The sequence below is a fragment of the Scomber japonicus genome, chromosome 20, assembly GCF_027409825.1.
Source record: "Scomber japonicus isolate fScoJap1 chromosome 20, fScoJap1.pri, whole genome shotgun sequence".
Lineage (NCBI taxonomy): Eukaryota > Metazoa > Chordata > Actinopteri > Scombriformes > Scombridae > Scomber > Scomber japonicus.
In genome coordinates, this window is record NC_070597.1 from 10,090,988 (window position 1) to 10,217,065 (window position 126,078).

General features: G+C 39.1%; 2 protein-coding genes across 2 annotated transcripts; both read right to left on the minus strand.

Annotated features, from left to right (window-relative positions):
* Positions 1–6,180: 6,180 nt before the first annotated feature.
* Positions 6,181–29,090, minus strand: LOC128381630 (inhibitor of nuclear factor kappa-B kinase subunit alpha-like). Its single transcript, XM_053341675.1, has 23 exons — positions 28,992–29,090; positions 26,604–26,722; positions 24,214–24,308; positions 23,196–23,313; positions 22,375–22,444; positions 22,189–22,277; positions 22,007–22,096; positions 21,663–21,787; positions 20,384–20,491; positions 20,028–20,163; positions 19,016–19,210; positions 18,569–18,671; positions 18,206–18,329; positions 16,635–16,786; positions 16,475–16,536; positions 16,282–16,391; positions 14,972–15,021; positions 14,754–14,859; positions 13,817–13,964; positions 11,022–11,158; positions 8,913–9,012; positions 6,495–7,159; positions 6,181–6,453 (listed from the first exon to the last, which is right to left on the minus strand). Exons 2-22 carry the CDS (start codon positions 26,706–26,708, stop codon positions 7,094–7,096), a joined length of 2,289 nt encoding a protein of 762 aa, XP_053197650.1. The 5' UTR covers positions 26,709–26,722; positions 28,992–29,090; the 3' UTR covers positions 6,181–6,453; positions 6,495–7,093.
* Positions 29,091–35,982: 6,892 nt separating this feature from the next.
* On the minus strand, positions 35,983–90,112 carry LOC128381092 (PH and SEC7 domain-containing protein 1-like). Its single transcript, XM_053341044.1, has 17 exons — positions 90,039–90,112; positions 89,215–89,682; positions 85,871–85,913; positions 85,153–85,358; positions 83,790–83,837; positions 82,697–82,891; positions 81,107–81,187; positions 79,524–79,636; positions 78,458–78,516; positions 76,840–76,929; positions 50,927–50,970; positions 44,198–44,391; positions 42,212–42,282; positions 40,567–40,724; positions 37,971–38,115; positions 36,482–36,625; positions 35,983–36,255 (listed from the first exon to the last, which is right to left on the minus strand). Exons 1-17 carry the CDS (start codon positions 90,110–90,112, stop codon positions 35,983–35,985), a joined length of 2,406 nt encoding a protein of 801 aa, XP_053197019.1.
* Between the last annotated feature and the right edge of the window lie 35,966 nt (positions 90,113–126,078).

Consider the following 126,078-nt stretch of genomic DNA (forward strand, 5'->3'; position numbering starts at 1 on the left):
CAGTAATATGTATAAACAAGAAGAAGAAGGAAAGAAGGAAGGGAGGGGGGAAGGAAGGGAGGAAGAAGGAAGGAAAGGATGGAGGAAGGAAGAATGGAATGGAGGAAGAAGGAAGGAAAGGAAGGAAGGACCGATGAAAGAAGGAAGGAAGGACGGAAAGAAGGTAGGAGGGAGGAAAGAAGGAACAGTCAAAACAGACGGGGTCAGTTTGACCCGGGAGGACGACAGGAAGGTTAATCAGACAGAAGAAGAAGATATCTGAAGACGTCACCTTGGGCTTTAAGAAGGTATAAAGAGTATTTGTCACTATTTCCCAACATTTAATCTAAAAAATAAATCATATAATGAGAATAATCATTAAATGCGACCTTAATCAAAATCAGATGTTTCAGTAAAATACCTCAAAAACATGTTTACGTTGTATTGATGGTGCAGGTTAGCATTGATGCGCTTCAACGCATCGTCCATCGTTCTGGAGTTCACGAACCAACGAAGGATTTTATCATCTAACTAGAAAGACTCGTTTCTCTTTCCAAAATACTGATAACTCCAACTATCAATAAATCTATAAAAACATAATGAAGTCCAAAGTGACGCCTTCAAATGTCTTCTTTCATCTGACCAACGGTCTAAAACCCAAGATACTCAAGTTTAAACCACATTTGAGAAGCTGGAAGCATCAAATGTATAATTTTACTCAATTTCACTGACTAATCGTTGCAGCTCTAGCCCAGTTTATTTCTGCCACGCTGGCGTTGTGTCACTATGGAAATGTCGGTCGGTCGTAACTATGTGGTTGATGTGGTAACCATGACGAAGAAGCTCTGCCAACCTTTAACTAAGAGGTAAACAGTGAAGATGTTTTCCTGAACCTAACTCAACTTTAATCGGAGCATTGTCTCGTAGCATTAGCTTTTTTTAGCATTGATAGCGACATCTGATCAGAAAACGCTTCAATGTGTCGTTGTGGATCGCACGGACCAACGAAAAGGCTTTTATCATTTGATTGAAAAGACTTGTTTGTCTTTCCGAAAACAACAATTATTCTAATCGTCTCATTTATTTTCTCGACTAATCATTCGGGCCATTAAAAAAACATAAAGTCCAAAGCGACGCCTTCAAATGTCGTGTTTCGTCTAAAAACCTAAAGATACTCAAATTCACTACAAATTAAGACAAAAAGCAGAACATTGTCACATCTGAAAAACTGGAAGCAACAAACGTTTTATTTTCCAATGAATGACTCGTCACTGAAGCTCCAGCCAAGTTTATTTTTGCCACGCTGGCAGTATGGGAACGCTGGCAGTATGGGAACAGCTCGGCCAGCTCATCCTAAAGGTGTTGGAAGAGGTTCTTCCACACAACACACCAAACTGGGGGGAAACCATTTCTCTATGGGTGTCGACATACGACAGACTTTTGACAAACTGCAGCAAATAACTAATGAATAAAAACCCTGATCATGACTCCTTCTTCCTGCTTGGACATTAAAATGTATAAATTTAACTTGTAAACTAGGGGGAATATCAGATTTGCAGCGCTGGTTTAAATCACTGCAGAGTCGGTGGAGAGGAATGCAGGGCTGGTTTCTCACCGAGAGAGCTCCTCTGATTCACTCTGATTCACGAGCCAAACATCTAATAAAACAAGCAGCCTAACAATCAGTGTGGTTTGTTTTACAGCACAGATTTGTCTCTGCTTGTTGCCCCAACTCGGATTCGGCGGTTTACTGGGGGGGCAAGATCCTGGAAGAGACGATATGTGATGACATTAAACATTCCTCTTCAAACAGATCGAGGCGTTGACTCAAACCAGGGGTTGCCAGGGGTTGCCAGGGGTTTGTGTTTTTGAGATAATGCACAAAGACGACCACAAGACTTTCCGAAAAATGCAGGCTACGGTAAAAACCAAGAAAGATAATGTTCAACTTAATCTCCTCGTGGTAACTTGGAGTTTTCTCTCTCAACATTTTTGCAGCATTACAGAGAAACATAAAAGTAGGTCAAAGGTCGAAGACTGATCTAAACGTCTTCAAACTAAGCCAGATGAGTTTGATTCCCTCTGGTATTCAGTTTCAGTGTGGCCACCGTCCACATCTCAGAGATTTTAATCTAAAAAACTCTCCAGAGACAAACACAAGTGACCTGCCAAGTTTTTTTTTTCTTTTCATGCTTGCAACACCCCCCCTCCCCAACCCCCCCCTCCCCTCCTCCTCCCTCCTGATAAATCATCTCCTGACACACAAATGTTGAAACAAGATGATTCTGGCTCAAAGTGAGTCTTCGGGGTCGGACCAGGAAACACTTTAATAACCAATCATGGGAAGGAAGGAAGGAAGGAAGAAGCGAACAAGATAATCTACCCGACTCAGTGACTCATGATTAATCACTCGGTCAGAAGGCTGAGCAACACGACTCAAATCACCTCGATTGTTTCCAGCTTCTCCTTTTTTTTCAAACCAACAAAAACCTCAACTGTGCTGTGCTTCTCTTAAAAACTCTGCATTGTGTAAAAAAAAAAATGTGTCACTCGATCCGGTTGAGAAGTGACAGCAGCTGCATATTCACACCTGTTGCACTGACATCACTCCTGATGAAGTCTTCACAAAGGATGATGAAACTGTTAAAAAGCAACAGGAACTCATGCAAGGCTTTAATTTGTTCCCTTTTCCTTTTAATCACACCCAATTCTCTACTTCCCCTTCTCTACTTTTCAGATTAAGACAAAAAAAAAAAACATGTAAATTTATAAATGTTAAAACTGAGCTAATATTACCCAATCCTCCTTTTAGCTCTACTTGTTATATTCAGATGTCTAAATATTTAACAATTCCACTAAAGAGACATTTACCTCCCTTTAAAGGACAGGTTCACAATTTGTCAAGTGTGTCTTAAAAGACTGTGTCCATATAAACAGTGAGAGGTTTTTCCTCGCTGTCATCATTCCTCCTATTCATGCTGACTATTAGAAGATCTTCAGATGTGATTTCAATGGAAGTGATGGAGGGAAAAATCCACAGTGTGTCTGTGTCCACATTTAAAAGTTTATGTGACGCTTATATGAAGCTTCAGCAGTCTGAGTTAGTCATATCAAGTGGATATCTGACACATTTACAGACTTTAGCATTAAATTCCCTCTTTGTGTTTCTCTGTTGAGCTGTGATGGAAGTATAGTAACTGACTGTAAGACTGTAAGGATTAAACACATCTACTTGATTTGACTCATTTGGACATCTGAAGCTTCATATTAGCATCAGGTAAACTTTTCAACACATTTTTGCACAGGAGGAGGACTGTGGATCATTTAGTCCTCCATCACTTATATTGTTAATGTATTATGAAAGGATCTTCTTCTAATGGTCAGTATGATGTTTTAATTGTGCCGATTTGTCACTCTGTTGTTCATTTGTTTCTTTTTCTTTTTTTTTGTGTTTGTTTTTTTTACTTTTCTTTTTATTTATTACTCTTTCTTTCCCTCTGTCCTGACCTGTCAAGGGACAAGGGATGAAAACTAGCAATTTTAGCTAATTCCGGTGCATTTACATTTTATTTTGAAATGTTCATGAATGTACACTGTCCCTTTTTAAATAAAGAAACTAAACAGGAGGAGGACTGTGGATCATTTTGTTCTCCATCACTTATATTGTAAATACATTATGAAGGGATCTTTTAATGATCAGTATGAACAGGAGGAAAACGGATTACAGCAAGAAAAACATGTTTCAATCTTCATTTGAGCTCCTGACTGATGTTTTAAGACACACTTGAAACATTTTGCACACGTCTTTTAAACTCTCAGATTGTTTCATTTAAATTCCTGTTTGAAACCAGCATGATTAAATATTTCCTAAAAAGGACATAGAAAAGTGCAAAAAAAGAGAATTATTTTTATTGGCTTTTTTTTGTCTTTTCTCTCCCATTAATCATCTCCAGTCTCCTCATATTTAACTGGTGACACTTTCAAGTGCCTCGACCCTTAGGTTGGGAACCACTGGGCGGAAATACCTAACGGAGTATTAAGTAGTTCCACCTCCAGCAGCGGACACAGTAACATCTTACACATTGATGAATCAGTATTAACAGTCTAATAATGCCGTGTAACAGCTCAACAGCTCAACAGCCAGCATCTGTCTGCAGAGGGTTTTTTTAACTTTTACTGAAACAGGATTTTAAATTCACAGGATTTATGAATGGAGTATTTTTACATGAATATGTGTCGGTACTTTTACTTAACCTTCCTGTCGTCCTCCCGGGTCAAATTGACCCTGTCTGTTTTAACTGTTCCTTCCTTCCTTCCTTTCCTTTCTCCCTTCCTTCTTTCCTCTGTCTTTCGTTCCTTCCTCCTCCCTTTCATCTTTCCATCCTTCCTCTCCTTTCTCCCTTCCTTCTTTCCTCTGTCCTTCCTTCCTTCCTCCTTTCCTTCCTCTCCTTTCCTCCCTCCCTCCTTTCCTTCCTTCCTTCCTCCTTTCCTTCCTTCTTCCTCCCTTTCATCCTTCCTTCCTTTCCTTCCTTCCTCCCCTTTCCTCCCTTCCTTCCATCCTTCCTTCCTTGACTCGAGGACAACAGGAGGGTTAAATAACGTATTTGAATATTTCCACCTCTGTAATAGTTTGTCCATCATAAACACTACATATGTTAATCATCAACGCTCTCACATATAAGAAATAATGTACTGAGTATGTATTTAAATCCAGTCTGGGTGGAGCTCTGACTGTTATTCTGTTTTCTTCTGCTTGAATTTCTGAATCATGTGGTTGTAAAATTATATTAAAACAACGATCTGAAATTCACCAGAACAGTAAAAACCCTCAACAGCAGGATCATGCCAAAGTCATTTTATTTTTATTACCAGGCAAACATTTGATCTTTATACAATGAAATATCTAAAAATTAAACATTCAGAGACGAGTTTAAACCATCAAATGGAAACAAATGACTCAAATTGAGGAGAAAAAAAAAAGACAAGTGGAGTTAATTAAATACCAAACAAAGAAAACAAAAAAAAAAGATCCATTGCACTTCAACTTCATAAATACAACTCAGAAGTTTCATTTCTTTGTGGCCTGGAGGAGTAACTCTGTGACAGTAACCTGCAGTACATTCAATCATTTCCTCTCGTTTTTACAGAAACCAGGTTCTGTCACACTTAAAGCTGCGTTCACGTCATGCAGTGTGTTCAAAAATAAAATAACCGTTGTGATCAATTCATTGTTGCAGCTCTAAATTCAGTGATTTTTTTTTTTCCCCAGGCAGATTTTCAGTCAAGATTTTCTGCTTTTATTTTGAAAATATTAAACTAATGTTTGGGTTGAAGAAGCTTTTTGGGCTCTGGGAAACATTAATATGCATTTTTCACTATTATATGACTTTTAATAGACAAAATAATGAATTAAATAATTATCAGATTAATCAATAATTACAACAATAGTTAGAGGCAGCCTTTATGAGCGTTATCAGACTCAATACTGTTAATGATTGCAGAGTTAAAATTAAATTTCAAGTAAATTACACAGCTAAGAAATGTATGTATATACTTTTTTTTTTTATTAAATGCTGTGTCTGTTGTAATGTTGAAATGTTGAAATGTGATGTATTTCAGCAGCGTTATCTTAAATTTGCAGGTCACACTAAAAACATGTGCACACATTTGACTTTAAGGCTGCAACTAACAATTATTTTCATTATTGATTCATTTGCAGATTATTTTCTTGATTAATTAAAATAGTTTTATTTTTTATTGTCAGATAACAGAAAATAGTGACAAATGCCCTTTTATACATTTCCAGAGCTGAAGGTGACATCTAAAAAAAAAATATTCCTCAAGCATAAGTGCAAAAATATTTAATTTCCTATAACATAAGAAAAGAAAATCAACAGATTGTCACACTGGAGACATTTTTGCTTTAAAGAAAAGAACAAAAAAAAAAAAAAAAAAAAACAGAAGAAAAAAACTAATTCACCGTCTCTTGATTAACCGTCATCATTTCATCTCTCTGTGTGTTTGACTCTAACGCAGCAGAAACCGATGGGGTGAACAGTTATGTGCACATGAATGAGACAACAGAACCTCAGTCGTATCTACAGGACAGTTAAAAAGACAGACAGTAGAGTATCGACATGGTATAAACATAATGGCCAGCCACTTCTGTCACATTTCAATCATGATAGATCCTCACTAAGACTCCTGCCTATGATATATTTATATATTTATATATATGTATATGTATTTATTTAAAAAAAACAACAACAAAAAAAAAGAAAATCAACATTTACATATATCTAACCCCCAGAATGATTACTAGTAAAATATATCAAATTGAACATGAGTTTCTGTCTCCTCGTCATGACGACAGTTCTGGCAGCCTGGAGCGACTCTTTACAGAAAGGATACATGGGAGTATCAAAGTGCTGTTTGCTTGATTGTAATTTCCTCCTTTACCCCCCCCCCCCCTCCCTCCCTCTCCCCTCCCCCTTCCCCCCCCTCCCTCCCTCCACCCCCGAACCACTTCCTGTGTTTTCCTTGTATGTCACGAGGTTGAGCGAGTTCCCATCAATGTTCCTGTCCGGCACTCTCTCGCTCCCGTGTGATGAATCCAAAAAAAACCTTTCTCCGAGAGTCCGGTGCTACAGTTTGCTCGATTTTTTATATTTTTGCAGTAACAGTAACAGTAGAAATCCGCATCGTTTGTTGTTGTTGTTTTTTAAATATTGTGCGGGGAGAAAAAAAGGAGACAAAAAAAAAGAAAAAGGAAGAAGAGTAGAGTGACACAGCTTCATTGTTTTCTCATATATAAAAAAGAAAAATTAAACTTTCCACCATGAAGACGAAGGGAGCGGACAGACACCAACTGAGCATGTGCGTAAATGCCGTCTCTCTCTTTTTTTTTTAATCATTTTGTTGTTTTTTTTTCTTTCTTTCCTTTTTTTGTTTTTTTAAAGAGAATAAGTCGAGTCCATGTACAACCTGTACAACGCTTTATGGCTCTCGTACACTCTTAACAGCTTCACAGTCCTTAGTAGTGTTACTGGGAGCACAGGCAGGGAGGGAGGATGATGATGATGATGGAGGAGGAGGAGGAAGGACGCAGCGGAGCTTACGCGTTTCGCTTTTTTAATTTCGTCGTATGGGATTCGTATTTCGTCCAGCTCCAGTCTTGGTCCTTAAATTTAAAGAAAAACAACAACGGGGTGTTAAAAAGTTTGAGATGAAAAGCTGAAATGTCTTATAAGGAAGTTTCAGTATTTCCCTTTTGGATGTTTCTTTTTTTTTTTTGCCAAACACTTTATTAGGAACACCTGTGTACGGAAGCGTGTTGCATTCACTTGAATAAAAAAAATAATAATCTGGCTTTTCTGAGTAATTTATTTTTTTGGTCTGTGTTGTCGAGGTGGTTTATTTCAGTTTTTCTGACTAATCTTTTTTCCTGTTTTTCGGGGTAATTACTTTTCTGTTTGTCGTGGTAATTTTTTTTCTCTGAATTATCGAGATACTTCGAAATCCGTCTTCAACTTTCTACCTTTCTTCAGGTGCCTGTGCAAGGTCGACTAACTAATAGTAATACCATCTATATGACTTAGAGACAGGACAATCTCCCAGTGTCTCAAACCCAGAAAACCGAAAAAAAATTACTCAGAAAAACTGAAATAATTACCTCGAAAAACAGACCAAAAAAATAAATTACCCAGAAAAACCGGATTTTTTTTTTTCAAGTGAATGCAATACGCTTCTGTACCTGTGCAATCTTAATGAAACCCAATACAACACCTCAGTGCGTTATACATGCACTTAAATCTGATTTCTCTACCATGTTAACAGGTTTTTACAAGTATGCATGTGTATAGCATGAAAGAGTAGTGCAGAGTAGCTGGATAAAGACAAAGATTTGTATCCTTGTATTTCAAATAATCGCATCCAAAGTCTGACTAAACCTGTAACTTAACATAAAGCAGAAGTTTGATAAATTGATTTCTCAGCTTTTCAGACACATTTAAAAACAGCAGCATCTTCTATCACTAATTATTAAAATGAGGAAGCCATACTTTTTAAAATAGTGTTGTTAGTAAGAGATGCTAAAAGACGTTTTCACACCTTTTGCATCTGCAGCAGAAACAGTCTGCATCACTTTTAAAGTCGTTTCTTCATCATTCAACTAAGATTACTCTCTTTATACTTCAGTCATATAATCATTCCTACATGTATTTTAAGCCTTATCCTACTTATAATATTTATAAACTTTATGTTTCTACGTCGTCTTATTCTGTTTTCTGTTTTTTTATATTTCACTTTGTTGAATATGACTTTTCATCTCATATTAATATATGTGCTTCATTCACGACTCCGATGATGCCAGAGGTTTTAATTAACAACCTCGCCTCTTTCACATGAATGCACTCATAGCTGGAAACCCCCGAGACGACTGAGCTGGTTGATAACTGGGTATTTGTAGTACTGGTTATCTAGACAGCCGATGTTAGACTCTCTGGAACCAGCTTAAAAATGATGCATTAGCCTCGTAGTGCAGCAGCCTCTGGTTACTATAAATGCATGTAAAGGCTCTGATGGTGAGAAAGGTGCTGATTCTATTTTTGTTATGAAGGTCATACTGGGTGTTGGTGATGAACTGGAACGCATTACTCATATTTAGCCCTCCTGATGTTTGTTAATGGTTTACGCAGCCTGGCGACACACACAGAGGCGTTCGTGTATTTGGCAAAAAACTAATCAAAATAAAAGAAACTATGAAGGTAACTTGATAACATTGCTGGAAAACTGACATTTAAACCATTTTCCAGTTTCTTGACTTGAAATCAAAGCTTCAGCATCTTAATCTGACAGCTGTTTGTTTTGTTTGTCCTCAATAAAAAAAAAAAAACTCTTCATGAGAAATCCAGAAGAAAGCAGAGTGAACTCACCACTATGCTATTGGCCTGTTCATCCGCCGCCTCCTGCATCAGACTGGTCAGCTGACTGAGGTACTTCTGGTTCTCCTGCAGCAGGCGCGGGGCGGCGTCGCTGTGGGAAAGGAAGACCTCATGAGACCCTCCATCGTATGTACAATGGCTTCAGTTATGTTACACGCTACAGGATAATGCCAAAGGGGGAGAAAATGTACTACAAGTATTTTACAGCACACATGACTGAAGCCTGAATATATATGACACTTAAAGTCCCGACTAATGTTCAGTACAAACACAGAGAAGTAAAACAAAGTTAAAAAAAAAGGCTCTTTGTTGAAGTCATGAAACATTATAATAAAAGTATTCCATCATTGTGGAGCATAATTTAATTGATGCTGTACTTCCTATTTTCTTGGGTGCATAATTGTGTGTATTTAAAAACCAAGCATGTTCCACTAATTTCATTAACTTGACCCTTTGTTTTGTTTGTGTTTATTACACCTGGTTCTTGTCTGTGTCCGTGTTTCCTGCACTGCTTCAACGAGTGAATTTCCCCTCTGGAGATCAATAAAGTCTTATCTTGGTGGCCAACTGTGTCTTACTGTTGTTTGGGTGCTGAGCAGGTAGAGAACAGTGGCTTTATAGAGCTCTTTCTGTGAAAACAGCTGCCTGCCATGTTTATAATAACACTGATGAGAGCCTTGAGACTGAACCAAAACAATGAAGATGCCAAAACAACGAGCAGAGAGACGCTGAGACTCTCTGAGGAGTCGAGGGGAACTGCGGAGTGAGGTGATTATTCTGTAATCACCACCAGTCTCCCTCCACACCTGATCACAACCACTGGAATGTCGAGTTTTAAAATGAAACAGAGAAGCCGTGTTTCGTTATGATATTATGTTGCAATAGTTTAGCTACTATTAAATTAGGAAATCATGTTAAGCTGAACTCAAGCATGTTAATACATCTGGGTTGAACAACTTGGTTCATTTTATGCTTCAGGTTACCTCATGTATACTCTTCTATAATCATGTAAAAAACACATTTACATTGTACTACTTAATATACATTTCTATAATCATGTTAATATATTCAGGATGAATGATTTTATGTAATTCTTTGTATAAATGCTGTAATTATGTAATTGTTGTAATAATTGTTTGATTTAATGTGGACCCAAGGAAGAATAGTCTTCATCTCTATGAAGAGTATTTGGGGATCCAAAGGATACAATAAACAAAAACCACCCGAGACGCCTTTCACTTTACATACAGTCATTTAACCCAGTGTTGACTAGTAAACATATTGATGATAGCTCACTTTAAAATGGGTTTATATTTTCCATAATATCGATGTTTGAAATTACACTGTGTACTATGTTGGTCGTAGTGATGACTCTGCAGAGATTTATCAGTGACTCTGCAGCTCCGCTCAGCTTTCTGGAGCCTTATAGTGAGTTTCAGTTCATTGTTTCGCTATCTGGTTCTCTCTTACTGCTCTTATAGCATCATGTTTGGTCAAAAACCTTCCTGTACGGGGCAGTGTTTAGCTCAGCTGGAGCACCCGCCCCATGTGTTGAGGCTACAGTCCTCACTGCAGGCGACCCCGGTTCGAATCCTGCGCCAAGCGGCCCTATCCTGCGTGTCATTCCCACCTCTCTGCCTCCCATTTCCTGTCTCTCTCTCTACTATCCTGTACATTAACGGCAAAAAAGCGCCAAAAAATATACTTAAAAAAACAAAAAAAAACCTTCTGTACACTACCTGCTCAGCACCAAACAGCAACTAGACAGTTAGCTGTAGACTAGCTGGTGAACATAGTGAAGCATTAAGCAGATAAAGAGCCAGATATTTCCCTTCAGGAGTTAGTAGAGAGTACAAACAGAGTGAGCTAAAAGAGAGTGAATATTCATCAGGTGGACAGATACACGACTCAAAATAGATAATAATGTTGCTCTATATCTGCTGGATGTGGTAATAAGCAACTGTTTCAACTGCTAACAAGTTAATATGTTCACACAACTTGTTCCTGCTGCCCCCTAGTGGCCAAAAAACAAACAAACTTAATGTCGGTTTAAGTTCAATCATCCTCTGAAGTCACAGCATGAATGAATGACTCACTCACCTGTCATTTGGGCCAGGTAGAGAGGTGAGAGGATGAGGGGAGCTGACAGGTTGAGCCGACTGTGACCACTGAGAGACCTGCAGCAGGTTGGACGACTCGGGACTCGCAGCGATGGAGTTTCGTGACGAGTTCTGAGCCTGAAAGACAGAAAAGTTAAATGATGTCAGTAAAAAGTTTAAATTCCTTTCCTTCTTTTCCCTTCTTTCCATCCATCAATCCTTCCTTCCTTCCCTCCTTCCTTCTATCTTACCTGCCTGTCTTCTTTTCCTTCCTATCCCCTTTACCCTACTTTCCATCCATCCTTCCTTCTTTTCCTTCCTACCCCCTTTCCCTTCTTTCCTTCCTTTCATCTGTCTTTCCTCCTTTTCTTCCTTCTTTTCTTTCCTCCTTCCTTCTTTCCATCTTTCCTGCTTGTCTTGTTTTCCTTCCTTCCTTCCTTCCATCTGTCCTTTCCTTCCTATCCCCTTTCCCTTTTTTCTTTCCATCCTTCCTTTCTTCCCTCCTTCCATCTCACCCGCCTGTCTTCTTTTCCTGCCTTCCTTTCCTTCCTATCCCCTTTAACATACTTTCCCTTCTTTCCATCCATCCTTCCTTCTTTTCCTTCCTACTCCCTTTCCCTTCTTTCCTTCCTTCCTTCCCATTCTACTTTCTCTTCTTTCCTTCCTTCCTTCCTTCCTTTCTTCCTTCCTAATGGTCTCTCTTGAGATCAAATTGAACCGTATTTGGCCCTTGAAATAAAATCCTGACGTAGAAACGAATCCAACAGAAATCCTCTCAATCCTCACTCATGACCAACTAGAAATGTGTGGTGATGTATTTATTTACAGAGACCTTCCCCTCTGCTGTGTTTTATTATTATTATTTCTTTTCTGTTTATGGGCATCAAACTTTGGTCAGTGGGTGTGTAGCTTCTAGCCAATAACAGCACGGAGGGAGAACAGCTCGTTCCCATCGCCACGTCGTCAAATATCATCGCTTCGTCATGCCGCCTGACGTCCGATTACCGCCACGAGGCATTCTTTAAACGTCTGTGTGACACGAAGCTACGGAGATACTCGATGACGGGTTGTTGTCTCTCATCTCTGTGTTTTTTTGGTGTGATTCAGCGTTTCTCCTTCGGTGTGGAGTCGGTGAGTTTGGGTGAGGGACGCTCTCACGCAGATCAGAGGGGCCGCAGCAGACTGCATGGTGCGGAGGTTTGGGTGTGTTCATCTCTGCTTTATAACAAAAACCAACTTGGAACAATAATAAAATAACGTTTCATTTTTCTGATTCATTGCTTTTGTTCTGGCTCTCTCTCTCTCTCTCTGGCTTGCTCTCTGGCTCTCTCTCTCCGTGTGTCTCTCTCTGTCTCTCTCTCTCTCTGTGTCTCTCGCCCTCCTTCTCCCTCTCTCTCTGTGTGTGTGTCTCTCGCTCTCTCTCTGTGTCTCTCGCCCTCCTTCTCCCTCTCTCTCTCTCTCCCTCTCTCTCTGTCTCCCTCTCTCTGTCTCTCCCTCTCTCTCTCTCTCTCTCTCTCTGTCTCTGTCTCTCGACGGGAGCCAACTTTGAACGCTGTGTGTTTATAAACAACACTCCCTGCATGCTATACATTTAATAAAGCTCAGCCACCGCTAACATTTCAAACATGAAGCATGTCTTAACTCCCGATATGAAAAGCTCTCACTATAACTATAACTATGTGCTCCAGATCTAGAATAAACATGCTGTCTTTCTCCCACTAAAAAGGAATGCAGGCAGCGCACACTCCCGCTGCTGTCTGCGTGTTTTTTCGGTAAATCAGAGAGGCCCAAAGTCTGAGGAGGTAACGGAGAACAGAAAGTACCGCAGCTGGGGAGAAAACACTGACACGCAGAGCTGACCTGTTGAGCTCCAGCAGGAGTTTCCACAGCCCGACACTGAAGTGAAGGTGTGAAGTTATTATGAACTGTGTTATCATGATAATCCTGTTACCTGAAATGCTTTTATCATTCTTTTTCTGATCGTTTTCTTCTTCCTTTTATCATATTTATCTTCATCACATTTCCTCTCATTTGTTTTATTATTTTCTTTTCTTCTAATCTTTGTCTTCCTTTTAATACTCCACCTCTCACTTCTCACTTCTGGTTTTACCCACTTTATTTTGTGGTGCCTTAATCTTTTATTATCTTATTATATATATTATATATTATATTATATATATCCTCATTGCAAATTCATGAGCGTTATGATAGTGCTTCCTCAGTTCCTGTTTTTACTGACTCATCATTTATTTCTTGCTTGTATTACATATGTATAAAAAGTGCTATACAAATAAATGAATTCACACCATGATTGGCTGGGATTGTATTAACTGAACATTTGTCTGTATGTTGAAGTTTTGTTGGACTCTGCACAAGAAATAATATAAATAATGTTTTGAAAGTTTAAGACAGTTGACAGGAAATGACTTTAAATACATCTCAGTGTCTACATAGATGCGATTCTACGCTCCCATTTGTTCAATTTTACGGATCAAATTGATCGATTGACCAGAGTAGCTCGAGCTGGACAGGAGCCTCGTTCTCTGTGCCGTGGTTATTCTACACTGATACAAAGTTACAAAATAAAACTGCTAATAACGAAGGCAAGAGCGGTTCCATGTTGACAATAATCAAAAAAAGACGATTATCAAATTAATGGAAACAGTTACTGTCAGTATGTTTCACTGAGCTATATTATAAACAGTATACTGACACATCTCTCACAACAGCCTCCCTTCAGACACAATTTAGATTCTGAGCATTAGTAATGAAAACAAGCATGCATAAATCACTTACACAGGCGATTTTGAGTAAATGCCAGAACTCTCTCTGCCTCTTGATCTGCATCTGCATGACCGTGTTGTCAGCGTCCTTGATGCTCTCGAGGGTTTTCTCAATTCGCGGAAACAAGTCAATGATCTTCTGTTTGCTTATCAGGATCTTACTGTTGGGAAGAGACGAGACAGAGCAGACTTTAACTTTCAATATTAGCACTGTGGCTCACTGAAGCAACAAATGGGTTGTGTTTTTATAATCGGAGAATACACTAAATCAGAGGTGTCAAACTCATTTTCATTCAAGGGCCACATACAGCCCAATTTGATCTCATGTGGGCCAGATCACTAAAAAGATGGAAGGACGGAAGGAAAAGAGGGATGAGAAGGAAGAGAATACAGGAAGGAAAGGAAAGATGGAAGGAAGAAAGGGAGGAAGGACAGGTGGAAGGAAGAGAAGAGAAGACCGCAAGGAAGGAAGGAAGGGAAGAGAGGAGAAGAGAAGACAGATGCAAGGAAAGAAGGGAAAATACATGGAAGGGAAGGAAAGGAAAGAAGGAAAAGAAGACCAGAAGGAAGGAAGGAAGAAAGCAAGGACAGATGGAAGGAAGAGAAGACCGGAAGGAAGGAAGGAAGGAAGGAAGGAAGGAAGGAAAGAAGGAAAAGAAGACAGGGAGGAAGGGAGGAAGGAAGGAAGGAAGGAAGGAAAGAAGGAAAAGAAGACAGGGAGGAAGGGAGGAAGAAAGGAAGGAAGGAAAAAAGGAAGAAGGAAACTGGGCCGGATTGGACCTCTTGGCGGGCCGGTTCTGGCCCACAGGCCGCATGTTTGACACCCTTGCACTAAATAAATACCAGTAAATGAAAAAGTGGAGGAAATAGAGAAGAAAAGGTGAAAATTGTAAAAGAGTAAAATAAAACCCATCTGAATGCCTTTGAGGAGTGTTGGACTTGACTCTTACCTGAGGTGCGTGTACAGATCTTTGAGGACCTTGTCTTGATTCTGGACCGTCTGAATGATGGCCTTCACCATCTCGGAGCTGTCGCTGCTCATATCTGTCTCAGGCGCTGATAAACAATAAATTAAATCATCATTTAAACCACTGAAGACATGTTTCAGTTTGAGGAAAATTAAACACTTGGACTGATGAGAAATGATGAATGAATAAATGTTTCTTACTTTTGCATTTCATCTTCAGCTGCTTGTAGAGCTCAATCGCCTTTTCTTCTCTGCAATACGATCAATTGGTCAGATTTAAATATTTACCAAACTGAATTTTAAAGTCACTGCTGACATCACATATATTTCACTGCTACTAAACACTGATAGTTGTTTACTTGAATGTTGTTAAGACGATGTTTAAAACTTTTACTGCAGCAGAGAGAAAGGTTTGTTTATTAAACTGCTCCTAACCCTACTTAACAGTTTGGGAGTTTTCAGTTTGAGGAGTCAGAGGAGGGTTGGTCAGCATTTCCTCTCACGCAGAAAACATTTCGTGTGACTCAAAATGCATCACTCCTCTCATTGTTCAGATGTGTCGGGGGCCAGAAGTGACAAAATAAACACAGGAAGAAAGTCATGAAGAAGTTTCTATTATACTAAATATCAATGATGGCAGGATTAGCAGAGTCCAGTTCAAGTCTGACAGCAACCTAAATCCACCCCTGAAAAATAAATGTGCTCAGGAAACGTCATGTGAAAAAAACATTTAGATTTAAAATGTTCTTGCACAGCATTAAGTCTAATCAACAGGCTCAAACCTGCTGACTGAGAACAAACCTGTACTCTTTGATTAATTAATGATATTTACGTGATCAAAATACCTCAGGTAAAGATAATTCTGATCAAAAGCAGCCTGATCAAAAATTATTATTAATATATCAAGATATCTCACTGCAGTCCAAAGTATGCGACTGATGTATGGACAACAGACCAAGCGATACTGACATCATTATGTCACGCTGAAAACATCTGTACTCATTATTATGCAGGGCTGCAACTAACTAAAGATTTTCATTATCAATTAATCTGTTCTTTTCTTGATTAATCAATTAGTTGTCAGGTCCATAACAAGTCAAATAATGTTGAAAAAAGTCAAACACTGTTCACCGCAAACAAACATGATGTTTTGTCCACAATGTCAAAATATTCAGTTTACTGTCATGAAAAAAAATAAATACCGCAGAAAATATTCACATTTGAGAAGATGAAACGAGAGAGTTTGGAAATTTTCTTCTTAAAAAAATGACTGAAAATAGTTTGCAGCTTAATTTCATAGCTGCCACCAAAAGTGATTAATCACCAAATCATTGCATTTCTGATATGACGTACACGCCTGCAACCTTCATCTACAGCGAGCACAACCTTTACTTTCATTAAATAAAACATGAAAGAAAGATGGCTGCTGATAAATAAGCAGATATCATCATATTATACTGAATGGACTCAGTGCAGCGTCTCCACAGGTCAGACCGCCAATTAACACTCACAGCTGCTCCATCTTGTCTCCTTGGCGACGGGCGTAGGGGCTCCTCTGAAGTTCAACGATCTCCGAGTGCAGAGCCATGATCTCGTCGTCCAGATGGCTCACCTCCGCCACCTACAGGATAAACCAGGAATCACATGAGGACTAAACACCATGAGGATTTATGTTGGGGTACTTATTGAAGGAATTTTTTTTACCTGTGCAAAAGCAGCTGCTCGTTCCTCGTTCTCCTGCCAGGCTTTCAGCATCTTTTCAGAAGCTTCAGACAAACAGACAACCCATTAAAACCCATATATATATATAAGCTTTATTTATCATTATTATTAAGAATCAAATCTAAACAAACAGTAGACTCACATATCCCATAGTGCATTTGATCGCTGTACTTCTCGAGGTCGTACTGGATGCTGCTTTTGAAGAAGTCCAGCTTGGCTTTCAGCTGCTGTGAGAAGCCGAACATGCTATTTTTACACCTGGTCAGGTTGGTGTTGTAACGCAGGAGGCTCAACCTGGAGGGGGAAGAAGGAAATAAAAACCTAAAAAACTCGACACATGACTGACACATCCTCCAAACACCAACAAGGGGAATTTGTAATAATAATAATTATAGGTGTGATTTATATAGCGGCTTCATTGTAGTGAAGAACCGCAGAGTGAGGGGAAATTTTAATTATAGAGAAAACAAAGGAAGCTTTCTTTAAGTCCTACAGGATTATGTTTTCATTACTATGCATGAATAAAGTCTGATTGATTGATTGAACTTTGTCTAGGATTGTTTTTGTATTGTGGAGGAGAAAATTGTCTCTTTGAGTTATACCCACATTGATTTGGTCTCAGTGAACTTACACATATGAGATATGAACCTTCTTATCTTACATATCTAGCATGCTGGACTACCTATGACCTCATTTCTGTCCAGATAGGATAGCAGTGACTCATGAGAGTAGACCAGCATACGTCGTCTATATACTAGAGCAGATTTACACAACATTTAAGATTTAGCCTCCGTGACTTCCTGCACAGACAGGTTCTTCAACAGTAAATGTAATGTTGTTTTGTGGTCATGATATTTCCTGTTTTACTTTTCTGGTTTAACTGTCAGGCCAGTCATTCCTCAACAAGACACAAGCAGCATTATTAAAAATCATTTGGAGGGCTTGGACTTGTTCTGGTTAAACTGTGAAGTTGAGGTGACTATTAAAGGAACAGTCAGCAAAATGTAAACCGAAGTGTAGTTTTACTTCTTAACTTTGACTAGACTTTTAATAAAGGCCTGATTTACTAAGATCCCAAATAAGGGGTATTAAATTGTGTGCACAGTGCAATAGATTGAGTGTTTAATTAGCGTGTGTTTTGCAGGTGATCTATTAAGAATAACTGTGTAAATGAAAACAGGTGCTACAGGGTCCAGACAGCTGTATTTAAATGAGGGTTTTGTGTCTTAATGGAGAGTTTGGATGAAATTTGATCAGGTTCTAGTAGAAAAAGTTAACAAACATACTGAAATATAGCAACAACAAAAAAAACCCACTGCCGCCATATGGAAGAGTATTTGTGATAAAGTAAATGTTGTGACTCATTTCACTATCAGAATAACTCGTAATGACAACATTTGGAAAGTTCAAAAAAGTTGCACGATTAACAGTCAAACGGCCAGCGTGGAAATGTTGTGCTTGACAAGAGATTTATAGAGTCTGAGATTCACCTGCCAGCGATGGGCTTAATCAGCAACTCGTTTGAAAAAGTGCTTAAATGTAATTAAGACATTTATTTATATGTAAAAGTTCTGAACAGCAGGTTTAACTTTAGTGATGCTGTTCAATTTGTTTAATCTAAATTGAAACAGATATTTTAGTCTCTGTCCTTTCATTTGAATGAGACTCTACCTCATGATCTGACAGATTACAGAAGTGTGTCATGTGACTCACATAGCGGCTCTCTGTCCTTGGAAAAGCCTGCTGTAGTCGTCCTTCAGGCCGCAGATGTAGCTCACCGCTTCGCCCCAAACCTTCTTCAGCACAACCAGGGGCAGCTGCGTTTTGGCATCTTGCACTGCAAAGTTAAACACAAGGTTCAGGTTCACTAGCGGGGTCAAAACACAGTGAATTAGGTTTTAAAGGAAGGGACAATAACAGATATTTAGTTCAAGCTACAGTTCTTAAACTTAACAGAAACAGGAAGGAGTGGGAACTAATGAAGCATGTGAGCTGTCAAACATATTTAAACTGATGCATAATAAAAGGTACATTTAACAGTATATAATTAGCAGACAGAACTTGAAATAAACTCACCGATAGTGTTGACTTTATCAGGCAGCTGTCTGGCGCTGAAAGGGCCGGAGTACTTAGTGATGCTCTTATCAAACAGGTAGACGATGTAGCTGTCCCACCCTCTCTGCACAGGACAGAAGAAAATCACCACTTAAACAGACATGTAGTGGAAAAGTCTCTAAATGCTCATACTGCAAAGGTGGTATGAATCATAACATCCACAAACACAGCTTTTTCTGCATCAATGTTTGTTTTGTATTACTATCTTTGTAATGTTTCCAGTGGGAGACTATTATTCATTAGAGATAACAACAGGACATGAGAACTGGAGGATGACAAAGACCAGACCAAGCATTCAAATAAGTCATTTAGGTGGAAATGACAATATTCAAAAATGATTAAATCTGCTTTTTAATCTGTCATTTCTCCCTCTGTTTTTGCACCAGAGCAACACCGGAGTCAACTTACCACTCCATCCAGGACGCACTGTGCAGCGGGTTTCCTGGGGTCCAGAGACACTCCCGTCTCCTGCAGCAGCTCCTGGTTCAAAATGTCGATCTTGGTCTCGGCCGCGATGCGTTTCTGCAGACTGTGGAGGCTCTCGTCCGGTGTCAGCTCGAAGGAGTGGACCTGTGCTGTGGTCATGTTCAGGATGTGGACCACCTGAAGGCACAGAAGGCAAAACATTTCAGCGTCTACAGCATCAACTCAGCATCAACTCCCACCAGTTTACAAAAATGTTAATAAAAAATAATAATACATTTTATTTATAACGTGCTCTTACATGTGCTCAAAGACGCTTACAGAGAACACCAAAAATATGGAACAAAGTAAAAAAGACATAAAATGAAAATAACAAACAATGTAGAAGGTTAAAAAGACATAAAATGGAAAGAGGATAAAAAAACAGTTTACAGGTTAAAAGCCAGTTTAAAAAAGTGTGTTTTTAAGAGTGATCTGAAGGTATGGGGGTCTGTACAGTCTCTGATGGGTTTGGGGAGTGAATTCCAGAGGGTAGGGGGTGGCAGTGGAGAAGGCTCTGTCCCCCCAATTTCGGTGCTTGGTCCGAGGGGGTATCTTGTTGTGTATCATAATTTGTCATTGAACTTCAGTGAACTCAGATTCCTGCTCTTGTTTACTCATCCTCTGATCAGATAAAGAGTTAAAGCAGTTTTATCACCTTTTGTTGATTAGACAACATTTCACATTTGAGAACTTCAGCTTCTTTTGTGAAAATTGGAAAAAAATCTTGATAGAAAAAACACTTTTTTTTTCCCTTATCAGTGCTGAAAACTCAGGTATCATATCAGCAGTAATACAAAATCCAGCATTTAAAAATACCCCAGCCCTCATGATGACCGTCAGCATTTTCACAGCATTTTTAGAAAATGAAAAGAGAAGAGCAATGTGCTAATGATAACTGCTGACCCAGATACAGCAGGCTCAAAAAGCAGTGATCAAAGTGCTGCCGGTTACTCACCTTCATACTCAGTATCTGTTCCAGCACTTCAAAGCACAGCGGCTTCTTGCTTTCTGTGTTGACTTTGCCTCCTCTCTGGACCGGATCCCACTTTAACATCAGCTGAAGCAGCGCCTCCATCGGCTCCAACAGCGTCCTATTTAACAGCCATTTAAATATGCAGTCAAGGTGAGAAAGTGGCACCCACCAACTGTCCAAATGCTTGAGTCATTATTTAATTACTACAGCACAAGTTTAAAGGCTAGTCCGTATAAAAAAGAGGGATAAAAATCACTCATTAATACAGTTTTAAGTTTTCATATTTACAGAACAGCTTCTCATATCTTTTGTGGTTTTAGCAGTCATGTCGTCCTAACCTGCTGAGGTTGTTGGGGTAAGGGAGATGTGTGGAGAACCTGACTTCTCCATTCAGTTCCTCTACAGCCATGATGTCTTTTGGACCTTTATTCCTCACTTTGCTGGCCCTGAGAACAGGAAGAAAACAGTTTAACGGTGGGTAGTTTCACATCTTAAAATGACTTGATTAGACAACATGAAATTATTAAGTAGTTTCACAGATAGAAGATTAAACATTGCATTCTTCAATCTGGACTTATTGGGTGTGGAAGACAACACTGACACTTGTAGATAAGATATGATACACAAATTGTACAAAAACACCATAAATACTGATAAAAATGTTACTTTAAACAAATCTAGTCATCCAAATATGCTCCCTGTGATATTATGACAAATCCCAAACTGATACTTCAGCTGTTTAGACTTGAAGCATGCAACTGTATATTTCTTCTTCAGATTGTGAATCAGTCATTGTTGATGAAAGTCTTAAACTCTGCCCTTGCTATGTTGCCTTCAGACGACACTGCATACCAAACTCATTAACTGGTGTCATTCGTTTCTTGACTTTAAGGAAGAAGTCCTGCAGCAGTGTGTGAGTGAATCTACTCTTAATGCCATTCAGTGCTCTATAATGGATCCACTTTAACATGCTTTTATTTGAGAGTCTTTCCTGATTTCATTAGTTTTTTATTTTCCTTAAAATGCTTTTACCTCCTTTAAATGATGGTTTGTCTATTCTTGCTTTTTCTCCCCACTACATTTAATTTGTTTTTACTCATCAAATTGTTTCCAATTGTTCTCTTTTATAAATATTATCTTATGATTTGTATATTTTCGGCCTTGTGAAGCACTTTGTAACTCTGATTTTTTGTGCTCTATAAATAAAGTAAGTCAAGCCTCAAATATGCTTTCATCCAGCAAATGACGACAATCTGATGAAATAAATCACTAAATGTGCCAAGCCAGCATTATTGGCCATGTATGTTTATGCAAAAAAGCAGTTAGACTCTGGTTTAGTGGCTCTTTAACAATCTTTGAGAGATAAACAAGCTGAACAAAGACAATTAAACATAAATACATCACTGTCATGTTAAAGCAGGCAGATGGAAAAATAGATATATAAATGCAGAAACAACATGAACATCTATACATAGGTAAAGCTTTGTCTTTAAACATGTGTGTGACGAGGTGTGCTAAAATAAATACTGAATGGTCAAAAAGAAGTGATGAGTTACTTTGTATAGATGCAGTTAAGTGGTTATATGTGTAATATCAACAATTATCAGGTCAACTTACCACTGCACAGGTTGCAGGTTGTGCAGGAAAGGACGGAAACCACAACTGCATTCAAATATCATCGTGCCAAAACTCCAGTAGTCCACAGTCACAGTGTACGGCTTATTCTCAAACAGCTCGGGAGCCTGCAGAGAATAAAAGCATCACATTATACATCTCATCATATTAACAGCTTTTTTAAAATAATTTTACACCTGCTTTTCAGTCACAACACAGCTATGTATGATTTCTATATTTAACCAATGTGACAGCAGGAAAGGATATAAAAGGATTTAAATACATAGATTACATAAAGTTGGTGCATCTGAGGAGAAAGATATAATTGCTTGTTTGCTCCGGCTTACCAAGTATTGCAGCGTGCCAACAAAGGAGGTGCACAGGCTGCCCTGGTCCAGGTCTTTAGCGTAGCCCAAGTCAATAATTTTGTGAACCAGCTGTACAAGAATAGGTAAATATAAAGATTCAAGATTTGCAAAAAGAGAAAGGGATAAAAAAAATTTAAATTAAAAAAAAAGTGTCTGCTTACCTTTCCGCTAATATCTTGCAGCACTATGTTTTCAGGTTTAAGGTCTCTGTGTATGATCTTGTTTTCGTGCAGATACTGGATACCAGATCCTAGAGCGGAAGAAAAAAAGGAGTTGTATGTGAGTGAAGGACGACGCTCCGAAAGAAGAAGTCTGAATGAAAAAAGGCAGAATAACGCTGGACTCACCGACATCATTGAGTAAGGAGAGCACTTCACTCTCTTTCAAGCCGCAGCAGTTTTCAGGTTTGCTCAACATCTTGAAACACAGATAAATGAATACGTTATCACATCCACCTTAAATCTACGTCACATGCTGAACAGACGGCTTTACTGACATGAATTAACCTCAGTTCACATGAATATTGTTCAGTTGTGGGATGATTACACGCTGTGATTGTGTATAGTACATATGACATAAAGTATGGGTTGCTGCTTTATCTTCAGCACATCGTTTGACCCCAAATAAAGAAAGCGAGGGAAAGTAAAAAGAAAGAAAAAGAACAAGAGATAAAGGAAGGAAGAGAGAAATAGAAAGCGTGCAGGGGAAGCAAGAGGGAGAACATGTGCACAGACAGAGGAGAGAAAGAAAGTGAAACTTAACTTCTGATCTGTGATGATTTGATGTAATTCGGTGTAATCGTGAGGTTTAGCACTGAATTGTATGACTACTACACAGCAGACTGGAGTCCCTGCTAACAGTGACACATGACAGCTGGTTTATATGACGCATGTTGACTAGATTTGCGTCACACTTTTTTCTAAAGAAGCCAAAATACTAAAAAGTTAACTGTTGTCTAAACACAACAAGAAATATGATAAAGATGTGACTAAAAAGCAATCGGGAACAAAACAAGATCATAAATCTGACAGGATAATCAGGGCCAGCCTTCGGTAATTGACTTGAAGACTCATTTCAGTCTGCATCATGAAAGTTTCCCAGTTTAACACCCGGCTCTAACTGTGAGATGAGAGTTTCGGATAAATGTTCCTTCTCATGAGTCCCTCACCTTCCTCAGGTCTCCCCTGGAGCAGTACTCCATGGCCAGCAGCGGAAGATCATTTAAGGCTATGTGCATCATCTCCTCCGGGACTTCTCTGGCTGTCACAACGTTGATATTATTTAACCTGAGTGAGACAGAAGGAAGAGTCGTGACTATGTGACTTATTTTTAATTATTCATATTTTGCATGCACCGCTTCAACAATCAGTCATATTTCATCCAACTAAATACAGCACCACCTTTTCACCCTGCTGCCCTCTGGAAGGCGATACAGGCCCTTAAAAAGTCACACTTCCAGCTTCCTGGCAAGTTTGTAATCTAAACTGCTGAACATCAGGTCAATAAGTAAAACCCATATAACGTCATGATCATGTGCAATATTATCTGTGCAATTCATCTGAGTGCAATATAACCGAGTACATGGACTCACTCTGCTTTTATACCTTTATGACATTTATCTGTAGTTTTATTTACCTTTATGTAGTTATGTCCACCTTACGTACTACTGGAGACACCTGATCTCAGAGTTGTGCATTATGCAATGACAATAAAGGAATTGAATTGAATGCCTGTAGCTTCCTTTTGCTAATTAACAACTTCTTATAACATTATAATATCATGACGTCAGTGTATGTTGGCCAGGGGTGCAACTAATGATTATTTTGTATTAGCAATTAGTCAATTATTTACTTGACTAATTAATTAGTTGTTTGATTGGTGAAATGTCAGAAAATGGTGAAATATGTTGTCCACTGTTTCCCAAAATGTCTTTTTTTGTCTTGACCAACAGTTTACAACCCAAAGATATTCAGTTTAATATCAAAGGAGACAAAAAACCCCAGAAAAATATTCATATTTGAGAAGCTGGAATAAGAAAATAGTATAATAATCAGCTCATTATCAAAATAGTTGTCAACTAATCGATCAATTGACTCCTCGTAGCAGCTCTAATATTGTCTATAAATCAATGTGCTATAAAACAAACTGTCCCCACAGGAAGAAAATGGGTCAAAATGAGCACAAACTTTTTCATGATCTGGATTTCTCTGCTCCATCTGTCCTTGTTTCTTGGTGTCAGCTCAAGACGGCACATTTTCACAGCTAGTTTCTCATTTGTTTCCTACAAAAAACAGACAACAGAAATCCCATTATTACATAATTACAGTAAAACAATAGCAGGGTGTGTAGTCTTGGAGAAGCCATTTGCTGTATTTCTTCCTGTCAGACTAGATAGCTAGACTTTGTGAATCAGTGTAGGGGTTGAAGTGATGTAGTTATTATGCTGGTTAATATGTGGAGTCCTCTTCTTCAGTGGTGGAAGAAGTAGATCCAATACAGTGATGTAAAAAAAATACTCCATTACTAGTAAAAGTCCTGCATGAGTCCCACTTAGGTAAAAGTAGAAGTAGTAAGTAATTATTAATAGTGAAGCATCAGTGTTAGAGCAGCATGTTACTGTTGTAGCTGCTGGAGGTGGAGCTAGTTTATACTACTTTATATACAGTTAGCTAGTTTATATTACTTTATATACAGTTAGCTAGTTTATACTACTTTATATACAGTTAGCTAGTTTATACTACTTTATATACAGTTAGCTAGTTTACATTACTTTATATACAGTTAGCTAGTTTATACTACTTTATATAAGGTTAGCTATTTTACACTACTTTATATAAGGTTAGCTAGTTTACACTACTTTATATACAGTTAGCTAGTTTATACTACTTTATATACAGTTAGCTATTTTACACTACTTTATATACAGTTAGCTAGTTTATATTACTTTATATACAGTTAGCTATTTTACACTACTTTATATAAGGTTAGCTAGTTTATACTACTTTATATACAGTTAGCTAGTTTATACTACTTTATATACAGTTAGCTATTTTACACTACTTTATATAAGGTTAGCTAGTTTATACTACTTTATATACAGTTAGCTAGTTTATACTACTTTATATACAGTTAGCTAGTTTATACTACTTTATATACAGTTAGCTATTTTACACTACTTTATATAAGGTTAGCTAGTTTACACTACTTTATATACAGTTAGCTAGTTTATACTACTTTATATACAGTTAGCTATTTTACACTACTTTATATAAGGTTAGCTAGTTTATACTACTTTATATACAGTTAGCTATTTTACACTACTTTATATAAGGTTAGCTAGTTTACACTACTTTATATACAGTTAGCTAGTTTATACTACTTTATATACAGTTAGCTATTTTACACTACTTTATATACAGTTAGCTATTTTACACTACTTTATATAAGGTTAGCTAGTTTATACTACTTTATATACAGTTAGCTAGTTTATACTACTTTATATAAGGTTAGCTAGTTTACACTACTTTATATAAGGTTAGCTAGTTTACACTACTTTATATACAGTTAGCTAGTTTATATTACTTTATATAAGGTTAGCTAGTTTACACTACTTTATATACGGTTAGCTAGTTTACACTACTTTATATACAGTTAGCTAGTTTATACTACTTTATATACAGTTAGCTATTTTACACTACTTTATATAAGGTTAGCTAGTTTATACTACTTTATATACAGTTAGCTAGTTTATACTACTTTATATAAGGTTAGCTAGTTTACACTACTTTATATAAGGTTAGCTAGTTTACACTACTTTATATACAGTTAGCTAGTTTATATTACTTTATATACAGTTAGCTAGTTTACACTACTTTATATACAGTTAGCTAGTTTATACTACTTTATATACGGTTAGCTAGTTTATACTACTTTATATACAGTTAGCTAGTTTACACTACTTTATATAAGGTTAGCTAGTTTACACTTAGTTTACTTTAGTCCAGTGTTTCCCAAACTAGGGGTGGGGCCCCTCCAAAGGGTCAGCAGATAAATGTGAGGGGTCCTGAGATGCTTAATGGGAGAGGAAGGAGGAAATAACAAAGCTCTGATACACAAATCAGTTGTCAGTTTTTTTGGAAATTGAAATATTGTATCACTTGAACATTTATTGTAATTAAACCATGTGAGAAGCAGCCACTGTAAATAACTCATAGACATCTGAAATGCAACCATGACTACATGCTGCTTTTTGTAAGACATCAAAAGACAAATTTAACAATGTGTTAAAAGCTTGTTATTTTATCCATTGTGTCAAATATTCATCTGTAAAGTAACTAAAGCTGTCAAATAAATGAAGTGGAGTAGAAACTAAAATATGTCCTTCTGGATTGAAGTGAAGTGGAAGTATGAGGAAGGAAGCATCACATTTAAATACCCAAGTGAATTATACATACTTGAGGAAATGTACTTAGCTGCTTTCCACCACTTTGCTTCCTCCTCTCTGAACAAAGTGACATGTGTGCATTAATAAAGTGACATGTGTGCATTAACAGGGTTAACGTGGCTCCACACTCACATGATGCTGGTAGAGGTAAACATGAGCAAAGCCTCCCATTCCTAGCCGCTCCTTCAGCTCCCATTCTCCGCAGCTCTGGCTCTGCCTGAAGGGAGGTTTCTCCATTGTTGTATCTCAACCTGGACCAAAGTGTGGAAATTACTCTCACATAACCACAGAGCTGCATTTAATAATAATGATAATAATAACAAAAACAAAATAAAGTTAAAACAGATGCAGACATTCGTTCCAATGCTTCCAAAAACAAGAGGAGTATTTTGTTTCACTAGGCTGGGCTAATGCCATCATAACTTCATTTTTTGATTCATTTAACTGAACCATGAATCTGTACATTGACTTCCTCTACACTGCATAAAAGGGTGGGGACACTGTTAAAAACAAACATGTGACTATAGCATACTCGTCCATCTTGGAAGCCTAAGCAGAAATCTAAAGGCATCATTGTTTGCAACCTGAAGCTTTCTTAATTTTTGCTTTGCTGTAATTGCACCAAAGATGGGCTTTATATATAGAGTGGAGTACAATCCTTAAACAGGCAACGTGCACCAGGAGATAAAGAGTGGTTGTTCAGTTGTATGTGCCTTAAATTGGGACAACTGGACTGGTAGAATTGAAGCTTTTGGTCGGTCTATACTTTGATATAAATGATAAATCAGTTTAGAAACTACTGTTAATGACCAGGGAAAGCAAGAATGTATCACCTCTCATTCAATTGTTTACCATTATGAGCATTTTTATACCTTAATAGTCCCAACATATCCTGGTGGAGATACAACTAAAATCCTAAATATATCAAAAAAATGTTTTTTCACTCCTGCCTGTTTAAGGTTAGGTTTCTTTATTGGTCTCCTGTGGGAAGAATTTGTCTTGCACACAGGGCAATGCTACATATAATAATATAAAGAAAACATATAATTAATAGGTAGTTAAAACAATGCAATAATGTGCATTAGTAAAACAACAACATACCAGAAATACATACATACTTGTATACGTACATATCTGCATGCATACCGACATACATACCCCTATGCAACAGTATATAAAGACAAACCTCACGTCAAACACAGTTACCTCCTTCATTCTCGTTCATCCTCCGTCAACCGCTCGTTAAGGAGCTTGATTGAGAGAGGGATGAACGAGTGTTTGGAGCGATTGTGCTTGCACAGAGGAACCCTGTACCTCCTCTCTGAGTTCAATAGTTCATATTCTGATTGTTTGCCTGCCTGATGATGGCCTGCTCAAACAGATCTTGTGAAGTGAGTATAGAGATATGGATCTGAGATTTAGATTTGACTGTAAGGTTTCCAAACCAGCAGGTGGTACGGTACCTAAGTATGGACTCAATGGATGCACAATAAAAAAAATCATCATAATATTTCTACAGACACCAAGTAATCGGAGTCGTTGGTGGATTCTGGCACACGCACTTGCCACCTGTGTGTCTATCAATGTGCACACCTAAATATTTGAAGCAGGTGACCAGTTTAATGTTGTATGACCACAGGACTCCTGCTGTCACCTGCTGATCTGGGGTCCAACAGCATCTCAACAGGTTTTACATGTGTTAATATGCAGTCTATGAGCATCACACCAGTCTACATATACATCATATATCTACGTATCCACAGCAACTTTATGGCTACCTGGGTTGTGTTGTAAGACTGTCATGCCTTGAATTGCAACCTCATCATCGGTCATTTGGTACATTATGTGCTTTTTTTTCTTATTTTGTGTTTTGTTTTGATCTTATTTATTTTCTTTTTTTCTGTATTTATCTGCCTGATAGCATTGTCCTTGGATATGTGCAGAGTGGGAAGGGGGGGAGAGTACCTATAAATGTATTAATAATTATTTTTGATGAAATGTCATAACTGAAGCTGTACGAAAAACTAATAAAAATATTAAAAGAAAAAAAAGAGCTGTCTTTCCATCAACCCTACACATGTAAAACTACATTACATTACATTTCATAGCAGTGCATTTTAAAAAGGAATTAATGGACACCAGCTGATTGCGTTGTTTGAATATAACCCAGCTAAACAGAGCTACATGGGGAGCGACTATCACCTGGAGCTGAACCAAGCTAATGCCAGATTTACAACACGACACTTGCATGTAATCAGTTGTCAAGATTAGTGACGATAATAAATGTGTCGACATATTTCACTACAGGCAACGAGTTTGAAGGTTATTTTATGTTGTCTACCTGGTTACAGCTACCAACATAAACTCTACTGTGCCCCCAGGAGATAGACGGGGCCCATCCACTAGCTTTCTAGCATTAGGAAATGAAGCTTTTTTTTCCGACACTAGTTACGTGACGTTTTTTAGACAGATTTTTCTCGCTGCGACGTTCTGGGTAAAAAACGCGTTTTAGAGACTTACGTGTGGCTCCTATGAAGATGTCATGAGCAGTTGTCGGTAGATGTGGTGCCGTCTTGTTGTTTTCGGGTCAGTGCAGCACCGTGAGAGTGTGTACTTTCCTGCGTGACGTCACCAGAAACCCCGGCTGTGTTTCTTGAAAATGAAACGGTGCGGTGCGTTCACGGACACCGCACAGGCAAAACGCTGCGTTCAAGGACACTAAAATATTTCAAATAAATAAACTAATAATAAATAATAAATATTACCGTATACATTACAATCTTGATACTGCTGTTTTTTTTACGGGTGGTTATTCTTAATTACACGTTTATTTTTTATAGCACATTTCATACGCAGGGGCAACTCAATGTGTTTTACATAAAAACTAAATATCAGAAAAATTGAAAACTTAGAATTAAAAAAAAAAGAGAACCCAGTTATAACATAAACAAATATAGAGAAAAAAAGCTAGACTAAAATAGAGCATAAAATTGTTTCAATAATTTGATAATTCAAACAATAATTGAATGATTTAATACTTGTAAATGTTTTACTTGTAATTGTTTTACTTCTCTTTGATTAATTAGTCATTCTTTTTTGTTTTTGCTTTTCATTAAATTATTTATTAAATTGTCTCCATCCTCCTTCAAACGCAATGATTATCTTATACATAATCAATCAAACCTTTCTTTAATCTTGAAGGATCATTGATATTGCCCTCATTTACAATGATGTTGAGTTATTTTATATTAAATTTAAACAATTCAAACAGTAACAGTGTGAAACAGGGGGGTTCATGTTCAGGGTTTTAAATTGTCCATAGGTTGGTAGGTATTAATCAATGTTTAAATATAAATATCCACCAAGTGAGTGTTATATAGACTGAAACACAATAATAAAGATGTCCAAATTAAACCAGGGCCTCTGTAATGCAGGACCTTCATTGATGTTAGTGGTGCAAATTCTCAAATAAATCAGTGATGAATCCAATTTCCAAAACAGATTTTAAAAAATCACAGGTGGAATAAGACCTGCTAGCTGCATGATGGATCCAACCATGCGAATGATCCACATCCTCTGAGAAATACATTTTCAGTTTAAGGGTCCTGAATAAGTTCTCCTCCACTCAGATATGTGTTTTTTTCATACTTCACTTGAACGTTTGAACAATGTTTGACACTATAAGATTGTTTTCACATTCATGAGCTGAAGGGGGAAAGTTTCTCTGTGCCCACCTTAAATCTCGTTTTAAAACACAGAGTCATAGACAATTTGTGACATCACGACTGGTTTTCAGATTGCTAATCCTGGTGCAGTTTACAGTTTACATAAATGTGATGAGGAAATGTGAAGGCTCAAGTGCACAAACATTGAGAATGGACTTTACCTTGACGTCAGAGACATTTTTTGTCCAGTTGTTAAACTTCTGAAATGAAAAATATTTACACATTCATAGATTCTGAGTTCTTTAGTGATGAAACAGGAAGGGATGTAGTATTAACGCTTTCAAAGAGATTATTTCACTTTTTGTGTAAAAAACATTTTTTTCATCAAATGTATATTAAGTAATTTAGTATTAAAAAGTATATTAAGTATGAAGTATGATATATATATATAGTTATTCATTACTGTCTTACTCTTTGTCTTCTATTACTAATATTGTTTTTGATGTGTATGTTGTAACTATTCAATACATATAATAAGTTCTGCAATTCTGCCTTTTAATTTATTGTCATTTGTTTTCTGTCATTTATTATCATATTTTATTGTCATTTTTTCTTGACTATAGTTGATTCATTTCGCTTGAAGGATCAATAAAGTATATCTACTAATCTATCAGTATTAGTAGTTATTTTTCATAGCAGAGAATTTTTACGTTTTAAAATATCTTTCAGGATTTTAAAGCGTTTATAGTGAACATGGTAATATCACAATATAAAAACGCTTTATTAGAAGTAAATATCTTGCATTCAAAAGTTAATATTATAATGTAAAAATGTATTCAAAGTTTGCCTGTCAAAGTGTCTAAAAATATCTCGAAACAGCAGAATAATAATAATAATGGACTTGATAAATAAAGGAACTGAAAAAGGATCTCCACAGCAGAATGGCTCCTGTTAGATGTTACTGGATCATTATTAATTAAACAACAATGCATAAGCAGTATTTTAATGTTGTAGCTGGTTGAGGTGGAGCCAGTTTTAACTATTTCATACACTGTTATGACATTTCATTTACTGTACATTTATGTATTATGTGCAAAATAAACAGCTTTCACATAAATGCAACAGTTTAATAATCCAATGAATGTCTGTAATGTATTGAGGTGGGAGGAGTGTTAAACTGAATAAACTTTAATAAAAGAGTAAATTCACTTTCTTTACATTCAACACAATGATGTTCGGACACAGTTAACCTTTCAAAACACTTTTTATTTTATATCTTCTATGCCTCCCGAAATGAGAGGCTCACAAACAACATTTCCTTGGTGAGTTTTAACAAGGCAGTGACACATGTAGCTCACTGGTATGTATAGCATAAAATGAACATTGCCTTACCTGCACCAGTCTAAAAAACACTGAGATGGATCAGATCAGACCTCTCTACATGTAAAAAGATTTGTGTGAGCTGGCTCGAGTCTCTAAAACACAACGGCATACAACAGCATTAAATATAGCCATTTCCTTCATTCACATTGATAAGAAATAAAAATAAAAAAAAGACCATGAGCTCAAAGACAGGAACAAAAAATGTTGACCTACCTTATATACTGTATTAACCCTTCTTTTTTTAATGCTCTAACCATAATATAAATGAAAGCAGGCCGTAATATCTCATGCTTTATTTACACGTCACATTCAGAGATGAGGCTGTGATGGGCAGAAAATGAAAAACAAGTACAAGTGCACGTTTAAATGACAGCTCGCCCCAAACGGCTGCAGGCATGCTGCACTGCTGCTGCTTTAACAGAGGTGTGGTGCCGCTGTGAGCGCCGCACACCATGGGTGACTTTCACTCGAAGCATCACAGAGAGCATCACCAGGGGAACGAGCCATTTCCATGCTAACCAGTGCCATGGAGATCCTGCAGCTGCTCTTTGATGTAACTGAGCGGTGACAACACATGATGAGGAGAGAGGAGGTGGGGAGGAGACAGAGAGGAAGAGAGGAGAGAGAGGGAGCCTTGGAGACTTTATCAAGGTGGAGGCTCTAAAGAGTTGCCTTGCTTTTCACACTATACATCCACCCACACTGCAGAGAGTTTGCTCCTGGAATATACACATAATACGCAGTACGATTACAGTCAAGTGTTGGTTTGATTTTGTCACATGATCTTATTTCAGTTTATCATCATTCGAGCTGGGTAAAAATCAAATGATCCACTCTCCATTCTTAACCTTTACATACTGTTTATATGCTGACCCTTCACAATATCCCTTCATAATTAGACTCTATATCATATTTCTGAACCAAAAATCAAATTTAACCTCATCAGTTATTAATAAATGAATAATATATCCTTAAGAAAGCTTTAAGAAAGCAGAGGTATTGTATTATTTATGTTTGTTTATGGAGAAAAAAAACAACATTCACAATCACACCAGGAAAACATGACAGACATGATGATTTCAATGAATATGAAAAACATTTTTGATTTGCGATTTTTTGGATTTTTCAATAAATACAGGTTCAGATTAACCCAGATCACTCTCTATGGATAAATATGTGTATCAGCTGCACAAAAATAAAGAAAATGTTTAAATAATTTTCACTTTGGGGGAAAGTCGTAAGATTTCAGTTTAAAATGAACGTGTTTTTTTTACTGCTCTCGAATCTAAAAAATGGGTTAAATTTGATCTCAACAATATGGATCAATCTTCTCTTCGCATCTGTGACTTAGTTTTAATGATCTTGGAAAATCCAGTTGACAAAGACAATTAAGTGCTCATAATCAGGTTATTTTCCACTAAAAAGGAACATGAGAGTTCCCAGGAGAGATGTGCTTTCACATTTATGCCATATCAATATTTATCTGATGTAACTGAATCTCTTCAAAATAAATCAAATTGGCGGTTTCTGATTTAATTCTTGTTGGTCTCTGTAGATCATGAATGGCACTCAACATGAGGCTGGCTGCTCTTTGACAGCTTGGTCAGACGCTCTCAGTAAATACACAGCTATAATGTCAGCTGGTACGTAAGTGATAAAAAGATACAGGATGTCAAATATGGCAACATTGTGCAAATGGAGTAAACACAGTGTAAGTCATAAATAAAGTGAGGTGAAAATGTATTAAAATGAACTGCTGATTGATTTTGGTCCAGGAAATAGTGAAAAACTGCATCATTTGTCTGACAAAGAGTCCAAAACCAACAGATGCTCAGTTTTACTATCATACATGACAAAGAAAAAAGGGGAAATACTGATAATTGAGATTGATTGATTAATTGATTAATCAACTACTCATTTCAGCTCTAACACTGCAGTATGTGATGCTTAAGCCTGAATATTTGATCATCTCATGCTCTTGAAACAGTAAAAAATCCAATCTGCACATTTTGGAGTTAACAACAGGGAAGCAGCTGGATGAAAGCTGCTAATGTGACATCAGACATCATGAAACTGGCTGGATCATCCTCTGCAGCCATTTGAAACAAGCTCCCGTGAACAGCAGAGCGCAGTTGTCGCATGCACGCGAGCATGTCTGACATTCACAACAATGCACGCACACAGACACACACGCGCGCACACACACACATACACACACACAGACTTGACATCCATAGTTAATACAAACAGGTCCTGTCTCATGGCCCTGCAGTACCCACTTTCAAGTGAAATGTGAGATGCCATGCATATTCACTGCAGGGTGCAGCAGGTGTGATTATGGCTGAAAGAACACTAAGTGGATGTTGACAGCTCTCCCTGCTGGTTGGACACTGGCACTGCAGCTGCTCAAGGTGTCATTTTAAAAGCCTGAGTAGAAAATGGCTATACATCAATAATGCTATGAGGTGTATATGGCTACCAAAAATCATATGTTACAAACATTATATGCTTCTGTATTTAGACCAGTCCTCTTCGAGTTTCTTTAACACATTGTCTTCCCTTTTTTTCTTTTTTTCTTTTTTCTTTTTTACATTCCACACCTTTGTCATGCATCTCCGACAACAGTACCCTGATCCCATTAAAATCATGCTATTAGGTCATAATGAACCATGCGTTGTCTTTGGAATACTTCCCATCTAATCCTGACATGAATGAGCTTCTTTTTTTTTTCACCACCGCTTGGCATAATCCTCACAAACACCCTTTGATCACTTACTAATCTTTGATAGGTACATAGGCTTTACTATAATACTCATATTGTGCTGAATTATTACCACCATGTAAAAAAAACCAAAAAAAACCGACAACGACAAATACAACAAAGCAACACATGATTATCATGTAGCGCTTTTGGGACTCACAAGAAGAATATGTCAACTTTGTGTGACTGTGTACCTAATAATGCATCTTCACAACAGTGTGTTGAATATATTGTAAATATACTGTCATATATCCTACAATATAAGCAGGTGGTGCGTTATATATACACAACATATCCTGGATGTTTACAAAGAGTATGGATAACATATTTCCTTTTACATTTTCAATATATTTCATCATACACTTGACGTACACAGGAGGAATAGGTTCAACATCAACAAACAACTGTAAAATACTGTAAAAATATTGAAAAAACAAGAACATTCAGGGTCTGCCTGGTGAGTGTTAAAATAGGGCTTATAAATGAGAGGCTGTAAGTACAGACAGAGATTACACACGTTGGGATATGGCACTGGCATGAAGAAAAAGGACTAAATGACCTCAGAGAGCAACTTTGCTTCTCTCAGTCTTGCCCTCAAAATAGTAAAAAGGCCTAAAAGAAGCTGTGCTGGATGCAGGCATGCGGATCACTGAAGAAAACAACATTTCGGCCAAATAGTAGAAAGAGAACAGAAGCACACCACGGGACAGAAGCCAAAGCAACTGGAGTGAGAGATCACCTGTTCCTGTACAGGGAAAAAGATCTCTCCTGGTGATGAGATGCAGTTATGTTGCTGCATATTAGGAGTATTGTGAACTTCTACTTGTTGCCTCTAACTGGCCATCAGCGACTAGCGAAAAGAGGAGAGTCAAGCTGCAGCGTCTCCTGCCTTCACACAGCACGTGTTGTACACTGCAGCCACACCCTCAACACTTCTTTATTATGTCTTGTGCACTGTACGCAGATTCATCTTGATACCACTTTCAGTGAAATACGCACAGGAGCAAAAAGCCGTAATGTCTGACTCCTGTATGGAATGTGAACACACCGTGGCGATGTGGCAACAAAAGGAGCTGGAATGTAATGGCTCCATAAGACCTGGTGATGTTGTACAAGTCCAGTCACTATTACAGCACTTTAAATCAGAGTGGTGGTAGCAATTCAACTGAAATCAAACCATCAGTTGTCTAAAATGTGATGTTTAAATGTGTAAACATGTTTGGTCCCGAGTGACAGGTCAAGAAAAAAGGTGGGAGAACTTGGCCAGAGAGGTGCCTTAAAAGAATAAAAGGGGGAGAAAAGGAAAGGATGCTGGATGGGTGCCTTGTTCAATCTATAAGCACCTCTTTATCTCACTACACAGTTCAGTCTGCTGCCGCACCAGCGTACATTCTCAAAGACACCTCGTCTCTGCAGATCTGTGACCCCCCAACCGATCCTCCCACCTCCTGCACCAACATCCTTGCTGGTTTTGCCCAGCCACTTTGCCAGTCACAGGATCTGCACCTCCTCTATTGATGAGAAGATTGGGGTGCCGGGTAGGGCGTCATGGTTGGGGGAGGGTGTGGGGAAGACCCTCACTCCTGCTCCCCCTTCAAGCAGAGCTCCAAACCCTTCTGGATCTGAAATAAAAACCTATGCAGGGAGACAGCCTGCCGCTGGCAGTGCAACGCCGTGCCGCTCCCGGCGCCCCCGCCCCGTCTCACTTCTTGACGGCCTGTCGGTAGCTGTGTCTCTGGCCTTCCTGTCGAGGTTTGCTGCTGCAGGCGCTGGCTTTGCTGCTGTTTCCTCCGTCTCTGGTGCTGCTGGCCTGACTGATCTGGCTGGCCTGGCTGCTGTCCTGCAGCGTGGGGCTGGAGTGAGCCCTCTGTAGCCCGTTGTCTTCCAGCAGCTGGGACTCGAACACAGAAAGGTCCTCCTCACCGCTCCGGATTTTAGCCCGCAGCAGCATGGCATAAGTCCCGTACCGCGTTTTCTATAAAAGAGAGAGAGAGTGTGTGTGTGTGTGTGTGTGTGTGTGTGTGTGTGTGTGTGTGTGTGTGTGTGTGTGTGTGTGTATGTGTGTGTGTGTGTGTGTGTGTGTGTAAGACAGAGGCAGACAGACAGAAGAAGAAATGTTGAACTTGACAATCCAGAGAGCTGCAGTACTGTAATAAAGATTTAACGCTTCACTGCTTTTCCCATTTATTTCCATCCCTCACCTCAAACTCCAGATACTCGTCACGCTGGCGGTACTCTTCCAGCTCGCGGCCTTTGACCTTGCGGTCAGGAGGGTAAGAGCGTAGCTCAGCCAGTTCAGTGGAGAGGGTTCTGAATCGAGATTCGTGGGATCTGACCTGCTCCTCCTAAAAGAGTCAAGACAAACATCATGAGGGCCAGACAAAGGAAACAATAAAAACCTGCTTTAATTGACTTTTTGTAATTGCCACACTGCCTCTAACACCCACCTGCACACCTGAACCAATCCCCTGATAAAATCTCCAGTACCAGCCACTTTCCTTTAGTTCTCTATTGTGCATTAAGCCTTATCAGCCTTCCTGTCGCCTGTTTCTGCCTCCTTCTAATGAACATTTGCCTTTTTTCTGCGTTGCCTCTTATGTTCTGTTTGCACTGGACTGACAAACCACTTGGATTATGGACACAGTATATTTAGTTTGAAATTCTCTTTCCCGTCTCTGAGTCGTGTGTTTGAGTCCATTACTAACAACACTGAGACTTCATACAATATTGATGTTGTAGAATAATGTTTCCTATGTACTTCTGTAGCTAGCACTGAATTTTTATTTTGGTTTCGGTTGTATTGAATACACTGTGGTATGTTGTCTACTGATACTGACATTTTCACGTTATAATAAAAAACATTCATGTCATACTGACATTTTGGGCAAGTGTATAAGTCTGATCAAACAGCCCTTTACAAACTTCTACTTTCAACAGAGGTTATAATGTCAGTGATTTCCTGAAGACACACTGTACTGTGAGTTTTTTCCAGTATTTCATCCACCCCATTTATATCAGTGAGGGTTATGAATGAGGTTAGAAACATCTTGCAGTATTTCATAATACAGTTCAACAGCACCACAAGCCTCCGAAATAACCTCAAGGTTGAATCAACACATCTCTGACACAGTTTCAATAAAAACTAAAACTATCCTTATATTATAATCCATCATTTTTAGCTTTGTGTGGCTAAAACCTGGTAACTAATTGTACTTTACTCATTAACTCTGTGATAATAAAATAAAAAAAAATCTCATTATAATCTTTTTTTTTTCTTGTTTAACTTATGGTGGCAGCTACATTGTGCTGAAGTTATGATTCATCACTGATTGCTGTTGGGCTATTAACTGATATAATTCATTTAATTTGTGTCGTGTGCTGAACAAAACAAAGTGTTCACCCAAAATGCAGCTCCAACATTTCACAACAGATCGAAATGAGGAATGAAATGCCTGAGCGCTAGTGATGTATTTCATTGGTGTTAAGTGGAGTGTTTATTCATGAAAATTTAATTTGAATAACTCCACTATGTTATGAAAAATGATGTGTAAACACATTTTGGAAATGGCTCTGGAGTACAGATCGTTTTTATTTTTGAAAGATTTGCATTCGTTTTCTTTAATGAATTTCACAGGAAGCTAGGGTCAGACTAATCTCAGGCCAAAAAAAATATCTGTAACGTTAAAATACCTCGGACAGTTTCGACATCGTCCCCGGCAACAGCGGTCGACTGAACTTCTTCTGTGAGCCGATTGCTGCTGGGAAAGGAGGAGCGGAGAACATGGCAGCCACAGTGTTGATCCGTGTGATCCATGACTGCATCTGCTCTGCGTTCCTGTGATGGATAATACATGCCCACACATGCATAAGCAATACGCAGATACATTACAAATAAACCCCAAAACACACAGAGAAGCTGCAAACACACACACACACACATACACATTCCCCATCAACTCCCCTCCATGGTTCTGTATGCAACATCAGCACATGCAACATCAAAGGGATAATTATCAGAGAATGCAGCCTTGCTGTTGACAAAGAAATTATTTGGGAGCCAATTAATGCATGAGAGGAAAGGGTCTGTTTTACACTAACGGAGCCATTAGGGACCCATGAGAAATATCAGATTGAATCAGACAGCCTTGCTTTAAATCCCCAGGGAAAGCTGAAGAGAAAGAGAGAGAGAAAGAGATCGAGAGGCAAAGAGGAAAAGCAAAGAAAGAGGAGAGAGAGGGAGAGACAGAGAGAGGGGTACAGTATCTGGGACAAATGCAAGCTGCAACTGGAGCACAGAGCCTGTCCTCCTGGGGGCTGAAACATGTGGCCACTCATGTGCCACTTCCTGGATACTGCTAACACACACATATGCACCTTTACCTTGCTCTCAACGTACACCACATACATTCTGCTCAACATGTTTATGTGTCATTGATCTGTGAGTGCTCAGCATGTGTTTTGCACACTGTGGGCACATGTGCACAGCTGGCTCCACATGCTTAGCGTTAGCTGAGGCTGGATGCTCTGCTGTGATTAAGCAGCCATGGCTACATGACGCCAAAAGTGTGCGAACACCCGAACATCACAGCTGCATGTGATTGTTAAACATCTTCTTCTAAAACTATGAGCATTTATCTGCAGCTGCTACTCTTCTGCAAACACTTTCCACCAGATTTTGGATCCTGGCCGCAGGGATTTGCTCCCATTCAGCCACAAAAGCATAAGCGAGGTCCAAAACTGATGTAGAGTGATAAGACAATTGCTGTTCCAGTTCATCCCAAAGGTGTTGGATGGGGTTAAGGTCAGGGCTCTCTGCAGGCAAAGTTCTTACACAGCAAATTGGGGAGACCATTTCTTTGCAGCAGGATATTTGGGTATCGCTCTATCTTGTTTCAACCTATAGATTGTATTTAAAGCCAATTTGAAGCCCAGAGTTGCTGTTGATGTTTGGAGCCATTATTTCCATTTGGAGCCAGGAACCTCCAGATAAGTAGTGCAAGGTGTTGCCTTTTTTGCTTCGGAAACTTTAGCTGAATTGTGCTAACAGAGCAGGTATCATAATCAACATCATGAAATTAAATTTAGTGAAATACTGCAGTAATAGTTTGACTCAGTGCGACTCCCCGAGCCAGTGAGGAAACTGTCAATCATAGCTGTCAATCAACGTCCTTAGGGCAGACACCAAAGCTACTAAAACTCTTCAAATCTTATTAAAGGAGCAATAATTTCCTAAATGACACCAACACATTTATTAGAGGGTCTAAATCTGGAGATCGAGACTATAATGACTCATTGAAAAAAATTATTCACTTAGTATTTGTACAGAGTTGATGCTTTTTGAATGGGAGTCTACTGGAGCCGGCATTGGCCATTAATGGCACTTTAAGGTAGAAGTGGTGGAAGCACACTATTGTATAAAATACCAGTCTATCCTTTAATATTTCCTGAAAAGAAGGGTTCAAATTGTTTCAACTGTGTCTTAAAACAACAGGCTGGTGCCCATATAAACACTGGAAGAGGTTTTGCTGGCTGTAATCTTCCTGTTCAGACTGACCATTAAAGGCCATTTCAGTGTACGTGTTGGGGGCCAAAATCCACATGCCTTGTTTTGTGTAAAGTTTATCTTTGTGTAAGTTTATCTTAAGATAAAATGAAGCATAGGCAGTCAAAGTTAGCCAAATGGAGTTACTATCTTGTATTTTTAGTATAATTGTCCCTCTCTGTGCAGCTCAGCGTGGAAAACACTGTAATTTTGAACTAAAATGGCGATAACATCAGAAGATCCACACTTGATATGACTAACTCAGACTGCTGAAGTCTCACATTAACTTTATATAAACATATTCCATTTTTGCACTTACAAGGACTGTAGATTTTGTGCCTGATCTCTTACACTGAAATCACTGTAGGAAAGGATATTTTAAAGGTCAAGACGAATGATTCAAGTGAGCAAACCTATTTTAGTGTTTATATGGGCAGCTTAATATTGATTTAAGACCCACCTGAAAAGTAAAATCTGTCCTTTAATTAGAAACAAGAGGCCTACAGTGGATACGTACAGGTGCGTCCACATACCTTTGGCCATATAATATAGTTTGGAAACAGACTACAGGTCAGAGAAACTAACAAGGCTCAAGCATTGAACTTGAAAAGTCAAGCTCAGACCAGTGTTGAGGTCTCTGCTGGTGTGTGATTGAGGTTTTGTACATTCTGCAGAGGTCTGTACTCTCTCTATATGTCACTTTGGTTCAGTGAGCAGCATAAAAATGGGCAGATTGGGACTCACGGTGCCTGGAAGAGATACACCCTCCAGTCAGCGGTTCGCAGGTAGAAGACGTTGGGTCTCTTGCTGTAGTCTGAAGCTTTCATGGCCAGAGAGTGGTGGATGGACACGGCATTCTTCAGGTCGTCATCAGATAGCTGCTTATCAGGCCTGTATTCTCCCTGGCATGACAGTTATAAAATAGGAGATGAATGTTATGATTAACACCTACAGGATATTAACACTTGAAGTGAAAGTTGGTGAGCTGAGAAGTGGCGAGAGGGGAAAGAGCTGCAACATTAGTACAGAAACTATTAAAAACTACTGATAATTTTAGCACAGGAGGAGAAAGTGGAGGGTGAGTTCTTTTATCCATTAATTTGAAAGGCTTAAATGCAATAAAAACTACTTATTTTCATTTGAAAACAGATGAGTCTGATCTGCTTGACGAGCTGCATTAGAGCTGCGTATCGTTTCAGCTTTTTTGATGCAGGTGCCAAAATGATACCTGAATTTTGATACTGCTCCCAAAATGTACGCTCTACTTTGAGATAAATAAACATGTTGAGATGTCTATAATCAATATCTTTATACTAAAAATGGATCTCAGGTGTTGCTAAGAGAGCCAAACTCACACAATTATCATCTGTATCTGATGCTCCAGTAAACGTTTTAGCATTTTTTTTAGTTTCTGTCCTGAAGCTTCACTCTTTTGCTTCAATCTCATTGTTATCATAGCATTCAATTTGCTGTACTCTTGCTGTAGAGCTTTTTCTCTCTAAAAAAAAAAAATCTGCACGCTGTGGTCGAAAATGACACTATGAGCACAGAGAGTGAATCAAAAACAGTGAAGCTGCAGCCAGACGGCTTAACAATGAGCTGAAACCTCACAAAAATCTGAGAGGAGCTGCAGAGTCACTGATAAGTCTCTGTAAATCCATCACTTCATCACAAACTGTCTTTTCATACATTGTATTAAAAAAATGTTGATTATGGCTGCTTTAAATGTTGACTAAACACAAACCGCCTAAATGTAGCAAACATTCACTGCCAACTTTAAATATTTAAAGGTTTGATATGAAATGTTTCAGACACACGTCGGTCTGTACCCGAAAATGTTTTGAGGTCCAATGCACAGGCCTAAAGAGAACAAATCTACAGTCTGTCTAAAAGCTCCTCCTTGAGTGGATGCTGTATTTTTGTCTCCGTTCAGGAGGAGGCTGGGGCAACAGAGCTCTGTTATGTTGGCAGTCTGCCCCCACCCCCCTCCATCAAAGCCAGAACCATCACTCCTTATGGCTCCTCTGCACAGTGCCAGAGCCTCACTGGTTGGCCTGGATATTGTATCATAACACTTTTTAAGACATGTAAACAGGAAAAGAGTCGACAGTATGAAGTTGTATATTTGTTCCTGATATTTCATTAAAATAAAGTATTATGGGGGATTAAGTGCAGGCAGGTAACATTATAGTACTTTTTTTTTTCCAAGAGATATCCGGAGATAAAAATCCACCTTCTGTGAGCGTGAAATAAAACCAGAATGTTTATGGAGATATACTCACCTGTTATTCAAAAGGTTGAATAATGAATATCAAGCAGTAGCTGTTACAAATGGCTTCTAACAGAGCTTGGTGAGTATACTCGGTAGTAATGTGAGTGAGTGACTTACTTTTTGCAGATAGAGAATAAATCCTTTCAGGATGGCGTAGAAGGTCTTCCATCCTCTCTTTCCTCTTGGTGCTGTTATGAGAAGAAGAAATATTAACATTACGCCGGTAGTCGTGAAAATATGCACAGCACACTATATGATGCTCTGAGCTGTACAGTGTTTTAAAAAGTGTAATTTTGCTCAAAAAGTATAAAAATAGATACTGAAGACTTATAAAGTGGACCATCCCCCAAATTAAGGATAAAAAACAATATAACATAACATTGGAAAAGATAAAGGACATCTACTGTATTAATACAAAGGAAATGAAGGAAAATACAGCATACATACAATAAACAGAGCATTGTAGCACCATATCATACTTTTGTTAAACATTGATTTTAATTTATAGTGTCTGCTATGGAATATGATAAACAGCCATTTCACTGTTTTACTATATTGTAAAGTACAAGGCCACTATAGTCTGCAAAAATGTGTCTTAAATCCTGTTCCACTTAATTTAATCAAACTTTATTGTGCATTAAACCGCTTCACTAAGTCAAGGAGGAACAGCAAAGGTTGACTTGGAGATATAGATCACACCATAAGCTTAGATCAGTCTATTACTAAGTTGATGCTCTATTTTCCTTTTAACACAATGCTTCACTATGTACCACTTGTTTTTGTCATGGCTCCTAAAAGCCTTGTATGCACTACAAAACTATCTTTTTGCACCTAAAAAATATATATAAAGTGAAAAATATACAGTGTGTTCCTGTTTTCTAGCATTAAAGAGAGAATAATAGCAAAAATAACCTTAGCAGAGACCACCTATAATACACAATCCAAAACATACAAACTGTAAACCATTGTATGAACATAAATAATGTCCATAAAAGATTCCTGCATCTCTTTATTTAATGTATATAATAGTACTATTGTCTTGATACTACGTAAATAACAGACAGTATTATAGAGGATGTGTGATCAAAAGCTCCTGTACAGCTACTAAATGGACCTTGAGGTGGTAATAGTTTTGCCATTTGCTGTTTCCAACACAGGTTTACTTTAAGATGTTTTAATTCCACATTAAATTTAATACTTTTTTCAAGGTCACACTGATTACAAAAAAACAGAAAACCAAAAGGGACGATAAGACCTTCACTTATTGAACTTTATATCATATTTTTGTCAGTATTTCCCAGCTGCATGTAACAATAATTCTTAGTGAAATAATGAATCAATGAACGTGATCTGGACCTGGACCGATTAAAATGTAAAAATGTTTTTGCTAAAATTGACACGCTGAGCTTCCTAACTACTGTAGCTAGCAGGTCTGATGGTGCTGACTGAACACAAAAAGTGATTAAACAGCCTTTTTTTTTTGGCACAATCCAATGTTGCACCAGTCTTTTTTTGCAGTTTATTGATGTACTATGTCTCTCGAAAGGCCGCAAACACATACTAAAGACAGTTAATGCTAATGTTACTGTCCACAGGAGCAAGAAAACATATTTAAGACATTTGTATTTAGGATTTAAGACATTTTAACACCTTTGTAGGTCACACCAAGAAAGTGCTATATAAAAAATCATTTTCTCTGCTTTTCCTTCCTCTTTGAGGCCATGAAAACATAAAACATGGATTTCTCATTGACCCTAAATTTGATGATTTACAGACTTAATTTGTTCAAGATTTAAAAAAAAAAAAAAACATGTTCAGAGACTCATTCTGTTCGTGTACAAGATCTATAGCAACTATAACGCAATCTGATGGTCTTTTTGTGCATTACATACCTCATACAAGTGGTAAAGATTGCCAAAAAAGTTTGAGTCAAATAGATTTTGTGATTTTTGACCAGATATCATGACACAAAGTGACCTCTACCAGCAGACCTACAAAGGGTTAAAGGACCTGAGTTCAGTGTTTTTTAAAAGACTTTAAGTCATCCAACTTCAAGACTGAACTCAAGATGGAAAAATGTGACTCAGAGTGTCTGAAGCGTACTTCTCTTGCCGTCCGAGTCAGCATGGACTTTGCGGACCAGGAACCCGTTCTTATACAGCAGCATCCCGGAGGGCTCGGCCTCTTCCGACAGGGGCTTCTCACTGCTGCCCTCCCGCTTCATCGATCTGGAGGCGGTGGAGTCACACAGGCTGTCCCCGAGCTCCGAAAAGGACTTCCGCAGCTCTTCCTCGTCGCTATGGAGACAAAAAAAAAAAGAAAAAAAGAAAAGAGAAAACAGATACCATGGTGATCAACACTTATGTGTCATGTCTCATTAGCAACGTGAATAAACACATCATCATTCATCCTGTCCATTCGCCTCACACTCTGTGCTCGTTACACAAGGATGGGGGGTCCAGAGATTTCACACACACACACACACACACACACACACACACACACACACACACACACACACACACACACACACACACACACACACTCGCTGCAGAACTTATTTCATGCAGCACACATGAGTAATATCTCTGTCCACTGCTTGTGTCTTGGCAGAGCTTTTGTTGCAGAAGACGTTTACAAAGTACTGTGTATCTGGAGGGAAACCTGAGTGAATGAAGCTGTCTTCAAAGCTTTAATTCTCTCTCTCTCTCTCTCTCTCTCTCTCTCTCTCTCTCTCTCTCTCTCTCTCTCTCTCTCTCTCTCTCTCTCTCTCTCTCTCTCTCTCTCTCTCTCTCTCTCTCTCTCTCTCTCTCTCTCTCTCTCCCTCTCCCTCTCTCTCTCCCTCTCTCCCTCTCTCTCTCCCTCTCTCCTTCCCTCTCTCCTTCCCTCTCTCTCTCTCCCTCCCTCCCTCACTCCCTCTCTCCTGAGAAACAGTCCACTCTCCTTGATCAAAAAGAACGACAGCAAAAAGAGTGACACCATCTATCTTGTTCTCCAGCTTGGAGGTGAAAAACAGGGGCATCTTTACCCAGGAGGGTGAGAGAAGGAGGTGGGGCAGCTACTTTCAAAAGATGCATCACTGTTACTCTTCTTCCTCCTCTTGATGCTCACAAGAAGAAGAAGAAGAAGAAGTAGAAGTGGGAAATAATACTCCTCCTTGCAAAAAAAAAAAAAAAAAAGGTCTTGCAGGCGTATCAAAAGAGGGAGAGAGAGAGTAGAAGCTGCTTCATTCAGTTTCCAATTAAAATCTCAAATTAGCAGCGACAAGGATGAATGGTGCTAAAATACCTTAAATAACAGAAAATATCAGCCAGAGACTTTTAAGCCAACATGAAGGAAAAGTCTCAGAAAAAAATACCAGGCCCATTCAGGGCCTGGTGCTGAGACTTTTTTGTCATAGGTAAAGATTTTGTTATAAATTACTTTTGTACCATAGTTCTTTTAAATTTGGTTATCAGAATATTCTTGCTACCCTAATTTTTTTTTCTTATTATTATAATTCTGGAAACTTTATAGGGATGTACAGCTGAACTAAATTGTACTCTAATCACTTGTTACTTTATTTTCATCTTTTTTAATGGAGTAGTTTGATGTCTTAGCTCTTTAAATATGTATTTCCTTTCTATTTCACTGTATTATTTTCTATATTTCTGATCCTTTAATGCTCTGAAGTTGTGGACTAGACAGCATCGGAGTAATAATCTCTGGTGAGGGAAGTAATGTAAATTATTAGGGAAGTGCTTTTATGTTTTTTTCTTGATATTTATACTTTATTATAAACCTCTTACATGAACCACTGCAGATAAATGCTTCTTTGTATGTTACTTATAGACATTATGCTAAAGATTTACTCTTAAACTTAAAGCTTTAATTACAATTTGGAACTTTTTTTCCCACATCTAGATTAGCCAATCTTTACATTCAGTTTTTGCCTCCATATGAAGTGATTTAGATACATGTTTGGCTTGTTTATGGCTCATATTTCTCATTCTCATCAATCATCAATCATCTTTAGTGAGCATAATCTTACCATAACTAACAGGAATCTTGTCCAAACATTGATATTATAATAAACCAAAGTTATTCTATAAATCTAATAAAAACCTGATGTTTAAAACTGAATCACCGGCATGTGTCAGGCTATAATTGTGTTTACCAGACTGCTTCTTTATTAGAGGAAGTTTCCAGGTGAGCAGTCACGGTTGGTGGAGGCTTGTGAAGTTTTTCCGTGATGGGTGCAAATCGCTCGTTAAGAGACCGGCCTCGAGGAGCCATCTTTTGTTAATGAGGAATCTGATGAGTGCTGGCTGACTCGCTTTATGTCTCGCTAACTGCTCTCAGGTGAACTCTGAACTGTGTGTCTGTGTCTGTGTGTGTGTGTGTGTGTGCATTTCCTGGAAAACTGGAAGACGAGTATATTGTTGTTTAGATGAGAAAATCTAGTTGCTTTGTATTTATTGCTCCTTCCTCATTTGTATTTATCTTGTTTTCTAGCTGATTTTTCTATATTCAGTGCATTTTATTGGCATTTTTAATATTTTATGTCTCTCTATCCATATTCCTTAGTCTTTATGTTCAAGTATAGCTGTAAAAACATCATTTTTATTACTATATATGCATGAAAGTACATTATTTTTCTATTTTCAGTGTCTTTTATCACCATTTTTAACATTTTATCTTTATTATATGTTAATCTATCCATATTCCTTACTCTTTATGTTCAAGTATAGCTGTAAAAACATAATTTTTCTTACTATAAATGTATGAAAGTATATTATAAACAGTGTAAGTAAAAGAGAATAGAGATTTTTCCCCCTTTTTTTTACAGATTGACAACGCTTATAATACAGATTGCTACAGCAGTGATAATCCCATTCAATGTAATGTGTCCCTTCTTTTGGTGTTGTTTTAACGGGATTTGTCACATTAGCACATGATAGATGCTTCAGGCTACAACGTTAAGTGTCTCTCGCATCGGCCCCGCTGAGGTAACGTGGTAATTCCACTTGTTACCTCACCAAGCGGCACCCATGCAAAAAAGTTCATCCCGAAAATAGAAAAATGGCTTGATGCTGCTGAAACCCCCCCGAGACCCCGCTATGAGTAACCAACAGTACATAACAGCAGTTAACCCCATGCAGGAGCCGGAGAGAGAGAGAACGAGAGGCAGAGACGGAGCCAATGAGCGTGTAGCCTGTTGCCTGGTAACTGCTGGCCTGCCTGAATCCCTTTCTACACAGAGAGACAAAGTCGAGAGGAGGGATGGAGAGAGAGAGAGGGGGGGGGGTGGATGGAGGAAAGTGAGGAGACAGAGATGGAGGGGTGGTGGTGATGGAGGAGGATGAGGAGGAGGAGGAGGAAGAGGAGGAAGGGGAGGGGGGGTAGAGAGGAGGAAAAAAAGACAAAGCTCATCCTTCTCAGATGGCAGAATGTTATCAACAATAATATGAGAGAGAAAGGAAAGGACGAAGGAGGAGGGGAAGAGGAGATGAGAAAAGGATGAAAGAGGAGAGCGGAGGAAACAGGAAAGAAGGAAAAGAGCAGGAAAATAAAGAAGGAAAGAAAAAAGAAAAGAAAGGAAAAGAAAGGACAAGATAGGCAAAGAAAAGAGGATGAGAAAGGAAAGGAAAGTAAAGGAAAGGAAAGGAAAGGAAAGGAAAGGAAAGGAAAGGAAAGGAAAGGAAAGGAAAGGAAGGAGAAATTATAAGAGAGAGAGAGGAAAGGAAAGAAAACAAAGGTCAGAAAATCACAAGAAAGAGGAGAGGAAAATACAGGAAAATGGGAAGAAAGGAAAATAAGTAAAGATGAGAAATGAAAGGAAAGCAGAAAGGAGAGCAGAAATAGATAGAGAGTATAAGAGATTAGAAGAGAGGAAAGGAAAGGAAAGGAAATGACCACAAAGTAAAGGAGAGCAAAAATAGAAAGTATAAGGGAGGAGAACAGGAAATTAAAGGACAGGAAATGAAATGAAATGAAAAAAGAATGGAAAAGGAAAAGAAAGGAGAATAAAAATGATTGAAAGTAAAAGAAAATAAAGGGACATGAAAGGATTGGGAGGGAAAAGAAAAGGAAAGGATAAGAAAAAAGAAGAAGAGGAAAAGAAGGGAAAGCAAATAAGAAGAAATAAAGTGAAGGAGGAATACAGTAAAGGAAAGAGTATTACAAGAAATAAAAGAAAAAGAGAATAATTATTATGATTACAGGAAAGAAAAATAAAAGAAGTGAAATGAGAGAAAAGAGGTGAGGAGACAGAAAAGAAAGAAAGAAAAGAAAAGAGAAAGGAAGGGAAAAAAGAGGTAAGTCGAGAAAGAAAAGGAAAGTGAAAAAGAAGATTACAAGGAAGAGAAGAGATGGAATAAACTGGAACAGGGAGAAAAGAGAAGAAAGAAAACAAACAAAAGAAAATAAACAATGAAAGAAAAGTAAAAGACAGGAAAAGAGAAGAAAGGGAAGGAACTTTTACACTTTCATGCCAACTTTTAAGGCATGCTAAACTTTTTCTTTTACATTCTCAGATTTTATTGATCAATTATTAACTAATCGATCATTTGAGAAAATAATTGACAGAATAATTTATTTTTATTAAAACTACAAGTGACATAAAAACGTAATCTTTTAGACTGTTGGTTGGAAGATGTTAATAATCAGGCTCAGTCAGACACAGTTTTAGGACAATTTAACCTCTAAATTATTTATCTATTAAAATATTGGTAATGATAATATATATATATTTAAATATTTAATCATTGCAATCCATTACCTTTATTTAATATATAAAGTTATAATGTAAGATCATGTCAAACCTTTCTTACACACACACACACACACACACACACACACACACACACACACACACACACACACACACACACACCACTCTCCTCCTGCAGGTGAGAGGTGAGAGCAGCAGCAGATAATGGTAAAACGAGATGATTAGAGCCATTGAGGGAGGAAGGGGGGAAAAAAAGAGGGATTAGCTGAATAAAAGGAATATCAGAGCAGATGGGTTTCGTCTGCCCTTCTCCCTCGCTCATCCCTCCTTCTCCCAAGATCTTCATATCCTTTCATGAGATTATTTCTTCTTCCATTTTCACCCTGTTTCTACCCTGAAAGCTCTATCTCCGACTTGTTGCGTCTCTCTCTCTCTCTCTCTCTCTCCCTTTCGATGCCCACCACCTCTCTCCCTCTGCTCTCCACCCCCGCTCCTGAATGAGGAAGCATGTGTGTGTGTGTGTGTGTGTGTACTGTATATGAGAACATGTGGGTGCATCCAAATGCACTGTGTTTCTCTGTGGGGGTGTGAAATAACATCCATCGCCATGTTTTGAGTTGTGTTGCGCAAAAAAAAAAAAAAAAAAAACCTCAACAAAAAAACATGCACCTACACAAACACCTGTAATGAGATATATACATACTTCATATTTCACATATACAAAATTTATATTCATATAATCAGAGCGAGCGAGCGGTTTGTTTTAGAGTCTGAACATCACACCTCTATCCACAGGCTAGGGTTTCTTTTTTTTTTAAGCTTCAATCTGTGAGTAAATTAGCAAATCAATGCTGAGGAGGACTATATATAGAATAAAGCAGAGCAGAATATAAACTGTGATTGAAAACAAGCTTTTTTTAAAATAAAATATGCATTAGGAGAAATAAAAGTAGCATTTACAGCATCAGGAGTGAAGTTTATCCGTCATGAAAAGTGATGGCAAAAGTGACACTGTGCTCTGGAGAAGGACTTCAAAGCAAGAACCACAAGACAGAATCTAGTCTCCTTCATTTCAATGAACTCGGGCCGGTGGATAAAATATTAAAATGCGAACATGTGCGACTCGCTGCCCAAAAAAACCCCCAGACCTGAACCTGCTGTGGGCTTGACTCTCTATAATCTGTAATTCATTTTTATTACGGAGGTATAGGATTCTCCTGCTCTTCCTGCGTCGGCTCAAAGTGTTTACAGGGTCTAAAAATGACATCTTTTTTATTCCCCCCCGTGTGGCCCTCTCATGCGGTGGCAGTGTTTAAATAGCTGTCTATATGTCAGTGGAGATGTTTGAACTGGATTGCCTGCCTCTCTGTGGATCTCCTCCTCGATGTGCTCCTCTGACCACTTTTTATTCAGCTGCTTCGGGAGCGCTGCTGCCGCTATTTTTGGAAATGTAGTGGGAGGCTGTGGTCACACCTTTGTACAGGATGCAGGTAAAGAGCCATTTAAACAGAGTTGCCTCTCTCTCTCTCCCTCTCTCTCTCTCTTAGTCATTCTCTTTTTCTTGCTTTTCATACTCACATGTACCTATCATGTTCACATACACGCATACAATTATACATCCATATAGTTACACGTACAGTATGTCCATCTGTTAGTGTGTGTGTGTGTGTGTGTGTGTGTGTGTGTGTGTGTTTGCTGCTGAGAGAGAACACAGGGAGGAAAGAGCAATGCGGTAGCTATGGAGTCGTATCCATGGTGCCGTAACTATGGCAACAAAGCTTGGAAAGCTAGTGACTTAATTGGCATCTCTGAGGCACTCTGAAACTGTGATCCAGAATAGCAACCCTTGACACACTAATGTTGCCTTCACATGCCAGACAACACTTGCGTCATTAATGAGGATGCTTACGAGTTAATCAATATCCCTTATTGTTTCCTGTCCTTCAGGACAATGTGTGTGGGGGTGTGTGTGTGTCCATGCAGAGTGATTGCGTTTGAGATAATCACAGACAAAGAATAGGACAGAAGAAGAGTCACAAATAAGGGGAAAATGAAAAAAATAAGAGTTTAAGGTGAATAAAATCAACCTTAATTCAATATATTATTATAATATTACTCACATTGTCCATTGAAGCTTCTGATTCTTGATTGAGTTGTAGAGAGCCTGCAGAAGGACAACAGAAAAACAACATCTTTGAGATTAAATATGACAAACAATAGCACACAAGTTCAGCTGTGTTCAATAGCAGATGTGATCAGGTTTAACAGGGCAGGCAGGTGTAGCGTGGTGTAGTTTCCTGTGTGAAAGCTGCACAGTAAGCAAGACGGTTTCATTCAATAAATCATACTCAGAGAAAAGTCATTCTTTTTTCTTCACGCCGCTCAAGATGCCCTTTGCCTGAGCTTATTTTTTTTTTTTTTTGACCAAACAATCCATCAATCATCTAATCAGTCAACTGGCAGTGTTTTAGTTACAACGCCAAATTAGCCAGTCAGACACCATATGAAACATACAGTGATCTGATTTTTGTTTGTAGGTCTCTCATTGTACAGATGAGGTGAATGAATGTTTGAATCTGGTATGTAAATGTGTCATCAAGTAGCTTAATGAAATGTATCAAAATGAATTTAAAGTATCAAAACAGACACGATAATAAAAGATAATGAATAAACTAAGGAGCGTGCAGTTGTGGCATCTCTTGTCTTTATCACACATGGTTCAATTAACCAATTGACCAATTAGCCAATTAAGCAATTAACTAATTAATTATGGAAGGTAATTGGCTGCTATCAGTCTCAGTCAATCACCGACGGCCAAAATATGCTCCACAAAACAGCTCCGACAATGGTGGAAAACATCAATTGCTGTTTCCAAAAGTGCAATGAGCATCCTCAAATAACTTCTTATGTCCCAAACAACAGTTCACAACCCAAAAATACTAATTTTATGATCATAGAAGACTCAAGAAACCAGTGAAAAGACTCAAGAAACTAGTAAATATGAACATTCAAGAAGCTGGAAAGAGAGAATTTTAGTATTTTCCCCTCATAAAATGAAAATAGTTGCAGATTTAGCAGCTCTACTAACAAACCCTAGTTCAATCAGTCCACATGGGTCACCACCAAGTTAGCTATATCTCTACAGAAGTGTTCAATATATCTTCAACTATGCTTATTCTAATTTCTACAGACTTTATTTGGGTTATGTTTTTGTTTTTTCTGACTTCCCTCTCACGTCTTTATACCACTTTTCATCCTTTTTTGGGTCACTGTTTCCACTCTCAGGGCGAAAAAAACACTCTTATCACTATCATCACAATCAAACTGATGGAAAAAAAGAAATGAGAAAGGAATAAAAACACAGCAGTGATACTAAAAAGGATTTTAATGAGGGAGCTGCGTCTCCGCTGCGAAAGGCTTAAGAGACACGGCGCATTTGGCTTCAACTTGCTCAAAATCTGTAGTGACAGTCGAGACCTTTAGACACTTCTCATTCAACAGCCCCTGGTGACATTAGCCTGTGCCAGTTGAATGTGATATAGCCACTCGGTTTCACAGCTGATCTGCGGCGGAGGAGCAGAGACGGGAAGGGGGAGGGAGGACAGCATGAAGCCATCAGACTACAGTGGTTAAGACACAGATGGAGGCTGTGGATGCTGCTGATAGACAGCTGTGACAGCAGAGGTGATGGAGAGGACACTTGCAGGCAGTTCATCACCACCTCGTTCACCTCCTCTGTATTCCTCGTAGACCGATACTATACAGTCACTATAACCTCGAGAGAGAGAGAGAGAGAGAGAGAGAGAGAGAGAGAGAGAGAGAGAGAGAGAGAGAGAGAGAGAGAGAGAGAGAGAGAGAGAGAGAGAGAGAGAGGGCGGGGGAAAGCTCATACTCGGCTAAAATCGATACTTTTCCATTACATTCGTTTGATTAAAGAACTCCTGCTAATGCTCCTCACTTGAATTCTGCTGTTTTAGGCTTCCAACCTATTATGAATATCATTGTGTTGCATTGTGGCTTGTAGTTGAATTAAATTGGATTTATAATGAGTTTGAATCGGTGTGCCTAATCAGGTTCATTTCCAGAGTTTTCTTTGAAACTCGGCCTAATCAGGAATACTCATGCATTTTAATGAGCAGCCAGCGTAGACCATTACAGATTTAGTTCTGGTTTGACTGCTTTCTACTGTACAAAAAAAAAAAAATCTTTCAGCATTCACACTATGTTTCAAACTCAATGTGCTCATACATTTTAATAATAACGAAAGACAGAAACACAGCTGAGCTCTCCGGGATGCCGGAGTTGGCCAGTTTCAAAAGTAGAAGACAAACTGCTTCTGTAGCACAAATCTGGTCTACATCAAATATTAACAGTGAATGTGTTTGCTGTAAAAGTGCACTGATCCGCCACAACAGCCACAGATTCTGCCTACACTGCATGCAAATGTGGAAAACTTCAGAATTTTCCAAATAAATGGGTAGTAAAACAAAAATAAGAATATAACCAGAAATGGTGATAATCAAGGACACGGTATATGTCGTATATATAGATTACTAGAATGTAAGTAAAATATACACAGGAAGTAACACTGTAGGGCTGCAATGGATTATTGTTGTCTAGATAGATGGATGCATGATTTGGGAGATGAAATATGCCCAAAAGTGACATTATCAACAGATCAACAGTCCAAAACCCAAAAATACTCAGTTTATATCACATAAAAGCAGCATATTTAGAAAATGTCACTTGTGTTTAAAAAAAGGATAATTTAACTATTATTAAAGTACTTGCAAACCGTTTATTCTGTTGATTAATTAATCAACTAATCATTGTAAGTCATTGTTAGTTAGTAATAATGATGGTTTTAAGTTGGTTTTAGTGGTTTAAGTGCTTTTTAATTGTCATATTTTCATATTTTTTCATTTTCATATTTTTTTCATTTGCATACATCATATTTTTATAAGTGCTCAAGATTACACTGTATGAAACTTACAAGAAAGAAGGTAAATAACAACAACTGTGTAGGATGCAACGTGTGACGGTCAACCCTGTCAGCGTTAACATCAGACAACATTATGTTTGTACTTTCTAAAACTGTCACAAATCACTGTTAAATGAAGTTTTATAAGGTGATAACTGTGTTTAAGGTCTGCTTAGGTTTAAGTAAAGATCATGGTTTGGGTTAAAATGATCACATGTGGTGTTGGGTATGACATACTCCAATGAAAATGCGTGTTCCTCCTGAACCACAGTGACTCTATGCATAAACAAGCTCTCCCACAGAAAGGAAACCTCCCAAAGTTTCTTGTGAAAGTGCCCGAAAAGCTCGAGGTGATACAGAAACAGAGCTGAGATGACATGTTGAGGCGTCTCTGGTGATAATTAAATTATTACATTGAAATGATTTCTAAACAAGGTACAGCTAAACCACATCTCCACGTTTACGAAGGGGTGTGATGTACTGAGGCAAGGAAGGGAGAGTTGGCCAACTAGCAGACGCTGATGTCCTAGCAGGATTAATGAAGTCCTTTGTCGTCATGGTTACGATAAAAAACACAAGCTGTGTATCCACTTATTGATAAGTCTGCCATGTATCCCCTCTACCTCCAAATCTGTCCATATATTATCGTATATACATGACATCTGAACCACACCACTGCTCCAGGTCACAATTACTACAGCTACTAGATGGCATCTGTCACTCAAACATGACTCTATGTCGGTTTTTGGGCGACTGACATCATGACATGGAAACGTAACTCAACATAAGAACTCGACCTGATCATCCAACCAGTTTCCCTCCAAATCCTGCATAAAATATACACGTTTTAGTGATTGGATGTGTTCGACTGATAGCAAACGTAACCATATCTTCAACAACCAACTAGCCAATATCTCCAATGGTCAGTTAGCACAGATTTCCAGCTCAGAGGAAAAATAGACTTTTCCTATTTTTGTATCACACTGAAATGACATCTAATAAATGTACAGCAGCACATTTAAACACTTACAAAATATAAAACTTAAAAAAAAAAAACTTAACTGATGTTTTCCCCCAACTTTAGTTTCAATTAATGTATAATTGTGCCTAAACCAACAGTAAGTGAAACCCTCTTACTGTTAAGCATGAGGGAACACGCAGTACCAACAACGGGGGAACTCTGTGGATTTTAAGGTAGAAGACTGAAGAGGAAGTTAAGAAAATTAAAAGGAGACGGCGTATCAATCAGTCTCATTCAGTCTCATTCAGTCTTGAGGCTCATCGAGACAGGTAAGTGAAACCTTTGCATTTGAGAAAATATATCTCCCTCTTACTGTAAATCATGAGGGAACACGCAGTACCAACAGTGGGGAAACTCTGTGGATTTTAAGGTAGAAAACTAAAGAGGAAGTTAAGTAAATAAAAAAATAAAAAAGGGTAAAAGGAGATGGAGTATAAATCAGCATCATTCGGTCTTGAGGCTCATCGAGACGAGGATGGATGTTTGTCACCTTCACCCACTTGCTTCATCAACGTCACCAAGTGCCAGCAAATGAGAGCCATTAGCCTTGAGTGCTGGCTTTACACAATATGCTCTGTTGAGCTGCGCTGTGTGACCAATCGGGCCTGGCAGTGAACCAATCTGTTCATCAACCGCTCCACACTCCAGTTGTGAACGTATACAAACTGACAGGGTGGTAAATCAAACAATTAAGAGTGTAACTTCATAATTTGCAATTAGGGTTTGGCGTGTATTAAACATTACAACATTTCTAGACAGTGAAAGCCTCACAGGGCCATCTGCCAAGTCTGGTTTTGAATGATAAACCATTATCTAATATTGTGTTGGGTATGATATGATTTGTTATGATGTGCGTAAAGGGTTTGGAGATTGGTTTTGATGATCAAACTGACAAGCTGAAGCATTTTTGTGATGATAAATGCATATTAGAGACTTATAAAAGTAGAAATATATCAGGAAATAGCTGACACTTTTCAGTACCTTCCTCCTTTTTATGGCCTGTGGGTGATTCTGTCCATCCTGAGCCTTGCCCAGCAGGTCTGGGAACACAAGGGGTTTGAGGGAACGTGAGCGTGGGGTTCTGGGATAGCGGAACGGGTCCATCATCCGGAAGTCTCGTCCGTAGCGCACAGTGCAAAGAGAGCGTGAGCGTAGGCGACCTGCCGAGTGCAGGCTGTTAACACCAATCATAGTCGGAGAGCAAGGTGAACAGATCGCACAGAACGTCGGATCTTATCTGCCAAAACGATTCAGTCTGTATTATATTTATAGTCCTGCAGAGATTTTTTTAAAGAGTTCATCCAAAGAGATAAAAAAAGTGTGACTTGAGGTTGGTTTGATCTGGATGCTGTCCAGTAGATGTGCCAACAGACAGATGGAAATGAATTCGGCTGTTACAGAAACCAGCTGGCAATCAGTAGAAATCGCGGAGGGAGGCAGAACATCATCAGGCTGCTGTCAGTCAGTCAGCAGCTATCAGCAGGCATCAAACCCCAACAGTCTCGTTCCTGAATGTCTTGATCAACGCCCACGAGGCAACACCAGGGTGTCCACCTGAGGCTGAATTATTGATAAGTCAGCCATGTATTATAAATGCACAGAAGTGACTCCTTTGCTGGACGTCTTCTATGCAAAGACTTCTTCTTCTTCTTCTTCTTCTGCTGATGAAAATCGCTCACAACGAACGCAATAAATCCGTCACTCTCTCAGCTTGTCTATTGAAGTTTATTAAGAAATAAACAGCAGGCTGATGCATGAAACTGTAACTTCTCCAGAGGCAGATAAACACACACACACACACACACACACACACACACACCCTCTCTACACGCTTTTAACAGGAAACAAGCCTCTGCCAGATTACCTGAAGGTGACACCTGTCCACCTGCCACCTTTTTAGCGAAAAACCAGTGACAACACTACAGTGATGAATCCTCAAACATTCACTCACAGGTACACATTCACACACACAGAGGGAAGCAAGCTGACACTCACACAGATGGTATGAAACACTGGCAGAGGTATTAACGGACAGCCCGGATGAAACAGCTGGGTGCAAAATGCGGAAACAAAGAGGTAAAAAATAACACACACACACGCACACACACACACACGGGCGTACAATAAGCTCTTTATGCTTATATGAACACACACACACAGACACACAACAGAGGAAGATACAGAGGGGTGGGAGGGACGGACGGCTGCCCTCCGACTTCAGAGCAGGGATTCCAAAGAGCACCCTCGATTTCGTCACAACCCGAGAGAGACACACGATAATAACAAAAATAAAGCGAAGACGAAGCGAAGACGTCAAAGAAAGAGGCAGGTGAGGATGTTGGGATGCTGAGATTTGGCACAAGAGAAGAATGAACGTTCCTGTTGCTCCCACTGTAAAATGGATACCATCAGTTTTACAGTCACAGTGCTGATTGTCAGATTATCTCTCTCACTTCTGCCTCCTGCTCTCTGTCCATGTGTGGCGGTCCGCTGTCATCGTACACCCCTCTTCGCCACCTCTCCGTGATCCACTTCTCTCAGTCAGTATTCTCTCTCAGACTCTCTTTGCACTGGTTTTAGTCTCTTCCCATCACACATTCGGCGGGTGTGGGTGTTTGAGGGAAAAAACGCCGCTCTCCTGCTGCTGCTGCTGCTGCTGCTGCTGCTGATGTCTTTCATACCTTCCTTGTCTTTGCCTTGGTTTATTTATCTGTTGCAAAAATCTTTTCGTCACATTCAACGCTTTTCTTCCCTTCCTTCTCCCCCTGCTGCCTGCTGCCTGCTGCTGCTGCTGCCTGCTGCCGCTGCGGAGGCGAGGAAAGGAGAGCTTGCTGCCTGAATTGCAGAGCGACAAAGAAACTGATAGGGACAGTGCTCTCCGTCTCTCTGCCTCCCTCTGCTTCGCTTCGTCAATGCGCACCTCCCTCCCTTCCTCCCTCCCATCCTCCCTCCCTCCTCCTCCTCCTCCTCCCTCCTTCTCTCAGTCATCACCAGCAAATCACAGTCTCTGAACTGCCTCTTCCACGCATACACACACACACACACACACACACACACACACACACACACACACACATGCAGGCGAGGTTACACACACATACACAATTTTTATAAAAATACACTTGCAATGGCAATTAGTATTCAGCAGTGGTCTTGTGGGAGAGACTGGTCAGGTGAGAGGAGAAAGAAACATGAAGCACAGTGTGTGTTTATGTGGATACAAGGTGTGTTAGATACTGCTATTAAAGTGTGAATTAAAGGAATAGGTCAACATTTTGGGGGGAATTTGCTTATTTGCTTTCTGAGAGTGGGATGAGATATAGCTTAGCATAAAGACTGGGGGCAGGGGAAACAGCTAGCTTACTTCTTCGCCAAGATTAAAAATATATCTACCATCATCTCTGATGCTAATTAACTAATTAACAAGTTGTATCTTGACTATGTGTAAAAAATACCGCTTTCAAATCAAAATCCAGGGCGTCAATAGGAAAGTTGCCCCTTCTTCTTTTTCATGATAACGTCAGATTGTTCACACATGCCCATAAACGGCCATCCACAGCCTTTATTTTTAAGGTTGTGTCTAAGGTTGTTCAATGGGTTGTTAGCTCATATTTTTCCGTTTGCATTTATTTTAATCAGCTGACATTTTGAGGCAACTGCTGAGAGCTAACCAATCAGAACAGAGAGATCTCATCAAGAGGAGGTTGGTCTTAAAGAGACAGCAGCTGAAACGGCCTGTTTCAGACAGAGGCTGAACTGAGGGGCTGGACTGAGGGGCTGCAGTATAACACACATAAGAAGTTTTTTTCTAACTGTAAATCATGTGTATAAATTAGGCATGGGCCGGTATGAGATTGTGGCGGTATGATAACCATAAGAAAAAATATCACGGTTTCACGGTATGGCGGTATTGCGATTACAGCTCTAAAATGACAGACATGTTCATTTAACCTGAATCTGTAATGACAGTGTGAGGGGTTGTGATACTCTACGCTGCAGCTGCATCACATGAGGGATTTCTGACCAGCACTTTCTGTCTTTGACCAGATAAAAAAAACGTCTCATACCTAAGGAACGGTATGACAGAAAATTTGGCGGTTTTGGTTATCGTGACTTTTTCAAATCATGGTATACCTTGAATACGGTTATCATCCCATGCCTAGTATAAATCATAAACCATGTAAATCATATTCCAGTAGAGCCCCAGAATCAAAATATATCAGAAAATGAGCACGATACTTCTCCTTTAATCATCACACTAACTGAATAGCAAAAACAACAATTTGTGGTAGCAGAGGAAGTTACATGGTTGAACTACATCTTGGCGCAGTTGGGAGCCTCCAGGCTGCCAAAACAGGTGCGACTGTATCTGGAAACCTGTTAATTATTGAGTTTTAGAAATATCTACAATCTGTGTATTTTTGGACTTTGGACAGAGTCAGAGCGACAAAACAAGATGTAAACAATATCACCTCACAATTGGATTATTTCATCAGCACGTAGTCGCCTGTTTTCACAGTTTCTGAGAATCTTTCCACTTGACAAACTACTTTTAGTTATGTTTTGGTCTCCAACTATAGTCCTGACTAAATAGATCTACCTCTTAGCTGCTAAATGATCCACTATGTTCACCAGCAAGTGGCGTACAATGCAGTAGGTCTGGAAAGGACGAGGGTGGAACCAGACCAGTAAAGTTAAGGACCATAAAACCAAAATAATGACTTGAAAGATGATAAAAATGCTCCGTAGAGAGGCAGAAACCTACATTCAGGTGATTCTTTCACATTAAATGTAGTAAATGGATCCATTGTTGATATAAAAATATTGATTATTGCTGCTTTGATGCACAGATGTGTGCTTGATATCAATCATCTTGTCTCACTCTTGCAAAGAAAGTAAATAAGTGTAACATTCCCACAATGTTGACTTTTTCATTTAATTCATATGTGGTAATATTATTGGTCACAAAGGTGTTTATCGTTTGTTTCTTTCCTCTCTCTGCAGGTCAAACATGCAGAAAATGATTCAACCATATTTGCCCTTTTCTGGTTGTGTGCTCAAAATCCTCTAATGATTAGCTTGTTCAGGTTTTAATGTGTTTTAAAAAAGCTTCACAACCAGCCTACACAAATGACTTTATCACAGCACTCAGATTTATAGCATTCATAAGTCATTATGATAGTTTAAACTTCAAATTCTTCTCTGCACGTGTTCAAACTCTTCCCAGCACAGATCAAAATTTAAAAGCAGCCACAAATAACCTTCCCAGGAAGAGTTTAAGTGCGATATCAAAGAGCGGCTACAACATGAACTGACACAGAGCCAGATCTTAAAATTCCTCTCGCTGATTACAGCAAACTGAAAAATAAACAAAAGCCATAAAAAGACAAGAGTGAAAGCAGGAAAACAGAAAGGAGGACGAGAGAGAGAGAGAAAAAAAGGAGCATCTGACAGAGACTGTTTCTCACAAGACAAATGAATGAGGTGTTACCCCAGGAGAAATTTGTCAAATAGAATTATTGACTTGAGAGTGAGCAACAGAGACGATGTGAAGTCTGAGGCGACGAGAGTGTGAACGGAGATTTAATGACTGTGTCAGTCACAGGCCGAAGGCATTGACGAATTTTCATGAGATCTATAATCAGACCCAACTAAAATATTCAGCGCTCAGGTTTCTAAATGTTATCCTAAATGTAGATCAAGGAAGCTGAGAGGGAAGGGTGATAGGGAAGGGTGGGGACAACTCTGCAGATTGCTTTGTCTCAAAATTCAAGAGTAAGTGACCGTCCTGTCGTCCTCACGGGTCAAACTGACCCCGTCTGTTTTGACTGTTCCTACTTTCTTTCTTTCCTTCCTTCCTTCCTTCCTTCCTTCCTTCCTTCCTGCTCTCCTTCTCTTTTTCTCTCTTTCTTTCCTCCTCCCTCCTTTCCTCTAATTCCTCCCTTCCATCTTTCTTCCCTTCCTTCTTTCCTTCCATCTCTCTTTCTTTCCTTCCACTCTACCTTCCTCCCTCCTTTCCTTTCTTCTTCCTCCCTTCCTTCTTCCTTTCCCTTCCTTCCTTCCCTTTCTTCTTCTTCTTCTTCCCTCCCTCCCTTCCTTCCTTCCTTCCTTCCTTCCTCCCTTCCTTCCTTCCTTCCTTCCTTCCTTCCTTCCTTCCTTCCTTCCTTCCTTCCTTCCTTCCTTCCTTCCTTCCTTCCTTCCTTCCTTCCTTAACTCAAGGACAACAGGAGGGTTAAGACTTTGCAACTAATGATTATTTTCATCACTTATTAATGTGAAACGTTTCCAGAACAAATGATCTTAATAATCAAATAATCATTTCAATTATTTGTTTTTAGCAAAAAGGCCAAACACTCAGTGGCTGCAGTTCCTTAAATGTGAAAATCTGAAGCTTTTCTGAGTCATACATGATAGTAAACTGAATATCTTTGGATTTTAGGCTGTTCAGTGGACTGATCAGGCAAAATAGGATATGTATATATATTTAAAAATTAAAAATAGTGACAGTGGAGAGAGATGACAGGAAATTAAGCGAAATGAAGGGGTGATGACATGCCATTAAGGAGGGGATATCAAAAGAGGAGTATAAAAAACAGAAAATATTAACATTTGGGAAGCTGGGACTGGTGATTTTTGGCTTAAATTATTCAAATTATTCAATGATCAAAATAGATGCTGATCAATTGTTGCAGCTCTAGAAAACAGTGTCATGTCCAATGTTTAAAACAGTAGATAAGAAATCCTTAAAAACTCAGAATTCAGATATTTGTTGAGTTATGATACTAAAAACAGGATCACAGGCAAATTATACAAGAGTATAACCTTAATGAACAAAAACTCAACAAATTATATAAGAAACATGAAAAAACCTGAGGGGAGCTGCGATTTGGAGAGACTTCAGTTGGAAAATCCTGATCTAGTTTTTTATAATTACGAAGCAAAAATCCAAATTAAGTCAGTCAAACTACTTCTGCTGCAGAAAATGTGGATCAGCACTGGTTGTAGTCCGTGGTTGCATATTTTAGTCTCTATATTTTTTGAACCTTTTGGGGGGTAAAATAGGACGTTTAGTGTCAAGTATACTAGATTTCTTTGATGTTCATCTTCCTCTTTCTGTATCTGTGATAGATTCGGTTTAAAAGTGATATTTACACCCTGAAGATTTTCTACGTTGCAGGTAAGAAAGATGCCGGCTTTAAAGAAACACTCCTTTGTATCACAAACATGCCCATGGAAGAATAAAGGCCAGCGTATCCTTGAAACTACGTTTGTACAACGTGTCTGTAAAAAGACGTCCGAAGGCAACAGCTGAGCAGATAGTGAATATCTGCCATCGAAACTGTAGAGAACAACAACTCTCCTTAATAATAACCACAAATACAGAACTAGGCTGAGTGACAATGAATATATAATACTTTAACCTTTGTGTCGTCCTCCCGGGTCAAATTGACCCCGTCTGTTTTGACTGTTCCTTCTTTCATCCCTTTCCTTCCTTCCTTCTTTCCTCCCTCCCTTCCTTCCTTCCTTCCTCCTTTCCTTCCTTCCCTCTTTCCCTCCTTCCTCCCTCCTTTCCTTCTTCCTTCCTTCCTTCCTCCCTTCTTCCTTTGTCCTTTCCTTCCTTCCTTCCTTTGTCCTTTCCTTCCTTCTTTCCTTCCTCCCTCATTTCCTTCCTTCTTCCTTCCTTCCTTCCTTCCTTCCTCCCTCCTTTCCTCCCTCCTTTCCTTTCTTCTTCCTTCCTTCCTCCCTCCTTTCCTTCCTTCTTCCTCCCTCCCTACCTTCCTTCCTTCCTTCCTCCATCCTTTCCTTTCTTCCTTCCTTCCTCCCTCCTTTCCTTCCTTCCCTCTTTCCCTCCTTCCCCCCTCCTTTCCTTCTTCCTTCCTTCCTCCCTTCTTCCTTTGTCCCTTCCTTCCTTCCTTCCTTCCTTCCTTCCTTCCTTCCCTCCTTTCCTTTCTTCTTCCTTCCTTCCTTCCCACCTCCTTTCCTTCCTTCTTCCTCCCTCCCTACCTTCCTTGACTCGAGGACAACAGGAGGGTCACAGAAAACTCGCTACTACTCTTCTGTACAAGGCGACAATTCAATCATTTATTAGAAAATCCTTGAATTACCTTTACAAACAGTAATAAAAAAGTTTTTCTAATGAATCTTATACAGAAATAAGACTCTTCTGATTGATACGAAGTTTATGAAAATAATATAACATGTAGAGGTGCATTTTTCTGGATAGCTATGAAACATGATGACATAAATTTCATCATGTGTGTCCTCTAAGCGACTCCAGTAGTATAAACAGACCTACTACATATCCACACAGTTGTCTATTTATGGCTTTACTTTTTACTTACATAATTACATGAAATTGCAGCAGTAGCTGTTGTGCTGCTAACAGCTAACGGGGATCCAAATAAATAAACAAAGAGAGAGAGAGAGGGGCTAGACATGATAATTATTCATGTATGGCGTTATGGGCGTTCTCTTTCGGACAGTCTCTCCTGGAAGACATTAATGGTGTTATGCTCGACTCTACATGTGAAAAGTGATGGAAGCAGCTGTGTGGGGAATGGAAGAAGAGGGCAGAGATTAAAATACTGCTGACTTTCTCACCTAAGCACTTGTAAAACTCAGCGTAAAGAGGGTGCGAATGTCTGATGGTTGGGTTTTAGAAGAAGTTACAAAAACTGTCATTCGAAGCCCCCAGATTTTAATGTTGGAGAGACACCATTCTGTTTTGACTGTTCCTTCTTTCCTCCCTTCCTTCCTTCAGTCTGTCTTTCCTTCTTCTCTCTTTCCTCCTTTCCTTCCTCCATCCCCCTTCCTTCCTTCCTTCCTTCCTTCCTTCTTTCCTTCCTTCTTTCCTTCCCTCCCTCCCTCCTCCTTTCCTTCCCTCCCTCCCTCCTCCCTTCCTTCCTTCCTTCCTTTCCTTCCTCCTTTCCTTCTTTCCTCCCTCCCTCCTTCTCTCTTTCTTTCCTCCCCCCTACCTTCCTCCCTTCCTTCTTTCCTCTGTCCTTCTTTCCTTCCTTCCTCTTTTCCTTTCTCCCTCCCTCCTTCTTTCTTTCCTCCTTCCTCCCTTCCTTCTTTCCTTTTCTCCCTTCCTTCCTTCCTTCCCTCCTCCCTCCTTTCCTTCCTTCTTCCCCCCTACCTTCCACCCTTCCTTCCTTGACTCGAGGACAACAGAGGGGTTAATAAACAGAGGTCAAATTTGTACATTTGCAGGCAAACTATATATTTTATTACCATGTCTATATACTGAGGGTTACATTAGGAAAAGTTTGACAAGAAGAAATGTGTATATGGTGTTTTTATAGCTCGCAAATGTAGAAATGGGTCAAATGTGACCCTGAATAGTATCAGTCCATCTGTTATTTGTCATCTTGTCTTTTCAAGTCATTTTACTATCTGGTCTATTTTGTGCACGTCTACTGCTTGTCGTCTTATGTTCTCTCTTAAAATATAATATAAAAATAAAAGTTAAAGGAAGCGTAAGGGTTCTGCGACACTCTGCTGTTACACTCGGGGCAAAAAACCCGGCCAGAACAACAACATGAGAAAGAAAGGGAACAGTCCCTCCCTCATGACCAGCGTCTGTCTTTTTGACATACGCCATCAGGATGGACATGTTTGGCGAACTGAGATGTGAGTGGTGTCCCCCGCCGGCGTCTCTGACTCTATCAGCAGGGAAAAGGAAGGAACATCAGTGAGCCAGAGGGGGCGAGGAGGCGGGGGGGCGAGGAGGTGGGGAGGGGGCGGAGGGAGCCAACCTTTAACCGCAAAACCAAAACAACCTGCATGAAGACGGCGTTTCTGTCACCGTCTCTCTGGCTATCTCTCTCTCGTCTTTCTCTGACCTCTATCCTTTCCTTCCTTACCGACCGTGGGCAGCAGCAGCAGCAGCAGCATCAGCAGCAGCAGCTTGAGGGCATTTGGCTTGAAGCTCGAGTCCCACAAAAACCACCAAGCTGCCCCCAAGCAAACGCACTTAACCCTGAATTACCCAAATAAAGCTGGGTCACTGCTGCTAACAAAAGAGTGGAGAACACCTGCTCACCAAAATCAAACTGCAAAAAGCAAAATAAATCCTTTTTTTTTTTTTTTTTTTTTGGTGTGTGTGTGTGTTACCTTATGCCCTCTATCAGTTTTACAGTCTGCTGTCAGTCTCCCACTCCCTCCCTCTCTCTAACTCTCTCACTCAATATTTCACATCCTGTCTAAATCGCTCCCTCCGTCCCTTATGGAGACTTCAGACAGCTCGGGGAGAGGGGGAGTGTTTCCACAGCCACTCGTCTCTGCTGACCTAAGCAGCTGTCTCTTTTTCACACTTGGTCTCTCTCACTCTATCTCTCTCTTTCTTTTAGCCCCTTACCCTCCAATAGCACTAAAATGTTTCTTGTTTTTTGTTTTGTTTTTTCCTTCTTCTTCTTCTTCTTCAGTGTATTTGTATCTCAATCGATGTCTGTTTTCCTGTGCCTCATCACCGATCAATGTAGCATTTGCCGCTGTGGACAGCAGGTGTTAGATATGTGTTTCAATAAAGAAAATTCAATTATTTAAGCTGATATATCAAGACTCGCCCTTTATTTGATCTACTATTAAGCTTGTTTTTCTACATTTATGAGTAAATAAATCATTGGGATCATTATGAACACATGCGCTGACTCCACCTTTAGGTTTTTGTTAACCGACTAGAAAGAGACAGCTGCACAGTTTTACTTACAGTTGATCTCTCAGCAGTGAAATGTAGAAACACGACAGCACTGAGCACTCAACACACGGGTGTCGAACTACTGGCCGGATCCAACCAGTGGAGAAAATCTCTAAAGCTCCTCACAGGCTGGGAATTTACTTGCATACGGACAGTAATGCTTTTAATTCCATTTATATTTGTGGCTTTTATGTTAGAGTAATCATATAAATATAGGAATTCCCAGTAAGGCAAAATCAAAGCCAGAAACCCCCAATAATTAAAAGGGATAAGACTGGTGATATTCTACATTTTTGTTATTGTCAGTGAATCCCATGAAGAGTCCAAAACCTTAAATGTGTTAGTCCCCAGCTCCGAACTATAAAAACTGGTCATGATATTTAGTTTCATGAGAGATGTTACAATCAAAGAAAATGAATAAGCAACAATTTAGATGTTATTTTTAACTTTTTCAGCTTCATAAATGTGAAGATTTGCTGCTTTATTGTATATGACAATGTAAAAACACATTTCTGCTAGGTGGACTTTGTCAAATGTGACTCCGAATATACAAAAAATAGAAATAAAATGCAGCTGATAAACATTTTTGTATAAGCAAATGTCTAAATTTGAACTGTATTTATTATATATAAAAAAGACCATTAAAACAAGTTACTGTATTCTTTATATTCTATAAAAAGTTCTCCTGGACCATAAAATAGTGAGTGTGAATGTCTTTTCTTTACATAAATAAACAGAATACACTCTTTATTGATGGTTAATCAACCATTAATTAATGACTGATGGGGATTTATTGATGTGAATTGGTGCAGTGAAAGAACATGAAAAGTATGTGAGGGTTAATATTTTCTGGCAATGCATTGACTAAATGAATCAGCCAAATAATTGGCAGGCTTCGTGTTTTAAAAAAGGTTCAGTTATTTCCTAAAGTAGCTTGTCACTGAAGTTTACACACACACACACGCACACGCACACACACACACACACACACACACACACACACACACACACACACACACACACACACACACACACACACACACACAGTACCAGACACATTTTCTCACTGAAGCGAATAAGGTCTGTTCAAACTCGACTCACTGTTTTTAAACAGTGGAGCTCTATGACACAGAAGAATGAGATAATTAGCTATGATAATTAGATTGTACCTTTCTAATCCTCATCAAAGGATGAGATGTAATACACTTCTCCATTTCCTCCTGCATTTCTTACTGGATTTCTTCCATAGTGGCGAATCTTCTCTCTCTTACAGTCCTAATTTTAGTTTCACCAGGTAAACGCCACCTAGCAGCAAATCTGATAACTACACCTAACTCCTGTGCTATCAATGGCCTCCAATATAGAATTATACATTTCTTAGTAAGTTACACGTCTTTTTTTTTTATTTTTTTAATTATTTATTTTTTAAATTATTTTTATTTGTATTTATTTTATTTTATTATCATTTTCTTAAATTATATTTATTTTCATTTATTTTATTTTATTTTATTATTATTTTTTTCTAATTTATTCTTGGTTATTGGTATGTTTTTTTTTGGTGTCTAGATGTTTGTGAAGAAAAAGTCTGTACCTTGTTTTTAATCTTAAAATCAATAAAAAAAAATAAGCCAGCTTCAGCAAAAAACTAAACAAAACAAAACAAAAAAAGTTACACGTCTTACAGTCAAATAAACACATGAACAGCAGTCTACCTGTATCTACCTATAGCTAAAATATGTCTTTCCCAAACTTACAAGAATGGGTAACGATGAGCACAGACAGTTTTCAAAGAAGTGGGACTATTCATTATATTTTCATGGAGTTAAATGTGACTGCTTCATGTCTCATCTCCAAGGAGGAAAATGTAGTTTTACAAGAACACAAGCGACACGATTTCACAAAACTAGGAGAGGGGCAGGAGCAGAGGAACCGCTGTGCTCTGCTTTAGAGTCCAAATAGTCGAAATTTATTGATGAAAGCTGATTTTTCAAGCAGGGACCCGAGGTTAGAACAACCTGGCCTGTGGCAGGTAATTTGAGTTCGAGAGCCTTGACATCAATACGACAAGAATAAACAAACACTAACATTTCCTTCTGCACACACTGACTGTATTGAAATAAAATAAATAAAGATAAATGAACATAGCAACATCTTTTTAACATCTTCCTCTCTCACTTCAGACTTGACCTCCTTATCTTTGCTTGGCGAGGCCGTCGAGCACTGGCACTACACCTCCTGTGCAGATTTCAGACATGTGAGAAGGATTTCTTCTCCTTCATTTACAAATAAGTAATCAGTCTTTTCCCTCGAAATCAATGCGGCTACGTAATCGATAACATCGACGCACCTAATTACCATCTGAAGAGCGTGTTTCGGGCGTCTGATTGAGCTGTACAACATTTTCATTTCAGCAGAAATTGTTCTATGCTCGCTGGTAACCTACTTCAGTGCATCATTAGTTCCCACTTCAAGCTTTAAGCCCTGAGCAGTGCTGAAGAGAGAGAGAGAGAAAGGAAGAGAGTGAGAGAGTGAGAGGGAGTGCAAACCTATGTCTCTCTAAGCCTCACAATAAAGGAGGAAACTTTCCTCCAAAGCAGAAAAGCTTGGGCCTGCAGCCAGAACCTCCAATTCTGCAGGGAGCTGTGGTAGCTACACAGCAGCAGTATGTCTGCCATGCAGGCTGGTATGAAGGGGTAAAGGATCATCAAGTTGTTATTAAAGCTTAAAGGCTTATTGATGGGGCATTAGGACCACGACTTTTAATCATTTCTCTCCTCGGTAATTAACCAAACAGTAAGCAACTCGTCAGTTATGACTTATGACTTTTTTTGTCCGACTACGCAGTTCTGCAAAAAAAAAAAAAAACAGCTCACGTCAACTTTGACAGAAATCAGTAAGTGAGTATTTAGAAGAGCAAATTACAAATTATAGTATGTCTTTGGTTGACAGATTTCATCTTCACACATCTGCAGCTCAATTTCATGGACAAGTTTTTCTGATGTGTATTTATAATTTAGAAGTCTTAATATTTTTGATAGGACAAACATAATTCAGAGGACAGGTTCACTATTTTTCAGGTGTCCACATGAACAGTGAAAGACATTTTCCTCACTGTAATTATTCGTCCTGTTTATACTGGCTATTAAAAGTGGGATTTGTATGTTCATATGTGGTCAAAGATCATTTGTAATGATCAGGAGTGTTTTTGTTACTCCCACAACTAAAACAGAATGATCCGTCTTCTCTCTCACTGATTACGTCTTATCAGTTTCAGGAGTCACTTTCTCCTCCACCTCCATCCCCTCATCAGTATCACACTGTATCAGTCATTTCTGTTTATTAACTTAATGTTTTCGAACCAAGTTATTCAAGGATCAGATTGTGTAAAAAAAAGTTGACGAAATTTTTGTGGCTATGGCTTCATTACGTGTATGTATAAAGGTAGAAGAAAGTCCGCACACTGTAGCTCCCAATACAGATATAGTTTAATGGGAAATCAAGTTACAGATTTAGTTCTTTAGTCCATCGCCTGTCTTTTTGTTCTGGATGTGTGTATCTACTACACAACTTTTCTTTTACGTCACTGTGTTAGATTTAAACCAACATTTAGTTAAATCTAAGTATCTGATCAGACTCGGTATTGGCATATATATGTTATTAAAAGGTTAAAAATCTTCCCTGATCTAAGTCTAGAGGTTTAGAGGTAAAGCTGACAGTGAGAAAACCTGAAATGTTAATAAAAATCACTCATTGTACAAGAAAAAAGCGGTACAGTAGATTTAAGTGGAAAACTCAGACCTCAACCATTAAATTGGTGAGTTCAATGTTGGAAATGTTGGAAAATAAAACCCAGCATGTGATAAACTGTAATTATCCTAGCCAATGATTTCACAGACCCGGACTATCTGATTACTTGTGTATCACAGGTGTTTAATACCAACATGTTGCTGATGGAGGATGTTGACTGGCTCCTGCGCTCGGAGTCTAAACAGCCTGCTGTCACGTCTCTGTTGAGTGATAGTCTCGTGTGGGTAAACTGGGGGCGGAAATATCCTCTGGAGTACATTAGGATAGTTTATGGCCTCATTATGAATCCTAGAATAAGAACACACTGATGGAGACAAACAGGCGGCAGTACTCGAACGGACAGGTGCGTCGCTCCACATGTATACAACTCTCATCTCGTTACCGGTGAGATGTAGTGGCGTCTACACCAATTTAGTTTAATAGTAGTTTAGTTGAATCATAATGTCATCTTCATGTTTCAGTGTTAACCTTTTCTGCATTTAACCCTCCTGTTGTCCTTGAGTCAAGGAAGGGAGGGAGGAAAAAGGAAGGGATGGAGGAAGGAAGGAAGGAAGGAAGGAAGGAAGGAAGGAAAGGAGGGAGGAAGGAAGGGAGGAAGAAGGAAGGAAAGGAGAGAGGGAGGAAGGAAGGAAGGAAGGAAGGAAGGAAGGAAGGAAGGGAGAAGGAAGAAGGAAGAAGGAAGAAAGGGAGGAATAAGGAAGGAAAGGAAGGAAGGAATGAAGGAAAGGAGGGAAGGAAGGAAAGGAGGAATGGAAAGAAGGAAGGAAGGTAGGAGGGAGGGAGGAGAGAAGGAAAGAAGGACAGAGGAAAGAAGGAAGGTAATGGAGAGGAAAGAAAGAGAGAAGGACAGACGGAAGGAAGGAAGGAAGAAAGGAAGGAAGGAAGGAAGGAAGGAAGGAAGGAAGGAAGGAAGGAAGGAAGGAAGAGTCGAACCAGACGGGGTCAATTTAACCCGGGAGGACGACACAAAGGTTAAGAACATTTCATTCATCTTCTATGTCATATTTCTACAAACTATAAAACTCTACGGTGCTACACTGTAAAAAAAAAAAAAAAAAAAAAAGCTGCAAGAAAGTTATATATGGAACATATGGCTCTGAGAATAATGCATGAATGCTTTTCTGCTTCAGGACAAAACAGAAACATTTAAATATAACTCCAGGGTAGAAAGTCAGTTGCTTAAAACTTCTCAACAGCCAAATGGATTAATTTTGACAAGAAATTAATTGGGAAGTATTGTGGTTACAGTTATAGTACAGTAATTATTAGAGAGTAGTAATCATTCGAGTCATTTGCTGGTTTCAGCTTCTCAGATTTGAAGCTTTTATGTGTCATACATGATTATAAATTCATATTTGTGGGTTTTGGATTGTAAAATTTGACATTTGAAGACATCACCTTGGGCTGTAAGACATTATAACAGACATCTTTCACCATTTTCTAACATTTATAGACATAAAGATAATCATTAGATTAATTGATCATGAAAATAATCATTAGTTGCAGCCCTACATGTCACCAAGCTTCAATAAATTTCCTGTGCCTCTCTCTGTTGAGACAGGACCAATTGTACTGTACCATGTAACAGTCATCTCCTGGTTTTAAATCTGGTAAAGCACCTTTTTCACACATAATCTCCTCATTTATCTCCTCAATTTCCCATCATCAAAAAAAAAAGAAAGCAATAAAAAATCTTGAAAGAAAAAGACTTTCCGGGTATGACTTCATTGTGCCGGGAAGTGAAAGCTTCACACACTCACTCTTCAGGAGATTGCTCCATTTTGCTCGTCTATTGTGGTGGTAATGGAAAACATATCACAGGGTTTAATCAAAAGAGGCTGAAATGGTGAGAAAGAGAGGGAATAATTGAGAGAGAAGGAGAATCAGCCACAACTGAGGGCGTTATTGAGGACAATAAATGAAGCCAAGAAAAAAAAAAAAAAAGGTAGAAAACAAGAGAGAAAGAAAGAAAAGGAGAGAAAGAAAGGCGCTAATTGACAGTGAAAGAGGGAAAGCAGTCTACCTGAGGTAAAGATGTGGTAAGGGGTGTCATGGGGATACAAAGCCCCTCTCGTTATTTTCCAGTCCACCAGACAGCTGATTTCTGTTTTAGCTACAGGGCTCAGTGGTCCAGTACGACTCCAGTGTTTCCTGTCTGTCAGAATAAAGCTTCAACATAATCACATGTCCTCTGCTTTATGATGAATGTTAATGTGGAGCCTTAATTTGATCCAGATTTAAACCGGATCAAATCGTCAACTGCCTAAAATCATCATCGTTAACTCTGCTCTGTGAAAGTTAATTTAAAAAAACACTGATAGAAATAAGGACAATATCTTAAAAGGCATATTTTACACTACCACACCATATCGTTATAGTGTATTATTATTAAATAGTAAATACATACACAACCTACTGCAATCTGATATTAAATCAATATTTGATCACAGCTCCCAAAATACATGATCAGTCTTTTTTCCCCAAACATGTGACTTAAAAATTAAATTCACATGCAACTACTTAGCTTTAGCAAATACTGTATATTTTGTAGGAAAAGTCATTTAATCATATTTTTTATTTTTTTATTTTTTTGATCAATGACTTGTTGCTGTAAAGTATTGATTACACACTAAACTAGGACAGGGCTATGTATTGAATTAATTAAACCATTACTGATGACCTGACATGTAAAATGTCTAAATCATAACAAATTAGTTATTACAATATACGAGTCAATGAGGTGAACCCAGTTTTTTTTTAAATAAAAATCTGATTATATAGAGGAAAACAAACGTGAACTAAAAAGTGGAATCAATATAATCCACTTTTGCAATGCAACACTATGTTTAAAAAAACAAACAAATTTCACATAATTTGTCAAAACTTATTTAGAAAAAATTGTTGTTTTTAGAATATGTCCTGCTCAATATTTTGACTAAATGTTTGAAAATTTAAATGTAGAAATAAAAAAAGTACAATTAAATAAGTACACTTAAAGAATACAAACAAATATTTAATATTTACCATTCTTTTGTGGTTACACCATTTGAGTCTTATTTTTGGTTAAAATTGATGCAAATGTCATTTCATTTTTGACATAAAACCAACAAAAATACAAAATGTATATTCTAACAAACCTGATGCCGCTTTTAAGACGATTTTTAAAGATGTTTTTGAATTGCTCGTCTCGCCAACCCTTATTTGTCACTGAGCCATACACATTAAACATGATGAATGATGAATGATGAATTAGATTAGCTCTATTGAGTCTCGTAAACTGTGACATGATTAGTTACACCATATGTTCACCTGCTGCAGTTTAAAGGACTGTGGTGACTCCGGGTGGCTCACTGTCCTTGATCATCTCACAGTGAATTTTATGGTTGCGTTTACGAGAGGAACAGACTGAAAATGATTGCACACAGGTATCTACTCTGAGTTTATGTTAGCTGACAAGGTTAAATCTCTGGTTCGGAGAGTTGAAGCACAGGCAGTTGACTGAGCAGCGTGAGGATTTTATTTACTCTGTCTCAACCTGCCGCAGTTTGCAGATATTAGACAGATATGTTATAAAGAAACAACAAACAGCAGCAGATAAATTAGCGAGGAGACCTTTGACCTTTGACCTTAACCCTTGAATAATCTGCTACTGACAGCCAATACGTGTGTCTGATAACATGTATTTTATGTGTACTGATGACAGCCTTGAAGGTGGAGCAGGACATAAAAAGTCAAATGGCAATAGAAATATGGATATTCTCACCTTGAGTAAAGACATGACATGAAAATGAACAGCTGGATGGAAAAGTAGAGAGAATAAATGAATAACTGATACCTTTCCGGCTAATTTAAGAGGTACAAAAGGGATAAACCTACAAAAATAAGATTATTTGTTGTAAACTGACAATGAAAATAAACCACTTTCAACACCAAGTTAAGATAAGGACTGAAGGATTGTTGAGCAATGAAGGAAAGATACAAAAGATACAATGTGACGTCTTGACAAAATGGTGACAGACTAAACTGAGTGCTGAGTGCATGTGTGTGCCGAGAGAGCACAAGGGGAGAAAATGAGAAGGAGTGAGGGATTTCTTTAGCTCATTCCTAATGTATTTACAGCAGCATATAAACAAAGATACCAGACACGAAAGAGGAAATGGGAACGCAAGAAAATGAGCGGAGGAAATGAGGAATACAAGGAATCGAGAGCGGAGGGGGGAGGGGAAGGGGAGGGGGTGGGGGGGTGACAAGTCATTTTGTAGCAGGAAATGATGGAGTGATAATAAAGAGAAAGAGAGGAGAGGAAAAAGCAAAAGAAGGAAAGGTAATGGGTGCTAGAGCTGAGTTCAAACTTAGCCTTGTAATGACTTTAACAGCGATTTATGCTTCACCTAAAACTAAATATTCATAACTAACTACCAAGTGTAACTGTCATGACGATTACTGAACCAACTAACTTGCTGATATGTTAAAAACTATCAAACTCCTCAGATTGAAGAGTGTAAAAGGTAACTATGACTATGACACATCTGACCTGACGCTTCATTGAAATACTATTTAATAATGACGCTCACTGCAGCTGCAAATCAGTTGTGTGACTTTCTACATAACAATAAGTTTATTACTTAGGGGATTTTCAGTCAGGATTAAAAGCACATCGGACAAAGGACTTCTCTCTGTGCTTGTCCTGTTAGATCTTAGTGCTACATTTTTTTTGTGTATTTATTTTTATTGTTTTTTAACAGAAAAATAGATACATATTAGCAACAATTGGTGGTGCTAAACAGAACAGTACAGGATTTTTTGAGACAAACAGGACATATGTATAAAGTAAATGGCACAGCAACAGAATAGCACTAATTCAGACATTAAATCGAGAAAAGGTTGCCAGATTTTAAAAAAGGTTTCCTCTTTAGCAGATATAATGTAATCCCAGTTCTCTCAACCACATTTCAAATGTAGGAGCCCTTTCAGATTTCCAAGACTGTAAAATTAGCTTTCTGGCTAACCGATCTTAGTGCTACATTTAGCAACACTGACCATTATTACAGAGACTGAGGCATTTAAATGTGTACATATTAACGATGAATCCTCCATTCACAAAAACACAGATTTCCACAAGGATCCCTGTTTGGATGAATACTTTTCACCTTCAATATGCTTCCTTTAGGTAATACTGTTAGGAACCTCAATAAATTATAATCGTTATGCAGATGATACCCAATTATATCTATCAATGTCCTGGATGACCTGATTTTTTTCTGCTACTAAACTCAGACAAAATTCAAGTTATTGTGCTTGGCCCCAAACACCTTAGAAAAACATTATCTAATGATGTAGCTACTCTGTATGGCATTACTCTGGCCTTCAGCACCGCCGTAATGAATCTAGGAGTTATCTTTGATCAGGATGTGTCCTTCACCTCCCACATAAAATAAAATTCAAGGACTACCTTTTTTCATCTTTGCAATATTTTAAAAAATCAAGCACATCCTGCCTTAAAAAGATGCAGAAAATCTAGTCAATGTATCCATTCCTTCCAGGCTGGATTATTACAATTCCTTATTTTTATCTATTATTATTTTCTTTATTATCAGGCTGCCCTCACAAGACTCTCCAGCTGGTCCAGAATTCAGCTGCATGTACACTGACAAAAACTTTAAAAAATGGGATCAGATTTCTCCCATTTTAGCTTCTTTGCATTGCCTCCCTGTGAAATCCAGAATACAATTGAAAATCCTTCTCCCTCACCTACAAAGCCCTTAACGGTCAGCCACCATCCTATCTTAAAAAAGAGCTCATAGTAGCCTATTACCCCACTAAAACACTGCGCTCCCAGCATGCAGGCTTACTGGTGCCTCCTAGAGTCTCCAAAAGCAGAATGGGAGGCAGCAATAAATGTCCCTCTCCTCTCTGGAACCATCTTTCAGATTCGGTCCGGGAGGCAGAGACCCTCTGCTACGATTAAAGAGTATAGGCTTAAAAACTTTCCTTTTTGATAAAAGCTTATAGAAGGGATTAAAGCAAGAAAAGATCTGTGAGCCTGAAAAGTTGTCCAGGATGAAATATGTTCAATGTATTGAATTAAGTATTATATGAATTTAAAACTGGCCTATGCCGAAAATCTGAGAACATTTAGCCCTGTTGTTTAGGGCTGACCCAGGTTTGCCTTGGACCAGGACCTGGTTAGGCTGCTATAGGCTTCGACTGCCGGGGGGCACAGGAGGAATAATTACAGAGACAAATAAGTCCTGTTAGTAAATATAGTAAATAACTTTATCTAGTGATATTTTAAGTTTCAGTAATGGACTTATAAATAGCTGGGTCAACACAGAGAGGTAAGCAGAAGAAGGGAAAGGAGAGGACAGAGAGCTTTAGGAATGAGCAGAGATGGCAGGTTGGGAGAGGAGGGAGGAGGGAGGAGGGAGGAAGAAGAAGAAGAAGAGAGTAGAACTGGGTGGAGGTGAAAGAGTGAAGATAAAGGTGGCAACGAGACACAGTCTAGAGACAGAGATTAAAACTGCAGCGGAGCTAAACAGAAGCAAGATAAGGAGCAAGCGAGAGTGGGCAGGCATAGCATTTTACAGAGTCAGAGAGAATAAGGGGATGAGAGAAAGAGAGAAAAGAGAGTGTGGCTGCAGGGTAAGAAAGAGGGGAGGCTCATTGAGAGAGAAAGAGAATAAAAGAGCACAAGCTTGTGTAATGTGGAGGCATGATTAAAAAGACTGTTTCTGGATCCATACAAGCATTAATAAAACAGCTAATGCATCTGTGGGACTATGTTTCTCTTTCTCTCTCTGTCTGTCTTAGCTTGAGGTCACATGGCCGCAGCGTGGATACTATCTGCCCTTAATAACAGGCACAGCTTTTCATTTCAGAATTCATTCCAGTCATTTCAGCAGAGGGATGTGGCCTCTCTCTCGCTCTCCTTCATGCATTATAAATACCCCATTACAACTTGTTGACTTGCACTCTGGGGCCCTGTGGCCAGTTGACGGACCACTCAGCAGACAAAACTAATCAACAACATCATCATTAGGCGCACCAATGGACAGACAACCCACACTGATTGGGTTATTTCGCCACATCATGTAGCCCCAGGCCTCCGTCTGAACTCTGTCTGATGGTCCACAATCTATTGCAGCCACACTCAACTGGGTTAAGCTAGCCTAATGTAATGCTGTCGAAGTCACGCACAGATACCCTGAGGATTTCTGTGTCTCATTCTTCTTGTCTCCAGATCACAAAACAATTATTCTCCCAGCTCGCATTGTAGCTGGTGTATACCAGGAAGTGGCGAGCCCAGGCGGGCCTCTGATTGGAGGCCTCTGGAGATGAGGTAAATGCCAGCTGGCAGTGAGCGCAGGCCAGACAGCCAGGCTCAGTCACACAGATCTGAGGGACAATACAGCGCTGGCACACGCAGTCTGCTCTGCCTCATATGTGTGTCTGTGCATGACAGCATGTGTGTGTGTGTGTGTGTGTGTGTGTGTGTGTGTGTGCTATTTTAGGCTCGAGAGTAGCTTACTTTAAGCAGATCTTTGGCAAAATCTTGGCCGTCGTTCAGTCCTTCCAGGTTGCCGACGAACTGTGTGCACGACATCCTCTTGCCAATGTTCTGAAAACAAAGAAGCAGATACTAACCTGTATTTCATAAAAAACAGATAAACTGAAAAAGACATTTAAAGAAGCAGTTCACCACAGTCATGGTCTTTTTTATTTAAAAACATGTTTATAACACGCTCCAGCCTGACATATAAAAAATATGATCACAACACTAGAAAGATTTAAAGACAAGGGAGAAATGGATGATACTGACAATTAATATAAAATAATTTGTTGGAACAGCTGGTGATGATAACAGTGAGTAATGATGAAATTCAGTGGAGCTGGGTATCAAACTTCAGTGCTTTTCTGGTACAGAATGAACTGATTTAAATCAAAATCACCCATTTTAGACCTATTTCAGAAACACTTCTTGTACAGCTGCTTGGATTAAAAAAAGATATTCATAAAACATATTAAATGTCAGTTAAGTACAGATTAGTGCTAGTTTGATATTGGTACTGAAATTCAGATACTGTATTGACACTACAGTAGATTCAACAATCTTCAAATATCTCTTATAACTAGGGCTGCAAATTATTATTACAATAATATTTTATTATAAAATGCTCACCACAGTTTCCTAAAGCCCAGAGTCATGTTTTCAAAATGCTTGTTTTTTTCTGACCCACAGTCTAAAGATGACTAAAATTAAAATAGTAAATTAAATTAAAACAGTTGGAGATTAATCTTCTGTCCATCAACTAATCGTTTAATCCATTAGTTGTTTCAGCTCTACTTTCTGCATTGTTTATGACTGTAAATTGAACTTCACAACGTTGGTCGGGCAAAACAAGCAATTTGAAGACTTCACCTTGGACTCAGAGATGCTATGATGGGCATTTTTCTAGAATATTCTGTCACTTTAGAAATAATTGATGGATTAATCCAAAAATAATCTGTTTTAATCCTGTTTAAAAAAAGTCCCAGCCTATATCAGTCTGTTCCTTCTCTCATTATGATGATCATGATGAGGACCGTCGTGATGATGGCAGTCACAACAAAGATCAAACTTATAGTATATCTGTTAACATTTGATGAAACTTTCCTCATCCGATCCCTCATCCAGTCACCTCAACAGCCACTTTAATTAATCATTCATCCGCAGAGCTGCACTATCACAGAGAGGAGCCGCCAATGGCCCAGATTTGCAAAGAGAGGCTCTGACTATAAGACTAGCAGATTAATGATGGTGAAAGAAGCTCAGCAGGCAGACCTGGAGACCCAGATCAGCTGGTGATCAGGCTGAGTCTCATAGTCCCAAATCTCCGAAATTAATCAAAGGCGCCTTTGAGGAGAAAGCAACTCTATAAACTTTTCTTGTCTTTGTTTAGTTTTTTAGCTTTTTGCAAGAGAGTTGATGTTTTTTACACAATGATGCACACATCTGCACACATGTCACCTACATGGACACACACACACACACACACACACACACACACACACACACACACACACACACACACACACACACACACACACACACACACACACACACACACACACACACACACACACACACACACACACACACAACTTACTTGACCATGCAAATCTGTATTCAGCAGCATTACGGCACAGGTCAGAGTGTGAACTGCATCTAAAAGGATGAAAATATTTGTGAGTTTTCTTACCAAATTTAAACATTCAATCTAAGACATAAAAATAGATTAGGTTTGGTGTCAACTTACAGATACTTAAAGACAACCTCTGTCAATGAATGTTTCTCATTACCACAATGATGACTAAATTATTAAAACACGCCTAGACACATAACCAGTTGGAGTAGAGAGTGGAGAGTATTTAAAAGTTAACTATACTGATTAGCATATTCATTAGTCTTGAGCTCTGACTAGCGTTACTGTGCCATAACTTTCCACAAAACAGATTAAAGGATCAGTGTGTAGGATTTAGTGACATCCAGTGGTGAGGTTGAAGATTGCAACCAATTGAATACCCCTCCCCTACTCCGAGGCATGTAGGAGAACCTGTTGTGGGCCCAAAACTTGCAAAACTGTGAAGGCCCTTTCTAAAGTCAGTGTTTGGTTTGTCCATTCTGATCTACTGTAGAAACATGGGGGACTCAGCCCACTTTACATTGTGATGATGTCACAGATTATGCTTTTCTCAACACAAGGACAGTTTTACAAATATAAAACCTCAATGGTTCCAAAATTCATAAAAGGAAATGTCATAATTTTACCTCAATCTTTTTAGAGGCGTCACTTTTACCAGTGGTGCTATAAAATGCTTTTTAGCCCAAAATAGTTTTTTTCCCCTGCAATACCAAAAGTGACCACCTGAAAAAACCTGCTGCATGGCTAAGGCCATTCCCCTCTCTCTCTCCCTGTGTCAGCCTCTCTGCCAGTTACTGTCTGAGTAAAGGCAAAAAAAAAAGCCAAAAACTAAAAACAAAAAATTATATTCCATTTCTGCCAAGTCCGTTCTCCTAGATTTTCTACAAAGTGCACCTTTAAACAAAAATTATTTAAAAAAAAAGACAAATAATAAAATAAATAAAAATAAAGTTCATGGGTTCATTAAATATTTAGGAATATTGTCCACTTTCTGCTGCTGGCAGTGAGAACACTTCCTGGCAGTACTTACCCTCAGATGGCACGACTTTGGGGTTGCAGTCGAAGTAACGCCTAGAAAAGTGTGACAGCACCCGCTCTCTCTCCTGAGTCTCCCCCATGAGGGCAAACTGCCTGAGGAAAGTCCTGCAGCCACAGACACAAGGACAGTTATTTCATCCAAACATGACCTGTTTCGGATTTTAGTGGGCAATATTTAATCTTATGGTACCCTATTCATACATGAGAACATTTTAAAATTGACATAATGTGAAGGTTTACGCACATTTATAGCTGTGGGTCACCATCAGCTTTCACACATCAATAGTTTAATGTATTAGGACTGTGTATGTCCTTTTATCCCATCAAACTATGTAATGTTAAGATGTCCTGTTTCAGATTTTAGTGAGCAATATTTTTTTTCATATGGTACCCTGTTCACTTTAAATATACGACCATTTTAAAATTCACATAATGTGAAGGTTTACAGTACTTACATTTATAGCTGTGGGTCACCATCAGCTTTCACACATGAATAATTGAAAGCATTGGGTGTACTGTGTATGACCTTTTATCCCATTAAACGATCTAATGTTTCAAACAGAAGCTGTAACAACATTAAAAATACTTATGTCTATTTTTATATATTTACATGTAATTAAATGCCAAAGGTAGACAGTAACAAAATTTTTAGAAACTTGTGCTTTACTTTTCATTTCAATATGCTACTTTAAACTACTCCAACATTGAGGGTAATATTGTACTTACATTTTATATTCATATCACATTAATTCAAAGGTTTTGCAAAATTTGAATATTTTACATCAGAAACATATGATCAATATTTTAAACAGGATGCATTTACAGGACTAAACTTGATTATATTTAAAGGACGTGTGTGGGATTTAGTGACATCTGGTGGTGAGGTTACAGATTGCAACCAGCTGAACTGAACTGCACTTTTACTTACTGTAAACTTTTAGTACTTGTTATGATATTACTACTGTTACTTGACTACAGGATCTGACTACTTCTTCAAACACTGATAACTACTGATTCACTAACTTGGGGGGATTTAAAATCACAACATTGAACCCCAATTTAATGTGTTAAAATGTGTGAATGTGAAGCAGATGCATGCTCAGTATATAAATAAACTATCAACATAATAAATACTGAATACACTGCATACTGTACAAACTATCACCCTCATTGCAAGGCCAAAGCTGCCCTCTAGAGAGCAGTGTTTAGCAGTGGAGAGCTTTCATCACATTTACAGTATTAAGATATAAAAAGCTTTTCATTGAGTTGACACCTAAATAAAGCCACTATCACAAAGTGGGAAGGACTAAGATAACAGTCTAATGTTTTAACCGTGTCACAATGTCTAAAATGTTTAATATACACACTTTTTTAATCATTATGTTTTTTTTGGGGAGAACCTGCAGACAATGGTTGGTTATTTCTCTGACATGCATTAAACATATGGAAATTATTTAGCAAGAGGGTGGTTTATTGTCTGGCATAGCAAGGATATTGATAAACTGTTCATTTTTGCATGAGTATATGTATTGACAAATGTGGAATGTATTGTTGATTGTGTATTATTGCTCTCACCGTAGTGCTTGATCAACAGCAAGGCCTGTAAAGTTGAAGAAACTCAGATATTCTTCTGCCACCATACGGCTGAAGTCGTTACTGTAAACACACACAGATTATTATTATATATTATCAATAATCATAACATTATGTGGCATGTAATACATGAAAGAATAGGAAAAGAGACAAAAACAAAAAACTCCAGACACCATAAAAGCAAAAAATGTCAATCAAACACTCAAATGCTAACGTTCTCGGATCAGTGGATAGGCTGAGTTTGTGCTGTCAGTCAGTGTGTGCTGGCACAGTCAGCTTGAGATGTAGACCGGAGGCCACAAAAAAAAGAAAAGAAAAAAGACAAGAAAAAAGAGGAGATTCCCAGGGTGCATCTGTCAGAAAGTGAGGGAACCCTTTAATCCCAAATTCTTTCTCATGAACGAGCAAGCAGCTGATGGACTGATGGGCTGATTGAGCAGCACTGCACTGGAGGAATACAGATCTACTAAAACACAGCATTACTTTACGTAGGCAGAATTTAAAGTGACTGTAAATAATGAATACCGTAAATGCATGGGAATCTGACTGTGTCCCAGCCCTAATAGATTAACATTCATTAAATAAACATATGATGCAGTAGGAAGGCTCTTTTTTTTTGGATAGCATGCAAATTACAGAACAGTGTTAGAGTACTTATGTTGGTTAAAAGGATTGCTGCAGTATATAGCTTATTTTATTTTTAAGATTTCACCTATAGGTATTGCTGTTGGTATTATAATAATTGGTGTTAGATGTTGAAATAGCAAAGGTAGATGAATTATGAGTAGAGGTAATTGTTGAACAATTGTTATTTATGAATATACAACAATAAACTGACATCCAGCTAGAAATAACTATAATATTTATGAAGCTATTTGATGTTTGGTGTGTGTCAAGACTTTAGTTTGTGTGTAGCTTACCACTTAGCATTTTCCAACTGGTAATCAATATGTTGCTACCTTTTGAGATATTAGGTGTGTAGAAGATAGTTGCTTAACAGTCTCTGAGGTGTCACAAGTGTTTCTTAAGCAGTAGCTAGTTGGTTGCTAAGGTGTTACTAGGAGTGGTTGTTATGGCTTTCAGGGTCATTACTGGGGCTTAAGAGGGTGGCTGCTAAGTGGTTTTTGGGTTATTCAAAGAGGTAGCTAGTAGGTTGCTAAGGTGTCCCTAGGTAGTGAATATGGTTGTCAAGGTAATGTAGTTTGTGGGGTGTTGCTATGGTGTTCACAGTGGTTGCTAGGGGGGATTGCAGTGATTGCTACTGCATTTCCAAGTAAAACCAGTTGTTTTACCTTTTTGAGCAGTTGCTAAGACTTTCATAGGTGGTTGCTAGGGGTTTATGGACAGTTGCCTAGGCATCATAAGGTAGTTGCTAGGCGGCTGCTATGGTGTTACATCCAAAAGCACTGAGTTGGATATGCCAACATCATGTAATGTTGTGATTGCTAGGGTGTTTGGGATGGTAGCTATGATAAGAAGCTAAATAAGTACGCAGGATAACAGTATTGTATGTCTACTGGTGTATTACATAAAAAGCACATATTATAACACAATAACCCTCTAGTAGCTTACTTCTTGCTGAGGTGGCGTGCCACATCAGACTTCCTGAAGCCATCCAAGTTGAAGAGTCGTTTGGCCAAACGTTTGGCGGCTGCCACGTCGGCATGGTGACTGCCATTGGTGAAGGTCTCACTGCTGCTCAGACCCAGCCTCTCACTAAGGTCCTGGTCCAGCTCAGAATCTGTCGCCAGACGGGCCTTGTCCCTGCTGAAAGGGCGGGTAAGGAAGGGGGTCAGGGGTTTAAGAGAGAGGCATAAATAGTGAGTGACTCAGAAAAACAGATAGACAGAAAAGGATGTGGAAAGGAAGGGAATGATGGGAGATGAAGCACATTATACTGCAGAGATCCAGGAGAGGAAAAGTGGGACACAGAGAGAAATAGTTCAATTGACAGAGATCGGTAAATAATTGAAAAGGACAGAGAGAAAAGAATAAAAGGGGGAACAAAGAAGGATGGTGATATAATAATAAAACTAATAACTCAAGTATATCAATAATTTAATCATACTAATATCTGATATATGCACCACCGAGTTTCATGCTCATCACAATATTCAAGACAAGAGTAGTAAAATACACAAGCTGATGAAGAAAGAAAAGCTTGAAAGAGAGATAAATATCTGTTGAGGATGAATGGTGAGTGGTGAGTGGATTGAGAGGCTGATGAAAGAGGATTGAAAGATGTATGAATGGAGAGATGGAAAGCCATGGGAGATTATAATGAAGAGCAGAAATGAATGAGTGCAAATATGCAGTAGTAAACAGAGTCTGTATTCAACATATCTCATGCAAATAAATTCATATTCAAACACAAGATTTGGCGTGATTATACACTTTAATAACTACATTAAAAATCTCCTCTCTTACAGGCTTTCTTGCAGGCTTCCTCTCTTTCTCGTTATCACTTCCTAATTAAGCCCCTTCAAAGCATTAACCAGTTCAGAAGTGCAAAACTTATTACATCTGAATTATTCTGTGATAATAATTTAAGCATGTTATGTCACACTGAGCTAAAATAGAGCTTCTTTTCTGGCTTCTGCTGGAATATGGAAGACAGAAACAAGGTCTCTGAGTTCATTCACTAAGGATTCGATGTGATGCTCACAAGTTGTCGTTGCCGTTGAGAGCTGTGTGGCCATTCTGGTCACGCCAGCTGGCCAGCGAAAAACAATGAAAGACAGAGAGTTGTATTCCAAAAAGCAAGAACACTTCCTGAACAAGCATTTGGATTTCTCAGCATGAAGAATGAACCAAGAAAACCCACAGCACAGGGCCTTGCTTCTCACACTTACACATCTTTATACAGTTTGTGTGTCGGGCGAAATCACACCAGAGCAAACAGTAATTAATAACACAAGCTGACTGGAGAAGAAAGCAACAAGGGTTCAAGAGTTTACTTTGCTTTCACAGAGTACACAAAAGAAAAAAGGAAGACAAGAGGAGAAAATTAAAGTGTAACTCTCAACTTGCAGTTTCAAAACAGACTATTCAGATCATTTACTAAAGTAAATATACCAATACAATAATATAAAAATATTCCATTACAAGTAAAAGTCCTGCATGAAAAATTAGCTTGATGTAGTATGCAGTATTACAGTAAAAGTACTGCAGTATTATGAGTGATGTAGTATGCAGTATTACAGTAAAAGTACTGCAGTATAATGAGTGATGTAGTAGCAGTATTACAGTAAACGTAGTGGTTTGATTTGGTCCCTCTGACTGATATATTATTATATATGACATTATTAGATTATTAATAGTGAAGCATCAGTGTTAGAGCAGCATGTTACTGTTGTAGCTGCTGGAGGTGGAGTTACTTTGCACTACTTTATATACAATTAGCTAGTTTAGTCCAGTGGTTCCCAACCTATGGGTGGGGCCCCTCCAAAGGGTCAGAAGATAAATGTGAGGGGAAAGTTCTGATACACAAATCTGTTTTCAGTTTTTGGACTTTGGCCAGCATTTTTGCTTTGCTTTGTGACATATTGGATAATTTCTCTTTGTGCCTTGAACGGTTATTTGAATGAAACCATGAGAAAAGTTTAGAGTGGATTCAAGCCAAAATAGTTGCGAAACCACTGGTTTCATCTTTAACAATGTGTTGTGTTTTAAAAGCTGGTTATATTATCCATTGTGTCAGATCTTCATCTAAAAGTAACTAAAGCTGTCAAATAAATGTGGTGGAGTGAAAGCAAAAAGTTACAGAAAACAGAAATACTGAAGTAAAATACAAATATCTCAAAATTGTACTCAATTACAACACTTGAGTAAATGCAGTTGATTACTTTCCAGGAGTATAAATCACATAGTTTTCCCAAATAAAGTCTACTAGGCGAAACTGCAGCCCCTTCAGTGGTTGAAACAAAGCACAGCACAGCTTCAGACGCCTACAAGAACATTTGAATATTCCCTCCAGCCAAACATAATACTCAAATTCTCTGAGACACATGACGGACAGGTGATCCTACCTGTGGCAAGACCGCCTAATTGTCAAATATCTCTCCTCTCCCACTGCAGGTGAACCATGGCAGCAGAAGACTGAGGGTGTCCTCATTGCCACCCCCTGCCCAGCATCTCGCCTCAGACTGCTCGCCCGACTGACCCCTCCTCTCCTCCTGGCCTCGTAACCTGACCGCATCACTGTCCAGTCCACCCGTCTACCCTTTTCCTGGGTCTGAGAGCGCCAGCTAACACAGCTGTACACCTGTAGTCGCTCCCAAGAGGCCCGTCGAATCTGACATTCCTCTGCTTGGTTTCGAGTCTGTCTGAGACTTCATGGGTCACCCCTTTTTTTCCTCCTTCTCTCCACTTTCTCACTCTCCCTCTGTGTTTGCTGTCATTTGATCTTCACAGCGAGCCTCCATCCCCCCAAAGTAAAAGGGCTGTTTGTCCTGCAATGCCTCTTGTCTCTATCTTTTTCTCCTCAGAGTCTGTTTGCTGTTGTTTCTGTTCCCTCTTTTCACTCCTCCCTCTCTCTTTCTCCCTCCCTGCTCCACTGTGTAAACTCTCACTGTCCCCTGCCGACCTTGGATTCGAAGCATGGCATGAAACTTGGCTTGTCTATTGCCTAAAACCACCCCCCCTGCTCTCCCCACCTTTCCCTACATTCATTCCTTTCTCTTTTGCTCTCTTGCACTGCATCTCCAATTACACACAGTCAGTATGTCCATCCTTCGGGTGTTGTACGCATTCTAGCCTGCTTTGTTTCTGCTGTGAGCTTTTAGCACACCTACAGAGAAACAAAGATATGAGGTGTCAGGTTTAAACTCGCAGAGCAATCCAACAGGTCTATGCCTCTAAACCGTTTCTTTACAACCATAACTGCCCAGAGGAAAGACTAGTTGGCCTTTTGTAAATGTCTTAGGCCATTGTGGCATGTGTTTACAGCATACGCTTCATCAGAGCCTGCAGGAGAGTTCATAATCATAAGATTAAGCCAGCACTGTAGCTCAGGCTCCGCCACCTGTTAGCATTGTCTCATCAAGAGGCAGCACAAAGCTGAGAGGTCCTGAGAGAATTCCCAATGTCAGCCTCTGCTTTAACGGTATCCCTGCATAATTGAAGCCCCTCTCAGTCCACTGGGCAGCTTAACACAAAGAGCCACTGTGTAATGCTGCAGAGCATCTGAAAAGAGTGATGTGAGGGAAGAAGGAGGAGGAGGGGGCAGGGGAGTGAAATTCCAACTTTTATCAAAGTATGGACAAGCCTTCAGAAATATTTGTCTCATTCCTGGATTCCACTGCTGCAGGGCTGACCGACATGGGCCGGTCTTAAAAGTGTGATAAGAACAGTGCTAAGCAAACATTTACCTTTACCTGCCCAGCGTGATTTGGTTTCCATAAGAGTTTTATAAGGAAACTGAGATTAAAAAAACACCTACAGTACAGTAGTCAATGAGTGAGTTAAAGGAAGGGTTCACGGTTTTTCAAGTTTGTTTTAAAACAATAGTCAGGTACCCAAATGAACATAAACATATTGTAGGTTTTTACCTGCCATAGCCATTCCTCCTGTTTATACTGACCACTAGAAGATTCCTTCATAATGTATCTTTGCACTAAATGACTGTGTGGTCACACTGTAGATTTTGGCCCCAATCATTTACACTGAAAGTACATTGTAAGGGGATTAATAGCCAGTATGAACAGGAGGAAAAATTACATTGAGGAAATCTGTTCAAATGGGCACCTGACTGCTGTTTTAACCTGTATTTACATTTCAGAGCAATAAACACACCCTAAACATCTTCTTGTTTTAACCTGAAATGCCATGACCTCCCCTACAAAGACCTGAAACATAGAAACATAGAAATATTTAAACTGTTTTTATTATTATAATTATTATACCTAATGAAGTGTTTGTGTGCAGCTGTTACATACGTTTCCATCACTTCAGAGGACATTACACTGACTTGCATTCATTTCCTAAAAACTCTAATACAGTAACTCTAACCCTAAACGAAGTATTTACCCTAAATGAAGTATTTACCCTAAACAAAGTGTTCACCAAACATTATGGGGACTTGCTTTTTCCTACCGATTTATGTCCCTGCAACGTGAGTAATACAAGTACACACAGACACACACAAATACTTCTGTTCCTGTTGGTGAAAGTTACTCATCTGCATCAAGCACGTATTGTTGTCCTCTTCTGCCATCTAGTGGCCTGAGTGACAAGGTGACCTAATGCAGTTGCTCTACCTCTGCAGTGCTGTCACACTAAATTAGGATAACACTCACAAAGCCAGTCTACCTCGCTGTCACATGTGAGAACTGTAGCAGACATTTCCCACCACAACTGGGAAGCAGAGACAGACAGACATACACTCGTCCCACATTTCTGCTTTGCCACATTAATCTTTTATATAGAGTATCTTACAGGGTACAAACTGGATTAAAAGAGCTACTGTGGTGCTGTTTTATATTGCATGGATGTAGCATATGACATAAGGACAAAGGACTTTGAATTTGAGATGAAGTCTTCTTAACTGCAGGTGGGACTCGGACAGTCAAGGTGAGTCCTTCATTGCTGCAGCAGCCATCTGCCTCTGTCTAACATGCCTACCTCACACACACACCAACACACACACACACATACATATAGCATGCACTTCACGTACACACCCACCACAAAACACCAACAATTGCCCATGCATGCACACACTCAAACACAAATAGACATGGAAAAGTGTGCAGATGGGTTCACATATCACACACACACATATTCACACAGACACACATTCACGGCCTGCCTGGCAGACAGCAGAGGGACCACAGGCAGCCTTCGAGCGACCTTCACTCTAAGCTATCGGTTCCAGAATAGCACTGCAGCACTGCTCTGTACAAGGAGAATGACACAGACGGAGACACTCATTCGTCTGGACTGGAGACTGACAACAGCCCATTAACAGGGTTCTGACCTCGCAGAGGGGGAACTCGAAACACATTCACACTGAATGAGCATCAAAAGTCTGTAACTTGTAATGATGTTTCTGAGCAGTTTATGTGAAAGAATCTCTTTAACACGAGACTAATTTAATTTTGGGTCTATCTGAGAGCCTTATAATGCACTGTATAATGATGTGATACATGATGATGTAATCCCAATACCCATGGGAATTAATCTGCTGCTTTAACAGCCTCAAATCTTCCAGTTTCAGGCTTTTCACCACATGTTGGAAGCTGGCTGCAGAGATTTTCTCCCATTCAGTAACAAGAGCATTAAAGGTCCAACACTGATCATGGGTTTTAAGGCATGGCTCTCAGTTGGTGTTTCAGTTCATCTTAAAGGTGTTGGATGGGTTGAGTTCAGAGTGCAGACAAGTTTTTATTTTACAGCAGACTGAGAAAACCATTTCTTCATAGAGCTGGCACTGACATGTTGAAAAAGGAGAGGGTCGTCACCAAATGGTTGCCATAAAGTTGAAAGCATAATATTATCTTTTTTCTCAATTATCTATGCAATGATCATACTATGGAGGTCTACCTTATGTACTTGATAGGATTAGAGTCATCATACCGTTTATTATTATGTATTGTTGAGTCTTAATGTGATTATGGATGTTATAAGTGTATATTTTCTGTTTTCAGGAAAGAGACGGATAAAATGAGTGGACACTTCCTGTCTAGCACCAAATGGCAGACAGACAAAGTCAGCAACTAGCTGGTGAACTAAGTGGAGCACTTAGCAGCTAAAGAGACACATTTTTCTCAGGAGTTGGTGGAGACCGAAGCAGATTTATAAGGAGAATTAATATTGAACTTATTTTTGCAGGTGGTCAAAAACATGACTTTCAATAAATACTAATGTTGCTGTGTGTCTGCTGTGCAAATAGGCAACATGTTTGCTAACAGGATTGCCATAACAACTTTATAAGTTATGCCTTGTTGGCTTGTGACATTGCCCCCAAGTGGCCAAAAATCAATTAATGCAGATTTTTGTAGCTTTTCAGCATTAACTGTTACACAGTTATGTATGAATTCTCCACATAGACACAGTAATATTTACCATGATTGCTTGATGCACTAACTCACCTTGGCAATGAGAAAGATGGGTTGCTGTACCAGCTGCTCCCTAGATGTGTATAATCTCGTCCTCTGGGTGGCGTATCGTCAGAACCGCTGCTCAGCCTCTCGCTGGAGGGGGCTCTGGTGGCGTCCGAGTCCCCTGTCACTGTAAAGATAGAATCTGACAGACTGGGCCTTTCATCATGAGCCAGCGGGGCAAAGCTGAGCTGGACGATCTGCCTGGCGCTCTGGCAGACCGGCCCATGTATGGCAGGAGTTAACGTGGGGAGGTCAAACGTCAGGACAGTTTGGGTGCTCGAGGTTAATATCTCTTCGCTGTCCAAGCTGTTGTATGATGTCCCTTTGGCTCGGTGGGACTCCATTATGCTCTCAAAGTGGCGGCTGAAGGTGTCCTCCGCAGCCAAGCGAGGGCCAGACACCAAGATGGGGGACTTCAGGGCTGGATGGTGGTTGTCAAAAAAAGTTTCCATTGGTCTGGAAAGAGAGGGAGGTTTCAATACACTGAAACAACACAGCTGTGTTTGTTAAGACAAGAATAAATGCACAATTTGCCGAGGATACGTTCTAGAAAAAGAAACTGAAAGTAAATAAGACTGCCTGTCCCAGCATGTAAAGGTATGTAACTGTTAAAGGGCTGGGTCTAATTAATGCAAGAATGCCATCAAACCTGTGTACGATCTACTTCAAAAGTAGGTTATGGGTTAGATCCGAATTAAGATTGAATGTAGGTCAGGTGAAATTCTGCCTCCCCAGAATGTTTGTTAACTCGTGTGTGTTTACCAGCTTGTATATGAATATGAATGTATGTGTTTTCAACTGCTTGTGTTCACCTCTTCAGAAGGTGCCCAAACACTTCTGGCTTCTCCTGCACTGCATACTGATGCTTCCTGTTGTCTCCTTGCATCCTAACACTGGCCCAGCTCACGATTTCTTCCTCTTCCTCTTCATCTTCTTCTTCCTCCTCCTCCCTTCCCCTTCTCTCCACCTCCCTGTCTGTCCTCCCATATGCCAGACCTCCCAGCGGGCTGCTGCCTGTGCCTGAGTTGCCCTGCACACTGCGGTTACTCCCAAATGCAGAGTCGGCATCATCCTGCTCAGCCAGCAGCACCTCATCTATGTCTGTCTCCCTGTAGCAGCGTAGTGGGATGGCATCCAGGTCGGTTTCTGAATACTTCAGCGTCCGGCGGATGATGCCAGTTTTGGGTGATGTCCCGATAATGGTGGGGGGAGGGGTCACCAATTCTACCTCCACATGTTGAACGTCATGATTGGCAGAAAGCAGAGGAAGGGAGGTAGGGGGAGTCGGGGTGGGAGACTCACTGGAGTTGCCACTGGGAGGAGCTGTGGAGGTTTCCAAATAATCTGCAGGTGGAGAAAGTTAAATAACTTTTTTGATTTCTAATATGCCATTTGATATTGTATGTTCTAACTGAGTCACATTTCTTTGCCATATAATGATATATCAGTGTTGTGTTTACAGGTTGTAGTCCTGCCCCCAAGTTGCCCAAAACATTATTAATTTGGGTTTAAATAATAACTTGTAAAGTAAAAGTAGGCAAAGTTTATGCACGACTGCTTTGTGTTTAAACATAACACTGGAGAATCTTTTTTTAGGATGTTAAAGAGTTTTCGCAATCAACGTAAAATTAGATATAAAATGTATTATCTGCACTCTTTCTCTTTAAGATCCCACTGAAATAATTCCCTTGTAAAGAATTAAAATAAATAAATTAAAAACTCCCTTTATTCAACACTGGAATAACAAGGAAGCTGATCTGCAGTTACTAGATGAAATAGTGGAGGACATGTGCTTACGTTTCTCCCCCCTGCTAGCAGCCTCCTCAGCAGGGGTACCAAACAAAAACTCCCACTTGGCACGTGCGATCCTCTGACAGTGGAGCGAGGGCACGGGCACTGCACAGCCACTGTCCGTCTGAAAGACACAGAGACAAATTTGAGGCCATTTCTGCAGTGCACTATTCAAGGACTTGTCTGATATTTTGGGAAATATGCCTATTTGCAGAGAGTTACATGAGAGGATCAATGTCAGGCTCTTGTCTCTGCTTAAAGTATCGAGCTGGAGCCAGGAGGTGATTAGCCTAGCTTAGCATAAACACTGGTGGCAGGAGGAAAGAGCTAGACTATCTGGCTCTCTCCACAGTTAAAAAGTCTATGTAGAAACACCTCTAAATTTCACAATTTAACATGATTGATTTTGGTTTATCTAACTCAAAGGCATGCAAAAACAAAAAGCTGTAGTTTTAGGAGGAGTAACTTTAAAGTCAAACTAAAATCTAATTTTGCTTTTAAATACATTGACAGTTCTTATTTATTAACAAGTACTAAGCAGTGGTACTGAAGAGCAACCAGCATTATATAGACCAAAGTCACATTTGCAGGTATGTGTACATCTGTTTAATGTGCTGCAACTGAGCAGCTAATCTGCTAACTGATATTAGCGGTGCACGTTTCCATGGTGAATTTGGTGGCTCATTCAACAAGTTAGGGTACAGCAAAAGATGCATGTTCATGTTTTTAAGTTATATGAGAAGGCTTTAGCAGAAAAGCTTAAGTATGTTGTTGAAAGAAATAGTTTCAACAAGTTACTCCCCATAGGAATTAAACAAATGAGATACATCACGTTAATCAGAAAGCTTTAGAGGTGTTGGTAGATAGATGTTTGAACTTGGTAGTGAGCTAAGCTAGCAGCTTCCCTCCACTTCCAGTCTTTATGCTAAGCTAGGCTAACTACCTCCTGTCAGTTTTCTGTAATTATGGAGCAGAATGTCTATTTCGAAAAATGTCTAACCATTTCTTTAACTCTAAAGTCTCCATATTAAATTCATATTTTTCAGTATCAAAATCAACAGCGTAACTTATAGCTTTGTGGTTTCCAAAGTTGACCCAACACACACCTGTATTCCTGAGGTGGCGGCCCCGGTCTCATTGCTTTGGTGACTAGACTGACTGGACTCTGGGGACACACAGTCCCTTTCCCCCAAGCTGCCCGTCACCCCACTGGAGCTCCGCGAGGATGGCCCTGCCATTGCAACGTTCTGCTCCACCTCTGGAGGATCTTCCACTCTCTGTAGGCGTGGTTGTTGTCCTGGTCTATTACCCTCCACCTCATTTCGCTCTCCTTCCTCATCACAATCCTCATCCTCCTCAGGAGAGTCCAGTACCACTGGTCCCAGAAGAAGGATCTCTCTCCTTCTTTGCTCAGCCCGTTTCTGCTGAGCTGTGGGGCTGAGTGGCCTACGGCGCTGACCGGACTGATGATCAGTTTGGTCACTACTGGACCTGAATCCAGGATCACTGTTTGGCCTTGGGCCATTCGCCACGTGATTCCCCCATTGCTGCCTAGAAGTCCAGCTGACCGGTGCCTCCTCAACACTCTGATTGATGAAGAGCCGGCGAGCAAGCTCTGTGCAGTCCGTTCTCTCAAAACAGCTCAGGTCACCCCTCCTGTCCAGGCTGGGGGACCAGGTGTCTCCAGTGTACTGTGGGAGCTGACAGCGATGTAGGGTAGGGGTGTCCGGTGCTCGGAGCTCAGATTGGAATAGCCTGGGGTCCCTCATGGGAGAGCTGAGTTCAGTGGGAGGATGAGAGGGACGGAGGATACGTGAAGGAAGGGCGGGAGAACTCTGAGCTGCTGATAGTGAGCTCTGATGCTGGGATCTCTGAATGTAGTCCTCCTGGCGTGTTTCATAACTATTATGGGAGTTTGTTTCAAGTGAATGTGACTGCAAGATGGAGTTTTCAGGCTGGTGCGACTCTGTACTGTCAGTTGCTGGCGTGTGTTGGTCATTTAAAGGGATGTTCATCTTAAGCGTTTGCTTATAATGTTGTGCATTTGGAGCTGAATTGTGAAATTCTCCATAGTTTGAGCTGCTTGCAAGCTCACCCAAAGCATTGTGCAGTGAGGACCTCCTCGCCTCTGTGAAAATAGAAGATACTTTGGTTGCTTCCTCTGCAAGCTTGCGGGCAACTTCAGGGCTGTGAGCTGGAGAGGAAGATTTACTGTCACTTAACTGATTTAAGCCCTCTACGACATTATTGCCAAGTTGAAGGATTGCTCCCTGCGGTGAAGTGCTCCTGGTACAGACCCTTTGAACATGTCTTTTGGTGGCTGGACTGCCTACAACAGCTCTGTCCTCTTTTGACCAGTGAAGAGGACTCTGGGACTTGACACAGGACCCAGGCCTCGATAGCGGAGACTGCCTGGACTGGGATGATAGCTGGTCTGATGCTGGGCTCCGAGGCAGCCCACAAATAGCCTGGCTCCTGTCTTTGGGGTTTACACAGACGTTCTGACGCTGAACAGGAGACCCAGCCCAGGACTGACAGCGTGGCTGTTGGTTGCAGCGTGAGGATGAGGTGTGCTCAAGTGCGTGGGCTAGTTTAATCCTCAGTAAAGGGGAGCCAAACTCCTCCACAGCCCTTTGGGTAGCTGCCCTGCCGATGAGATCCAAGGCTGGTTGGCGAAGGCCAGGTGAGAACGTCTGCTGGTGACTTCCTGGAGATCCTGGAGATCCTGGAGATCGGAAAGTCAACTTGGGACTGGAGCAGCAAGAAGAATTGGGACTCCCGAACCAAACTTGGTCGGTAAGCCTTTTGCGATAGTGAGAGGGGGTGGATCTTTCTTCTCTGGTCCCTCTCTCACATATTGAGTTACGTGGACTGTCCAAGGTCTTTACATTCGATTTCTCAATGTAACTGAACGTAACCACAGACCTTTTCCCATCGCTGACTTCCTCCTTATTAAACCTCTGGCAGTTGGGAGATGTGTGAGGGACAGCGATCTTTCCAGAAGATGGCGTTGGTGAAGAGCAGATGGCTCCATCACAGGGTGAACTCCAGCGCTTGGTGACTGACGGAGACTGGGAGCTGCCGGCTTGCTGACGCTGAAAGCTAGCAGTGCTCGGAGATGGAGACTGGCTGTGTGTGCAGTCCTGAACCAGATGGTGACCTGTGGAGGTCTTTGCGACGGTCTGGTTCGCAAGATGAGACACAAGCTTTGCAGGACTACCCTGAACTGAACGCCCCTGAGCAATCCCTTCTTCATTTTTTGCAAATTCCCCTTTCCCTCCACTCTGATCTGGGGCAGGCCTCACTTCCACATACAGATGAAGGACTTTTCCAGACTGGGACATGACCTCCACTCAGCATGTATTGAGGACAGAGAAACAGAAATGGGACATAAAGAGGGAGTCAGGCAGGGTGAAAGAGACACAAACAAGGAAATGCTCGTCTTTGTCCTCTTCTTTTTATTTATTGGTTGGTTTGGTTGTTGTGTATCTGCTGGTGGTATGTGTCACTTTATTTTTAGACGGTCTTTCTTTTCCCTCCCAGAGCATCTGTGTGCAGAGCAGAGACACACAGGCTGAAGGGCCAGAGGACAAACATGCCCATGGGACACCTCCAACAGCTCCCTATTCTTCATACCTGTAAATGAAAGAAAGGGGGAGTTGTTATCCTTTGTACTCTCAAATGTCTCTAGATACACATAGGGTATTCCAGCATTTGTGATGCATGCATATACGCTGTTTGTGTGTTACCAGTTCCTCTTTCATTACATGAGATTACATTTTTCCCATTTGTCTTTGGTGTAGTTGAAAACTCACCAATATTAAAGAATATGGCTGGTGTTGGTGTTTATATTTGATCTATTGTCAACAAATCCTATGAAAAGACCAACAAATAACAATGAGTTAGTCTGCAATACTTTCCCTGGTTTTCCTACCCTGTCTATGAAGCCCATTTGTTCCAATAAAGATTTTCATAAATAGGCCACAAACTGACATTTCACACAGCTGGGGACTTTAGTTTTTTAGCAAATGTTACTCAAACAGAAGTAAATACTGCATGTTGTGGGGACTATTTTCAGCGACGGATTAATACAGTTTGTGAGCGTTCAAGGCTGCAGGACTAGTATGTGGGACTAGCTCAAAAAACATTTTTTAGATTTGGAATTTGCATCATTTTGGCTTCATTGAGCTGTTTAAAGCAAAGGAAGTGGAAGCGTTATCACTGCTGGAAAACAGGTGAAATGAAAGAAGAACAGCTGTGTTTTCAGTTCTCTCTCAGGCTGCATAATGGAAGGATTTTAAAATGTATTTTGGCATTGAACCCTTAATTAATGACCATCACAGTGAATAATTTATTAGATAGAGAATTCTGCTGACTATCTTACTCACAACTTGCTTTTTATGGTGACTTTTTAGTCTCTGCAGCAGCATCTTATTCATTTACTAAACTTTTTTTTTGTCATTTATGCTGTGCAATTCCCCCTTATTTTATTTGTTAATTATATGCTTTCATCATCATTTTCTGCCTTTTTGTATTCAGTTTGTTAAATAAAGCTTAAAAAATAGTTGGTTGTTGACAGCACTATGGATGTTTTCTAGCAACTGATTCACACATTACTAAACTCTTTACTAGCTAAGAATTTTAAAAAAGTTTTAATAGTGCAACCTGATTTATTAAATAGTTTGAAGTAGGTACTTGAGATTAACTTTATGCACAAACTTAATGATGCTGCTTTTAAATAAACAGCTGATGTAACCCAGACCAGCATACTGGATGAGTTTAAGCTTTAAGGAAACATTTTCCCTATGTGCTGACTTTTAATAAAACAAAATATTAATCAAATTGTTTAGTTGATACTGAAAATAATTCTTAGTTACCTTAATACACAGTTTAAGTATAAGTTCCTTTTTTACACACTGGCAGATGTGTTCATAGACCGAAAACATTCAGTAGGTACAGACATTGTTCTGCATAGATCATTTTACTTTGAGATGTACACTACATAGTATTGTAGTAGCATTGTATAGTATTGTAGTATTGTATTGTGTGTAGCTATCACTACTGTCAGAGAGAACATGAACTCATTCTGCTGAGAGAGGAAGCAGGAAATTATCCCTCACTTCCTCCCCTGCTCTCTGAGTCACCATTGATAAGACCTGGAGACAGTGTGTTATTTAAATTCTGAATGAAACAATTCAACGTTCGGGATTCAGACAGAAATAAATCTATTAAAGGGATTCAGTTTCCGATTATTAGAGAATACACAGGCTGAAATGAGTTATGGCAAATCATATTACCCTGATCTGATCTGAATTTATTTTAGGAGGTGTTGTGACATCAATGCAGTAATGATACCAATAACTTCCTGTGTGCAAAGCATATTCAAATGAGCTTATTCAGACTGTCAGTGCTTGCCTTTCTCTTTCAAGCCAAACCCCTGAAACATGACCCTTGATGAAATGACTTATATGAGAACACCCAAGGCGATCAACCACATCACCACCAAATCCAAACTCTTATCACAGACACATCTTTGTTATCCTGTGTTTAGATTGGCGCCTGAACCACTTTCTTGCTTTGTTGAGCAGTTATTCAACTAAACCAAGCTGAATTCTTTCCAATTGTCAACATTGTGTTAATCGTTCATGCAGAACAACTTTCCACGCTAATAAAGCCACAGTCAACTGATCTCTTGTGTAAAAAAAAAAAAAAAAAGAGAATGGTGAACTCCAAGCTGGTGCCAGCAGCGACAGATTGGAGTTGCCTTATGGTAGCAGTTGGAGAGAGCGTGCATGTTGAAAATTGAAGTTGACAGAACAAAGAGAACTTGTGAGAGACTTGGCACGCAAAGCGAACAAGTTTTCCTCCTTGACCCCAACTGATGTTTCTACTCCTTTCTCCCACTTCAAAGAGACCAAACTCAATCTCACCAATCTTTTCAGACTGGAGAATTAATCTTAATTATGTTACCTAGTGGAGTCAAAGCAACATTTGTTTTGCCGCTTTCTGTTTTGACCCTCGCATTCACCACTGGCCATCTAATTAAGGCTTTTCCATTCATTGTGGATAAAAGCATGGCCAATGTTTCCTCAATTAAAATAGCAATAAAATTGCCTCTTTCTTTGTCTCTAATAAGCAAATAACTTTTACTGCCTCCTTTTGTCACACTCTATCTTTGTCATTTTCACACACCAGAGCTACTGTTCCCACAGCTACACTATTCACAGAAAAGGGCTTTGTCCAGTCGTTGGTGTCTCCATGGAGCCCTACCGTCTATACAGGTGTGAGGTGATTAAGACAGCATGGCTCCTTTGCTGCAACATTAAGAAATGACACCACTGTGCTGATAAGTAGATTGTTACCTCCAATAGAGAAAGAGTATGTCCACACTATGTCAGCTAAAAGAAATAAATCTTTCTTTCTCTCTCATGGTGTTCTTCTCACCTGAAAACAGAGCTCCAGAGTGCAAAAATCCACAAATGCTGACCACTGGTTTTAGTGCTGATAAGGAAAAATAAACTCTTGGAAAACAATGACATCATCAGGGGACTGTGTGGCAGTAAATTTAGGAGGATACATTTCTTTCTGCTGCTAACCACCTCAGTGATCCCTAATTTTAAATGCTAATATAGCTGCTCACACAGCACAGATGGCGCATTTAACCTGTTTTAATATTCATTTTGTCAGGCGATGGCACCATGTTAAAACTGTGACCGGGTTGGATGTGAAATAACACCTAGTGAGGGGACATGAATAAGCAACCTACCTATAAATAAACCTATAAATATACATAAAACACAATTTAAAGTGCTGTTAATGATATTGTGTAGAATAATAAACTTAATTCTGCAAAAGTCCAATAAATAATCTTATCTAAGGATAAGTAACTATGGTTACAATAAAGTCAATAAATCACTATTATATGGTTATTCAATTGTCTGACTACAGAAACTTTAAAAGAGAACTACTGAATTTTAAGTTTGACTGTACTGAAACACAGTTAGGAGCCTGGAGATTTATCTAGCTGAGACTCAGCAGAGTAAAGGCAGATTTAGGATTAAATGGTTTGAAAAAAAATAAAACAACAACACTATGTAAATGCAGTCCATGTATTATTTAGAGCCGATAACCATGTAGCGACTGTGTAACTACACATCAGGGCTACAGCAGCAACAGAAACACCACAAGATCTTTGATTGTTCGGGCTGCTTGTTTTTCTCCATGTTTCTGTTGCTAATGGAGATGGTTGATTGTGAAGACAATATTTAAGCAGACTCAGTTAATGCTCTGTTTCAATAACACACAACCAGCTAATGCAGTAGTTTCCTGTTCAGTAATGAAACAGAGTGAAATTAAGAATGTAAACGAAGCTGAACCCACTCTGTATAGTAGGTATGAGCTGATTTCTGTAATTTGATGGCAATCTTTCTGAAAACATCCGGATGACATACAACATTATCAGATTTAACTGGTTTAGTGTGGCCATAGAGAAGCCATCATATGTATGACAGAGCTGGTGGAGGGATAGATCCACTGGGATTAGTAGTAGATGTGATTTGTCGTTTTTGTCCTCACCAAGAGAGGAAGTCTGTAAGACGACGCTGTCCAGTTATCGATTCTGGAAAGAGCTGATGAGCATGAGAGATGAAGATGGGTGAGAGAAAGGGCACGAGAGAGAGAAAGAGAGAGAAAGAGAGAGAGAGAGAGAGAGAGAGAGAGAGAGAGAGAGAGAGAGAGAGAGAGAGAGAGAGAGAGAGAGAGAGAGAGAGAGAGAGAGAGAGAGAGAGAGAGAGAGAGAGAGAGAGAGAGAGAGAGAGAGAGATGGAGGGCAGGATATAGAGATGGGCTGTGGGAGATGACAGTATGAGGAAAGCGAGATGAAGGAGTCATGTATGTGAAGGAGAGAGCCGGGCTGGCAGTCAGCCAGAGTGATGGAAGTGTAGAGTTACAGATCTGCAGATCTAATGCAACCCTCTACTTTCCATCGACTAAGTGTAATGGCAGAGATTTGAAAGGGTCAGATCACATCGATCCCAAAAGAACACATTTCCCAATTTAACCATTTTGTATTGAGCAACACGCATAGTTTAAATTCTTGTAGAGATCCTAAAGTTTCAAAGGATACCAAGTATGTTGGTATGAAAGTGTATACAATGATGCATAATCTTCATCTTGAATATTCGCATTGCATGGATTGATCTTTGATTTGAATACTAGATTTTGTATAGTTAAGCTCTATATTTATATTCTGAGGCTCTACTGGTATATCTTTGCATGCTTTCCAGTTTAAAACTCTGTATTTATCTCATACTGGCACTTTATGCAGCCCTGCAGTTCTGCCCCTGTCTGAAACAGGCTGTTATAGCTGCTGATATATTCTGTTCATTGTTATTCCATCCTAAACCCTCTTGCACTGTTTGGAACATAATGTAAAACCAATATTATGCTATATATCGGTTTGAGTTGAATTTCCGCTGGAGTACAGAATATTCCTGTTATGCAGATGCAATACAGCACAAGGACAGGGGTGTTGTTCAACAAAGCTACACTTTTGTTATTTTTTCTTTTCTCTCTCCCGCTCTCTCTCTCTGGCCTTCATCTACAACACATTCATGATTTAAGAGCATGAGCTAAAGCTGCCCCTTTTTAAAAAACTAACTTCACAGTACCTGAAATGTGACTACTGTATTTAAGCTTTTCGCAAGTAAATGTTTAAGAGAATAAAAGCCTTGTAGATAAACGAGCGATTTTCAACATTTTTAACCCTCCTGTTGTCCTCAGGTCAAGGAAGGAAGGAAGGAAGGAAGGAAGGAAGGAAGGAAGGGAAGGAAGGAAAGGAGTAGGTAGGTAGGAAGGAAGGAAGGAAGGAAGGAAGGAAGGAAGGAAGGAAGGAAAGGAGTAGGAAGGAAGGAAGGAGCAAGGAGAGAGGGAGGAAAGAAGACAGGAGTAAGGAGAGAGGGAGGAAAGGAGTAAGGAAGGATGGAAGGAGGAGGGAGCAAAGAAAGAGGGGAGAAGGGGAAGAAGGAAGGAAAATTCTAAAGAATGAGGGAGAAGGAAGGAAAGAAGGAACAGTCAAAAGAGATGGGGTCAATTTGACCCGGGAGGACGACACAAGGGTTAAATACACACCAAATTTGGGAACTTTTACCACGTTTAACTAACATTCAACCTTATATTAGTATTAAAAACAGCACAAAAAGCATAATATGTCTCCTTTCACTCAGCGTAAACTCATCCTGATACTGAATTCAAACTGTCAGAAACAGTCAATCCATCCTCGAGGCTACTTCTGGGCCATTATAAGAACAAAGCTGCATGTTAAGAGATGTTACTGTTAACTTTAGTCTCTTTCTGCTGCCTCTGCTGCAGTGCCACCGCTGAGTGCCCAGTTTTCTGATACTCGTCCAACTTGGCACAGATTCCAGTGTCATTATCATTACTGTGCCAGGAGTAACAATAGAAACAGACCATTACCACTGAGCACCCGCCACGCTCTGCCTGATTTACAGCACAACACTTCAATCACATGAATTAGTGAAACTCGGAAACAAGGGAACTCTGGACACAGTAGTGGCTGCTTACTCAAGTGATCTAAGAATATGAATCTAATATGATTATAAATCTTCCTTTAAACTCTATGTAAATGATCCTGGATTATACAGTGGTTAAATGAGTGCAATACAATGCAAATTAAGTATATTTAAGAACATGTTTTTTGTTAGTTGCAAGAAAATGTGATGCATGCTCTCTGTTACTGGGTGCTCTCTAAGCATAAACAAACCCTCCTACTTTGTACCAAATAAGATGATGCATTACATTTTGTTTAACAGGAACCCACTGAAGTTTCAAATTCAACCTAATAATAATTTGGTTTCTTCTTTTTCTAATCCTCATTATTATTATTAGTATCATTATTATTGGTTTATGTAAATGAATGAGGTACATGTTTGCTAGCACACTGATGAGTCCTGGTGCAGCATGTGATTATTTTTATTGCAGATAAATGTATTATATTTTATTTTGGATTCATTGATTACTTATTTATTAGTCTATAAAAAGTCAAATAGAGTTTCCAGAGCTCAAGGTGACATTTACAAATGACTTGTTTTATCCAACCAACTGTTCAAAATGCAAATATATTTCATTTTCTGTCATATAAAACAGATAAAAGTAGCAAATCCACACACCTGGGAAGCAGAAAACTACTCATTTTGACTATTAGATTATGTAATAGGCTGACGCTTCAGCACTATATGACAAACAATGCCACAGTTAAGCTTTTGTTCCTTTTTTAACATTTCTACTAAACTTGTTTTACACCTGGTGGAGGAGTTGGTGACACTGTTATATTTAAGAAATATTCTGTCTGGCCTTCGAGGGGTGCTATAATGTCAACATTTTTTACTCTGTCTAATATCCGGACACTTGCCCAATTGCAGGTGGAGAGGTGGAAGATTTTTTTTTTCCTGTGATCTTTTGGTTCAGAGGTACAATGACAGACCTGATAGCCCCAAAGCTGTAACCAAAGAACCAAATATAAAAAGGTGGACAAACAAAAAGCCACAGCTGCTCAACCTCGAAGACTCATCCTCTTGTCCTTCTGGCTCTCAGTGCTTTCAAACTAACACACACACACACACACAGGAGGGATCACATGTATGGATAAACCCCATCGGGTCCTTTGACTGGCCATTAACGAGCCAAATCACACAGGTAATTAAAACCCAGCCAGTGTGTGCAGCTCTAATATTAGTTCCCTGGATACGATAGGGTGGGGGTGGTGATAGTGGGGGTAGAGGGGGGGGGGGGCCCAAGCTAATATTAGCTCTCAGCTTGCTTGTTGCTGGCACAGTGCACTAGCAGCTATGCTTTCAGCAAGATGACAGGTTGTGCAGTTAAGGCACATTAAAAGTCTGCAGAGATTAAGGGGCTTTGTATTAAGTTAATAAGTGACGAGGGAGTTCTGCATTCTCAGAGCAAAAATGAGCCGTCCGAGCTTCCGATCATCTGCTTGCACTGATCGAAGCCACTATTGATTTCTCTACATATAATATTACAGGTTACATCATCTTTGGCACGGCTGCCTACTCATGCAAATTCTCAAGATACGAGCGAGGCCTCACTGTCACACCAGAGGTACTCGGCTCAAACTGAATGAACTTTCACTCGCCAGTGTGCTAAATCATGGTTAACCAAGCGTCACTAAAGAGGCGAGAGTGTCAAAGCCATCTTAGAAATATGACTGTATTTGTGTTTGATACGAGGCTGCCTCACTCTCTCCAGCTTGCCGCTCCTTGCTTCTGACGCTGCCTTCAAAGACACATTCAGACAAAAGAGATGAGTCCTCTGACTCATGCAGAGGCACAGAAAGTGTATGTACGTGTGTGTGTGTGTGTGTGTGTGTGTGTGTGTCTGTTGGGGCAGAGTCGTGCAAGAGGAACGATGCAGAGAAGCTTATTGGTGGAGAAGGGAAAGCAGAGACATTCAATCAGCACCACACTGGCCTTGACCTTGGTGCCTATTCAACTCCTCCACTCACCATCTTGACTGGTTGAATGAAGAATGACACAGAAAACAGAAAAAACTGAACAAATAAAACACATTACTCATTGCTCTACTAACCGTCCTGAAACAACCGCCTCATTGCTAGACCCAACCCTTCAGTTTCTACACCTGTCAAGCTTTCTGTTCTCGCAAGCTACAACATGCAAACATGATTTACAGCTTTAAATACACTGTTGTTTTGGACTGATTCAACATGGGAAAGTAACAAAAGCAAGCTTCTCATTTCAAGCCAACGACTGTGAATGTCGTCAGCTGAAATGACAGATTTTGCAGACTTCATCAGCTGTGACAAGCTAGCAAGAACTAATACTCTCTGAGTTGGCTGAAAACTCTGCAGCACGCACACAGCAGGCGACCGTACTCACCCTATTATCCCCGCTGCAGGATCATGTTATATCGAATGGGTCAACGTACTAGATTTAAAGGGAGGACAGCAGCTCAGAGTGGCTGATACAGATAAAATGAGACATTATCTGTCTCCTGAACATTAGAGAGATTTTAAATACTTCCCTAGATTAACCAAAAGCCAAAGATTGAATTTAAAGACCAACCAGTCTTTGAAATGAAATGCTTCTTCATATTATCCACAATGTTTGATTGTTCAACATCTTGCTCAGAGAGTCCTCAGCAGTGACAGCAGGTTATCTCAGGGCTCCAAACATGTACAAACATGACAAACTAGACCTATTATTTTCATCATACAGTTATCTGCCATTTATTATTTTTTGATTAATGACTTCTGAGGATCCTAAGCATTGTCTGTGTCCCTCATTTTCCCAAACACAGCTTAGTACAAACAGGAAATCTTCACTTTCCATTCTTATACCTCGACTACTGAGCGCCAACAATACATGAATACTATATTACAAACTTCACTTTAAGAAATGGTCAGAAGATGTGCCTGGCTATAAACTGTAGTACGACTCTCCATATCCTGATCCTGTTATTCCACCAAAAACTAATTCCTTTAAAAGTCAATAATCAATCAAGAATGCCATTGCCTGTTGAAAGGTAATATGTCCTGATTCATTAAAGTAACTTGTGTGAGCTAACACTAAATAATGCAGCTAAATGGTGTGGATCTGAAAATCATCCAACATAGTAATATATTGTTCAGTCAATAAAATATAGCAAAAAATTAAAAATCTCTATGACAACTTCTAATGAGATGTCCTCAAATTGCCTGTTTAGTCCAAACAAAAGTTTAAAGCCCAAAGATATTCAGTTCACAAAAAAGCAAAAGCTAATTATTATAATAACCAAAGAGTCTTTGGCATGTTTGCTTGATACGTGACTTTAACAATGATTCAATTATCAATTTTTCCGATTGTTCATTTTCTCACAAATCAACAAATTCACAAATCATTTCAGCACTGCACTAAAATAACTTTATGTGGGCTGAATTATAAGACAAGTTACTGTGCAATTGAATCTAAACGTTTGAAGAATGAAACCATCTTCTAAGGATTCATATTCACATTTCCTGTGAATGTGAGCCTTAGAAGAAGAAGCAGCACAGACTACATGAAAAATGCATAAGATGGGCTGATTTTCGGTTTAACCTTTACACACCCGCTGCTCTGCCTTTGAGAAGCCAGCACTCATCTGTGAGTACTACGATAAGTGGCGTGTAAATGAACATATGATTCATCTTACAGTCACTGTCGTCACAATAGAGGTGTGGGTGTTAAAGGTTTAATGGTGAATTTGATCTTCGAGCCATTTATTTAACTTAATTAACAATAATAAGCATCAACATGTCTAATTATTTTATTACTACTGTCTATATTTATTTTTTTATTTACTCCAATAGTCAGACTTTTCTAGAGCCACAGCTTATCTGTGATTAGTCGAATATATATTAGTATTAAACTATTTTCTGCTTCACATTAAAGTAAATATTTTTAATTTTTTGGCTTGTTGGTTACAGAAGACATTTAATGACGTCACATTGGCTCTACGAATGTTTTGTGTATATTTTGTACTATTTTCTGAGGTTTTATAGACCAAACGATTAAGCCTTGATTTTTCCTGTGAAATAAGGAGTGTACAGACCATTTGGGTGATATGATTGAAACCGGCAAAAACTATTTTCTCCATCAATATCTACCATGATATCACAAATAAATGCAGAATCCCATATTAAATCATCAAATATTACAAAAGCAATGAAGTATGCTCCACTGTTAAGCATTACAAACTCTTAAAATCTGCATTTGTACATTTTGGTTGTTTTTAATTACAACTTCTTGCAAATAATAATTATTTTCATGATCGATTAATCAGTTATAATCAGATATACTAAAGGTGACGTCTTTAAATGTCTTATTTTATCTGATCAACCATCAAAAATCCAAAGATACTGAGTTTACTATCATGCATGACACATAAAAGGTTCAAATCCTCATATTTGAAAAGCTACAATGAGTAAATGTTTTTCCTTAAAAATAGCTTAAATTATCATTCATTTATCAAAATTGTTGCTGATTAACTTTCAGCTAAGTGACTAATCATTGCACCTCTAATTTGGACAACAGTAGTGTGTGATTGGTAAAATGAAAAGATGATATAATCACTAAATTTTGCAATAACCAAAGTAAACAGCAGCTCAGTAAAGGTATAAATTACATTACTTATCACATGGAGCATTGCGTGCATTGACATGCCCACACATAATGATTATACAAAAATATGCAGTCCCTCATTTCACACATTTCACACACTCATTCATGCCTTCACACTCTCAGTCTTACCCTCCCACACAAAAACACAATATACTTTAGAGTCCCACTTTTTTTGCCGGTGCATTAGTCATCTGTTCTTCAATCGTACAACATGACAGGCACATCTGGATCATCTGTATCATCATTCAAAGCTGTCGACTACCTGTGTAGTTGTTTATCTTGATCGACCCTGTGCTGTCAACACACCGGAGACACTAACAGCTACATTCACACTCACAGATACACAAACACAAAAATCTCTCCTCTCCTCCTCCCATATCAGTCTCACACTCACCTCTCCTCCTCTCACAAACGCTTCATCCACACAGGATTTACACCTCCCACATGGTATAATTTGTCCCATCCTTACTGTAATCCCTTCTTCCTTCCCTCTCATCTTCCTTCCTTCCTTCCTTTTCCTTCTCCCCAGCAGAGCAGTGCAGACCTGTCCGACCAGTGCAGCCAGCCAACCTCCCTCCCTGGCAGCAATGCTCACACTCAGCCAATTAGCATGCTCACATCCCCGAGCCCTGCCCCCTTTCCCTTCCCTCTGCTTTCCACATACATGCTGAGTCAGTGTGGAGCAGTTAGGAGCTGGTATATGGGAGGTGCTGTGAGGGAGCGAACGTGCAAGATGGGGCTGGGGAGGAGGCATGAAGTGTTTAAAGGCACCAAGCACTTGTACAATCTGTACCTCCTCTCCAAGTGGGATATGGTTCAAAACAAAAGTGACAGATGTGAGTGGATGAGTGGAGGCAGGACATGTGGTCTGATCTGCAGGGTGGCAACATCTCAAGCATGTGTGAAACCCCTCCTCCCAAACCGCTCAATGATATCATGAGTAATGAGGGGGATAAAGAATTCAAGGTGGTTACTACAGAACAAAGAATCAAATATATCATTAAAAATACCTCATTTTGCTCTGTTCAGCTTTATATTTGTGTATATCTGTCTTTGAATTTATGTATTTAATTTTTTTTATTTAGCAAATTATTTTAAAAACATGTTATAAATCCTGCATTCTTTACATTTACATTGACTATACAGTAGCTTGCAGTCTTTTTCTTCTTTATTCTTCATTGGTGTATTGCTGTGTTTGTTGGTGCATTATAGCCACCTGTATATCACTCAAATAGTGTGAAATCATTGGCAGGAAACATGTATCACATTACCTTGCACATGAGATAAACAAAACGACCCACTCATAAAAACTGCTACTATAGATGTCAGAAACTCCACAGAGACCTCTAATGTTGTTTTAACTGGAGTTGTTTTTTCATCATTTGGACTTGGCTCATATCTCCAAAACACATCTTAATGTTGCAGCTTACAATGAACCTTGTGTAAAGGACCCTTTCCCACACTAAAATGGGTTTCCCACTTCAGGTCAAGCGGCCAATGAAAAGTGAAACCAATGCAGAAGTACCTTAAACCTGCATTCTTTCAAATGGCCAGCAGGGGGAGACTCTACTGGGTCCAAAACAGAAGTCTGGCTGGCATGGAAGTCTATGAGAAAATTATCCTTCTTCTCCATTGGTTTATTAGCTCAGTTAAACAGTTTCCCAATGAGATTTTGGTCTCAATCTCTAGTTTAAAGTCTTCTTTGATACAGTATGATGTTTACTTTATACTCCATTACTAAGATTTCAGTTCACAGCCCAACACTTCTTATTCAAGGTCCTGGTTACAAATGTAAAGCATGACAGCAACACTGGGCTTCAAACTGGCTCCAATCCAAACCAACAGGTCATTTAATGCTACATCCATATTTATATACAGCCTGTGAGTTTAATGTGGAAGTACTTGACTGGCCTGCACAGTCCCATCCAACACCTTTAAGATGAACTGCAACACCGACTGCAAGCCAGGCCTTATCAACTTACATTAGTGTTAAAGTTCTGGCAGCAGAAGCAGATTATTTTCCCATGGCTTTAGAATAACATGCTCATCAATATCATATGGGTGGAGTGTCCAAATACTTTTGTCCCAGTATAGTCCAATGTCTATATTCGGAGACACATACTGTATGTACATGTACAGTAATGTCAGCGTTAGTTTGGCTCCATGTTTTAAATAATTCAATGGCGTACACAGAACAACATTGTGATAGTTCCTCTTAATGCTGCTGGAGAAAAAATGTATTAAATGACTATTCTACATGATGGACATTTGATAAAAAAAAAGTTTCTTAGGGAAAAATGTGTGAAATTCAGCTTTGATGTATCAAAAATATCTGATAGGCTTTGAAAACATCAGAGAGAAAGTAGCAGGTTAAAGCTCGCTCTCACTCCACTGAAATATTAAAGAGAGGCATGGAAGCAAAGAATGAACAAAAAACACTTTTCCAACTCTTGTCTGTGCTCCATTTTTTTTCTTCACACAAACATTTTGACATCCTCACTCCTCACCTCAAACAGCAAACATCTGAACCCTGACTTATTTACACACGGTGTCACGTTTATGACCAAATCAAAGCAAAAAGTTATGGTTAAAGCTGCAGTAGGCAAGATTTCAATGACGCAGGTTTAGAGCCAGTCCTGTGTTATTGTTCTAAATCCTAAAATGAGGCTTCATAAAAGACAAAAACTGGTTTTAGTGCCCTGTCTCAACTAACTGAGAGTCTACAGAGAGTAAAATGTTTCCCTGAATAGCAGAGACAAGTATTTTTGTCATCATCTCAATGAGAAAGAATGAATTTCCCTCTGAGGATTACACATTTATGTCCCTTTAGGTGTGCTGCTTTAAAGGCTGGTTGAATGTGACACCAAACTAGGTGTTACACAGGCATTTTATCCAACATTTAATAATTTACAACAATTTCATGTCATTAATGTACAAATGTTTCAGCTGCCACGCTCACTTCCGATACACTGAGATGTTGTCAGGTACGAGACATCTTGACAACAGAAACTGTTGCTATCACCTTGTCAAGCTTTTCATTCTCACACAGCACTGTTTACAACAATAACACCGGCTGGTAATTTTTGAAACGCGAGTCATTGATTTCAGACAGACGTAGACAAATGCAGGCTTCTTATTTTTAGCTGGCGACTATAGATCTTGCGAAGTGGGAGGGGGCTGCTGCTTCATGTGTATTTTCTCATCCTGCATTCTCATTTCAAACATTTCTTCTCCATCTCCTCAACGTTACTAAATGTAGAAACTCAAGACTCTCATGGATCTTATATATGATTTTGACAGACGTCTAAAAAAAAACTACAGTACCCCTGAGCTTTGGAGAAGAAGCCATGGCAATGAATTAGCGCTTAGTTAATACATTTAAAACACTTTGTTGTTTAAACTGTAAACAACACAAAGCGTTACAGTTGGTGAATTCCCTCAAAAATGACCCAGAAATTAAAGATCCTTTTCGGACATGTTTTAAGACGTATAAAGATGCAGAACCAGCTGTTAGAGGAAACCTGAGGAGGAAGATTTTGCATGTATCTTTAATTATAAATGATTGGTTACTAAAATATGTGACATAAGAAACCCCGCCTGCTTGAATCATGTTTTTTGAGACTGTCTGTGATATACTTCCTGACATGTTAACAAGGTTAAAAACTTGATTTTAACCTTGTTGATTTTAACCAAAAGTATATTGTTTCATGATAGTTTAAATGCTGATCAAAGCTGTAGAAGTGATCAAACTGTAATGTTGTCTATGGGAAAAATTAATGGGATTTTCGAAGGGAACAGGACTTCTCTATCCCAAAACCCCAAAAATATGTAGCTAGCAGATTCAGCTGCACCTAGCTAGCTAATGAAACTAATGCTAGCTCCATGAGTTGGTTGAAAATGCTGTTTCCAGATTACTTAAAAAAAAATTTAAAAAAGTTTCTGGCTAACTCGCTTTAAAACAAAAGCCCTGTAAAAGTGTCTCAAACATACAGTATGTGTCTTAATAAAAGGTTGGAAGTGATAGTGGCATTGCAGTGTAGCGCTAGTTAGCATAACTATAATAATAACTTAACCCTGTTAGGCTATTTAGCTTCCTTGTTTGTATTTTCAAACTGTATTATTTCCACTTTATTGTGACATGTAATGCTATTAGGATAGGAGAGTAATTGATGTGTTTGGCAAAGTAAATCAGGTAATGTTACTGTGGCTCCTGGAGTATAAACATCTCCAAATCCAATAAAAAGCAGGACAGAGCTGCTAATGTTCACCTAGCATAGTATCCAAGACTGGCACACAGAGATGTCCTTGTTTTGGACGAGACCTTCTGTAATGCAATCTCAACAAAATAGAGTAGTTAATTTATGTGCTCCTTTTCCTTAGAGGTAACGCTGCATTATTCCGTAGATAATTGCAGCATACATTACAGAAGATAAACATATATTACAGTTTTGCTCTTGTGTTTTTGAAAGGCAAAAAAACAAAATCTGTGCATAAATTGCTTTTATAACTAACTCTTTTGCTTTTGGTGCAATGTGCAGGTTTCCCATTTGTAAAAGTGAGTAAATGACTTTCATAAATATAGTTTGACTGAATGAATAAGTATTATATAACCATAAGCTGCAGAGTGTGTAGTGTAGAGTGTAGGTCAAAGGTAAAAGAGGAGACAGACAGGAACCCCAGACATAAACTGTCTGCATGCAGATGGACATCATCAGAGGTAGAAGTTCAAACTGACTCACAGACATAAACAGATAGAGACTGATATAGAGAGAGGCTTGCACATACGTTCATGTGCACAGATTCTTACATAAACATTCAGACATAGCCACAGACTATGTCGTACATTCACACAGTAAAGGATAGGTGTGGTCATATTACGTTGTTTTCTTATGCTTAATTAAACTTTATAATAAATTGTGACCCATTTCTAAAGACCAATGGGTTGCTACTGACAGACAGGGTAAACAGCCCAACTTCAACCCAACTAGAACCATAGAGTAGATCAATTTAAGACTGAACTCAAGTTATTTGCCAAACAATCGACTGTCTGTATTTCTGTATTGCAGCGTAAGGTTACTTTAGCCTATATTCGATCTGGATGTGAGATGTTTTGGTTACCATTAAGAAATGAAATTATAAGTCTGCTCTAAGTCAAACATATAAGGAGGCTTTTTGTTGCAGTTTACAGGTTTGTTTTTCTTTGGCTGAGTTGGATTCTGTTGTAAAGTCATAAAAAGTGAAGTACTTTTTTAATGTCTACAATAACACTAAAAGGATGCTATGCTAAACTACTGGTACATTATCCACATGTAGGACACTAAACACCCAGGTTGTAAAACACCAGAATTTCTCTTAAATACCAACAAACACTATGAGATAACAGACACAAATACACACACATAAACTCACACACTAAATTTGCTCACACTAATCCTCCTATTAGATGGTATTTCTGCACTCTCTCTCCCTCTGATCTGCCTTTCAGTCAGTCTGTCTGTTTATCTGTCAACCCATCTATCTCTGTGATGTCTAATGTCAGGGTTACTGACCATGAGATACCAGAGCCCTGTCAGATTTACAACCTGTGATAAACTTTGGCCTTGGCAACTATAACTTTCTCGTTCTACTCTAATCTGAAACAACCTTCGGAGACTCCACAGAGAAACCCCATAAACACGACAGTGAAAAGTTGAAAAAGGCGAGTAGAGGTAGACTTAAAAAAAAAAAAAAGACTAAATGGTCAATAGTCTGTGGACACACAAACATCGATTGTTGAGGATGTCATTCTAAAAAAAACAATCTATTGCTATAACTCTTCTGGTTGCAGGCTTTCCACCAGATGTTGGAACCAGGCTACAGGGATTTGCTCACATTTATCCACAAGAGCATTAGTGAGGTCCAACACTGATGTTGGGTGTTCCAGTTCACCTCAAAGATGTTTTATGGGGATGAAGTCAAAAGTTCTGTGCAGACCAGCCAAGTTACTCCACACCAAACTGGGGAAAGCATGTCTTTATGGAGCTGGCTTTGTGCACAGGGATGGAAGTTTGAAGCATACTAAAGCTGAAACAATTAGCTGATTCATTAGTCAACCAACAGAAAAACTATTTTGACAATTAATTAATTGTTTAATACTTAAGACAAGAATGTCCATGCATGAAATTATTTTTAATGCCATTATCTTGAGATGACAAGTTAATTATTTTATCTCAAGAATATGAGCTTGTTATCCAGAGATAATGAGATAATCAATCCATCATCACAAGGAAACAAAAGGTCTTTTTCTTCCAATGCAGAAGCACTACTGAATAATTATAAATAATTATATAATACTAATAAATTAAATGTTTACACATTTTCACTTCCTCCCACTTATAACGTTTATCAGAGATCAGGAGTGTCATGCCAGCATGCATAGATGGAGTCTTAACTGTAGCACCTGATTTAAGCTGGATATGTCAGAACAAGGAGTACCCACTATTATTAAAAGCACCTTTTTTCATTCATTAATATTCAATTAGACATCCGTGTCACAGCGAAATGGCAGGTTGATTAACTCCTGATACTAATATGAAGGGATGTTTCATGTAGGAGAAGTGCCAAATACCTTTCAAGCATTTCATTAGACTTACTGAGGGAAAGGGAAGTAGGATGCAGAGAGAGAATAAGAACCAACATACATCATGACAGATTTGAACCCATGTCCTTAAGACCTGGAGGATTCTTGTGCTTGATCTAAATAGCTGGGCTATTCATGTGAGAGAGATTTGGAGAGGAGTAGACAGGAATGAACAAATGAGAATGAACTCCACCAGTGATAAATCTCGTGATCCTGTGAATTATCTCATTATCTCAAGAGATGTACCTTTTGTTTTCTTGAGATAAGATAAATTAACTTGTGACCTCAAGATAACGACATTAAAAAAATAGAGTGCAGGACTTTTACGTATAAATTAATGTTCATTACATTTAAGCACTTGCCAAACGAGTTCACTCAATGCTAATTAAGCCTTGTCGCTGCCAGGTATTTCACAGTATACAGACTTTTAAAATCTGTTGTCTGTAGTGGCATTCCCATGCTGGAAGACTGGTCATGTTGTGTGTCAGTAATGAAACTACTATCTATAACTATCATTATATGCTGTAGCTTTAAGCCTTCACTGTATCTAAGGGGCCAGGTTCAAACCAGGTAAAACTATCCCAGATTTCTATCCTTTGACCTCTACTCAGCCCTTGAAGCAGGCAGCTCATGTAACTAAATGAACCCACGGCTGAAATGTCAACGTACAGGATCCTCAGACGTTGTGCACAGGATCATGTCTGGCTGTGAGTAACAATATCAGTTAATGCAGTCCTCTAAGAAGACAGAAAACGGATCAGACAGAAAACTTACAGCTAAAGCAGCTTATTTTTTTTAACTTATAATACCTCAAAGAATTTGGAGACACTTGGCAAAAGACGTGACAGGATTCATCATCGCTTTTCCTCTGTGCAAAGTCTAAATATGTCCCTCTAAGAAGTGTGGTGTCAGGCTCAACAAGCATTAAAAGTCAACAACATGTGGACGTGTATAAGGTTGAAACAGGTGAAAATGACAGGCAGCAGCTATCAGCACCAAACAATCTCTGCAGACTGCACCAAACACCAACGAGCCAGCTTTTTTACCTTACAGCAGCGTCAGCACTCCTCCAGGAAGATGCGGATGAGAGCTTTCAGCAGCCTTTATGACAACGAGAACAACAACTCCTCTCTCATCTTGACCGCTGTTCTATTTCAGACAAATAACGTTAAGGACAATCAAATTAAAAGATTATGTTGATTTCTTCCACCGGTGAAAGCCAATCATTTGCGGGTGAACTTGAGAGTCCTACACAGGCAAACAATGGCACTCATTGATTGATGCGGTTTTAAAAATAAACTCCTTGACGTGACAAGTGGAGGATCTAGATTGGGTCTCTGATTTAACTATCTGTCCACTATCTATCACTCCAAACTCTCTGTCTCCACTCACATATAGTCAAGACTGAACTGTGTAGCAGATTGACCAAAAAAATGAATAATGTATTTTGATAATTAATAGGTAATTTACTGTGAAACATTTGGTGGTCTCAGCTTCTAAAACACAAGGATTTTCTGCCATAATCTGTTTCATATCATTGTGAACTGAATGTCTTTTTTTTTTTTTTAAAGATGTCGCCATGGGAAACTGTAATGGGCACCATTTTCTGGCAATTGTTGGATACAGCCCTAATTGAACTTATTATTAGAACTTCAGTCTGAGTCTTCTAATAATTGTGGCCATTATAACTGCATTTGCACTCTCCACCTCCATTTTAAAAGGTTCTTGAAACAAGAATTGTTGAATTTATTCCTGTTAAAGGGGATTTTTTTCCCCATGCTGTTGTCACCATGTTCTTGCTCATGGGGGAAAGTTGGGTCTCAGTGTGAAAAGTGACTGGGGATAACTTTTGTTGTGATTTGGCACCATATAAATAAAATTTCAGAGCGAGCCTTCTCCAGCTTTCCAACACAACGAAAGTGTAAGCATGCAAAGATAAAGTGATGTACAGCGAGAATGGCTATAATGATCGGAATAAGATCCAGGCTGACAAATACCTGAATTGTCCTTTAAATTGTTCGTCATTTGTACCCAAATCAAGACAGTCGAAATGTCACTAAAAAGGTGCATTACAGAGCTTGTGATTTACACAACTCTGCTACTCAGTTACACTTCTTGGAAGCAGATAAAGTGTGATATACTTGCTCCTGAACACTTTACCAGAGCAATGTGGGCTATCAAGCATGGGGGGGGGGGAAATCAATTACTGGCATTGAGATGTTACCAAACAGCCAAGACTGAGGCCTGACTCACTTTGCTCATATTGCACCGTTTCTGAGTGACCAGCAAGACAAAACAGGAAGGCATTACTTTCAGCATGTAACGAGGAGAGAGTGCCTCAACAACAGATTTGTGTTTCATTAATCACACAGGATCCAGGCCACAGCAAAGCCATCTGCACCGAAGCCAACATACAGAAAAAGCCTCACAGATTGGAGCAGCTAGCAGCAGACGACCACTCATTATTAGGGGGGGTGGGGGGCACAGCAGGATTGTAAAATGCTAATGCTCGCCATCATCACACAAGCTCACGCCTATCCAAATGCTAAAAAGGCCCTTTTCATTGCCAGCAAGCCTCACCTCCTAAATACTCCCACTACCACACCTCCGAAACATATTCTTGGCTTTCAGCGTTGGATATTATGAGCAGAAAATAAACCATATAGCTTGTTCATTGCAGCTACACTTTAAAGTTGGGCCTGAAAAATCTGCTAGTATCTTAGAACAAAAGAAAAAAAAGAAGAAAAAAAGAAAGAAAAGGCAACCAAAAACTGACAGATACAGTAACCATGGGCTAGTGAAAGGGAGCAAAGAGTGGGAGAGTGTAGGAAGAAGTACATGCAGTCGTGGGATGAAGAAAAAAGACGGTTCTGGTCACTAATGCTGTTTTCTCAGCACTATTAACAATATAAGAATAGAAAAAGGGCTGACCATCTCAATCTCCCAATAAGACCTGATGGAAACCTGAACATTGTTAGCGCTAACTACACAAGCCATCAGGGAATCTGTGTCTCATTTTCTCCTCTAGTTGAAGAATGAGGCAGCTGTTATCCAATATTTTGTCAATAAATTCCAAGAAAAGGCCAAAACAAAGAATTTATCCTCCTTAAAAGTGTGGCAATCCAAAATATGATTTATTTTATCCATACAGACATCCAGCCTGTTTATAGACCTTTATCACTGCCCTGCAAATATGTCAGTTTACAAGTTGGAAAAAAGAACAAAACAATTTGGAGCTTTGGAGCCGGGATTAAGAAAAGAGATGAGAAAATAACATCATTAAAATTGGCCACAAAAATGACAATAAGCATGGATACGGTTGTCATGGCTGCACAGGTTGTTTTAAGTTAACTAAAAGAGTCAACAACACTTAAATCAGTATATTTCTAGAGCTGCAACAATTAGTCAATCCACAAAGACATTTACTGCCAACTATTTTGATGATCTATGAATCGTTTTAGGTCAGTTTCCAATTCCACCTTCTTATCTCTCCTGCTGTCTTCTTGTCAACTGAGCAACTTTTGTCTTACTGGGTCAAAATTGGCCCCGTCTGGTTTGACTGTTTATAAAGCATAAGGTATGAATTATCATCCAATTCTGTGTTAGACCTTTTTAGCCACTTGATATTTCTATTTCTGTATATAACCTCTATTTTACTTATCTTTACTTACTGATATGGAGATTTGTGCACCTTAGCTGGTAGCTATGTTTTTTTAACCTTCGCAGAGATAGGCCAGCTAAGTAAAGCCTAAGCTGGCTGACTGTAGTTTAATATTTAACAGAGAGATATGAAAATAGTGTTAATCTTTAAATCTGACTCTGCCAAAGGAAGCAAACACTATACGTCCCAAAGCATTGAACTATTCCTTTAAAGTAACACACATTTCTGTATCTGCAGTGAAACAAAGGCTAACATTTAGAGTGCAGTCGACTTCTGGAGGAGCTGACCCCACAGAGAGACGCTCTGACAAGCAGCCCTGCAAAAGGTGATGAAGTAGGTGTGTGTTTCTGTGTGTTTTACTTCCCTCCCTGCCCAGGAAAGGTGGGAAGAATAGAGTCTTTTTTCTACTCCCTCCATCCATCTATCCATTTACCACAACCCAAGAGGCAGAGTCTAGACTGAGCCCCAGATGGGGGAATTCATAAACTGCAACAAATGAAGACAAAATGCTTCCAGCTGCCCTTGGCGGCTGTAAATGGATCTGCTCTCCGACTTACATATATATATATATAAATAAATAAAAATATAGGGGACATTTGACAGGGTCTTCAACTGGTCGTGCAGCTCTGTCCCATCGGAGCTGCAGAGGAGAGGAGAGTTTTTCTGCAGTGTAATTTATCAGCAGCAGCACACATTAGCATACAGCCAAATTAGATTCTGTGTAACGTTCACCCGCATCATCTGGGGACGCAAATGAATCTGCAACTGACATGTTTTCATTATTGGTTTGTAAAATGCCAGCTAATTGTGAAAATTGTTTTGTTTCGACCAAGAAAAAGTCCAAGACCTATAAATATTCAGAAGACCAGAAAATCTTAACATATAACAAGCTGAGTCAGAGATTTTTTTTTTTGCTCCAATCATAGATCCACTATCACAATAGTTGCAGGTATTTAGCTTGAGAAAAGCCTATTAATGGATAAAAAAGTTTATGTTTTGGGTTGACTGCTTTGGACTAAAAGTTCTGCAATGATTAGTTTATTGAAGGAAAATGGCCTGTTTTGATAATTTGATATTTATATAATTGTTAAATCCCATCTTTCTAAGTAAAATATCCAAATTTTCTAATTCCAGCTTTTAAAATGTGAATATTTCCTGGTTTCTTTAGTCTTCTATGACAGTAAACTGGATATCTTTGTGTTGTGGGACAAAAAACACTTGAGGATGTGAATATTTGGCATTCTTCACCATTATCTGACATTTTATAGACCCATCGAGAAAATAATCGACAATTTAATCAGTAGTGAAAATAATTGATGTAACACTTCAGTTTGGTTAGAAAACTGTAGGAGGAAAAATGTCCAAATGATCTGATTTCAGCTTCTCAAAGGTGAATATTTTCTGGTTTCTTTAGTCCTCTATGGCAGTAAACAGACTCTCTTTAGATTATGGTCTGTCGGATGGGACAAAAGAAGACATCTGAGTACGTGACACTGAGCTCTGTGAAACACTGATCGACATTTTTCACCATTTTTAACATTTTATAGACCAAATTACAAATTGATGAATCAAGAAAATGATCAGTGATGACTAAAACAAGCATTAGCTGCAGCATAGACTGATAAACCAGATAAAATTATGAAATAAATAAAACTGCAGCATTTCATCCAACATCAAACATCATTATGTGTGCAGAAAAAATGCACGCAGAAAATTGCACACATTTGACATAAGACATGGCTAAAAATAAAACCACAGCAGCTCTGCATTCACCTGTTTGTCTTTGTGCTCAGGTGCAGACAAACTTCTAAAATCTTGTCACGTCCACACTCACCTCACGGATAAAAACAAAACCGGTGCCAACTTTTCCTACCAAGGGTAAAAACTTCACTCGGGCAGGCTACACTGGATGTGATTGACAGATGCGTCAATGACAGCAGTGTTTGTGAGGTGTATGACCTTTCTCTCTGCATCCTACAGGTCCGGCGGGGGAGAGGAGGGAGGAAGAGGAGGAGGAGGAGGAAGAGGGGGGGTGGGGGGGGGGGGGGGTATGTGTCAGTGATGCAGTGCACTCACTGTACGCAAGTTATCGTGCACTTACTGCATGCATCTGAGGCAGCTGCAGGGCGCACTGAAACGCACTGTATGTGAACTAAAGGTGCAAAGCCCCCCGCCGCCGGTCGTCCTTGCACAATACACCACGACTAGGCGACGGATGCAGTGAGGTGCCTTTATACTCACCAGTAAAAAATGGGATGTTGTCTGGAGAGCAGGAGCAGCGTTCGTCTCCCCGCTGCCAGAAATGATGAGATGCTGCAGGCAACAACTGGTAGAGCCACTGCAGTCCACATTTATCCGCTTCCTCCAGCTCCTGCTATGTGTGTGTGTGTGTGTTATTGAAAAAGAGAGAGAGGGAGAGTGTGTGTGTGAGAGTGAGTGAGAGTCGGTCTGTTTCACGTCAGGTGGAAACAGACGTGATGCTGTGAAACAGACAGCAGCTCCTCGTCGGGTTTTTACTGCCCTCCTCAGCTCACAAACATCTCAACTCTTCCACTCTCTGTCCTCGGCTCTCCCCTTGCAGCCTCCTCTTCTCTCCTCTCCCTCCCAACCGGGTTGGGCATGCCCAGTCTCTCCCTCCGCTTCAGCAGCATTTTTTTTTTTATTTATTAGTTTTCAGGTACTAGTTACGGTTAGTTTGTGTTATCAAGCAGGACAAGGCCGAGGACAGTATAACTGATTCACAAGTACAGAGGAATTCAAAGTGCTTTACATAAGACATAAAAAGGAATTGAGAAAAAAGAAATGCATGCAAATAATATAACAGATGACAGACATGGGCTATAAATAGAATTCAATAAAGTTGAAGATAAATTGGAAGAAATGAGCAAACACAATAATGTGCAAAGGAAGACATGATTAAAATAAAGGCAGTCTAAAAAAACAGCTTACATGTATACAATATGATGAATCATTTTAGATTACACTAACCAACAGTATAAAGCTCTGTAACCACTAACTCTACAGTGGATGTGACGTGCTATTGTGTGTAGCTTTGTATTTTGTATGTGCAGTGACCTACTGAAGGGACTGCAGATGAAAATGAGCTATAAGCTAACTCTGGTACAGTACTGTTTAACACTGTATAGTCACAATTATCAAATTACTACTACTGAAAGCAGACTGAAAACCTTCCTGTGCATTTGATTAGTTTTCTATTATTGAAATATGTTATATAAAGTTTGCTTTAAAGTTAGATTCCTCCTTGTCTATGTGCTACGGCATTAAAATGCTGCGTACATGTCAATGCATCAGTAGTCACAAAACAATATGATAGTGATTACTTTTTGAATGCAGCTGAATTTTCTTAAACTGTAATATTTCCACTTCCAGCATCCCATGTTCTTCCTAACTACACTCCTAGTGGTCAAAAGCTCACCTGCATGCACACATTTGTACATATAGTGAAGGAGACCGATCATATCACATTTCTCTCTTAAGATCATAAACTGTAAAATGTGTATTTGTGTTTGCCAATGAGTCATTTCGATCTTTTCCTGTATCCATCTTCATCCAAAATCAAGATGAATTAGACCAGCTTTGCATTTTTATGCAAGTCACAGAGCATCAAAGGATGTTAACTGCTTACTTATGTAATACAGTGCACTTATATCATCTACAATGATGTCTGTTCATTTATTCATGGTTTCTCTTTCATCTGTTATTTAACTTTGTCAAGATTTGCAGATGATGAAACAGTAGCAGAGTAGCAGGAAGTCAGATGCTTTCTGCTGACGTCAAAATAAAGAAACAGAAGGAAGAAATGCATCCTTTGAAATGAGGGTGCTTTGTCCAAAATGTTCTGAAGACAAGAGGACAAGGCAAGGCGAGCTAAAGCTGTTGAGGCTCAGGAGGCAATTTTCCAAGAATCAGAGAAAGTGCAATCAGTCTTCAAGTTCTTGGAAGCCGCAGAGAAGAAAAATGACAACAACACCCTGCAGAATGGAGACAGTCCTGGAAAGCAATCCTGACAATATTAAACTGTTCTTCTGATTATTTTTAAGGTTCTCTACATTGATACTTTCACACAAGAGGCTGCTGTTTGCATCCTGTTTCTGTTTTCCTAATCTTTCCTAAAGCTTAACAGAGTGTTTTTTGTACCTAAACCCAACCAAACCAGAACAACAATGGTATTCTTTATTGTCACTGCAGAGAAACTTGCTTAAATAACCTGCTTATGTTTGCATAAAAACATGAAGATATCTACACTACATAGAGTGGACACGTGGTCAGGTATTTGTGCAGTCACATATTTGTTGATCTTCAGGCTCTGTGCTTCAGCTCATTCAAATTGAAACAAAATAATGCATTAAAAGTGCAAAGTCTCAGCTTTAATTAGAGTAGGTTTACATTAATATAGAATAACTGTGTGTGAAATGGTGTCCTTTGAACACTCAGTGTCCAAAGGTAAGGGTTTCTTCAAAAGGGTCATAAGATAAATCTGAGGGATCATAAGATGATTCTTCTGGTAGGAAAGAGAAACAAAAATATATATTAATTTAACTTTTCTATCATTTTCAATTCTATGTGAAATATTAGTATTTTACCCTTTTTGTTCCTCGACTAATTATGTAAATGACACGTTTAGAGGAATGATCTCTCGTTGGTGGAATTGCTGACAACTCATAATATCTAAAACATTACAAGGAGACACAGCAACACAGTGGATATTTGTAAGAACTGACAAGCCAAAAGAGTCAGAAACTATTGATCAATCTTTAACAATACAATGTAATTTGTGAGTTTCTAATACATTATTTCAAATTTATCTGAAAAGTAGCATGAAATAGAAATACTCAAGTAAGACACAAGTACATGCACAACATCAACCTCCAAATCTCTTCAGGTATTTCATGGCAATAATAAGATCAATGATTTCCACGGGGAAATAAATACACTCCTGTATGATTAAAGCAATGCAGAGACACCTTGACATTTGCACAAGTGTACTTACATTGTCCTCTGGAGTCTATTATCTTTGCTGTTGTTTACTGTATCTGGGTTAATGAACTCATCTCCAAATTACTTTCATCTGAATGTTAATAAAGCCAGGGTTCATTTTGTGGGAACTGGCATGAGAATTGTATTGAAATAGGTATTTTTCTCCTCTAATTTGTTTCCTTTTACACCTCACTGTTGGCCGTGACTGCAGCCAGTGTTCATGCTTGTCTTAACTGTCAATGCAAATTTACTGTATCTCGCTTTGAAAGACATTTAGCCACAGATCATAGCCTTTGTGTCCATTAACACATAATAAATTCCTGCTATAATCCCCTTGGATCCTTTTCAACTCTGTATTTAGTCCTGCTGCTGCACAGCTGAGAGGAAATGAGTCATTGAGAAATATCTAATAATGCATAATTATGCTCAGTAGTGTTATGTACCTGGCATCTTCCACAACTGTCAGGATTCAGATCAGAAGCATTCACGTGTTTGTCGTCATCAAGCGTCCACATAAAATCCCGAAATTATCCATCCTTCCACTTCAACACAACAGGTGCAATGCTGCTGCAGTAAGATCATATAGTGAGCAGCTATATTTAAAAGGACTGAAGACGTTTGAGTGAGGCAAAGGCTGCTGGACCTGAAGTGAACCCATAGCTTGAGGTGATTACTGCACTGTAATACGTTTGAAATGGGTTCAACTTAGAAACACAAGTCCCTCTGCCGCCTTAAAAATGTGACTTAACCAAATTTAAGTCGAATTATTAGTTAAAAGACATCTCATGAGTTGTGAGAATTAGACAAGTACACTCAACTAAAAATAGAAAATTAGATATATACAACTGCAAATCCTTTTACATTTACACTTTAAACTTGTCACAAAAACAAGCTGCCTCCAGTAGACCTGTCACATTAGAGACTGCAGGGGATTGAATTCAATACTGACCTTTACAATATGTTTGGTTAATATGAGAAGAAACTACCATGACATCTCTCCATGTGTATTAAAGACACACAGCAGGTCAACATCATGTAAGTAAAAGAACGGTTGGCGGAGATTTTAAGCTCGATCTGAATAATTTTTTAATATATAATGTATTTAAACTTGTATTTTATTATTTTTTGGTCACTTGTTTTGAGCAGAAACAAGTCGTGAATACAACACTGACACATCATCTTGCAGTTACAGAGCAACATTAACATTCATTTGGAGTTGAGTTTCTGTCCACCTGGTAAATGTAAGTCCAATATTCACTCTGTTTTTGCTCTCTACCAACTCCTGAGGGAAATATCTGGCTCTTAAGCTGTTAAATGATCCACTATGTTCACTAGCTAGTCTACAGCTAACTGTATCTGTTTGCTGTTGAGTGCTAAGCAGGTAGTGTACAGTGGCTTTTTAGAGCACTGAGAGTGAACCAAAACAGTAAAGTTGCTGCACGATAGCTAAACAACGAACTGAAACTCACTTAAGTCAATAAAGTAAAGTAAAAATATTCACTTCCACCTCAGTTCAGTTCTTTATTGTCCCACTGGGGGAAATTTGGCCTGCAACCAAGCATAGATAAACAATGACAATACACACAAACAGTACAACAGTAAAATCAATAAGAGATGGGTTCTGTAAAGGACAGTACAACAAAAAAACCTGTAAAAAGATTAAGATTTGATAAGGGAAAGTGCTACCGTGCTATGTGTGAGCAAAAAGTGCCTCGGTCCAGGGTAACAATGACCTTTTGTGCAAGTTTAGCATGAATATTGCACTATGGACAAAGGAAAACTGAAATCTATTGCACTTTGCCCCTGGAACCCTGTACCTCTGACCTGACGAGAGATCAAATCACCTCAGTGAGAGGATGGTGCCCTAACATTGATCCTGCCTTCCTTAAGACTTCACAATAAAAGACGCCTGAGAAGGAGGACCGCTGCATGCCGATGATCTTGTTGGGCCATATTAACAGTGTTGCCCTGCCCTGTTGTTGCCATATCCTTGTGAAAAGGTTAAAAACTCAATGAAAAATCTATAAAGTAGCACCATTAATTACAGTCAACATCAAAGACATTAAGCCTCCGTAAGTAATACAGTCTTTGCTGGCCTTTCTTACAGATTGCTGCAGTGTTCAGATCAAAGTCTCGTGTCAATGATTATTATGGATACTTGCAGCTCTCAACTGTATTTACTACCTGACCTTTGACAACAGTCTGGGAGGGTTGGAGTGATCTTCTAAAGTCAATGGCCATATCTTTTGTTTTAGTAGTATTCAGCCTCAAAAAATGACCACACCAATGTAAAGGCTCATCTGTGAAAGGCCCATGAGATGTCTCTTCATCTTAGAGTAGACTGACGATAACGGTGTTGTCAGTAGATTTAAGGATGTGTCTGTCACTACACTGACTCCTACAATCAATGGTATCGAGGATGTACAGTAAAGGGGAAATAACACAGCTTTATGGTGCTCAGGTGGAAGATAGGCACTGCTGTGACAGAGCACCATTAATCCTGAACTTCTGGGGCCTGCAAGTCAGGAAATCCCTGTACTAACATCAAGATTAAAAAGAGACAGCACTTTATTGGCTAAAATTGGAGGCTGGATTGTATTAAAAGTAGACGAAAAAAAATCAATAAATGAAAGTCAATCAAGTCTTTTTAAATTACTTGAATCACAGTTGTTTGGGCTGCCTGGCTGCTGCATTGGACTCAATGTACAGGTTTTGGCTGCCATCTGCTGGCAGAAAGGGGGACTGTGCTGTTGGTGGAAGTGGATCAAAGGGCAGCAGCAGGGCAGTGAGTTTGAGAGCAGCAGCTGTGTGCAGACAGCTGCTGAAAGAGTCTCAGTCTTTGTGCAGTTTTCACTTTCTAAAGTCCTCCTGCAGGCTAACAAGAACTTTCTTATTCCCCATCGACTGCTCCGCTTTGACACTGAAGTGCAATTAAGTCTTCTGGTTTAAGTGAATGAGTCAGTCTGAGGGCTGCTGCACTTACGCATAAAACACACTTCTCTCTTTCATGGCCACTGTAAAGTTAGAGGCACCTATTGTTTGAGTCATATTCAGCTTTCTTTAGCATTATTCTGCTGGCGTGATGTTCTTTCTTAACATAGTATGTATTTTTTTCTTTAGGTCTTTTGTCTATGTGCAATACTGTTCTCACCTTGTCAATTATTTCACAAATATGGATGGTGATTTTTGATGTTTTTTATATTTCTCATGTACACAGCCAAACCAACAATGAACTGATCTGTTGGTATTGTGTGTGTATCCAAAGTCAGACATTTATTATTCATCTGTGCCATAGATGTTGTCTAAAAACAGCAAAAACACTTGATTGAGACATTTTGTTGCACTGAGTGATGTGTTCCTTCATTATGACATATTTTTTGTACATTAATTTGTTCAGAAATGGCTCCAAAGTCTCCAAAGAGAGTGGTCCTGTTTAAGACAGACGTCACAGAGCATATGTGGGAATACTGTTCCTTTTACAGCTTCACTAGTTTGCTGTGCTACACATCATCATATTTTTACATTTCAAGATAAGGTAACAAATCAAGATGGACCTTATGTCCCTTATGATGAAATTTATCAGTAATCTTACCGTTAATTACTTAACCACAAATCAGTTGCAGCACAGTGAACCTTGGACTTGTCTCGCCATCTTTGGCTGATTGAGAATCCAGCTGTTACCGCTCCGCACCGTCACAATACAGCTCGATAACAGAAATGTGCAGTCAGGAATATTACTTAACTGCACACTGACCGTTATAAATGGACTGGAAATCACCTGTGACCCTTGTGCACAGATTTCTAAGAATCTATGTGCAAATTCTGTTTAGTCAGTGATCATTTACAGCACGATTGCATAAAAATAAGGAACCTTGAGTGTGTGGAGACGCAACACATGGAGATAAAAGGCTTAAGTTATGACTGCAAATATTAGTTGATTAAATGATGGACAGAACATTATTTACTGCTGCCAGCCTCTCAAATGTGAGGCTTTGATGCTTTTCTTATATTGCTTTTCATATATGATAGTAAACTAATATCTGCTGGTTTTGGACTGTTTGTTGGACAAAACAAGAAATTTGTAGATGTCACCTTGAACTGTGGGAAATTATGAGCATTTTCACTATTTTATAGACAAAACAATTAATAAAAAGAAAATAATTGATTAATTCATTTACTTTTAAATACTTTGTTCCACTTTATTGCAAAATGTATTGTTTTATATATTTTAATTTAATTACATTGCCTGTGTGGCATGCAGGGTGTTCAGACTGAATTTCATTGTGCAATCCTGAATTGTATAATGATAATTAAAATGAACCTTGAACCCATGAGGTGATTCAAGAACACATGAATGCTTTACAAAATTTGAGAAGATATGACCCACTTTTACTAACATGCAGACAATCGATCTGATTTCATTTCATCATAAAAAAAAAAACATTGATTGGGATTGAATTTACATTCTGGTGTTTTTAAGAGCAATGCTTTGCACTGCACTAACATGCGACACAGCACTGGGTTTGCATTGCATGATGGTACATAATGAAGATATAAAGCAAATTCATAAGAGCAGAGTAATAAAGAGCACTACCCTAAGTGGTTTTGAACTCAGAACCTTGTAATTTAACAGGGAAAGCAGACATAGAGAGAAATTATGGTATTTTTCAACCTGGACCCTATTTTCCCATCATTTAGGGTCTAAGTGACTAATGGGGACAAAATTGGGTCCAGTATTGAGTGAGAGTGCTTCAGGCAGCAGCTGCAAAATTGGCTGCAATGTAATCCTTGGGGGCAATTGTGCCCTTCAAAGTACATACACTGAAAAGACCCCAAATGATGGGAAAATAGGGTCCAAGTTGAAAAATACCAAAATTACCCTTTAACACACAAGACTGGGTCAAAACCTAGTATATGAATGGGCTGTGTATGATCAGTGTGTGGAATTGTGGTCAATTTGTTACAGGAATAGATGTTGGTAGCGTCTATAATGAGACTTTCTGTATATGAAAGTTCATCTGCAATATTTACTGTACCGGCCCCTGTAATATTTGCAGGTAAAATGTACTGAAGTAGCATAGCACACGGCATGGTTACCTTAGTTACCTTAATTTACTTTACTTAACTTACTACTCATACCTTGGGATGTTTGATTTGAAAGAGAACCCATTTTAGTTTTTATTAAAACCATTTAATCGTCTGTAAACTCCTCCCTGATCGTGCAGCTGTTTCTATCTGCAGATGTCTGTAAACATGCAGTCATCCACATGTTTATGTATAGTCTCACAAAGTAAAGAGAGACCATAAGTAAACATGTTCTGGTCATGGTGCCAATGTAATTCATTTGGTTCCCTTAAAAGCAAAGAGTTTGATAACTGACCCTAAACATAATAGAAAACAATTGGTGCCTGATTAATTTTGAAAGGAGCAACAGCCAATGGGGAAACTCAAACACTTAAGCCAATGGTGTAACTCCACTCAAGCAGTGTCTCAGGGACTCATTTAGTCATGGGCAACCCTGTTTCTAGGGCCAAAAATCAGATTTCAGATAAAATTTTAATCAGATGGCTAAGGTACCAAATCATTACCATGAC

Coding starts and splice junctions, on each gene's coding strand:
- LOC128381630 (XM_053341675.1), bottom strand. CDS start 26,708: ATGGAGAAACCTCCCTTCAGGCAGAGCCAGAGCTGCGGAGAATGGGAG. Junction 18,330..18,568: donor TGATAAAGTCAACACTATCG/GTGAGTTTATTT, acceptor TTAACTTTGCAG/TGCAAGATGCCAAAACGCAG. Junction 16,537..16,634: donor TCAAATGCACTATGGGATAT/GTGAGTCTACTG, acceptor GTTTGTCTGAAG/CTTCTGAAAAGATGCTGAAA.
- LOC128381092 (XM_053341044.1), bottom strand. CDS start 90,112: ATGCAAGGAGACAACAGGAAGCATCAGTATGCAGTGCAGGAGAAGCCA. Junction 78,517..79,523: donor CAAAGTCGTGCCATCTGAGG/GTAAGTACTGCC, acceptor TCATCCTTTTAG/ATGCAGTTCACACTCTGACC. Junction 36,256..36,481: donor ACGAGTATCTGGAGTTTGAG/GTGAGGGATGGA, acceptor TCTCTTTTATAG/AAAACGCGGTACGGGACTTA.